The sequence below is a fragment of the Rhododendron vialii genome, chromosome 2a, assembly GCF_030253575.1.
Source record: "Rhododendron vialii isolate Sample 1 chromosome 2a, ASM3025357v1".
Taxonomy (NCBI): domain Eukaryota; kingdom Viridiplantae; phylum Streptophyta; class Magnoliopsida; order Ericales; family Ericaceae; genus Rhododendron; species Rhododendron vialii.
Window position 1 is genome coordinate 39,759,857 of NC_080558.1, and position 102,527 is coordinate 39,862,383.

Below are 102,527 nucleotides of genomic sequence, written 5' to 3' on the forward strand. Positions count from 1 at the left end.
TTCCTTTCTTTTTTATATCATTAGTCATATTCCATAGGTCATAAGTCAAAGGGAAAGGTGTAGAGAAAATAGACCATTCTATAACAGCAGTTCAACCCAGCCGCACTTCTTACTCCTGTTCTGTTTTTTTCTGTCTTTTTTTTTTACCGTACAGTTACGGTTTTGCCGTTTTGGGGTCAATATTTTAACTAATCTTCGGACCAATCTTACCGTTCACTAGAGGGTCCGAACCCTAAGTCTGGTGAAGTGGTGCAAATTGTGCTTGCTAATTAATTTGGAGAGAGTTCTTAGTTAGTGATAACGTACTCCTAGTATATGAAGGCGGCAAATCATTTTATGCGCCATGTGCAGGGTAACAATATCCACAGTCCACTGACACGGTAAAAACAAGGTTCTTGTTCGCGGGAAATGCTTTCAAAGTGTTCGATGAAATGCCTCGCTGAAATACTAGCAGATGAAACAGTGAAGTATGGATACGCAAGGAAAGTCTGAATAGAAGCCCCCCACTCCGTGAAGTTACAAGCAACGTACCCCGTCATTGGTTCGTAAAGTGCCTCAAAGCTATCAAATTCATCAGCATCCTTAGGTACAACATATTCAATTACAATCGATGTTTCAGCCTTGGTTTCTGGGGAAGTAATGGCATTAAGGAATTTGCAAAGTCTCGTTCATTGCACAAGATATGTTAGAAGACGAAACATGGCTGTGCAAAAAAGCGTGGTGCTTTATCATTGCTCCGAAGAATCCCGTGAAGAGAATTTACCTTCTGAATGGTATGAGCAGACATTTCCAAAGCTAATAGAATTAACCCACTTGCTGAAAAACGTGGATTCAGTTGATGGAAGGCTCATAAACATCAACGACCATTTGATAGTTATCGATGACTCTCTCCAACAAAGCATGCATACTTTCAAGTCACTAGCCAGGGCGTTTCTTGGCTCTCCAACAGTGCAACAAGCGTTAACAACCCAAACCGCTATACCTCCTCTTTGTTTCACTAAACCATGTGAAAGAGGCCCCATGACTATAAGTTCCCTCACCAAAGTGTGCAACTTCTTGAATATATCAGCTCAGCAGAGGAAGTTAATCCGTTTGGCGATATGCCCACAGGTGACCCAGCACCAGATATGGACCGGCGCCCTCGAAGAAATACTCGTAGGGTTGAAATCGGAAATCGAACTTTTGGGTCATTATACTCCAAACAAAGGGATAAATATGGGACAGCAAATTGTTCATAGCTGTCTAAAGTTCTTAGATGCTGCTGTTACCTATGACCCCAACTCTACTTCTTGGATGCGCCTTTCGCCTTCAAAAGTCAGTGGTTCACCAGTTTCCCATAAATGGGAAAATATTCTTGAGATGTTCAATGACCTAATGAATTGCTTGAGGAAAGAAAAGGAAAAGCTTTTTCATTTCCCAAAGCTCGAGGTGATGAAAGAAGGGCTTCTGCAGATTAAGGATGTGGTAGTAGATAAGAATATCGGATACAGGGAGACTCGACATCAAGAGAGTTTGGTTCAGAAGAAGCTAACAAAGATATTGGGTCACTCATCGCGATGCTTGTTCACGCTTCTAATGTTCTATCTCTACGGAAGCGTTGTAGATGTTGAAGTGGATATATGTGGGGGGATATATGAGAATGGTGGGAAGGATAGGTTTTGCTTGTGCATGGGGAAATTTTTGACGTCGTGTGAAGAGAAAACGGTTCAAAGTGGGGTGAAACAATTGGATAGGGCTCTAGGGCTATTCAAGTATGTGTGGGAAACTGCAGGTATGAAAGGAGATTTGGAGCTTCAAGGCCATTTGTGGTGTGTTGGAGCAGAGGAGACATCAGTTACGTACAGAGGAAATAGGTTCTTCATTCATGGGATCAGATTTTGAGTTAAAGAGGTTATCGGTGGTGAGTTCACCAGTTGTCGCATGAAAGTCCAAATCAAGGCATGTTTGTTGAACTATTTTTACTTGGTGTTTTTAGACTTCACACAGAACGCAGCAGTTGTTGTGTCTTTCCTCTCATTTCTGCAAATGTTGCATCTATGTACATTGGACTTGGGTACAGATTTTGGAATTTCAAGGATGTGAGGATTCTATTTTCTAGCTCAAATGGTTGGTGTTTATTGCATGTTATAGAAGTTCTGTGCATAGCTTGTTAGAAACTTGAGTTAGAAAATGTGATTGCTAAGTTATTTTCCAAATAAACATGTCCGAATCAGGTATACTTTGGAGCATCTCCAATGGGATGGAAAATGATTATGGATGGATAGTCATTTTAGCATCAAAAAGTTGTCTAAGAGTTAGCTGGTTGTTAAATAGGACTCACCCATCTCCAATGGTGGGTTCTAAAATAGAACCAAAGAGTCCTAAATACTACCTAACTTTCCCTCCACCTTATTCTGCCAAACTTAATTCAACTATTACTTCCGTTCAAAAATAATTGTTGTGTCTGTCAAACGAGGATTTTTTTTAAAAAATTAAAAATATCTTTTATTTTACTTTCCTTCACCTAATTTTTCGTTCACCTAACTTTCCTCCAACCACCATTCTCAACTCAACTACCATTCTCACAATCAATCTATAAATAAACATATCTTTCTCTGGATACAAAACCACACAACTATTACAGTTTCTCTTTCAAACTATCATCATGAGCAATTTAACCCAAAGAATATTGCGGGAAGAATTTGACAGATCTTCCTCCGATGACAAGGAGACTACTCAACTGATTATGGCCAGGCATTACCGGAAAATGCAAAGAAGATGTAACTAACAAGAAGATCATGTTGGTTCTACAAGTGGTCAAGCTTGGATCCCCCATGATAGAGTTGCTGTCGACAAACGAATTCATGCTGATTAGTGATTACCTTCTAAATGATCCATGTACGGTAGTGTTAGATACAATGAAATTCCTATATTCACAAGCTTAAGGAAATGGCTTTAACATTTCAGTAAACTTGCTAAAAAGAATCAGCTACTTTATGCTCCTACTATGGTTCAAATGGTTTTTCCTATTCAGATTAGCGCAGTTCCAACGGAAGCCAGATTGAAGTGCACAAACTGAACAAGAACTGTTGGGACCTCTGAAACTGAACTGACTGAATCACAAAATTCGGCTTGAATTCTCGACATCATCGTCACTAGAAAAATTATCTAAGCATGCATTCTATCAACATGATTCTAATTTTTTTAATTAACCAAAGAATACCCCAGATGAAATAATAGAGGTTCCAACAAAGGCGTGCAGTATGTACGCAGGTATATGTTTTTGCAAATACTTATGTCTAAGAAAAATTATTAAGGACGTTTTTTAACGTGCGTCTTCAGGAGACATATTAAGATGCATAGACTGTATTGTACATTCGTCATGAAAGTGCGTGCATAAAAAATGTACAATAAATTTCAGCTAGTCTTAAAATTTGCCTTAATGCACATGTTAACAAACAGTATATATAGTCCAATTCAGTTTAAAACCCAAACGATTACCTGAACGAAAACAAGAAGATTTACAGGTATGATACAACAATAAACCTCCAATGACTTAAATTGAAGCAGGAAGATTAAATTGCAGAAAATTCTTCACAGATAAGCATTGACAACTATGCGCTTCAACAAATCCGGAGACAAATTCATATGATTTCGCTTCAAATCACCTTGCAAAATTGGGATGAACAGAATACAATCCATGATCGTTGGAAAAGAGAACAAATTGTCACAATCAGAAAATGAGATCCACTCTGGTCGATAAGTATATAGCATTCTGACTCATTTCAGCTTCGATTTAGAAGAGCTCTGCAGAGGTTTGGCGATGGGGCGAGCTGGGGCACCTCTCGCGACCTTCTGGACATCGTACTTGACAGAAGCGAAGGCACAAACAAGAGCAATTAACATTGTTGGGTATACGAAAACAGTTTTTGCAGGATCTGTATTCACAGGCTTTCCAAGGAACCCTTCCTTGACAAGGCCCCAAATAATGAGAAGTGTTCCAAACATGCTCATTCTCCCAGGTTTCAGAACACCAATTATAGCCCCTGCCACAGAGAAGTAGCTTCCTGCTAGCACCTGGTCGAAAAATAATGAGGATTAGAATGAATATAAGAGGCAATGGGTATGAAATCAAAACGTTTGACCATGGGTTTAAGACGGTAGTCAATTAAGAGACCAACAAGAGAAGGAACATCTTCCTTGCAGAGTTGTTGCGGATAAAAAATAAAGACCACGAAGAGAAGTTCAAGACCTACCTCCAACCGCTGCAGATCAGTTACAGCCGAAGCTTCCTTCACATTGGTCAAGTTGTAAATGTTCAGCAGATTATCCCAGCTTGGAAAAGTCATGTTCGTGATGAGACCATTTGTGACAGCTCCAGGATAGAGAAGTGCTTTCACAGCAGCAACAGGGAAGATCTCACTTGCAATCAACTGGGATGATGTGACATGAATGGGACTTGAGCACATACCAGCTCTACATGGAACCCTGGTAAATTAACATCATCAACAACAGGCTGAACAAGTAGCGCAGAATTCTAATTGTATTCAGTAATTAGATTTTCAGCTGTCAATTTGCAGAATTAAAGAACAAATACTTCTCATCTTTAATAGCGAAGTGAATAACAATGTTGCATCTTTGATAAGCACACAATTATGTGTGATTTGTTAGCTTAGGTCCTTCATGTAGTCGTACGATTGTAATTAATAATACCGTGTATAAAGGATATGGTACGTAAGGTATATTTGTGAGTGTTTCAGGTAATTCAAGTTAAATAAGACGTATCTTGGAGCGTTGGTAGCTCCTGGGAGTACCCGAGGCTCTGTGGAGGGAATGCCAAATGACGAAGTCATGGAGTGAGGAAGTAGGCCCGAAGGTCAATACAAGAGTAAAAACAGAAATCTGGGTTTAGCACCAGTTCTACTGGTAGAAGCTATATCTCTACCGGTAGAACATCAAAACAGGAGCTACTGATGGTGTGCAGAAAAGCTACGTGCACAGCAGTTGCTACACAGCAGCTGTGCACAGACCCCATTTTCTCCCGCGGCCTAAATTCTGAAGTGATTTTGGGTGTTTTGTTAACGCCTCTAACGATATCGAACGAAGCTCATTTTTTACAGAGACCTTAAACGACGTATTTTGAACAAAATGAGCGGCTCCGATCATCTTTGCGCGATCCGAGGCGGGAGAAAACGGGGTCTGTGCACAGCTGCTGTGTAGCAGCTACTGTGCACGTAGCACTGCTCGATGGTGTGTTCTGCCGGTAGAGATACTGACATATAGGTTCTACCGGTAGAACCCTGTCCGAACAGCCAATTTTGACTTAGTCTCCTAGGTGTTGTGTGGTCTGTTTTAGGCCTATAAAACCCTCTTTCCTGAGATATCTGGGTATGCTTCAGCACTCCACTCTCTCTCTCTCTACCTCTGTTAGCTCTCTCATTTGGTTCCTAGCTTAGTTTGGAAGCTAGTACTTCATAGTTTTGGCTAGTTCTTTATGAGATCTTGTTAAAGGTACTTCTAGTTTGTCATTTCCATCTTCAATAAAGTTGTAGGGATTGCACTTGTGAACAGGATTCCCTCTTTAGAATTCTCATTTGAATAAAGTTTGAAGTTTTAGTTTAATCTTTGTTTAAAGTTATCCAAAGACCCTCATACAAAGTTGGCCAACTCTGCCATATATATCTCCTCGGTACACTCTAAGACCGATCTTCTTCAATCACCTAAACAATTAGCTATGTTTCAAGTCGTTCTTAACCTTAGCGATTTCTTCGTTAATGGAGGGGTAGTCAGTTTAGGCTCGGTCCTGGGGCGAATATCATCCTATGGCCTAGGTAACTCGATAATTCTCACCCTTGAAATCAATCGTCTGTATGTGTTTGGTTGAAGACCTCTTTCACTTGAATCGAGACTCAAAAGTGTCAAAGTTTTTTATTATGCATCGACGGTCAACTCTAGCATGCATAGTACTTAGGTCAATATCCTTTTGAAGGCTTGACCAACTTCTTAGAGGAATAAGGAATTCGATCGCACCAAAGCATAATTTTCCGATCAAGCACACAAATTACTTGTGGGACTTGATTGTGTAAATTCGTGCGACTATTGGATAGATTACGCTAAGTGGTACTAACCCTTGATCCGTGCCTTCCATTTAAATACTTGCAACTCGTCGATTTAGCTTAAGATGGAGAAATTGTAGTTGATAATCACCAAAAATCAAACACCCAAATGCTTTGCTACCTTTAGCTAAAAACCCTTATAGCCGATAAAGCCTGCACTCCAGAAATCCCGCTCCCCTGTGGACCAATCTTGGTCTTACCGAGTTATTTTGCTAACAACAACCAAAGCCCTACGCTTCGGACTATTCACTCAGAATTACAAGGTAAAGTCGCAAGCAAGTCTGTATTAGTGAACAGATCAGAGACAAGGACAGATTTGTGATTAAAAATGTTGCATCCAATTGCGCGAGGGGGAAAAAACCTTTAACACTGTAGGAGGGGTGGAAATCTAGGATTTAAAGTATTCGAAAAAGTGTTGGAGAGGGACGAGATTAAGAGATGATTAACGAAGGATTAAGGAAGAATCTGGACTGGTAAAAAGGAACAAGGCTAAAGAAAGGATCCTTGGCAGGAATTTGTTACCCCAATTAGTGCGGATTCAAGTGTGACTCTCTCTAGAACGTTTTTCTCTCTAGAATCACCTCCAAATTCATCTAACCGTCCCCTCAAAGTGTGGGGGAATGTCCTATTTATAGGCCCACGGCCACTATTTTAGTGTCGGTTGGGCCGCTAAAAATTAGACATGTGTCACACGGATCATGCGCGTCTTATCCCTTCCGTACTATTAGGCCGCACTCGCCCACGGGTGCTATTCCGCGAGCGCTGTTCTATGGCAAATCCCTTGTTCCCTTAGCCACTGTGCCACTAGATCTCCAGTAATCCCGTATCTGAACGACGTGATCAGGATTTACTTTAGTCTCATTATCGCCGCCATCGGGCTTAATCGAGGCTTGATTCTGTCATCGCCATCGTCGCGTAAGCAGCGTGGTCACAGCCCTGTACAGTCATGCCATCGCTGCGACCAAGCCTCTAAATGGCTTCCCTTCAGGCCCTGCCAAGCCGACCTAGGCGGAACACATTGCCCGGGTCAAATTTGTGAGGCCGATGTCCTTCTGCATCGTGCTTAAGTCTTTAGAGAACCTCAATCGGTTCTTTTAATAAGTCTATATCTCTTGGTCGACGTGGGGAACGCCCAATTCGCAAGTGTACTTGGGAACTAGCTCGAACAAAACCGAGCCGCTAAGGCCTCGCTCAGCCATATGCGGTTCAAGAGAGAAAACACCTCGCAGCCAAATGGGGCGAGCCAAACGGCTAAAGGCCCAGCAACCAACCCCACCCAGCAGGCAAGCCGCGCGGTCCAGCAGGCAGCCCAAGCGGGCAAGGCAGGGCCTAGCGGGGAGGAGCCCCAATGGACAGGCCCAGCAGTTTCAGGCATGCGGGCCCTATGGCTCGATCTTTCGGATTGGGCGGTTAATTTTGTTCAAAGGCCACGAGTCGTGCCACGTGTAATCTTAATTTTTGAGCCACGTGTACACGTATTTTTGCCACCTGCATTTTGCCCCCTTGTTCAGATGAAATCTTTGTAGCTTTACCCGGGTAATACTTGCATGTTCTTTTGAATACGAGGACCCTCTTTGTAAATAAGGGAGTTTTTCCCCTTCTTTTTTCCAATTTTGAGTTTGAAGGTTTTTTGCTCCAATCTTTGAAAAATAGGAGGACAAAGGGTTCATTTTTTCCCTTCATTTCCTTTATCCTCTCTCTCTATATATTTTTTCTCTCTCTTTCATCTCAAAAGGGGTGAAAGAACAATACTCAATGTTCACCACCACCATCAACCCCCTTCGACCCCACGGCCTGTGACCATCGCCAACCCTCGTCGATCCCGGTCAGGATCTCCCGCCGCGTCTCTCTCTCCCTTTTTTTTTCATTTCGACTCGTATCTCTTCATCTTCAGACAATCTTCGGCTCATATCCCTCATCCTTTTGGAGCAACTTCGCCCTTCTTGTAATGGCGACCAAGATCTGACATACAACTCTAGTTGATCTGGGAGAGCATAAACCGGTCGAGTGGCAGAGGGCTCCTTACTTCGACGGGTTGGACAATCCTTTGGAACCATTGCTCTTGTTCCCAGAGCGTAGCGACCACGATGTGGATTTCATATCTCCGTCCTCGCATCAAAAGAGATGATTTTCCCTACTCTTGTCACTTATAAAAGTGTAGAGAAACCTTGTTTGGATTGGGCTTTGTGGGTTGATAATGTCTTGAGGAAGAACAATTTTTTAGACGCAATTTCTCTTTTGGCGTCTCTTGAAATAAAAAGGAGCAATGCCCATTTAAGTGCCTTTCTTGCTCGGTGGAGCCGCCAAACCCATACTTCTTTTCTTCAAATTGGAGAGTGGGGGTCAACTTTAGAGGTGCTTCGGTTAGGAAGTCGTGGGACCGTTTATGTCGACCCCACCTCTTCAACCGAGGAGGATGATGTTGCGGTGAGTCAACTTAGACTTTGCTTCACGGATGCGGCCAAGGAAAGTACTTGGTTTGATAACAATGGTTGAAAAATGCCCACTCAGGCGTCGTCGAACAAATGCACTTGGGGAAATTGGATTCGTCATTTTTTCAAGGATATTCTGGCCAATAAGGGTAATCTAACCGACAAAAAGGAGGAGCCGATCATTGGGCCCAAATATCGTAAGAATATCTATTTGGCGGGATTGATTGCTTATTTCTTGTCCTTCTTTGTGCTCCCGGGTTATCCGAAGGAGGCTCAGGCTCCAAGGTCTTCGTTGTTTATGCTTGCGGTCTGGCTTGCTCGGGGAGACACCATCGCACTTAGAACTCTATTTCTTGGGAATTTATACTATCGCTTGGATTGCATGCACTCGAATATGGATCGCTCTTCGAGAAGGTACGATATTTAGTCATAGACTTATCAAAAGAATGAGCAAATAACCAAATACCGTACCTCCCTGAAGAACGATTCACGTCCGAGTGCATGCAATCCAAGCGATAGTATAAATTCCCAAGAAATAGAGGTCCGAGTGCGATGGCGTCTCCCCGAGCAAGCCGGACCGCAACCATAAATAACGAAGACCTTGGGAGCACAAAGAAGGACAAGAAATTAGCAATGAATCCCTCCAAATAGAGGTTTTTACAATACTTGGGCCCAACAATCGGCTCCTCCTTTTTGTCGGTCGGATTACCCTTATTGGCCAGAATGTCCATGAAAAAATGACGAATCCAATTTTCCCAAATGCATTTGTCCAATGACGCCCGAGCGTGCACTTTTCAACCATTGTTATCAAACCAAGTACTTTATTTAGCCGCATCCATGAAGCAAAGTCTAAGTTGATACACCGCAACATCATCCTCCTCAGTTGAAGAGGTGGGGTCGAAATAAATGGTCCCACGACTTTCCAACCGAAGCAAAAGAGCAAGATCCTCTAAAATTGGCCCGCACACGCTAGTTTGAAGAAAAGAAGTACGGGTTTCGCAGCTCCACCGAGCAAGAAAAGCATTTAAATGGGCATTGCTCCTTTTTATTTTAAGAGACGCCGAAAAAGAAATTGCGTCTAAAAGATTGTTATTCTCAAGACATCTTCAAAAATTGGATCTTTGACAACATCATCAACCCACAAAGCCCAATCCAAACAAGGTTTCTCTACGATTTATAAGTGACAAAAGAGTAGGGAAAATCATCTCTTTCGATGCGAAGACGAAGACCAAAGACGGAGATATGAAATCCACATAGCGGTCGCTATGCTCCGGGAACAAGAGCAACGGTTCCAAAACCGAAGGACCCGCAAGGTCATATCAATTAGTAGCTAGCCATAAAGGATTGTCCAACCTGTCGAAGTAAGGAGCCCTCTACCATTCGACCAGTTTAAACTCTCTCGGATCAACTAGAGGTGTATGTCGGATCTTGGTCACCATTACAAGAAGGGCGAAGTTGCTCCAAAAGGATGAGGGATATGAGCCAAAGATAGTCCGAAGAGAAAGAGATACAAGTCAAAATGAATAAAAATAAATAAATAAAAGGGGGAGAGAGAGTCACTGCATGAGATGGTGGCGGGAGATCCCGGCTGGGATCGGCGATGGTCATGGGCCGCGGGGCCGAAGAGGGTCGATGGTGGTGGTGAACATTGAGTATTGTTCTTTCACGCCTCTTAAGATGAAAGGGAAGAAAAAATATAGAGAGAGAAAGAGGAGAAGGGAAATGAAGGGAAAAAAGTAACCTCCCCTCTTATCTTTCAAAGATTGGAGCCAAAAACCTTCAAACTCAAAATTTGAAAAAATGAGGGGGGAAAACTACCTTATTTACAAAGAGGGTCATTGTATTCAAAAGAACATGCAAGTATTGCCCGAGTAAAGCTACAAAGACTTCCCCGAACAAGGGGGTAAAATGTAGGTGGCAAAAAATACCTGTACATGTGGCGCAAAAATTATGATAATACGTGGCACGACATGTGGCCTTTGAACAAAATTAACTGTCCGACCCGAAAATTAGTCGGTCCTGAAACATCAAGCCATTGGGCCCGCAAGCCCGAAACCGATGGGCCTGCCCACTGGAGCTCCTCCCGCTGGACCCTGCCTTGCCCGCTGGACCGCGCGACTCGCCCATTAGGTGGGGTTGGCCGCCGAGCCTTACCCAGCATTGTCGCCAATGTAGGAGGGGCGGAAATCCAGAATTTAAATATTCGAATAAGTGTTGGAGAGGGATGAGATTAATAGATGATTAACGAAGGATTAAGGGAGAATCTGGACTGGTAAAAAGGAACAAGGCTAATAGTACGAAAGGATCTTTGGCATGAATTTGTTACTCCAATTAACGTGGATTCAAGTGTGACCGTCTCTCTAGAGCGTTTCTCTCTCTAGAATCACCTCCAAATTCGTCTAACCATCCCCTCAAAGTGTGGGGGAATGGCCTATTTATAGGCCTTCGACCTCTATTTCAATCTCGAGTGGGCCGCTAAAAATTAGACACGTGCCGCGTGGATCGTGCGCATCTTATCCCTTCTTTACTATTAGGCCGCGCTCGCCCGCAACACCCGTGGGTGCTATTCCCTGAGCGTTGTTCTGAGGCAAATCCCTTGTTCCTTTAGCCACCATGCCACTAGATCTCCAGTAATCTTGTATCTGAGCGGCGTGGTCGGGATCTACTTTAGTCTCGTTATCGCCACCATCGGGCTTAATCGAGGCTCGATTCTGTCATCACCATCGTCGCGTAAGTAGCGTGGTCACAGCCCTTTACCGGTCATGTCATCGCTGCCAAGCCGACCTGCACGAAACACATTCCCTGGGTCAAATTTGTGAGTCTGATGTCCTTCAGCATCGTGCCTAAGTCTTTAGAGAACCTCAATCGGTTCTTTTAATAAATCTATATCTTTTGGTCGGCGTTGGGAACACCCGGTTCGCAAGTGTGCTTGGGAACTTGCTCGGGTAAAACCGAGCGGCCAAGGCCTCGCTCGGCCGTAACTATAAGTTGTTCAAGAGACAAAACGGGTTGCGGCCAAAAGAGCTGAGCCGAATGGCTAAAGCCCCAGCGGGTAGGCCCCATGCAGCCTGCCCAGCGGCCAACCCCACCCAGCAAGCGAGCAGCGCAGTTTAGCGGGCAGGCCCAGTGATTTCGGGCATGCGGGCCCAATTTCTCGATCTTTTGGGTCCAACTAATTTTCGGGTCGGGCGGGTAATTTTGTTCAATGCGTCATGCCACGTGTTATCTTAATTTTTGCACCACATGTACACGTGTTCTTTGCCACCTACACACCCTAAAGTCTCAAGACAAAGAAGAATTGTATAGTAGCATACTAGCACGTCAGATGGTGATTCCCATATGTTGAGGAGGATGGTAACACTACTACAGTACTACTAGAAAGAAGCCAATATTAGTGCAAAATTGGAAAAGACGACGGTATCATTGTAATCACTTCAAATACTACTGGAAATATCCGACAGTGTAAGTTTGGAATGCTAAGATGCAATTATGATACGGGAATAAGGTGCAATACTTGCGATAACATTTTAACTATTGTATGCAAGACAACACAACCCAATATACAATATCATTTAAGTTTCAAATGTTATATCCAAGTAAAACATCAAGCAACTTATATTACCTTTTTTTCTATTTTTTGCCACGCGCCCATGCGTATTTTTGAACAATCATTTGGGTTCCATGAATGTATTCAATTTGCTGATTCAGCAGCAAAATTTGACAGCTAGATGCATTTTAATCAAATTGAGGTAAGTTTTATAAGGAATCAAGCATCAAAACATACGAAAGCCAACATCCTACAGCATCAAGGAAGAACATAGTTATATAGCCTAAAAGATAAGGATATACAGATGGTCAGATATCAAAAGTAAACCCAGACTCAAGAGAGCCTGAAGTGGCAACCTATTAATTAACTTATGCTTCTTAGGCAGAACTTAAACTCACAGTGCTTTGAAACTGGAGCACTTAAGTCACTGAATAATGGAATCGGTAGAATGTGTAACGTGAGAAATTTACATAAGGAGAGGTCTTTAAACTGAGATATCAAATCACATGCCCAGCAACAATCCTGAATATGCACTTCCATGTATCAAGCAGTTTGAACATGAGGTTCTACACCACATAAAGAAAAAAACATTTAAAGGGTCCACCAACTAAGCATTAGATTATAAAAACAGCCTGCACTACCAGAAGATGATAATGAATAGAGCATAATTTGGACACGGGCTAGTGTGCTTAGATTTTTCATTCTTTTCAAAGAAATTTTACTCCACTTCTTCCCGTTACAGTCACATAAACAAAGGATCTTTTTGTTCTGTCACAGCATAATATTTATATCATATGGAAGAAATACCAAATTTCCAAATTTCGCAATCTAAACTTCAGACACAAACACAAATTTCATGGATAAGCTCTGCATCAACACGAATATCAATCCATCAACGTACAGAATTTCAAAACAGCTGAACCCTGAAAGCAACAAGGGAACCTTCTATGGACAACTGAACCAGTATCCCAAATTCAACTGACAAACCAGAACCAGTCAGATAAACAAGCACACGAAAAATCTTGAAGAATCCGATTTCATTGGTCATATTACAATTGGGTTGGATTGCAAATCCGAGAGGACCTCATTTTAGGTGTTTGAATTCAACAATTAGTGGAGGGATCTTTATCCACTGATGAAACAATCTCACAAAACTTGTGCGCCATATATTAATCCTAAGGGTGAAATATTCCATCATAATTAGCCCAACCAATCAGTCACGACCTAAAAGAAGACATGTATTATTCACCGGGAATCAAGCTGAGGCAAAGTAATATCCCTAAATTCATCCAAAACTAAGAATACCCAGATGCCAAAAGAGGATGAAAAACAAGTATGCGAAGCCCCAATTCGTAGGAGGAGGGGAAAAAAAAAAAGAGTTGGGTAATGAGTAGCATCGTTGGAGTAAGTGTAACAGATTATGCAAATTGGCAAAACTAAAGAGCTGTGATGTTTGAGTTTACTTTCTTACAATATATTTATTTCGCAAGTTGAATTAGAATTCTGGGTGCCAAAGGTAAATTCATCCAAACTAAGAATACCCAGATGCCAGAAGAGGATGAAAAACAAGTATGCGAAGCCCCAATTCGTAGGACCAAAAAAAAAAGAGTTGGGTAATGAGTAGCATCGTTGAAGTGTAACAGATTATGCAAATTGGAAAAACTAAAGAGCTGTGTGATGTTTGAGTTTACTTTCTTATTATATATTTATTTCGCAAGTTGAATTAGAATTCTGGGTGCTAAAGGAAGTGGGATTAACAGTGTTTTTTGTGTACCTGAAAAGAGGGATCTGAAGGATGATGAGGAAGAAATAAATGCGAGCTGCGTAGGTGGTGAGGTTCTTCCACCATCCCTTTGAAGAAGATGAATTTGCCATTACAAGAAGAAGAAGAAGAAGAAAGCCTAGAGAGGGAGGGGGGGGGGGCAAGTGGGCAACTGTGTGCGACCTCGAAAGGGATGTTTGGAGAGGGTGTCCCCAATCGTTGAACGAATACAGAACAGAAGTCAGGGTTGTTCTCCACGGTGAATAATAAATACGTCGACGTTTTGTATTGTCCCGAGATGGTGTGCAGTTTGGGTTGGGCCAACAGCCAAAACTTCTAGGGCTTGGACCAGTAGGTGGAAAACAAGCGGGGAAAATGACGGTCAATGATCTGTTTTGATAATTAATATCCATCAAGCACATACTGAGAATATTTGTTAATATTAAAAATGTCCTTAACGAATATTAATTATAAAAACACGTCATGAGCGGTCATTTTCCCAAACAAGTGGGTGGGTGGCTGGAACAAAAAGGTTTTTAAGCCCACATTAAAATTCAGTTGGGCTTGGAAAAAGGTCTTAAACACTCCTTGTTCGTCCAGGGTCTCAAAATTTCTACGCACGATCTTCAATCTATCTCTTTTCACTTATTACTTTCAAGAGAGAATAAATTCTTTACACCGTCAGTGTAAGCATGTGTTTCCTCTAAATCAATTATATTGCATCACATCGCCATGTTCTATTGATTGGGACCACTGTTTTGCAACGTGGCACGATGTTATTGATTTGGAGGAAACAAATGTTTACATTAGAGGTGTAAAAAATTTATTCTTCTTTCAAAAACCTCCCTCAAAATCCAAAACCCCTAGCCTAGGCACTACTTGTTCACGGTATTCTAAGCCTATCATGTTGTTATTGATTTTTTTGGCCAAGCAGTATACATGGGGTTAAGGGGAGTTAGAAAGTTAGTTCACATGAGATTCAAAGACTGTTCATAGCCTTTAACCAATAACGCCTAAAAAGAGCGTTAGTGCCTTGACGGGGCGTTAGTGGTTAAAGGCTAAATTATGTTCGTATTATTATAAGTTATTTATCTGGACACCCTTCAAAGTATATTTCTTTTTGTCGGACCTTTAACGAATTTCGCCTATGGCCAAACTCCCTCATTTTAAGTTTACTTATCTCCTAAATCCCTTCCGTCAGCCTAATGATTTATTGATTTTTTGTAGAGCTCATTTCGGTTCCCACAAAGATTCAAACCAGTGTTATTTCTTAAGATGTTTTTTATGGTTTTCTTAAATAAATAAATAAAAACTCAATCCGACACTATCAGTAAGAGCTTTTTAGAATTCGTAGGGCGCCGACAAATAGTTTTTCAGAATTTTTAGGACACCCTACGAATTGTAAACAGAACCTTGTCGATATTGGATTGAACTACTTTTTGCAATAAGCCATAAAAAATACTTAAGAATAATAAGAGGTTTGAATAGTCTTTGTAGGATCCGAAATGAGTCCCAATAAATCAATAATAAATCTAAAATCAAAGCTCCGTTTAGAACCTAAGGAAAGTAAAAGAAAAGAAAGAAAAATTGAAGGAAAAATTTACTATTCACTAAATTTGATATTCTTATTTAGTTTCTTCTCTGTTTCTCTTCCAACCAAACAATGGTAGAGAAATTTTTTTAATTTTCTTTTTTTTTTTCTTGAGTTCCAAACAGAACCTGGAACCCATGGAAAGGAAAGGAAAATAAAAGAGAAAAAAAATATGAGAAAAAATTTACTATTCATTACACTTAAAATTCTTATTTTCTTCGCTCTTTTCTTTAAACCAACGACAGAAGAGAAATTGTCTTAATTTTTATTTCTTTTCCTTTCCTTTCCATGGTTCCAAACAGAGCCTTAAGTTTTCTCTACGTCGAACCGGGATCCCTTTTGGACAGCAGGCTGCCGCCTGCCGCAGTCCCTATCGTTCCCAGCTCCCCCTCCATTTCTGTCTCACTACTTACAGAACTACAGACACTCGTGGATATGGCGGTTTAGAAAGAGAGAGAGAGAGAGAGAGAGTATAAGGCATGGCTGCCGCGTCGTCTTCTCACTCTTCAATCACTCTCCGATACTTACAAGTTCCCCAAACCCAACGCCCCTTGTTCCCCCACCTCAGAGCCAATCTAATCCTGCAACGCCACCCCTCCCCCCATCCCGTGGTCGCCTTCGCTCGCCCGGCTCGCCGCCGTAACACCCCCAGCTCATCCATAAAATCGTCGAAGAAAAAGAAGGTACAAGTACGACCATTGTTTTCACGAGAATTCGGTGCGAAACTGCTATCTAACTCTTTTAGGGCCGCGTCCATGCGGAGTTTTGCTACGGGTTTAATATGGTTGCCCCTTAGTGGTCGGTGATATTGGTCCTAAGGTTAGCTGAGATGCGTTTAAGCTGACCTTAGGGACACAGGATACTTTGAGATATCAAGAAAATTGCGCCTTAATTTGGTTTATAAGACAACTAACCTTTGTTTGGTGTTGGAGAAAATTGAGAGAGATATAGTTGGGGAACTTTTTAGGGCTGTTATTGTGTGTTCTCTTCTGATTTTCCTACTGTTTATGAGAAAAACAAAAAGAGATTACTCCGCGATTATCCTATTTTTGGCATGCTATTGTTTGTTGAGAAAGTTGAGAGGAAGACATAATTGGGTTATATGTATGTTGGCTTCGGGTTTTCCTACGGTTTCTAAGCAACTAATTTGGTTGTTAGGCTTTGAGCTATGAAGTGTAGTGAAGAAAGGACCTTTTAGTTCCCAAGTGCGTGTACTCATCTGCCATTGCGTTAGGTGGAACCAATTTGTGTGCAATTTGGTATTTGATCATGTTCTGTGCTTGTTCATGGGAATTATTATTACGTTGTCATTCAGTTGTTGTAACTATCGTTTAACTTAGGTGGCTTTATCATATTCTGTTTTTTGACCGTGGAGGTGAAAATGAATCTCATGCCAAGACAATGGCAAAAGTGTATACAACCAATCTAAACATACAGGATAGAAACAAAAAACCTTAAGTTTGGAAAACCCATTTCTTTGGTTTAGACACAGGCCTAGTGCTCTATTAACACATTCTACAATAGAAACATAAGTTCCATAGCAGACGGAAAACGAGTTCAGTTATAGAGCCAGTGAAAGATAAGAGGCAGCGAATCACCTAAAGATTGGTTCAATGATGATCAAAGTGAAAGAAAGCACTAATGGAAGTCGTTACATACGACTAGAAACACAAGTTCCAACTAAGAAACCTACTTTATTCTATCAAGAAATTTCCCAAAAATAACAATCGAAGTCTCCTCAACCCTGCTGTGGGCTATACAAACACAAGGAACACCCAAGAATCCTATATTGCCGCAAGCAATCCCATCTTCAATGCAAGAAACACACCAAGAATCACAGGAATTTTGCACACTAACAAACTTAAAAATTAGAACGAGCCATGATGCCATGGATTTCGAATAGCAGGAGATTTGTTACAGATATACTGCCTCAATAAAGCCTTCAAGGACCAAGAAATCACTTAAATAGGATAAATATATTAGGTATAAGGTACATTTGAATAGAACATTAAATCCTCTTTTTTTCAAAAATGGAAGCTTAAAACAAATTGACTTTTATTAGGAGTGGGAATAGAAGAATTGTTTGATGCATCACCAATGTAATAGCTGTATCTAGTGTTAAATTCGTGATGTTCGTTGCAAATGCTAAGCCAAACTAGTAGGTGGATTTCTATGGACAATGTTTGGTGGAAACAGAGAATTGGGATTCAGGATCAACAATTAGTGGAGCCCAACTACGATCCTCTTAAATAGAAGTCACAAGCACCAAGATCAGATAAGGCAGATCATTATTTTAGCTTTATAATCAAAGGTCAATTTGTGCAATAACTTTTTAAGGACCATTTGCATCTATTCCATATGGCAAATAATGGTTATATTATATGCTTCAGGATTCTTGTTTGACTAGTTGGGACAGGGCAGCACTTCAGCTTCAGTTCTGTTTCTATTGGAGTTTAACTGGAATAAAAGTCATTCCTGAACTTTTTCGTTTAACTTTTGAAAGAAGTCAGTTTGGTTTTTTGGCAGCATGTGGTATGAGTATAAATACCTGGGGCTGGAATGCAAGCCGTTTCTGTAGGAGGAACGGGGTTGAAGAATGCCACATACCCTAAATTGTGGTTGGCCTTTATTGATTAATAGGTTTGCATTAGTACTTCAACACCATGGATTTTGTTTTTTGATCGTTCATACAAACATATTTCTAGGAGCAGTATGATTTGTGACCAATTTTCTCACACGTTTTTGGACCCCACAGAACGCTTATCTATTATAAGGGATATTATTAACAATGGGATCAAGAGCACACACGTTTTAAATTGGTTGGGTGGTTTGAATCCAGCTTGAGGTGATAGCTGAGGGCCAAGTGTGAAAGCTCCACTATCTACCCTGTTTAAGTTTATGACGTTTCGATTGTTTAGGAATGTGTTGAGGATAAGTAGGAAAAGATTTTGGATTCCCTTTGGATAGCTAAATCCCTATTGTCTTGGCATTTTTGGTAACAGAGGTATGACTTTATTGGAAATAGTTAAGTATTATGTCGGGTTATCTTGGTATGGTGTTGGATATTTGAAGTAAAAGGACAATCTCCAAACACTGATGTGCATTTACTTCCTCTTTCTATGATGATTTGCCTGAGGTAAATGGATCACAGTTAAAGAATATAGGGAGGAAAAGATTTCCAGCTATTTCATACTAGTGTCAAATAATTTTGATTGCACCATTTGTTATGTGCAGAAAAGGTTGCCTCGCAATGATGTTGCTGAGGAGGAAGATTCAGGTGAAGACGCACTCGAGGCACTCTTTAGCCAGCTAGAAGAAGATCTTGAAAATGATGATCAATCTCTTGATGATGATGATGATGATGATGTTGAGATGGGAGAGGAAGACCTTGCAAACCTTGAACGTGAGTTAGCAGAGGCATTGGAGGAGGACAAGCAATTAGGTTCATTTGATTCACACGAGGATGATGGAGTCATTAGCGAATCTGAAGATGATGACGACGACGATGATATTGAAGAAGATCTGGGGAAGCTTAAAAATTGGCAACTTCGAAGATTGGCATATGCTTTGAAAAATGGCCGCCGTAAAACTGGTGTAAGCCTCCTCAAGTTGCAATATTTCAACCTTGTAGTAGTATTATTTTAGCCAGTTCATTAATTGTTTCCCCCACTTCAGAACCCATTTGACCAATTTGTACGCCTAGTCTATTCAGTTTTGGCCATGATCTTTTTCAGGTTCTTATAGTCACATAGCTGTTTTATGTTTCAATAAGACGGCTTATTTGACATTGCTGTCTTCTTCTTCTTCTTTTTGCATTAGCGTTAATTCCAATTTTGCACTTGTGCCTTCTATGGAAGAGGGATGTATCAAACCTCAAACAAGTTTTACTGATATTAACTACTTGTATTCTTGTACATATGGATAGGCATTACCGTTTATTTACAGTTTATCTTCTTTTTGTCTTTCATTGCATTTGTGAAACAGTGAAACGTTTGCAAATATTTCTGTTTGATTTTGACTTAATGATTCACCGTAAGAAATTTTCCCTTGCACGCAGGCCTCCAAAATCAGTTGTTTAGTGGTATTTTCTCACTGTTGTTTTTTTTTTTTTTTTTAATGTCTTGCAGATCAAAAATCTTGCTGCTGATGTATGTCTAGATCGAGCTGTTGTTCTCAAATTACTTCGCGATCCTCCTCCAAAACTTTTACTAATGAGTGCCACATTACCTGATAAACCCATCTCACCAATCTTGGAGCCCAAAAGTGAACCCCTGGAAAAAGTTTCTTCTGATGCAGCAGCAGAGGTCAAACAACCTAAATCCAAGGTGGAAGTTCCAGTTCATGTTATGCAAAGCAGTTGGTCTGGTCGTAAAAGATTAAAGAAAGTGCAAGTTCGTACCCTAGAAAGAGTTTATGCTCGAACAAAGCGCCCCACTGTGAGTGATACTTCTTAAGCATTGGTATTGCAGTTTGTGCGTTGGTAGATAACATCATGTGTTATATGATCGTTGTAGAACGGATCATTTCGGGATCCAGAACTATGTGATATGCCACCTAGGAAGAATAACCTCTGACCTAACCTACCTATCAACCAAACTACAAAAACACCTAGCTCCGTACTCATCAAGTGTTGCCCCAATTTCTTGGCTTTCTAAGAGCCATATCAATATATCATCAAGTCCAAGGCAATTATCTCCTCCTCCCTACTGCGCTTTTGTTTTAGTTGATTTAAATTTTTTTTCATGGTTTTCATTGACTGTTTGAAATGACCACGCGAAGATGTCTTTGAATTGGGTATATTATGTTTATGAACTTCTCCATGTTTTCCTCTCCTTGCTAGCAACGTCCAAATTCTTTATTTTCTTATCGTTTTTGAAGTAAACCTGGATTTTGAGTTTCTTGCTGATTTCTAATCATTAAAAATTGTTCGTTGTCAATGGAAAACTTTCCATCTTTACTGGAAGTAAGGTTCCTCACATTTTCGTGCAATTCTATTGATGCAGAATACCATGGTTGATAGCATTGTGAGCGTGACAAAGCTGCCTCGCAAAAAAGTGTTAGAATGGTTTGAAGACAAACGTAGTGTAGATGGGGTTCCTGGCAATCGCCTCCCATACCAACGGTCTGCTTCTCTCCTTTTATCCTTTCTTGTTTGTTCTCTCTTTTCTGTGTGTGCCCTGCGTATAATTTAGATAATCAGTCCAATGAAGATTAAGGTGAAGTACTAACACCAAATGAGGTGGATTTTTCTTGTTTTTTGAGTTCTTTTTCTCAAAAAATGACAGTTTCGCACATGTACTACACGGATATGATCCCTTGGTAGGTATTTAGATGATGAATTGGCTTCGGCTTTGCCTTTGATTCTGTGAGACATGTTGGATTTACAGGATTGTAGAAGAAGACGACGAAGAAGAGGAAGAAGAAGAAGAAGAGGAGGAGGAGGAAGAGGAAGAAGAAGAAGAAGAGGAGGAGGAGTTAGGATCCTCTGTAACTCCGACTAGGCAGAGTCTAGTGTACTAAGTACAAACTTACTGTGTTTGTGACAGATGCTATTGATCAATCAATTGAGGATTATGTGCTTTTGATGTTTTTCTGAACATGAAGCATGATAGTTGCTGAGGCGATGTTATTGAAATTTATGTGCACAGCCACTCTATTATTATTCACTCAACAAATATATATATATATATATATATATATATATATATATATATATATATATATATATATATATATATATATATATATATGTTGATGGCCTATTTGGATCTCACTATAGTTTAGAAAATACGTATACTTTCTGTGTTATTGTGAAACTAAAATGATGGAATTATAATCGGCGAAATCATAAATAGATGAAACCTGAAAAAATGATCAAGGTTAGCATTAAATATTTGTTAAGTATATTAAAATTAGAGCTCAGAATTTAATTAAGTATTAAAAAAAAGTCATGACTATTAAAATCACAAAATGTGGTGTGTTTTTGTTGTCTTAAAAAGAATTTTTTTAAAGTGACTATGAGAGTATTATTCCACCTTTTTTTTTTAATCAGAAGTGTTATTCCACTTCGCATAGGGTAAATGGAGTAACAATCGAGAGGCATCATGTACACCTTGCACCATGTGAGATTTCATACACCCAAGTAGCAACCGCTTTCCCCTAGATTAGTAGACTTGTCAAAAAAAAATTAAGCCGGGGTCACAGCCACCCCCATCCCATGCACAACCCCGCCCTTGGACCAAAGTAGCACTACAATTGATGTGCCTAACGAACTAACTCAAGTATTGTAGAGTCAAGACTCAAATGACTATGGAAATCAATTAAAGAAACTACTCTCTAATCCACTAAAAAAGACAAATGATAGAAACACACGCATATTTGTGACTATTCCGAATAGTAACGAACGGTGACCCAATTGTTGTACATTCAAACAAGTGTTAACAATAGACACAACCCTAGGCAATAACTAATCTATATCAAAACAATAAACTCTAGGCAATATCTCTGGGCATTAACGTCCATAAAAGTAATCTTTATTGACTTTCTTCAACCGATTATTATATGGAGATCGATAGAGTCAATTTTGATTCACTCCAAAATACTAGTTTTTGAGCAAACCCAGTATATGTTTTAAACCAATTTTCCAACACTATGTTAATTTTACATTTTGAGTAGGGAAAACGAAGTTAGATGGGTGCACTACGATCGGGGGGTTTATTTTTGTCAACAGGTACATAATAGAGCTCATTATAAATATTTTGGACAAAGTCGATCTAACTTGTCATCTAACTAATGCAAAACGAGAAAAACACAAAGCAGACGATGTTTTTCATCTCAACCCAAGCATCACACTTGAAGCACATTTTGCCGAAAGTTCATATCTAGAACTAGCAGTCTCAAAATAGACAAGATAACAAACCAAAACAATCAGATGGACTCCGACCAATGATCAGCGCACCAATGAACTCCCAAAACTACAGATCTGACAAATCACTACGATCGAGGTGCCCCGCTAAAGACATCATGTAGAGTTAGAGCACTGTTGACACGAATATCATCGTGAAGAAATATCGGTGGAAAGAATCTAAAGACAAAATATTCATCCAAAAACGAAACTAACTACTCTTACAAAAATGAAGACATATATCTCACAAATTAGACGACAAGTAATTGATCTGAAAAGATGAGAGAAAAACAAAACAAAACAAAACAAATAACTAAACTATAGAAAGAAGTGGTTTAGAACTAGTACTATGGCCATTGTCTTTATATTGAATAGGGGCGGGAGGAGAAAGCCAAGGTCTTTTTATTGTGAGTTAAACAAGAGTAATTACAAGTTTTAAGTCATTCTCAAAAAGAAAAATTGGTGGCGGTAGTTGCTCCCACATGACCTCTCAGCAGCTGTTGCAGGATTTTAACTTAGCGGCGACAAAAATGTACACAAAAAATTTTCATACAAAACAATATATAAGGTAACTATATTTATTTTGCTTGAAGACTTATCGAGCCTAATTTATTTGATTTTGGGGCACTCAATTATTTTTAAGAAACCTAAATAAAAAACATGGATAGTGGATTCTTTTATTTGGCAAAACGTGGCACGCACACCCAATTAACTAGTTCCCAATCAATTTTTTCAAATTGCTTTCAGCCTTAGCCCATTTTCCCGAACACACTAGACCTCTTCTTGTGTCTAGCCACATTCACAAGCCCACTAAGGTGCATTGTCATTTAAGGTAGAAAAATATTTTGTAACTAGCCAATGTGGAACAAGGTCACCACAAGGTTTTAACAAATACACCAAAAATTCCAGCAGATTACATACCAATTCTAACTAGTGATATCCTCACATTCTGCATGTGTGAGAGGGCTAAAGTTCCACTCGCTCTAGTTTCTAAAGAAAGACCCTGATATCGCTCTAGATCACTAAATTCACCATTTCAAAATGTTTGCAAACCATAATTCGTAAAGTTTTAGTTTTGAAACATAATTCTCACTTGGTATTAGCATTTTAAGGGCATGCTCCTTTCTATGCTTGAGAGGATTTGTTGAACTTTATATTTGTTTGACTTTCTCGTATTGTGATTGTTGCTGTAGAAATTGTTAAGTATTAGTAATTCTTTAAGGGAACACCTTTTTTTATTAGACTTTGAACACTACAAATTCTTGGACCGGCCCTAGCCGTATATACATTTTCTTTGATTCTTCTCATTTTTATTTACTATAATTCCTACATCTTTGGACTGTTGGGGCGTTACGCTTGCTCAGAAGTCAGAAGTACTGAAATATATTGTGACAAGCAAGGGACAATTAGGACTACACAATATACTTTATCATGGCGGCGGTCAGTCCAGCTTTATAATTAAAAGAATCAGCCTTGAGTTGATTAATTTATTATCAGAGTCATACTCCCATCATCCTATCTTTATTCTTCTGTTCAGTTTGAGTTTTCAATGAATTTTTGAAAATAAGCATGAGTAAAAAGATATAAATAGAGAAAATTTATTAGAGATCGTGCGCATGAATTTTAAGACCCAAAATAAACAAGTCCGCTACAAGAACTCTTCACTCCCGCAATTTCCGCTCTCGATTAAAACTTCAAAATATTTTCGAAAGATGTTTTTGCGCTCGCGCTCGTGTTTCTGATCCCCACCTGCATTATGTGTCTGGCTCCCACCCCTAATAGCAGAAACAGTTGTGGACTCGGTCTAAAGACATGAGTTACGTTTACGGAAGCATAAATTAAACTATATAATTTTTTTATATATAGTTTAAAAAAATTATATATGTTTAAAAGTATATATGTTTGTTAAATATGTCTGAAGTCATAAATTGTGCAATATTATGCCTATAAAAAAATTATTCAGGACATGGTCATTAATCATGACTAGGTCCAAAGTCATAAGCAAATGTGGTCCAGTCGCTCTTGTAATTATCTCATCCAGGTGCTAATCTCTCCCCCTCCCTCACTATTTAAGTCCAAATCCAACAAGCAATTTTCTAACTTCACAATAACACAAGTTATACTTTTCATAGCAAATCTTTCGAGGAAGCAGAAACATATTGCATTTGTAACGCTAACAAAAAAGAGTGTGAAACTTAGATCATCGACGCTCTCCATGGCCTCTCTGCAGAGGTCTTCGAACACATTTAGGAGGGAAGGGTCGTCGGGTCTGGTGTGGGATGACAACCTTTTGATAGAGCAAATGCCGGAAAAGGGAGACTATGGAGAGCTAAGGCATTGCCAAAGCACCACTCAAGGCATTCGCATTGTCGGACCGAATGAAGTCAGGGTTATGGACATCGGCGGCGGATCCAATGGAGCCTCTTCTTCGTATCTTCCTCGTTCTTCGTCCGCGTCGGTAGCTAATATACGATCGAAGAAAGTGTTCGGATTCGGATTCCGCGGCGTGACCGGAAAACCTCCGAGTGCTGTGTATGGGAACAAGAACCACGCAATCCAGATTCACAAGTGAGATGATATGGCAAACCTTGACCAGTTTGCCCTATTCTAGCTACGATTGCATGAGAATGGCCCTATCCTTCATTCTGTTGCTTGTTTTCGCAAGTTTACAAGACTATTCGATACGAATTTGTTAAGCATATGATTGTAGGTCCTCTCTTTTTTCCCTCTCCTTTATTTTTGGGGGAATTGTTTATGTCTCAATTGCTTCTTCTATCTTATATATATGGTGAAATAACTTGTACGTTAATTAATTGACTTCTGAGATCCTCTATCCTCGTACATGAGGAACTCCATCTACTAAGGACAAAATAAAAAATAAAAAATAAAAAAACAAAGAGTGGGATAGAGAGATCTTGGGATCAGAATTTTGTTTATTGAGGTTTCGAGCAGGTATTATTGTTGTAATGTAAATTAAGAAAATTTGTAAGATTTATAACTACGTACAACAAATGACTTTGGTTAGTTAAAAGTGCTTCTACTACTAGTTGCACGCAACCGTCTATACTTGGGGTGTTCGTCACTTGGTTATCGGTTGGATTTTGTGAAAATGCTAGCTCTTCGCTAATGAATTCAGTACTGCATGCTTAGCAAAAAATCACTGCTGCAACTTTTTATCTAGGCTTTGTATTTGCATCTCCGACATGGTGTATGCTTTGTCTTTCCGGCGCGTTTCTCTATGTTATTGCCATGTTGGCAGTGCTCACAGTGGGCGGGTTGTACATAACATTTTCGATCATTATTACTGTAATAAATTTCTTACTATTTAAGGGAAGAAAAAAAAAAAGTGCCTCAGTACGTACTAGTATGAATGCTAATAGATCAATTTAGCTAATGGCACTTAAAAAAGGTGTTGCATGAATCTCAAGGTTGACCCATGGTTGTCCAAGCCTGGGATTTAGGGGTCTCCTCTGATATCTCGGGTTCGAAACTTTTCAGGTGCTATCAATTCTTTTGAAGCTAATCCACACAGAACTTTACTTTGACTCTTAATGTGACCCTACAAGTGGGCGGTAAATCCTCAGAATTAGTCGAGGTACATGTGAGCTGGTCCGAACACCTCTGTATCATTCCAATTTTATCGGATGTTGTTATAAAGAAACAAGGTGCCGCGTGTTTCGATGCCATACTGAATTTTTAAGAACTGCATGCCGTATTAGATAGTTTGTTTGTCTTTTGAAGGGAGCGACAAGTGCCTCGTAAAAAGTTTATTAAGGTGGTTTCTGGCACTTAAGTTAACCATGCATGGTACGTAGCTACTTATTTGGGGAAGGATCCAGTCGATTTGGCTTCGGACCAGTTTGGTTCATTTAGTACATTCAAGCCATTCAAAAGTATTTTGAATAGTTCAGATTTAAAAAAACACCTCTTTAAATCTGAGCCGTCCAAAACATTATTGGACGGCTCGGATGCACATACACTAAATAGACCAAACTAGACTAACTAGTCCGAAGCAAATTGAGAGGATCTGGTCCCACTTATTTGAGCAGTTAGAGGAAAATCCAGTGGTTCTAAAATGCCTCTGACCATTGGCGAAAAATGGCGAAAATGCAAAGAAGGGTGCCCAAATGGTATTCTCCAGCCATAAATGGCTCTACGCATTTATCTAGCTATTTTCACCCAAAAAATGACTGCAAAAATGGCCTAGCTATTTCTGCCACATCACCAAATCCAACCGCCAAAACAGTGGCGGAGCCAAGATTTTCGATAAGTGGGGTAAAAAATTTAAACTATGTCTAATTCATAAACAAAACCCTTGATTTGTTTTGAGGAACGAACAAACTAGCGCTACGTTTGAAAATTTTGTGGGTAGAGATTCTATTTTGACTCTTTTTTTCCTCAAGTACAAAACCCTTATATGGATTGGGACAAAAATAAATTTTAAAGTGGGGTCAAATTAGTAAAAATTATACCTATTTCTATGAAAATTTAGCAGTCAGTAAGGTCGATTGCCCACCCTTATCTCTATCTCCCTCCGCCACTGCACCAAAAGTAGCCCAGCCATTTCTGTACCATTAACAAGTGACGTTATTAGTCCATCTATTGATGGAACAGAGAACACATATATCAAAAATAAAATTATCTGTTAATGGGATAAATGTAATACAGAGGGCATAATTCCTAGAAATAACGTTACCTGTTAACTTATTCGAATTAAATATACAAGTTAAAGTACTGAAGTAAAAAGATGACAGTGCCTAAAAAACAAATTACTGGAAATTAGTTGAAAATGGAATACAATGGAAATTATTGAAAAGAAGTGCAAACAAGGGTATTCCACCGTTGCACCAACATTGCCATTTATTTATTTTTGGCAAAAAGTCACTATTCATGGGAAAAACCTGGCAATGGCTGAAGCTGTTTTGGTCAAGAGTAATGCTAGAACCACATCAATTCAAACAATTGCTAGAGTAATGCTAGAACCACATCAATTCAAACAATCGCTCACGAGTGTGTGGGCTGTACACACACTTACAAACACTTGTAAGTGTGTGTAAATGAGCGTGGTTCTACATTTTTTTTTTTGGGCCAAACCACTGGACTTGCTCTTAGAAGTGACCGATCGCTTCCAATTCATCATTATCTTTTTTTAAGATGTTTTTTGAAAATTAGAAAACGATTGCTCAAAGATAAATGTCTAATATGATTTGGATCTATCTATCTATATAGTTTCCGACAAATCAAATTGAAATTTTGATAACACCCTAAAAATATTTATGTGGCGTAATACCCTATCTATATTAATTCTGATAGTACCTAAAAATATGTTGCAAGGTATACTCTACCAATATCGAATACCTTCAAGTTTTGCAAATTTAACAAAAGAAGTTGAGTATCTCAATCCGAAACCCCAATTTTGGTGAAAAAGACTATCTCTCTCTCTCTAACCCAGAGCATCTCTCTAAGAAGAAACCCTAGCCGCCTTTCTTCCTTCCCCTCCCTCCCCTTAGGATTTTCACAACCCTTATGTGGCGACGGGATCGATGAGTGTTTTCCTTCGTCCTTAGTTGTGGCTTCTATCGCTTTCAATATACCTCCTCTTTAGTGAGGCTTTTCTCTCTCAATCTCAGATCTGAGAGTTTCGTAGTGATTTTTCTTCTTTTCTCTTCTCTCGGCTTCCCTTTCATCATTGAGGTGCCGATTCAGGTTTTGACTGTGGTGGAGGTTATGGTTCTCTAACAAAGAAAGGTGGCGGTGGTTGCAGTCCAATGATGAATCAGATCAATTGGCTTGGCAGCGTCGCTGCTTTGGGTGTTAGATTTTTCTATCAATGTGAGTTTTTATTGTGTGTACGTAGGAGTAGGACTACGATTGTGTTGGTCCATTCTTTGGCTATGAGAGGTAGGAGTGGTATAGGTATCTATACTGGGAAGGCTATACCCTCCTTTGTGGCTTTCTGGTCCTTCGATTAAGGACGAATACTACCTTTTGAGGATTATCTTTTGCATTTGCGTTTTTTATCAAAGCTTTTATCATCATTTTGACAAAAACAGAAAAACAAAAGAAGTCTTAATTTTTTTTTTTTTTATCCGCAACAAAAGAAGTCGTTGATAAGACAAAATTTATAGATCTTTCTCTCTCTAAAAACTCTCTCTCTCCCTTATCTCAAAATAAAAAGTGCTTCACAGCGGCTAGGGTTTCATTTTCCTTCCTTTTCTAGGTACCATATCTAATTATCTCTTCAATGACTATACTGTAAATGAGGATAAAAAAAAATAATAATAACTATACTGTAAATGACATGAGCATGTTGGTTAATTAAACTTAAATCAGTCAAAACAATTTTGTTATTTTATGTGCAGCCAATTATCCAATTGTAAAATTTATTTTGACCGTTGACTCTTCAATAAAGTTTTTTTTTTCCTCATTGTTAAACAAAAGTACTATATAATATATGAAATACCTTTCATTTTTCTGACTTTTTTATACTGGTCGGCGCACCAATATTTTGACAAGATGAAATTCGAAAGACTAAGTTATTAGACCGTTTTAACAGCAAAAATTAAAAAAAAAAAAATTGTTTAGACCGTTCAATTGGATATATAGAAGAAGAAAATAATTATTTGACTCCCATACAATACAATACAATGACCGAGCTGATCGATCCTTACATACAAGGAAATTGAGAACACTTTAGGATTACTTTTTTTTCTCGTTTTAGATGGTACTACAAAGATGAGCGGTGTTACCCCACCACTCTGCTTCACCGGTCTTTCCACCGTAACACTCAATCTCACCGTCTGTCTTGACAAGCAATGGTCCGGATTTTAAAAGAATTCTTTCTGGAAAGAGTAACGCTACCCCCACTGCTCTGTTTCACCGCTCCCCTACCGCAATCCATCTCTTCCTTGAAAGAGTTATTTTAAAATCCGAACCATCTAAAATACTTAATTTTGAACTGTGAGATTGAGAGCGGCGAAACAGAAGGGTGGGGTATACTTTCTGTAGAAAGATACCAAGAAGGAAAGGAACTCATACTCATTGGTACTCCAAGGCTCCGTTTGTTTCGATGTAAAATGTTTTACAATGTAAAATGCATGTTTTTTCAGAAAACGAACTTCAAACTTTTATTTTTTGGTATTTGGTTGACACTTGGAAAATATTTTCAAAAATCGACAAAATAGTGTAGAGAGAGATAGGTGGCTTCAACGGTGAAGAGATCTAACAATATTGGAATTAAATGTGGATCAGGACTAACGATCGAGAAAACTGAGCAGTAAGAATTGTAGAAAAATAATTTACGGAAGATTTAAGGGTAAGTCATTTTCATCCAATTAATAAAAAATATATTTTTTATTTTTTACACAACCAAACATCAAAAAATAGGTAAAACATTTTACCAAAAAACATTTTACGCCTAAAAGAAAAATGACTATCTGAATTGCAGCCACAAGCTAATGATACTAACGTGTGATTGCCAATGGAAAAAATTATCTTGCACAAAGTTCGATCCGCTAGCATAAAACAAACTAATGAACCACTTGTTAGGTTTTTTTTTTTTGTCTCCTCTCTTCCTTTTAGATGGCACTAAGAGCCCGTTTGGATGCGGAAAAAAAATTGAGGGTATTAGTTATGAAAGGGGATAAGATAGTAGGGGGTATTATTTAAAAAGGATAGCCCACAATGATGTGATTTTTATGGAAGATGATTAAATAGTAATTAGTTTGGATGAGGTATTAGAGAAAGAGAACTAAATAGTACTGTACTTGGTTTGGATATGGGATAAATTTGGGGTATAAGGAAGGGTGTATGATGTAAAAAGCTGCCAATTAACTATTTTGCCCTTATGCAGTGTTAAGTTAGATTATTCATTAGATTAAATATATAATTACGAAATTCAACTTTAATTAATTTTTTATTCACAAATAATTAATTATAAATTAGTTAACTAATATAATAACTATATAAAATAATTAAAATATTAAGGTTCCGTTTTTTAAAGTGGTTTACTAAGTTAATGTTATATTTTATTAAAATATTTAATTAAACGGAATTTGTATGTTTTTTAAAAACCGAATTTTATTAAAATATTTAAGTGTGGATTGATAAGGTTGTATGGCACACATGAGCACACAAAAAATTTTCTTAGTTCTTTGTATTTTTCATGTTCTTGCCGTAAAAGTGTGTGTGTGTGTGAGAAAGAGAGAGAGAGAACGGCAAAAGACAAAGAAGAAGAAGAAGAAGAAGAAACCCAATTCACGATCAAAGCTCCTGATCGTCGCCGGCTCCTCGCTGTCGTCACAGTATGCCCACCCCCCCTATCTCTCTCTCTCTCTCTCTTTTCTATTTTTCCCGATCTGGGTGTACATGTGTGTGATGGGTGGTTAGGGGTGGAGGAAGGGGGATAAGGAGGGGTAAAATCGTCACATTTGGAGGGGGATTGAGGGGGATAAATTATGGGTACCTCAAACCCTAGCCAGGGACGGAGCCAGGAATTTCACCACGTAGGGATGACCATGCATGCGAGAAAAAAATAATTACACATGCATAATCACGTAAATACATTAAAACTCAAAATAACATAAATACATAAATCAGTTTAACTAATGGGATCGATCTTGGGCCCCGTTTGATAACGGGTTTGGGGGTTGGGATTGGAGTAGTAATCCCATGAGACTATTAATACTCTGTTTGGTAACAAAAAAAGGTCCGGACTATTAGGCCGTTGGGATGTCCAGTCCGGCCTTTAGGGGGTATTAGCAATACCCCGTGGGACTTGGTATTCGTAGTCTCATCCCAACCCATTCTCATTACCAATTTCTTCTATCAATCCAATCTCATCATCTAATCTCATCTCAAACAAACGTGATATTAATATTCTCATCACAAACAAACATACTCATTATCAATCCCTTCTCATTACCAATCACAATCCTAATCCTATCTCCTTACGAATCTCATCCATCTATCACTGTTATCAAACGGGGCCTTGATGTATGTGTCTTGTTTTTTTTATTGTTCATCTTTTTTTTTCATTCATCGCAACTGGACAAATTCGGTATATGGGCTTTCATGTTACTAACCAATCAAAAAATAAAGAATTAAGAGAGGTCTAGAACAATAATTGGGGAAAGACATATCTACAACTTATATTTCACCAAAATTACTTATGATTTCCAAAATATCTTCTCATCTGTCTCTATTTTCTCGAAATTGTCTTTGAAGTCTTAACAATTGGGGATGTTTGTACCAAAAGAGAGAGAAGGGGAATTTGGTGTGCCATTGAGATTTTAGGACAAAAAGAAATAAAACTGTAAAACACTAACCCATCTAACGAAAGGTGAAAGTTTATTACTTGAATATTCATAATATTAACACTATGGTTTTATTTTTTGTTATATTTTAGCCCTTAGCCTTTAGTAATTAATGTTGGTATCCTTGTAGTTCAAAGATTACAATTATTATTTTTTTAAAATTCTACACATGGGCGAGCCTATATACTTTCATAGGAATTTTTTTTTACATATAATAGTAGTGTTTCTTTTTCTTCTTGCAGGGGATGTCCTGGCCCCTCCCTGGCTTCATCCCTGACCCCCAGCCGAAATTAAAACCCCCCATAGCCCTCTTCTCCGGTCTTACAAACGAAGGGGGATTAAGGAATACCCCTTCTATTACCGGCATCCAAACGAGCCCTAAAGATGTAGATAGGACAGGAAACGAATCGACAATACATGAAAAGAAAACAAATGATACATGAAAAGAAAACAAATGAAACGAATACCTAAATTGCCTTCATTTTGATTAATTTGATAATTCAGGTGTTCATGTCAATTTATGCATACCTCAATAAATTCTGCGAGTCGAATCCCACCATCAAGTTTTAATGACCTCATCACCTGTCAAGAGTGGAAGTGGAGGTTGAGTACGAACTTTAATTTTGGCCTAAAATGATGCTAACGAAATTTTCGAACTTGAGAAAATAAATATAATCCGATTTCGTCCGCGGTTTGTATTCGTTGCCGAACCTCCATTGTTAGGTTGTCTTACGGATCTCGTTTTAAGATGAAAAAAGATAGTAATGATGTAATGAGTGAGACAGAGAGAGAATAATGAGATTTTTTGTAACAAAACATAAGAGTTTTGTACGAAACTAATTCCTTTTAACATAATAGAATGGCCTATTTTCTTATCTTTTGCTATCTTATTTGTCAAAAATGTTGTTTTATTTAAATTTTTTCAATATCAGTCTATATTTTTATACTTTTTTGATTAACTCCAGAAATTACGATGAAAAGTTAAACAAAAAGTAAAAAATATTGAAATAAGTTTCAAATTTATATAAGTTTACAAGAATGCAAATATATATTTTTTCTGAACAAATCCATAAAGGGCTCCTGCTTTTAAATTTTATTTGTAAAATCTTAAAATGATTGGGTAGGCCCTAATGTCTTGTTAATTATTAGTGGCCAAATATCACCAGATAATAAATAGCATGGACCAAGATATAGCAATCCAACATCCCCCATATCCGAGGATTGTTAGCATAGCATTTTCGCACCCCTCAACCTTTTTTTGTTATATTTACGCAACATTAATTTAATTAGCGCAACTAAGTGATTTCTCAGATTACTCTTATCCACGCATATCTACTACCACTCAAATCCAGATCAAGTTATGAGAGGGTATCGTTCTTGTACGTGGGAATATAACCCTCCGTTGTGGCTTCTGTCTTCCCTCCAAGGTGATTGATGACCCTGTTTGATGTCTTTGCGTTCTAGTAAAATCTTGATCCTATTACTTTGACCAAAAAATAATACTACCACTCACATTTCGTATAAGCTAATCACACCTTCTTATTAACTAATCTCTCGTGTACCATATCCATATGATATTCCCTTCTTTCTTATCCGCTCAAAATCTTTTATCTCTGCCAAACGAGTCGCAAAAGTGTGGGATAGAGCGGAGAGTGAGAAGACGTGATGGTAAGAACTAAAAAGACTCCAGTCTCCAGTTCGTGGAACATAATTAAGCCCATCCAATGCCCATGTCAGCCCAAAGGAAAAAATTTCTTCCTTGTTAGTAATTATTCAATACTCTCGGAGTATATGAACAGTCTACTCTCTTCTCTCACATAACATGTGGGTCTCACATGTGTCTCTTGTATGAGCCCCACATTTTATGTAAGAGGAGGGAATATACTATTCATATACTTCGGGAGTATTAAATAATTATCGCCTAATGAGAGAGAGAGAGAGAGAGAGAGGAGATTTTTTGTAACAAAAGATAAGAGTTTTGTACGAATCTGATGCCATCCCCTTATAGAAAGAAAATAGGCCTTTCTATCTATTCTGTTAACGGAATTATTACGGGTTGAAATTGTCGTGTTGATTGGGGGACCAGTACCAAACAGATAAGTTTAGAGTTTTAATTTTCCCTTTTTCTTTTTTGATGAAGAGGGTTCTGAAAAACTGCACTTATCTCTCCAGCCACTTTCACAGTCTTTTTTACGCGTCTGTGTGAGGTGAGGTGGCTTCAGAGACAAATCGCTATCGAGCGGAATAGATCCTGCGACATTATAATGATAACCCCGCCAAAGCATGTCGATTAACCACGGTGACAAGCCCTTGGGGTTAAGTTTAGATTCTATCGAATAACGAAAACATTTAAGTTTAGCAAAATACTACTCCAATATATTAGTAACGCTTCATGGGCTAATCCTTCCTTAAGCATCAGGATATTAATAGACCTTCAATTCGATATCAATTATGGACCTGGCTTTTCAACACTTGGACCGGAGAGAGCCTCCTCATGCAGTTTAATGTCAATCGTCGATCTCGACAATTAATGTTTTAAATTTATTAAGATTCTCTCTGAGAAGAGCCTTTTATTAATAAATCTCAACCGTTGAAAATATTATTAAATGGTTGAAATTACTGGAAATGTTTTCTGTAGTTCAAACTCAAGCCCTGTTTCCGCTAACCTTAAAGTTATATAGACTACGGCTTTTCTATTTTGTCCTTATTCAATTTTTTTTTGTTTTGCGTTTGTTAATTTTATACCAAACTTTTATGTATTATTGGTTCGTCTCGATGAGAGAAATTGAAAAGGTAAAAAATAATGACTCTGACTTCTTTGATTTTTCTTGAATGCATCCAAAAATAATTGTTTAAAAGTCATAATTTTTACTTTTTCGATTCCTCTCGTTGAGAGTAACCGATAATACATATAAAAAATTGTCACAAAATTAAATAACACGATTTTTTTTTGAATAAAAACATTATTTTTAGGTTGGCAAAAATGCCCCCTCAGACTACAGAGAAGGCAGATTCGTCAACCTACCTAGACAATTTGGCAACAAGACACGTGATTCACAATTAATTTCTGCCAAGGAAAAAGCCCACCAATTTATTTGGAGTACTATAAAAGAGTACCAAATACGTTAGTAATTACGAGGAAAGCGGGGCCTGCTGTGTAGAATGATGCACAACAGGTGTTGTACACTATCTCGGTCATCCATCTGTATTTTGGACGGTTCAGATGCATAACAGGCCCCCCGGGTTCACGTGAGAGGACCCGAGTGGCTAACTACTACCGGAAATGGTAGTAGATTGTATGAAAAAAAAGAAATTATTTTTTTATTCCAAAATACGTTGCCGTCCTTAAAACAAATTCCCGTTCAACAAAAAAAAATCCTCAAAAAAAAAAAAAAAGAATTGTTGGGCACTTCGTAATAGCTCATCCCTGTTTCCAAGTTCCAACCCAGGGGGAGGAAAACAGCAGCACCTAGCTATTTGAGACCAAGTAGACTAGTCGCCTATGGCTCTCAGCACCCACCCGGCCATTTGATTAAGAACTGGGCTACACCTGCTCCACATCTGGAGTACTACTCTAAAAACTTATCTATCCAATGACAGCTTGCATATAGAAGGTTCAAGAAGTTCACGCATGCAATCGGCAGTTCAAAACGCATTGAAATGTACGTAGCCAAACCAAATCCCAGCGTCAACATCCCCCGGGGCCCCGTGGGTAGGCAAGGCAATAAAGAGTAATAACCAACCTAACTTCCAAGGAATACGTACCAAAACCAAACCCCAAGCTGTTAAAGGTGACAGATTAGTACTGCACAAAAACTGTCAAAACATATGGGCTGCAAAACAATCCACATTGAGAATAGTGACACATATATGCTCCTGTTTGCCAATACACGGGGATGGCGTTGTTTGCGTGTCGCCCACCGGGTTTTCTGTTGGGTCTTCGATCTCCGGTGTTTGCTTAACGGCGTTTGTGGTGTCACGCGGCTCTTGGCTTTGGCGCAGCTGGTCTCTGGCGCGTTGCTGTGGCTGTTTGGGTGTTGGGTTGGTGGTCGGGGATACGAGCTGCGGTGGCTGGTCGGAGCTAGGGTTTTTATTTTGGGCTTCTATTGTTGGGCTTGTCTCATTTATTTAGGCTTTTAGGCCCCTTGGGTGTTTGTGCTCAGCTTTTCATTATCTGGTGTGGGCTTTGTGCCAATTGTTTTCCCTTGTTCGGCTTCTTGCCAAACTTAGGTTTGGGTTTCGGATGAACATAGGATTACCCTTAGCGTTATACTCCAACTCTTATTAGTCTTGGGTTAGAGATATGATATCATCACTTCTTGTTCCTATTAATCTTTGTATCTTTTTCAGAGATTAATAAAAAAAAATCGCCTTTCAAAAAAAAAATTAGAGAGAACCACAGAGTGCTCGCCATCCATATTTACAAGTAAATGGTGACATGGTGACTCAACACCACAAAACATTTAAACATTGAGAAAAGGAGAAAGATATTGAGGAAAGAGCTAGCCCATTGCGGATTGCATTTTAGTATGTACTTGTTCTATTTGGTGTGCTTGATTTGTACTCCTAACTAGTCCTACTAATAACCAAAAAGGCTTCAGTGGTGTTGAGTTAATTTGAGGTACCTTTGCTAACATCAAAGCTAAGGCTGTAAAATGAACCGAGTCATTTACAAAACTATTACAGACTTGGGGCTCGGTAAGAGTTCATTCAAGTTCAATTGTCTATTAAACAGTCCAAGCCTCACTTTTAGTTGATTATATAGTAAACGGTCCTCTCAACAATCGTTCGTCTCCATATAATTGAAGCCTCCTCTCCATGAAACTTTTACTTGCAGCCTAGACCGTAAATCAAGCATAAATGTATAAATATTTCAAAATTATGTCAACCGGTATCAAAATAATGTGATTTTTGACATGGTTGATATTTTTGACTAGTTCTACCATATGAATGATTTGAATCATCACAGTAGACCCGAGAAGAAACCAAAAAGAGGCAAACTAGACCGTCTAGTCCATATTCTTGGACGGTACAAGATCCCTTTCCTTTGGGTTAAACCATCCCTCCTTTTCTTTCCCTTTTTGAAAACTCTATTTTCCCCTACACAAAATTCCACAAATTGAGCCTCCACTTATACACACACATATAAATATATAAAGATGCATATGTACCATATATGTTAAGGGTAAAATTTGTGTATCATACAATTAAATAATGGCCCTAATAGGGACCATGATTTAATTTATTTTCATTTTAATGTTCGATAAATGACAATACTTTTTTATTAAAAAAAGAACTATGATTATAGGATGGAGGGAGTATACGAAATGAGAATTAAGAGTGAGGGAGGAAATAATATAGAAGGGGAAAAAGCTGAAAAAGGAACAGAGAAGAAAAAGAAGATGGAAGGACAAATAGTGATGATGAGTGAGGACAGGAGGAGTGGTGGGCTGTAAAATGGATGACAGGGCAAAAGGGTAAAGAAGATCTCCAACCTACCCTTAAAATCATTCTCCAAATCTTCAAAATAAAAAAATAAAAATGTGTACTCTCCAACTATTCTTTCACTTTCTTTCTTCAAAATGAAGCATCAATTATGATCCTACATTGTTGAAGAAAAATTATGAAAACTGTTGTTAAAGTCTTTACATGCTTACACGATAGAAAATGAACAACGTACGTACTTTAAACATTGTGCTTCAATAGTTCCAAAATTATTACCATTGCAAAAAAGGTAACAATAAAGTAACACACCCATGGTTGGAACGAATGTCCAGATTTTAGGAATACTCTTTAAAATCTGGGGTTTAATTTTCCACAGATGAGTACCCTAATGTAAGTGGAGGATCGTAACTAATGTGGTCGTGCTAGCTCCCCAGAGATTTGGGTTGCGCAGTCGAATCCATTTAATGGCCGGACTGTAAGGTTGTTCTTCTGTTGCAAAAATATACTATCTTTAAAGTAAGACCAATGGTGAATATATTTGGTTAATGTTAAAAAAGTAGTGTTCAAAATTTTGAAGGAAAAATGAGAGATGATTCGGTTTGAGTGCATGTGTTATTTGAAAAAGGAGAATTGTGACAGAAACTTGAGTGAATAGTAAAACTCTTCAAATTCACTTCTTATATTTTGATTCTTCAAAATGAAGAATTTTGAATAATGGATTGGAGATACTCAAAGGTAAGTGAACGGAGGCAATCGTAAAATTTGGTGGAGTTCGTTGTTTCCTCTCGTGGATTTTCTCTTCTCCGGCTTGATGCTACTTAGAGTACTTTTAATCTTTGTAATTTGTTTTCAAAGATTAATAAAAAAAATTCCGTTTCATTTTTTTTTTTTTTTGAGAAACTTGGTGGAAGTGGTATTGGTAAGAAAGGTGCGTGCACTTAGAAGCTCCCATCCCATGAACATTTGCTCTTCTCTTGTACCTTCCTCTTTCCGGATAAATTACACAAAACTCCCCTAAGGTTTTCAAGAATGGCAAGAATCCCCACTCATCCTAAAACATACTTAGGCTCCGTTCCAGGAACCTTCTTAAAAAATAAGCAGCTTATTTCACATTTTCAAACTTAAAAATAAAGTAAATGAAAAATATTTTTTGCATCGTATAAAAGATCTCGATGAGATGTTTCAAACAAAATCCATATTGCATATTTTTAGATTTCAATAAGCCCATAATTTTTTAGCTTGAAATTGCCTTCTTAAAAAGAGGAAAGAAATTATTGAATCCGTAAAACCCACTCCCATCCTTCAACTGTGTAATATTCCAATTCTAGGTTGTCCATGGCAGTTTTCAGGAAAGAAAAACAAAACAAAACAAAAACAAAAGATTCACATAGCAGAGCCACCAAGCACCACACAAACCGCAGCGATCTAAATCTCCAACTTCTTCCCACCTAAAATAACAAGAGGGCTCTCTCTCTCTCTCTCTCTCTCTCTCTCTCTCTCTCTCTCTCAAAATAGATTAACTGTCACACGACTTGTGATTTTTTTTTGTGCAATTTTTTATTACAAAAAAAAAATTTGTTGGTGTGTAACTTGATTCACCAATGGAAGATTGGGTATATCATATGTTTGTGTTGGCATATAGGTGCAAATCATCAATTAGTTTTATGATTTTCTCTCTCTCAATTTACTATAATACATATGATTTTTAGAGGAAAAAAATTGTATATCATCAAGTTCATTTCCTCATCGTCTATTGATATGAAAAAATAAGGGACGGGGAGATGGGAAGTGAGTATAAAGGAATGACTAAACTGTGCTAGTGAACTGAGACGAGCCCCTAAAAGATGGTGAAATGACTAGAGAATAGAGTGTGGATATTCTTGTAGTATTAATTTTTTTTTGTTTTTATAAAGAGAATATTGCTGTCTCAAAAAAAAATAAACGCAAACTCGAGAGCCTCTGAGGCCCCGTTCCCGAAAGAAAAATAAGTACTTATTTTTAAGAAGGCAATTTTAAACTCAAAAATTATGTGTTTACGCAAATAATTTTTCTATTAATATGGATCTTATTTGATAGATCTCATTAAGATCTTTAATACGATGCAAAAAAAAATTTATTTATTTATTTATTTATATTATTTTTGAGTTTGAAAATGTGAAATAAGTACTTAATTTTTTAAGAAAGTGTTCTGGAACAGAACCTAACATTGTTTATTGATGCCATCAGTATGTTTCATTAACGGTCAAAGTAACGGAAAGGAAATTCTGATGCCGACAACTAAAGCAGAATGGACATTTCTGTCATTCATCAAACTTGAGGAGGGCAAGTATCTGTAATTTTTAGAAACTTTTTTTTTTTTTCACACTTTATACATGACTTAACAGGGTATTAGTATATTAGTCAACAGAAAATTCAAAGGCTATCCATAGCCCTGAACTCCAAATCCGCCCTTCGTGGGACTCGAACTCCGGCTTGCTCTGGAGGAAATGAGACAATCAATTGCTTTAGCTTGGTTTCTCTAATTTTTAGAAACCTTAGGGAAGGTTAATACAACTTAAGACTGTAAATGAACTGAGCCGTTTGTAAATTGTTTGGGGCTCGATTTGGTAAAGGCTTGTTCGAGTTCTATTCGTCTATTGAATGAACCGAACTGAGCCTTAATTTTAAGCTGATTTCATAAATGAGCCGAACATGAATGTAGCAGTATTAGGCTTGATTAGGCTCACGAACTTGGAGTATATGTATGTCATGGGAGTTTTATATAGTTATGTAGTGAAAATTTTAAAATTTGTACAAATGCTCCTAAGGGCTCAATTGGATGCGATATGAATTTTTGGTGTATTAGTTATGGAAGGAAATAAGATAGTAGGAGGTATTAGTTAAGAAGAGATGATCCACATTGAAGTGACATTTATACAGGGGGATTAAAAAGGAGATGATTTGGTGGGGGGGGTGGGTGGGTAAGATTGGGTGTATAATGTAAAAGATTATCAAATGACTATTTTGTCCTTGTGCAATCTCAAACTTTATTATACATAATATTAATTATATAATTGAAAAACTTAATATTTTTAATTACTTTTCGACAATTTTAAGCTATAATAATTTCCTTTACCAATAAATTAAATAAATTAACAATTTTGTAAAATATAAATCTTGATATTTTTTTTTTAAAGTTGGGAAACTTGTAATACACATTTATATTTATGATTTAATTGTAGTTGTGTTTTAAATTGATTAGGCATTTTAATTTACACATGGTCACACATGCACCAAATCATTTTTCTTTTTTTCCTTCTTCTTATCACGGAGGGAGAGAAGAGAGAACCGTAGAAGTAGTAGAAGAAGAAGAAGAAGAAGTGGCCACGCCCACTGATCTGTACAGTCTCTCCGATCAATAAATCTTCAAAATTGCTCCCAGACTTTCTTCCCAGTCTCTTCGTCTCTCTTTCCGATCGTCTCTGAACCCACTCTTAAGAACATGTACATCTCTCTACATATACATACATATTTTGTGTGTGTGTGTTTTTGTTTCGGTGGTGGTGGTGATCTGCTTCTTCTTCTTCTTCTTCTTCTCTGTTAGGAGGGAGAGAGAGAGAGAGAGAGCCGTTGGGGGAGGGGGATGATGAGGAGTGTTTTGGTCAAAAAATAGGTGTATTAGGCTAGATAAACTATGGTAAGCTCAAGGGGTATCAATAATTTAACACCTCTGCCACCCTGCATACGTAAAGAAGGGGGATGATCTAATACAAGTGAAAATAGAGAAACCAAATCCAGCTCAATCAGTCCCATCAACCCTCATTCGGGTGCATTATGGAATACACTCAACGAAAACACCATCCAATCGAGCCCTAAACATTTACGATTACTAAAAACTTACTTATGTATATGTTTTTATCATTTTATGTGTATATGAACGTAAAAATTTTATTTGCAGCTTTAGACCTATATAAGAGTTTAAATATATGATATTATTGGGTCGTTAAGGTTTGTGAACAAGGTCGAGTTCGACTCAAATCTAGGCAAGCTTAGTTCAAGTTCGGCTCGTCATAATTTTTATTGAGTTCGGCTCGAACTCGAGTTCCTTAAAAAAACTTAATGAACGAATAAAAACACTTTAAAATTCGGCTCGTTTACTGCCATTAATTTACAGTATGCCTTTAGATATCATCTTTGGGAAAATGCTACGGTACACACTCCATACTATATGTACCCTTATAACCAAACCATTGAGAGTCGTAACTAAATCATTGAGGGGCGTAACCAAACTCTTGAGAGACATAACGAAACACTTCCTTCAATTGTTATGACTTTTAATGGTTTGGTTACGCCTTTCAATAGATTAATTACGCCTACGAGTTTCATTAATTTAGTTATAATGGTGCATATGATACTGAAATATGTACCGTAGCATTGCCCATCATCTTTATCTTCCATCTGGAAATTGGCACTTTTCTTTAAAGGTTACCGCTGGGGTCTCTATTCATTGCACCTCACATTGAAATTAGTACACCCTAACCGTACGATCACGTATCAATCTCATGGTTTAAAACAGTCCACGCTTCTTCCCCGGAACCCTTTGATTAACGCCACACCTCATGGCTCCAATACCTCCACGCTCACCCTTTTATAACCACCAGATGAATTTTGATCCAACGGCTAGTAAAAGCTCATCACTTTTTCTGCCCTCTTCCTCAATCAGTCGTCTCTCACTGTAACAACATTAATATCCCGCTCTAGAAATTCTTCTCTTTCTCTCTCTCCTCTAAAACAGAAGAACTTTCCTACCTCTCTCTCCTCTCTGTTTTCTTTGTTGGTTCAGTGCAGGGAAAATGCAAGAACAGGCAACCAGCTCCATGGCAGCTAGCTCCATACCTTCTAGCAGTGAAAGATCTTCTAGCTCTGCCCTTCAGCTTGAAGCCAAAGAAGGTCTCCATCTTCTCTCTCTCTCTCTCTCTCTCTCTCTCTCTCTCTCTCCCAATTTGCTTCCTAGAAACTGAGTTTTCACTTTGCACCTAGCCACACAAAAAAGAAAAAGAAAAGAGAGAGTTCACTTTGGCTACAGTATCTGAAAATTTGTTCTTTTCTTCCCCTACTGGTCGGGTCACTTTTTGTGATTTTGGTTTGAGGAAATTTTGAATTTTTTCCATCTGGGTTTCGACGAATGTTGGGTTTTTTCATCTGGGTTGGTGGGATTTCTCTGGAAAGTTCATTTCTGACCAAGATCTCCAATAAATACCATTATCCTTTCTTACTTTATTTGCGGAGTGTCACACATGCATTATATGTCAAATTTTATTTTTCAGATTGAAAAAGAAATCAATTTCCTTGCATAATTTTTCCAAAATCAAAGATCTCAATCCACTTTGTTTATTGATGCCATAACATATGATAAATCAAGGAGGAATTATTTTTTAAAATTCAAAAAATTACTTGATTTTTCCTAGTGGACTATCATTTGGGACAAAGAGTATTTCCATTTTGGGTTTTTGAGAAGGTGGAATTCTCTCATCTGGGTTTATGGAATTTCTCGAGAAAATTAATTCCTAGAGAAGATCTCAGATAAATTATTGGAATAAATTAATTTTTCAAGGCATGGAGAGCGACGATGAGATCAGGAGAGTACCCGAGATCGGCGGGGAAGCCGCCGGCACGGCATCCGGGCGGGAAGCCAGTTCGGCAGCCGGTCCGAACCGGGTTCAGGGCTCTTCAGAGGGTTTGAGGAAGAGGGGTAGAAGCCCGGCCGATAAAGAGCACAAGCGCCTGAAGAGGTAGAGCTGAACCGGAACTTTTAAATCTTTATTCTTTTGCCCCAGCTCGATTGACCATGTCATCATGTGGTGGTCCCAATTATTATTAGTTGGTGTGTTCTGACGTGGCTTTTTCTGGGTGGGGCACTCGACCCATCTGAACGAGAAATTCTTGGGTGCAAATAGGCTACAACGTCGTGCCAGACCCGAACATGTCGTGTCAGACCCGAACATCCTGATTCTGAACCGTCCACTAATGCAAATTGAAACACTGCCTCTCTTTTTTTTTTAAATCCGTTCGGTACTTTAAATCCTGACCGTCGGTTGTATTTTTGGACTGTCCGGATGTGCGCGACGGGTTACCATGTGGTACCCGATTTGCAACCAAGAATTTCTCCATCGGAATACAATGATATAAAAAACTACTAGCGTTGTACACATTGAAAGATTAAGAAAAGCTGAATAAGTACAAATGAAATAATCCTACAATTAATTTAGGCCAAATGAGGCAAAAGTGGTCCTTTGATATGGGTAGTATTTGCAATTGTGTAATTTTGGTAATTTTGTTTTGTTTTGTTTGTTTGGTGATTTGGCAAAATGGAAAAGATTGCTGAGGAATAGAGTTTCAGCACAACAAGCAAGGGAAAGGAAGAAGGCATACCTAACAGAGTTGGAGGCAAGAGTGAAAGACTTGGAAAAGAAGAACTGTGAGATGGAGGAGAGGCTGTCCACATTGCAGAATGAAAACCAGATGCTAAGACAAGTATGCCAAACTCTCTCACCTCCATGTACATCCATTGATATTAATACGACCCGCGTATATATTTGCTCTACGAAAATCTTTTACCATATGTTACCATATGGTAATGAGCACAGAAATTGATTTGGGTCTCTAGACGTATCATCTCTGAGGCTTTTCAGCTTTGATTTGGGGGCATGGTTTTGTAGCAAAACGTCCATGTTGCTCCTCGGTTCTTGGAGGCTTGTGGGGCACTGTTTTAGTGGTATTTTGAGAGCAGCCACTTTGTGCGTATAATGCCAAAGGTTAGGTTTGTCTTCAATCATCCCCGCCCATACCCCTAACGATTGGGGACTAAATGGGTTCTGCTGTTGTTTTATCATGTACTATTATGTTAGCTCCCAAAGTTAGCTGCACATGTACGCGGGATCTTCTAATAGTGGCTTACCGTGTGGAATAAAACATTGTGGTTGTTTCGGGAATAAACTCCTTTGGTCGCGGAAGGAGAGGAGGTTTCTGTTTGAAGGCAAGTGGTTCGGTAAGCAGTTGCTTGCTGTGCGGAGACAGTACCAACGTTCATTCGTAGACTTTGAGCCCCATAACAATTACAACGATCGGACCTGCGTTACTGAGAGACGCTTTGGTTTGTTTTAATAGACTGGGAGATTGGTTTCTGTTCGTAAAACCACAGAGCTGATGTAGTTGTTCCGGCGCAAAATTGTCTGATCAAGGAGGGCCCCAAATTTCTAACCATAGCTCTGTAGGAGTTTATATCTACACAAGAGTAGGTTGGCAAATTATTTACAAACTTCTTAATCATGTTTCTAGGGAAATTATGACTTCCAGGAATAATTATAAGAAAGAGGCCTCATCTAGTTTTTACTTTTTATTTTTTTCTTAGGCCAAAAATAGGATTTGTTCGTCTCTTGATCTGTTTTACCAGGGTTTATTGCATGCGCTACATGAGAATTGTGATGGTCAACTTAACTGGTGAAAGCAGATAGGCATTCCTAACAATATGATCATCATGGCATGCCGTTATCGACCCGCAATCATTGGGAGCAGCCTTCTCGAAATGTAATTTGGGCATTTAAATGTGTACACCATTAAGAATGGAACATGTGTGACCATTGGAAGCTTTTGTAGATAGTCATCCTCCACGCAACAGATTATGTATGCAATTTTACCCCTTCTTCATTTCATTTACGCATATGATGCATTTCCATGACAGAATTTATTACTTAAGAACCTGGGGTCCTTCATTAGTTTCACTTCTCCTTGGGCATCGCTTCTAACTCTCTGTTTCGGTTTTAGATTTGCTGATGAGAAAGTTAGGATAACTGAACGACTGCTAACTCAGAAATGTATTCCTACTAAGTCGATGTGTTGCGGTGAAGGTAAAAAATCAGGAGACGTAAGAAAATCTCATTGTTTTTCTCTCCCTGGAGGCTTTGGTCTGCTAATTAGTAATTCCTAGATACATTTATATTCTCTAGTCCCACTTATGTCGAGTAACTACTGGGTCGTAGCCTGAGAATGGTATAACACGAGTAATCGTGAAATCTTTTGGTTTTTCCCATTTTCCTCGCCGTTATTTAGTCTCTTCCTACTGCTCTTTCAAAGATTATCTAACTCTCCCTATTCCTTTTTTGGAACATCGGAGAATAAAACTGAGGTTGACAAACGAGCTGAACGGGTTATTAGTCGGTTAACATTCACCAAAGCCTATAGATCAAAATGGTTCAGCACATTTGTATCATTTCAATTTTTACATCAGCTACTAGGAATCAAGATATTCACTCTGTTTGATGATCCTATGTGCAGATACTGAAGAACACAACAGCGGGCATGCAAGAAGGCAGGAAGTAGGGTCCAAATGTAGATTACCATGTAATAATGCAATGAAGGAAATGATTATAGAGTGCAGAATCTGGTATTTTGTTTACCAAATTACTTCCTGTCGAATGGCGTCGTCTGAAGATTATGGTCTGGTTATTAGACTTGCAATCTAGAAGCAATGGCATCCTTCTTGCTGAAGGATTCAAATTGGATATTTCGCGTTTTTTTCTTGGAAAATGCTGGCTAGAGCACCTCTAGCCGTTACTCTCTTCCAAATTCATCGCGTGAAATCAAAATTTGAGTGAATCGCTCAATTCTTTTCGGGGGAATGGGCGATCCTTTGGAGGTTTAAGCAAATAGTATATCAATTTGAAGTCTTTGCTATTTGAATGCTCTGAGTAGTACAACTTTTTTTTTTTATCCGAACACGATTGATATAATTTCAAAGAAGCCATATGGCATCTACAGATATCTATCCGAAAACAATTACAAAGGAAACACCAAAATCATCCAACTAAGAACGAAACAAGGAAGATAAATATCTAAAACCGGGAATGATTTTACACTGCCAATGAAGGTTGGGACACGTAGAGTATGAAATTTAGACTTTCAATCCCCTAAGGATTGGCGAAAACTTGAGTCACAGCTTGCAACACAACTACGACGAATATCGAAACAGCAGAGAATGATCAATTGCCTTGGGTTACTACCCAGAAAGCACGCCGGCTGTCTTCGGGCAAGAATACGAGATGCCATCTACTGAGGGCGCGAACGAGTTCTCACACCGAAGCTGTGGAGGGAATCTCCGAGGCAAACCTACGCTGTCACGATAGGCTCCGATCGAGAGGAAAGTCGAGAGTCGGAAATCCGTGTAGAGGGAATCTCCAAGGCAAGCCTACGTTGTCACGATAGGCTCCGATCGAGAGGAAAGTCGAGAGCCAGAAATCCGTGTTGCCTAGTGGATCGATCCTACAATCGCGGCAGCTGACGACTGACCTTACCCTGCTGCTAGAGCGGGAACCACCACACACCCAGGCACCAAGGCCAAGCCCTTGCCCTTTATATTACTCAAAAAGCCAAGCTCCGAAGGAGTTATTTGCCCACCGCCACAACCCTCTAGATCGAGGGGAAACCAGGACTGAAAACTCAATTCGGACAAGCCGAAGCCGGAGAAAACAGAAAGCAGAAAAAAAAACCCTTCATTCCTCCTACTTTATTACTCCCAAACCCTAACCACACCACTCCCTGGAGTGCAGCAGCAGCACCACCGACGCAACCACCAGATTAGGGGACTCGGACTCGGAGGGAGCCGAGCTAGAAAGAAGAGCACCAGCCAAACGGCCATGGCTTCTACGCCAGTCGCAAATCCCGAAAGCCCCAAACTGAGGGCGAAGAAAAGGGGGACTGGAGAGACACACAGAGAGAGCTGAGAGAGGGCTGAAAGATGGAGGGGGAGGAGAAAGGTGGAAGCTTCCCCCGGACCCTATAGCAGAGGCGGCGGCTGAAGATGTGGGGGGGGGGGGGGGGGGGGGGAGCGAGGAGATACTTTTGTTCGAAAAGTTGAGTAGTACAACTGATATGGTTCGTTGAAGTTTATCAATTGCAAAAACTTCATTTTGAAGATTAAGGCAAAATAAAAAATAAAAAATTACTCAATTTCGATGACTACTAAAATCTTCTATTGGAAGTGTATAAATGGATTTGTGAAGGCAGCAGGTAGGGCCATAAACAAGTCGAGTTTGAGTTCGTGTGATGGCCGAGTATGAGTTAGTTGTAGTTCAGATAGTCCACAGAAAAGACTAGTTATGAATGAGTCGAGCAGCTCGATTCGTTTGCAGCTCTAATTATACATAGTCATACATGTCTATGCTAATCTCACCTGCCTAAAACTAAATTTTGTTCAAGTTGACATGAAACACTTTTAAGTAAAAACAAAGTACTAAAATTTTGCTCATATACATTTATTTATTTATTTATGGTAAGTCTCGTATACATAATATTATAAATGCACATAAGGCTAATAAAATGCACAAAAGGTTGTGCACAGAAGGCTTAACAACCAATCGAATAACAATATGAAAAAAATACTTGCAATGACATTTCAATCAATCAAGATATGATACCAGCCAAATAATAAGCAACAATCAGGGATGCACACAGGATTTTAAGGTTGGGTGGATGAACTTTACAATTTATTTTCATAACATATGAGAGGCGACATTAATTTTGCCAATACGGAAAAATTATAAAAATACTACCAAAAAATTTGTCACTTATATATGGTCAGCTATAATCATTATGGCATACAATCTAATACATTCCCATCCATATTTTGGAGTACAATTTTTCAACAACTATTGGATGGATGGTTCAAAAGGATGGTGCGAGGGCAAACTTATATAATTTGGAAAAGTAGTATTAGTCTTTTTTCAACAACTAAGACTAATTTTCTATTTTTTTTAATGGCGAAAAAGAAATTTTATTAACCTTTGAAATTGTTACAAAAATTAATAGGACAAGAAGTACCATAAAAAGAGGTGACCTCATAGCACAACCATAATCCTCAAAACACATTTCAACAAGCAGCACATTTGACATTTCTACTCACCCATTTCAACAAGCCACATTAAGGGCATTCTTGGGCGAAATTCCCTTGTCAACGTAGGCGTAACAATCACCCCCTCTGCAACCACCACAGCCGCTCACGTACCTCCCACCTCCACCGCCACCAACTTGATGGCAGTCCCTAGCCATATGTCCTGTTACGCCACACTTGAAGCAATCATTTCCCCTACCGCCCCCATAGCCGCCAAGTCCGCAACTCCATCCAGCATGGTCATGACCACCCCATTACCCAACCCTCTCTCCACGGTTAAAGCTATAGCCCATGTCACGGCCACCTTTAGCGCTACTGCTATCATGAACTGGCGCTCAATTTGCCCCCGTTACATCATCAGCTTTGGTACAGGCCTCATCCTCCTCTCCGTACAAAACAAAGGCGCTGTCAATTGTCATTGAGGTGCCATATGCCTCGGTCAAGCACATAAGATGTGGAGGAAACAACAAAGGCATCCAATCTGGGTTTGCCCTGGGCGCCCACTTTGATTGAAACTCGAACTTTGGTACAGTGAAGGAGACCGTAAAGAGTATGGGCGTAAGTTGAATGATCCGCCCAGAGTAAGCAGAGGTGGTTGCCATCCATAGGAAACAAGGAGAAATAGGTCGAAATGTCTTCTGGGCTTAGCATGCCGACCTTGTCCAAGCCTTCTATAGGACATTTGAACCACGTTTTGAGATCCAAATCGTAGGCTAGCTAGGAGCTGGTGAACCATGTCCTTGTACCAACACAAAGTGGTATTTCGAACAACAAAAGCTTGATCTTGGACTACTTGACCTTTGAAGTTGATATTGTGATCAAATTGTTTCCATTCTCCATCCACGATATTATATACATAGGCAACATTCAAAGTGGGGGAAGTCACCAAAATTCTTTTGGGTGAATGAAGGGCTGCATAAACTGAGCCGAAGAAGCCGCCGCGCTGCAAACCCAAGGATGGAGGCGATGGACATAGGGAGTAACCCTGGGGGAAAGCATCTCAAAGGTACGCCAGCCGCCCTCAGGATCAGTTGAATCAAGTCGACGCATATTGAATGATTGTTCCCTAAAATTTTTCAGAAATGATATTGGTACCGACCTCCCGGTACCGAAATCGTACCGCCGGCCGCCGGTGGGCCGTCTCCGGCCACCGGACGGCCGATCCGAGCCGTCCAAAAATTTTAAAAAAAAAAAACGAGGGGGCCTACGCGGGAATCAACGGCATCCGAGGTGTGTAAGGTGCTTGATCCGAGCACCCTTTTTTCGTGTATATATGTATATTCGCCGTTGATTCTCGGGTAGGCCCCCTCGTTTTTTTTTTTTAAAATTTTTGGACGGCTCGGATCGGCCGTCCGGTGGCCGGAGACGGCCCACCGGCGGCCGGCGGTACGATTTCGGTACCGGGGAGGTCGGTACATGTAGCACTACTTTTTTTTTACCATTGGGGACCTCCAGACCTCCGATGCAAAATAGAGAAGATCCAACCGCAGCGAAGGCGACGGCCATATCAATGGTATTCCTGTTGAACGGTTTGAGGCCTACTGCTTCACCACCACCACCTTTACGATGATGATATTTATGACTTGGAGGATAAGCGAAATCATTCTCACCATTATCAATTGGAATCGAGTCGAGATGGGTCGTGTTTGTATCATCATCTCCGGTGCGAAAACAGATACATCTCCCCAGATGTGGACTTGGCACAGGGGTTTGAAGCCACAGTGGTGCCCCTTTTCTGCAATTGTTACGCTTCCTTCTCCCCCAATGATTCAAATTGTCGCCCGGCATCCAGGGTTTCCAATTACCTAGAGAAAACAAGTCGCACAACAAGGACCGAGGATTGGTGTCTCTCTCTGTTTATTGTCTCCCGTTAACTTTTTGAGTGCTGGGTGGGTACCACGTCATCCGGCCGACGTGGTACCCGAGCAACGCATCCGGACCGTTGAAACACTCTCTCTCCTCTCATCCCAACGCTCTCTTTCCTTTTTCTTTCTCCAAATTTGAGCCGTCCAAAACCGAATGGACGCATGAATCTTGTCTGGGAAAAGTATCAAAATTCTACTAAAAATTTCGAACATTGAAAAGGCGGTCGTCCACACTCAGCCCCTTGCTCCATGCTTGGCAATAATAATCACTAATAACTTTTTAAAATCTCTTTTAATCACTAATAACTTTTTAAAATCTACTCTTTTTTTTTATTCGTTAAAATCTAATCTATATACTTTATCCCAGGGGACTTGGGGAGAAAGATTTGTGCTTATGGGAATTGAACCATATTCATGTGCATGAGAGTAATTTTTTTGGGTACACATATGCATGTGAGTATAAATGAGGCACCAACTGCACTTCACTCCTCTTGCACTTTTTAAAATCTCTTAAGTAACCAATTTAGATTTCTAGAGTCTACGCGTAAAATAATAATGACGATTTTTTTTTGAAATTTGTGTCATTTTTCAATACTTATATCTCTCAATTTATAATGTTTTTCATAAGTTTAAATTTTTTATATAATAGAACTAATCAAGAACTATCAAATAAAATTCATAATGTATATTTTTTGAGATTTATATTGAAAAATATAATGAATTAAAATTGATACGAATATCAAAAATTGACATCCTATTTTGGGACGGAAAGAGTAAATAACCGATAGATATAGCATAAGGTTGTGACTGGATTGTGGTATACCTAGACTATTTGAAAAAAGAAGGAAAGACCCTGTCAGTACCAGTAGTCATTACAGCTCATTTAAGACACACTCCTATTCTTTTACTATACTTTTCATTATCCTTATATATGCAAATAAAAATCTGCTATAAGTGGTAAAATTATCTTTAAAAAAATAGATAAATTAAGTTTGGTCTTCAATTTGAATAGCTTTAAGGCCCCGTTCCAGAACATTTTTTTAAAAAATAAATACTTATTTCACATTTTCAAACTCAAAAATAACGTAAATGAAAAATAATTTTTTATTTTTTTTTGCACCGTATTAAAGATCTCAATGAGATCTATTAAATAAGATCCATAGTGATAGAAAAATTATTTGCGTAAGCACATGATTTTTGAACTTGAAATTGCCTTCTTAAAAAATAAGTACTTATTTATCGTTCCGGAACGGGGCCTTAATCTTATTTTAGACATTTGGCTTAAATTTTTTATGACCACACTTAATTCAAGTAGATGCTTGTTTCGATTACCAAATAAATAAGAAAATAATTGCATCTAATGTACTTTACAATTTGGCAAATATTTATGTAAAACAAATAAGCACGTTTTTTGTCCAATTTTTTCTCTTTCAGTTCGGCCCCTCGTCGGTAGAGATTCTAATACCATTTTAAAACTTTGTTTGCTTAATTAAGGTAATGGTGGTGAGGGGTTGTTCATGTATTCAAGCAATGTCACAACATATTCTCTCATTTTTATTTTTTTTTGTTGGTGAAAATGGAGCAATATATAATATATATTCTCCCCACATGCAAAGGAGCCCTTTGTAATTATTCTAAACTTGTTTTGATCTCTGTATAATTCCCGAAAACCCTTGCGCCTTCGTGAAGGTTAGTGTGATTTTTTACTCATTTAAATATCCAGAGGTGCTATTGACACAGACTCTGTGCACAGATCAAGCACAGATTGCGATGCGATGTGGGGCTCCCTACGGATCCTACAAAACGATTCGAGTCATTGATCAAATTTAGATCATCTCTTAAAACTTGAATGAAAAGTTATATAATTAGATCGAACATTCATAAATATCTGATTAAACTGATTTTTTTTTTAAACCTTAAAAAAAGTTGTAAATTAAATCAAAAGTTCAGATTATTTTTGGGAAACCATGGTGGGGCCTGCGCGGTAAATCTGTGTGGACAGACTTTTTAGTTAATCTGTCTAGAAAACGAAAGGCAACGAATAAACTAGTAGTTGCATAAAAATTACTACGTAGTTAAGTCCACCGACAGCTACGTCAGTTGTGTGAGAAGTTCAACCGGCAACAACCGGTAATTCGCGGTACAGCCTGTTAACAGCTCTTTTATGATTGCATGTGCCCAACCGACACGAGGGTTCAATGACGTGGCAAGTAGGTATTGGGCAGAATTTTCACAATATTTTTTGTCTTTTTTTTGGTCAAGCGGAAAATGCAATAATACTTTTTCCCTTCCGTTTTAAGCCAACGTAGAATTACAACAAACACAGTACTACCTTTTGTCTAAGTTTTTCGGTGTCGGGGGCACGGCCACGTGGTGTCAAGCACCATCCACATTTAGACAGTTCAAATTTGTTTGGGTAATTTTTTAGATTAAAATTATCAAAACACTCCCTCAAGCTTAAACAAATCTGAACTGTTCAAAATACATTTGGATGGCTGAGATGCGTGCTCGGCATCACGTGGCCTGTGACCATCCGGCACTGAAAAATTTCTCCGCATACATGGTTCGTTATGTGAAATTTCAGACTTCGTCCCCGTCGACACGCGCTCCACTGAAAAGGAAGTTCAACTTGAAACCACAAAGAATTACTTAGTAGAAGAGAATTACAGCGATATAAATCCAAAAAAGCATAATTTACAGTGTGTATGAAATTCACATACTTTTCTATATAAGTATTTGTGTATTTGTTTGCGGAATTACTTAGTAGAAGAGAATTACAGCGATATAAATCCAAAAAAGCATAATTTACAGTGTGTATGAAATTCACATACTTTTCTATATAAGTATTTGTGTATTTGTTTGCGGTTATAGTTTCGTTGTTTAAGCCAATTGTTAACCACAATATCATCATAAACTCTCACAACCTTGGTGCATTTTCACATGTTTCGAATCAGAGAGGTGTAGATGTGAAATCTTGCATGTTGTCCTCCTTAGAGCATCTCCAACTCATGCTCTATTCCTCCATTTGAGAGTATAGAACTCCTCCAACCCATCCTCTCAAGCCTCATCCTCTCAAGCCTCCTCTATTTGAGAGGATGAGATTTTGATCCTTCATATTTAGAGGATCGAAGAAAATATAGAAGATCCCCTTTATAATACTATTCACCTTTTAAAATGACATTTGTATCCTTATTAACTTCTACAGCCGGTAGATGAACTACCACCATCATTGATGGGTGAATTTAATTCAATACCACACTTTCATCTATAAAACAGATTTTTTCTCATCAAACAATCCGAGTTCTTCCTCTCCAAGAGCTGAAGTCTAGTAAGAATTATCCTCTCAAGTTTTCTTCCAAGTATGGAACTTGATGGGAAATCTTCCCAACGTGGCAGAGCTTTCCTAGTGGAAGAGGACAAAATTCTATGTTGTGCATGGCTTGAAATTTCTCAAGTTCCTGTGAAGGGTGCAAACCAAAAAAGGAGAAATTATGGGAAAAATAGAGGATTTATGGTTGGAGTAAATAGGAATAGTGATTTCTTCTAAAATTACTTTATGAATAAAATAGAGTATTTTGATACTCTCAAATAGAGTATTGGATTGGAGATGCTCTTAGAAAGATTAAGATTAATGATTTAGCAGTCGTGGACACCTTCACATAATGCTTCAATGTTAGTATTTGTATTTGACACGTTGGTGTTAAAGAAATACTAAAGCATCACGTGACGATTCCCACACCATAATTTTTTGCTTCGGGGCTATTTTCGCATACCATTAATTAATTTATTGTCCTAACCCATCGAATAGATTATTATCTATCAGATTGTGACATAAAATCAAAAACAATTTGTTGCTATTTTAAGAAATGGTTTTGTATAGACACTTTCTAGAAAATGAAATTTTGGAAATCCAATTATTCATTGTTGTCACCTCTAATTTCATGAAAATGATTTTTAATACGGTTTCGCTAATGAGAGCCATATTGCGCCCCTTATTCTCGTAATTAGAATAGTAGTTTAATAGTTTATGTCCATTCATGCCCCACATGACAGCTTTGATTAAAGCCGTAATTACCCCCATTGATGTACTCCTCTAACAACTCCTATTTTGAAAGCAACCTGTAGCTATTTCTTTGACGTTGTCTCTTTATGATAATATTAATCATATTTTAAATATATAAATAATCTATAAAAAAAAGTATTCTAATTTTCAATTTATTTGAAGTGGGTCAAAGATATTATTTTTCTGATTATTTTATCTTAAAAAGTCATATTTAATTTTTGTCTCTAGTGCTCTTATAGTCAAGTATCCGCTCTATAAGATCTCAAATAAAGAGCAGATACTTAATTATAAGAGTTCTAGAGACAAATATTAACAATGACCCTTTATGAAAAAATGATCAAAGAATTAAGATTTCCACACCGGGTCAAACAGATTGAAAATTATATTGAAAGAATTCAGGGATGCTTTTGATAGTGAAATATTTATAGAATTTTAGTTGTAGTTGAAAAGTTGTTAGGTGTTTCCTATAGTGAATAAGTTGTTGAGAAATATCAAGTTGTTTCCGGTAGTGCAAAAGTTTTTGCTGGGTATGAGTGAAAAAGTTGTTGAATTGGTAAAAAAAAATTTGTTAGTGGAAACCAATTAATAAAATGCATTCAGTTTTTAGTATTTTTTGTTAGTAGAAATGGGGCCGAAATATAGATAGGTATCAAATATAAAATATGTACTATCATTATCAGTTATTGCCAGTTATTGCCAACAACTGATGAGAAAATCTTGTTTACAGAGCAGTTGTAAACAGATGTTTACGGAGCTCAATCTCGACCTTTTAAAAGTATTTTGAACGGTCCAAATTTTAAAAAACTATTCGCGCGAATAATTATTTTAAAATCTGGACTATTGATTGCCGAAACAGACGACTGAAATTGCATGACTCCGTAAATAGGCTATTTGCAGCTGCTCCGAAAATAAGTTTCTCTCACAACAACTGATATACATATAAGTAGTACTCCCTCCGTCCCATTTTCATTGTCCATTTTTGGATTACGTGTCATTTTTTAATTACTTATATCTTTCAATCTATAATTTTTTCCATAATTTTGAAAACTTTGTATTATAAAACTAATCGAGATCTATCAAACAAGATTCATATTGCATATTTTTCAAAATCCATACTAAAAGATATAGGTAAAATACATAAAAGATACAAACAGAATAATGGATAATGAAAATGGGATGGAAGGAGTATAATTTACTCCACTTTTGAATTGATGGGATTTCTCGTGGTGAGTAGCTTTGATGGGATTCTTTCTGCAGTTGCAGGCGGCAAAGGGCCCACTTAGGAAGCGCAATATTGCGCCCGTTAGCATTTGATAACTAGAGCAAAACCTCTTTTCCATAAAACAAAAATCCCAAGATAACTTTTGAATGTCATGAACCGAACAAGGTTTCTTGTATTTTGAGAAAATGAATATAGAAAAATAGAATTTTTACACATCCACCCGATGGGGCTAATCTCTTTTTGAACGAGAAGTTAAAATGTGAATATTTAATTTCGTCTTTTTGGAAAAATTAAAACAATTTGTCCAATAAAAAGCCGTTTGGAGTTTAAGTTAGGCAGAAAAATTCAAAAAATCCAAAAAATTAGGCCCCGTTCCGCTAAGGGAAATAAGTAAATATTTATTTTTTGAATAAAATATGATATATTATAAGAGAATGGCCTGTCTCGTAAAATGAAATATTTAAAAAATAAAAATTTTAACAAAACGAGGGCCTAAGTTCAAAAAGCAAATAAGGCCATCGTCTGGAAATTGGAATTTCTGATTTGTTATTAGGGAGAGATAGCGACCCATTACCAAAGAAGGAGAAATAAATTTATGTCCTTGACATGGAGAATAATCATGGCAGTAGTTAAACAGTTGTCCACAACAAGGGAGGTGCTTATGCTAAAAGCACCCAACTAACAGATGGGATCCTTCAAATATCCTTGATATCTTTTTATGTCAATATTTAATTTAAGGGGTGTTTTCGCTAACTAATAAGTTATTGACAACTTCTTGTTATTCAAGAATGTTTAATCACTTGAAACTAAATGAAATTTTCGTTCTTTTACGCATTAAAATTTCAATAACTATACATGTTTTTCATCAAAGCCATTTTAGCAGGAAATGTACTTTATATAGATTGTGTTTATTGACGTATCTATTTCAAAAATTATAGTAACCAAAATCATTTTTATTGCAGAAGACCAAAAAGTTTTAAAAAGATAGTTTCACACTGTATTTTTGTTCGTCTTATTTGAAAATTTTCCAAATTTCAATCAGTATTGAGCTTTTCTTATTGTCAATTTGAGACAAATAATTAATCTTAAAACTTCTAAAAAAAACTAAAAAAAATTCATCAAACTCCAATAATATCCACTGTCTGAAAAGAAAATTAATTTAGTTCATAGTTATGTATCTACATAAGATCATATGAATTTTTTTTTATGCCACCAAAAAAAACTTGAGTTTTCAGTACGTTACTACATTCCAACATTAAACCTCTTCTTGTCAAAAAAAAAAGAAAAAAGACCTACTAACTACAGATTAACCAAGTTAATTATCGAAGTCATCCCATTTTTTCTCGAGAAACTAGACCTCCTGGTTGATTATTGTTTCTTGTTATCAATAAAATCGTTACCATTTTGGCAAATAAAAATTATTAAAGTCGAATTGAACCATTTGTCCAAAAAAATTTAAAAAGTCAAATTGAACCAACCCAATTATTCTTGCAGTAGTTGGCTTTTTTCCCGGCAACCGGTGTAGCCAGTGAAACATCTTACGTTACTAGAAAGGAAATATTAAACTAAAATAATTCCAAGAAAATGATAAAAAGACAAAGCAAATACTCCTCTATACATTACCAATTGGAAGGTGTAGAGAGAAAGATACACACACAGATAGAGTAATCAGTGATGGCGAATTGATTGGGGCCGATGAATCAGAAAATTCCCACAATCACTTCCCACTCAAATTCCTCATAATTTGAGCTTAAACCCATTTCCCATTATCTTCTGATTTTCGAGATCTTGGTTACAAATTACCACAAGAAGAAAAAAAGATATATCTTGTCAGTGTTTGCTCTCTTTCTTGATAAGAAATGAAGCCAAGTGCTGGAATGGTGGCTGGATCCTACAACAGGAACGAGTTGGTTCAGATTCGGCACGATTCTGATAGTCTGGTTTGTATATTATCCATACCCATTTGGATTTTCTGTCTCAAATTAGTTTACAGCCCCTTTGGAGGGAAAGGGTTATGGTTTCTTGTGAAATCACTCATTTGGATTGTGCATTTTGGTGAGAAATGGAGACAAGAGTACAATTCAGAAATTTTTTGATTGACCCTTTCCTTTTCTCATCCAATCTTATGAAAAATAGTGAGATTTGGTGAGAAAGTGCTCATCTCATCGTTTCTCACTATCTAAATGGACTGTAATAGTATTTATGATCCTTTGAAATCTGGTGTTTGGCTGTCGTGTTTAGATCTGAGTGTTGCTTTGTGATGTAGTAATTTTTGGTTTCTCAATTATAACTCTTGTTTTTCTTATTTAATTCAACGTTGAGCTTAGATCTAAGTATTGGGTTGTATCGAAGTGAAGATTGAGCTGATATTTTGTTATTTTCGGGGAATTAAGAAAGTGGGTACTGCTTAAATTTGGAGTTTGACTTGATTTTTTTCTGTGCAATGTATCTCATTTAGCATTTCTGTGGTTAGATTTGGGTTTGTTTTAGTAATATTTGCTACATTGAGTTATAATTCATCAAGTTTTCTCATTTCTCCTCTCTAACTTTTTGCTAATTCAACCAACTAGGTCTAGCTCAATTGGCCACTCTTGCACACTCCTAATCGGGAGGTCAAGGGGTCGAATATTGCTGAAGGGAAGAATAGATTATTTCTCCCTTTTCCTTCGTTTCTTTGTTTTTCCCCCTATGATGGGCTTAGTTCTTGTGTTGGTTGAATTGTTGGGCTTGGTTATCTCGTGGACTCTCACACAGCCGATGTAATGTCCCTTGGTGGTTTGTGTAATTCATGCTTTGTAATTCATACATAATGTAAATGATCTCTCCTATAGATTGACAAAAAAAATGAAAAACTTTTTGCTAATTCATTGGATTCAGAATTGGCCAATTAGAGCTGCGATTTTTCTTTCTTGAATATGAGTTCATTTCCCATGGGTTTTGATTGTTTACAAGCTAAAGGTGAGATTTTGATTGTTGAATTTGGAGAAACTCGCAGCCCTTTTTTATTACTCCTTTGCTAAATTCTTACATTATGGCTTGGTTCTATGATCTTTGGCCATGATTGAACTGAACTGAGTTTTTTTGGGCTGTTTTGATCTCTCTCTCTCTCTCTCTCTCTCTCTCTCTCTCTCTCTCTCTCTCTCTCTCTCTCTCTCTCTGTGCCTTTAATCGGGAATTGAATATGCGCTCTAAATGTATTTAGTGGGTTAGTTTTCTGGCTGAGAGTTCAGTTGGAATATCCCCTGATCTACTGCTATTTTGTTTGTTTGCCTCAGGCCATTTATATGTCAAAGGTTATATTTGGCTTGCATGTAAAACCATTCCTTCACTATGGATATGCAACATTCTCATATTTCTGAGTCCATTTCTATGGTTTTCATCATGCGCAACTTGTTTGCAGCTGTAGTTAGTTATCAACGAATCCTCAACTCCAATTGGATTCTCATTCATCTTCATGAGCTTTTAACTTGAAAATTGAGAATGAACTTTTTCCCAGTGAGTTTGGTTTACTTGAATGGATGGTCATTCCCTTGGATACTCATTCCCCACGGTTCATTTGCTAAAGAGTGACAATGAGTACATTAAAAAGACGGAATTCTCACTCCCCATCTTTGGTTAGGGACCATTTCACTGGGTAGCCTAGAATGATCATCCTATCCCCTCCCAAAATAGTTCCAAGGAACCGTGTGATCTTGTGTTTATGCATTGATTGTTGTTAGTCTTCACTTCAGTCTCCTCCGTACTGATTCCCCACGTTGTTTGTGTGTAACGCAGCCCAAGCCCTTGACACATATGGATGGCCAAATATGCCAGATATGTGGAGATACTGTTGGCATTACAGCCAACGGTGATGTTTTTGTTGCTTGCAATGAGTGTGCCTTCCCCGTTTGCCGGCCTTGTTATGAGTACGAGCGAAGAGATGGAAATCAATGTTGTCCTCAATGCAAGAGCAGATATAAGAGACTTAAAGGTGAGCTTCATTCTCCATTAGCCATTTTAGGCGCTTTTTGTTTGTCTGGATATACAGCTCCACAAGATAAGTAAGGTTATCGGACTAATGGTGAGAGGATGAATGATGCCACAGCACCCATGGTATTTTGTATCCTATGTTTGTAGGAATTCATATCTGATAGATATTTAATATTGATTGCAAAAGTTCCTACCGAACACTGGGTATGGAGTCCCCTTGTATTTATAGTCCAATCTGGTGCCTTAATCTGAACGAATGAACGACGTCTTAGATCCCATCTTATAATATGGTTTTCAAAAAAATGGTTGGCCTACAGCTTATGATGTTTGCTCATTATCAGGGAGTCCTCGAGTTGAGGGAGATGAAGAAGAGGATGGTGTTGATGACCTGGAAAATGAGTTCGATTATAACCAAGGAAATATCAAGGCAAGGCGCCAGTGGCAGGGGGAAGAGGCCGATCTCTCTTCATCTTCTAGACATGAATCTCAAGCAATTCCCCGTCTTACTCATGGACAGCCGGTAATTGATGAAACCATTCCTAATGCAAACTATACATATTCAGTCCATGTATAGTGTGATTTCTAGACCTACCACTTGGCTCCGAGATATACGGAGAAACTTATTGTAGGACATGACCATTTGCATTTTGGTTAATTCCTTATCAATTCCAAATTGGCCTTAGTTTCTCTTAGCTAGTCCTGTCACCTGTGATTTCTGCCTCTGTTGCTTATTACTGTCTTGTTTGCTAAGTAGTGATTATAATGGCTTGAAAAAGTTGGTTCTAACTCCTCTTCCATGGAGACAATTTAGCATTGACGACACTTTGTTATGCCTAGTGGATTGGATCTGTCGAAATCGTATTCAGAAATTATGCTATTTAGAGGCCTGATGGCACGAAATACAAGAAATAAATGACTTGTAAGCTGTGTGAGCTTATGAGCGTGTAATTATCCTTGTGTCTGGTTTAGTCACGGTATAATGCTGTATAAGACCCCCCTCCTGCCTTTAATTGAACTTGTTTACTTTCCTTATTTCTCTTACCATGCGTTGATCTGCATCTTCTTCTTCTTTTTATAGTTTTCTATAACTGCTATCTTGTTTATAACTGTTGAACTGGTTTACTTTCCTTATTTCTCTTACCATGCATTGATCTGCAACACATGATGGATTTTGTTTTCAAAGGACTTTGACTATTTCATTTTCCATATTTCTCAGTTATCTGGTGAATTTCCAAGTGCTACGCCTGACAACCAATCTGTAAGGTCGACATCGGGTCCTTTGGGCCCTGGCGATAGACACATTCACTCACTTCCTTATATTGATCCAAGGCAACCAGGTACCCCAACTTTGAACTAATTTAAATTTCCATAATGAACTTTACTTTGTCTTTCTGTTTCAAACAGACAGTCACCTGACTGTGTCTTGTACGACTACAGTTCCTGTGAGAATTGTGGACCCTTCAAAGGATCTTAATACGTATGGCCTCGGAAATGTTGATTGGAAGGAAAGGGTAGAAGGTTGGAAACTAAAGCAGGAGAAAAATGGTATGCAAATGACCAGCAAATACACCGATGCAAAGGGAGATATTGAAGGCACTGGGTCAAATGGAGAAGAACTGCAACTGTGAGCATCTTATGTCTAAATTTCCTGTACCTAGTTATCTATTGTTATGTTCGTGAATCCAGTCGAATCAACAATCGTAAGATTCAACATGATCTGAAATATCACAGTGGCCTGTTTGTCTTTATGAAAAAGACAGTAAATTGATTGTGACATTTATGATATAGTAATTTCTGTGCCACGTTTTACATCCTTAAAACAGGAAGATAGTTGCCTTCATCACAAGCAATGTGGTTCAAAATCCCACTCATCTCTATTTTGTGCTTCTCCTACATGGCTCCATGATTTATTCATAGCATTTCACCATTTTCATTCTTGTTTTATAAGGAAAATGATAATCATCTACTCTATCAAGGGATATGTTTTCATCAAATGGCCTATAAAGAAAATGGAATTTTGAGCTTAGTCAAGTTATCGTTTGTCAATATCCTAAACAGATGGTTGATGGATTCCTTTTTGTCACAGGGCTGATGCTCGACAACCTATGAGCCGTATTGTGCCTATTCCTTCTAATCATCTCACTCCTTATCGTGTTGTTATCATACTCCGGCTAATTATCTTGGGCTTCTTCATGCAATATCGTGTTACTCATCCAGTGCCGGATGCATATCCATTGTGGCTGATCTCAGTTATATGCGAAATTTGGTTTGCTTTATCCTGGCTTCTGGATCAGTTTCCAAAATGGTCACCTATTAATCGTGAGACCTACCTGGATCGGCTCGCATTGAGGTCAGTCAGATTTTTGTTGTCTTTGAGTATCTCACATCACAACTGTTGAATTTTTTTTTTTTTCTAACTCCATTGAAGAAGCTTGATTTACTCAATAAGTTTACATGTCCTTATGTTTTTCCACTAGTTTGATAGTATATATCATCCATAAGAAACGCATATTTACATCAATACTCAAAATTGTAATCTTTAACTAGTGGGATCCGCAAAAGTTGTTATTTCAACCCAAGAAAGGGATGTGAAACGTCCTTTTTCTTTGTCGAAGACGAGTTATTTGACCAATTTTTAAATAGTAGTATCGAGATATGCGTCAGCATCAGTTGTATGGCCGTGTAACCCACAGCATTGCTATGCGTTAATTTGTTACCATCCTAAAAAAATTGTTGTAATTTTTCTCTCCAGACATGACAGGGATGGGGAGCCTTCGCAATTAGCACCTATTGATGTATTTGTTAGTACGGTGGATCCACTGAAAGAGCCTCCCATCGTTACAGCTAACACTGTCTTATCCATCCTTTCCGTGGATTACCCAGTTGACAAAGTCTCTTGTTATGTTTCTGATGATGGATCGGCAATGTTAACCTTTGAATCTCTTTCTGAGACGGCAGAGTTTGCAAGGAAGTGGGTGCCATTCTGCAAGAAACACCATATTGAGCCTAGGGCCCCTGAATTTTATTTTGCTCAAAAGATAGACTACTTGAAGGACAAGATAAAGCCTTCTTTTGTGAAAGAGCGTAGGGCAATGAAGGTAAGTTGAAGAAAGTGTCCTTTTCCTCACACAAAGGAATATTGGATTTGCTTGTTGAATATTTCGCGCAAGTTGTTTTTGTCCATTGTTTACATCAAAACACAAGCCTTCTATGTCATCTGATGACAGTTTTCATACTTAGGGCATAAATATCCTTGGAAAATGATTGTTTTGTTAGGTTAATTCATTTCAATATGGTCAAACTGATTTCTGTTTGAATATATCCATAAGTGTCTTTGGTCTGTCTTCTCCTGTCCTGTGATTTTTTGGTTCTCTGATCTCTATTTCGCCTCAGCCTTCTATGTGTAAAACTTAATGGAATTTGTTTTCAGATACTGCAGTTTAAAGTAAATGAGCTCCTCATGTTACCATAGGTCCTTCTGGGTTTTCATTCCGTTGTATGACCCTCAAATATTGTCCCATCATTTATTGGTAGGAACATAATGATTTTTACGGCAATTTAAAAGAAGTTGTTAGTAACTTTATAATACTTACGCGTACTGTCAAGATAAAATAATCCAAATGAGGCAGCTAACTCTTTGTTGCATTCCTGATTATATATTTGTAAATAAAATGGGAAACATTTTCTCCACAGAGGGAATATGAAGAATTCAAGGTGAGAATCAATGCACTTGTTGCCAAAGCACAAAAGATGCCTGAAGAAGGTTGGACAATGCAAGATGGAACCTCTTGGCCTGGAAATAATCCTAGGGATCATCCGGGAATGATCCAGGTACTACTGTTGTTTTTTGGTGTGTTGAGATCATATCTCTAACTAGTTATCCTGTTGTCTAATTTTCCTCTATTTCTTTAATGGGTGGACAGGTGTTCTTAGGGCATAGTGGGGGCCTTGATACAGATGGCAATGAACTGCCACGGCTAGTTTATGTTTCTCGAGAGAAGCGTCCCGGTTTTCAGCACCACAAGAAAGCCGGAGCAATGAATGCTTTGGTTTGTGACCCTCACGGCTCTTTTTCCTTGCTCTTTAGCATTTTGAGTATTGGTGACTGTAATTGCTGCAAGTGGTGCAGAAATGAAATAAATGTCACAGGCAATGAAAAAGTTGTGGAAATGAATTATGCGGTAATGATAAAAAAAGAAGAAAAGAATTATGGGGTTGTGAACAGTGACAATGCCTACAAATCCACAGATATAGGATGTTTGGATCAGGCCTATTGGTAGCAATGATTGTGGTCTTTGAACGAACTTTCTTTCTTCTCATTCTTCACTATACTTTTTTCTCTTAAGGTGCAATTTAGCGCCTTTCAGTACTATGGTTATGTTTACTTAGTGATCTGAATCTGATGGACAATTTTGAGTTTTTTTAGTAGGATTTTTCCCTTTCATTTTTGGGTTTGTGAAGCCTACTTAATATTGGACTCCAGGCCCATGACTTCGCGGTGAATTGGTGGGGCTTGCAGGGTGGCTGGCCCCCTTGCCCAAGTTTCTCTTGTTGTACTAGGGGTATTTCTGCAGGTCTATTGATTGTAAGACCCTAGCCTCATATACTGTTGCTGACCCTAGCTGCATATTTTTAACTCTTGTTCGTCATTCAAGAACATGGTGAAAACTAGTCTGAGAAGTTTTAGGCATACTTGTTGAACCACATGATTTTGTCATACTTTCTTTGTTGTTTGCTTGATAGTTGATTCTTCTTCATGCTACCATCTGCTTGTGTTTGGTATGTTTCCCAACAAGCCTGTTGTTTTTACTGATGAAGTTATGTTGTATACTTGTTTGCTTATTTTCGTGTGTGTGTTCTCCAGATTCGAGTTTCAGCTGTCTTGACCAATGGAGCATATCTCTTGAACGTCGATTGTGATCACTACTTCAACAACAGCAAAGCTCTTAAAGAAGCCATGTGTTTTATGATGGATCCTGCTCTTGGAAGGAAAACTTGCTATGTACAATTTCCGCAGCGGTTTGATGGCATTGACTTGCACGATAGATATGCTAATCGCAATATTGTATTCTTTGATGTGAGTTCCACGTAATTTGTCATCCGCCATCACCATGCAAACTATTCTGTCTCTGTTGGTGTAACGATTGTTTCCAAATTCTATTTGTTTTTGCTCCTATTTTGCAGATCAATATGAAAGGACTGGATGGAATCCAGGGTCCGGTCTACGTGGGAACTGGTTGTTGTTTCAATAGACAAGCTCTCTACGGGTATGATCCTGTTTTGACTGAGGAAGATTTGGAACCAAACATTATTGTCAAGAGTTGTTGTGGTTCAAGAAAGAAGGGAAGGGGTGGAAACAAGAAATATATCGACAAAAAGAGAGCCGCAAAGAGGACAGAATCCACCATTCCCATCTTCAATATGGAGGACATTGAAGATGGCGTTGAAGGTGGGTAGTTCGTAACCCTCTCCTTGTTATGGAATATCCTTCACACCCTCTCCTTGTTATGGAATATCCTTCACACCCTCTCCTTGTTATGGAATATGCTTCACACGCTTTAGAAGGAAAATAATCCTCAATATCATGGATCAAGTTTGATAATTAGCAACTTTTAACAAAACTGAACAAGCACTAACTAATGGCTGAAAGTAAGGAGGGGGTAGGGAATGGGAGATTTTGGTGCAAGTTTTGTGATTGATTGTTGGAAACGACTTGTAATTTTATCCAACAGAATTCAAAAAAATCTTTTAGGCACCAAAGTTGTAGACATATAAACAATTTTGATTTTGTGCATCCAGATTTTAGGTTTTATTGGTAAAGCATACACATGAACTCAATTACTTTCTCAAAACTGGAATGTTATTTATATTTTCATTTATGACACGCGATATACTGATGAAAGTGTTCACTGCACTCATGCTGCTTTGATTGACACTTGCTGGCATTCCATTTATGTTACAGGATACGATGAAGAAAAGTCACTTCTTATGTCTCAGAAGGGCTTAGAAAAGCGATTTGGTCAATCTGCAGTTTTTATTGCTGCGACCTTCATGGAGCAGGGCGGCATTCCACCAACAACCAATCCTGCAACGCTTTTAAAGGAAGCAATCCATGTTATTAGCTGCGGATATGAAGACAAATCTGAATGGGGCAAAGAGGTAGTAGAGATAGTAAATAGCTATGTTATTACATGGACCTATAGTAAATCATTCAAGCACATATTAGCTCATACAAATTCAACCTATGAAACTTGTTGGTCAAAATTAGGCCTTTGTTCAAAATTAAGAGCCTTTTGATTTCTACTTTGTTTAGTGGAGTCGAGAGTGCAATCCTTCTTTGAGTCAATTCTTTGACATGTTAGATCGATATTTTTGGCGAATAAAGGGGTGAATAGGGCTTTTTATTTTTCGTTTTTATTCATAGCTTTCTTTTGTACATGGGTGGCATCCCCTTATGCTCTTTCAATAAAATTTTATTACTTATCAAATTAAAAAAAAAAAATTATTGTTGGCATGGATATGTGTCCAACACTTGCATGGGCATCCTATAAGTTCTAACTCATTGGAGAAAAAAGCCCATATTAGCTTGGAAAGAAATTTCTTACCTTTCTCATGGATGAGAAATAGGAAATCCATATTTTTCCTTGTTCCCATCTGATTTTAATTACACCTAAATATTCAACATATATATACATTATTTTTCTCTATGTCATGTAAGTAGCGCATAGGATGTGTCCCTGCACCCTTACTAACTTATATAAACACATATCCAAATATCCTTAGACTTAAGTTCAGGCCTGTCTGGCACTTCACACAGCGCACTTTATACCTCTTCCATATTTTCCTGTTTCTGTATGAATTGGGTTTTGAATTTTGAAGCACAAACTAACCACTCTCTCTCTCTCATCAGATTGGATGGATCTATGGCTCCGTGACGGAAGATATCTTGACAGGGTTTAAGATGCATGCACGTGGATGGATTTCGATCTATTGTATGCCTCCTCGTCCAGCATTTAAGGGGTCTGCTCCCATTAATCTTTCCGATCGATTAAACCAGGTGCTTCGGTGGGCTCTGGGATCAGTTGAGATTCTTCTGAGCAGGCATTGCCCCATATGGTATGGCTACAGTGGCAGACTTAAGCTTTTGGAAAGGCTGGCATATATTAACACCATAGTTTATCCTCTCACCTCCATCCCTCTTCTTGCTTACTGTACACTTCCTGCTATTTGCCTTCTTACCAACAAGTTCATTATTCCCGAGGTAACAAATTTTCTATTTGCACCAATCAATTATCAACTTATCATTTCATCCCTGCTTCGCTTTCTTTGTATATTGCTTCGTTCGCTCCGATATAAGAGATAACGCCCCAAGCGTAGGGCCTAATACGTCAGTTGAAGCATGATAATTCGGAAATCCGGGATCGTACCCAAAGGAATAATTAATACGGCTTTGCTGGATTTGTAGATGCAAGTAAGGGCTTTCGGCTTTTAGACAGCCAACTTGGTTTTACGTGTGTAATGGAAAGTAAAAGGGGCTAAATTGAAAAGCGAATAAACTAAGATAAAGGGCAGGTTAGGTCGAGGAATTACTAACACTCACGACTCAAGTTAAAACTGCATTTCTTACCCAAATACGCAATTCAGGATACACAATTAAGGTTCCCGAATCGGAAAAATAGAATGGTTCGATCACCAAGTTAGCTCTAGAATTTATTTAGCAAATGCCTCGTGCGTCAGAGCTCCAAGTATCATGTGTGGTAGGTAGGCGATGCTCCTACCTACACATGATCAAGGAGATTAACACTTTAGCGATTTGACAAATAAACCCGAACCCCACATCAATGATTGAAACCAAAGGTTTAAACTTTATGGTGAAAAACGCAATTCTACTTGAGCCATGAGGTGCTAATCACCCCATGACCTAACCTTGGAAAACTACTCACCCATATCTATTGAGATAGGAGCAAGCAAAAATCTACTTAACATAATGAAATAACAAGACTAGAAGAAAATTGGAGATTATGATAGATCGGGAGTTAAGCAACAACTTTAATTAAAGCGACAATATCAAAAACTTAACAAATAAAGGCAGAAATTAAAATATTCAAAGCTGAAAATGAAGAACATTTAAGAACAATGCAAAAAGATTCAAAATCTATTCTAGATCTAAAAGTTACTCAATCTATTCTACTTCTTTGTACAAAATGATGTCACAATCTTTCATACTCCGGGGATCCACGCGCAGAATATTTCGCGAGATGCTCTGAAGATTCGCCCCTAAGGCCCTCGGCATCGATGGAGAAGGGCATAGGCTGTTATGCTAAAGGCCTTGGCATCGATGGACTATAAAACTTTACATCGATGCCGAGTGGCTTAGTACTGGACTTCTACGAACCTAGGCATCGATGGATCATTTCCCTTTACATCGATGCCGAACTGAATAGCTCCAGCACTAGCACTTGGTCTGTTCCTCTGCCTTGGCCTTTGCCTTGCCTTGCCTTGGCAATTCTAGCCGTCGGGTCATCCTTGCCTAGGCTTGTGACATGCCTTAGCCTTTAAAGCTCCTTATTTGGTGGCTTTTCTGCAAAACGAAACCAGCACACTCCACAGGCACATCATTAACAATAACTAATTAACAATGAAATTGAACTAAAACTAGACACTAGCGCACCCTACATTACGTTCTCGGGTGCTTATCATATATGACATTTCCTAAAGGTGTATGGTTTACAACACAACTAACAAAACATCTACTTATTATACGGATTCACAATAAAATTCAACCAATGTACAAACATGGTGACAATTTGATTGCTGCTTTAACAGTTTCAAAACAAAGCCCTTGAACCATCTCTCAATTCCCATTGTGACTGCCCACTATGAATATTAGCCACACAATTTTGTACTTGGTATTTGTGTATTTTCCTTGATGTTTTGCTTTGTGGTCTTCTTTTTCCATGGCTGGGTGATTTGTCGTGCGCTCTCTCTCTCTCTCTCTCTCTCTCTCTCTCTCTCTCTCTCTCACCCACCCACCCACCCACCCACACACACACACCTGCATGTGCGCATGCACACATGAGCTCCTGCACGCACTTAGCCTTGCAGTGGATTCGCTGGGGTGGAGCTTGGATTTTGATTGGACTGGGACCAAAGTAGGCATTCCTATCTTGTCTAATGTTGCTATTATTGTGCATTAAGACTTTCCACTCTACTTCCTTAAGAATACTCTCTTTTATTTTTGTCAAAAACTGCTTATGCAATCAGTCGTACATGCGACCAAAAGAAAATAGGAAATATAAGGAGAGGCCTATTGCAGCTTTGCGGCCTTGCCTTAAGGAATACAAGAGTGTACATGAAGAAAGTGAGTGTGAAATCATTATCATATTCTTTTTGGATCTGGTTTTTTCCTTGCATGAATTTCATGTAGTCCAATGTGATGGGCATACCTATTATTTTGAAATTTTGATGGGTGCATGTGAAAGCGTCATATAAATGATTAATTGGGTTAGGAATATCAAATAAATGGTTTGGACTCCCAAATAAATGGTTAGCCCATTTTAAAATGATCCTGCCTTAAGATTTCAATAGGTTGTAGGGAGGCTGCCAATAAAATGGCTTTTGCTGGACATTTGTAGAATATATATTGTATACACAGGGTTCCCAAAATAGCTCCGCCCATGTGGATTACCCCCATTACCCGTCTTCCCATTTTATACCCTTCTTTTCATTCTTTATGTTGAGCACTAGAGTTTACATTAGTGTTTTCGCCGCAAATACAGAACCACTTTTCGATCCCGTATTTGTTATTTACATTGCTCACAGAGTAGTAACCATTTTTCTTTCTGGCAGATAAGCAACTATGCCGGTATCTGGTTCATTCTCCTTTTCATTTCCATCTTCGCAACGGGAATACTGGAGCTCAGGTGGAGTGGTGTGGGCATTGAAGAGTGGTGGAGAAACGAGCAGTTCTGGGTCATTGGCGGCACATCTGCTCACTTATTCGCTGTCTTCCAAGGCCTGTTGAAAGTACTTGCTGGCATCGACACCAACTTCACAGTCACCTCAAAAGCATCAGACGAAGATGGAGATTTTGCAGAGCTTTACGTCTTCAAATGGACCTCTCTTCTCATTCCTCCGACCACCGTCCTCATTTTCAACTTGGTGGGTATAGTGGCCGGTGTTTCTTATGCCATCAACGCCGGGTACCAATCGTGGGGCCCTCTCTTTGGTAAGTTGTTCTTTGCCATCTGGGTCATTGTCCACTTGTATCCCTTCCTCAAGGGTTTGTTGGGTCGCCAAAATCGTACTCCAACGATTGTTATCGTCTGGTCCATTCTTCTTGCTTCCGTATTCTCCTTGCTCTGGGTCCGTATCGATCCCTTTATCAACAACTCCGCAAACACTGCTTCAAATGGGCAATGTGGCATCAATTGCTAGAGATAAGGGGTACCTAGTTTTCGTCTCTTTTTCTCGCGATTGCTCTTTGTAGATAAGCAAGGAACCATGGTACCGGATACTGGACGCCTAAGATATACTGCGCTTTTTGCTTTCTTTCTGGTGTATTGTTTCTTGTCTGTAATTGTTTCTGCAAATTTATTCTGTGTTAACGTAAATGTTGCAAACGATAATTTATTGATTCATTATCAAGATTGTATACGTTTTCAGGCTGCACGGTCGTGTTCTCATACCCGTAACTTATTTTCCTTGTAGATTGTCATTTTTCTATCTGTTTTGGCGAAAGTATTACTGAAAACTTTTCCTGTTCCATTAGCATAGCCGAATTTGAATAGGATGACATGTCGGGTTGGGTTCGTGTTCGGGGTCAAACCTGACCTGCCCGACCCGTGCACACCCCTACGGCCTTAATGAACCAAGGGAGTGACAGGGTTCCTTTCTTAATCTCTTTTCAAGAAAGGGACTAGTCTTGTCTTCGAGCCAGAACCCTAATTCCCTCATCTCATCTTCTGAATTGGAACACTCGGCTACAGTGTCTCATCTATCTTCATAGTAACTGCATTTACCGTATGAGGGACAAAGCATCGGATCACACCGTATCCAGTAGACTATATATCCAGTGTGCGGTGAAAATCTCTATTGGCCGTGTTAAATGTTCATTCTCACGAAGTGTGTGATATATGATTAGTACTTCACCAGTAGTCTAATCAAACAAATGGACAGTGTATATATAGAACATAGGGCAATATGAATAAAGCGACGAAAACGTAATTTCTCAAATTGTCACCAAAACAATTTTGCAACCGGGTTGTTCCAATGAATCTATAAATCACATGATTCAAGGGATGAGTTTTCCTTCTCAACCAGATTACCGCAACTCTCAGATGCACAATTTATATTGTTCCAAGCCAGGAAAACAAAACCAATTTTGAGTTGATATAGAAGGAATACTCGTTGCATGAGGCTCCTGCTACCTCAGTGTCCCATGAAGGCTCCCCGGATATTGTACCAAAGATTCAGCAGGAAATAAAAGAAGGAATTAATAATGCCAAAACCCTTTTTGTTCCTACCAAAACTCATGGTGTATTTTTCATTGCATGACTTAATTGCCCTCCATTACTCCACTTGCTTTACGAAAATGCCCCTTGAAATCCCTTTTCAACTCCTCTCTCTATTTCATCACGTTTGCACCCGCTCACTGCTAGCCTGAAATGGTACCTGTTTTAAACTTATCCCATTAAATCCTTTCTAAAGGATTTTTGTGGTGGAATTGTAAAGCCAAAAACCTCCATGTTTCTGATAAGGAAAAAATCCGAAAATGCGAGGGGTACCCAAAAAATAGAGTATTAGGAATGTATGACGGCATGTGGAAAAAAATGTATAAATTGCTGATCAAAATTTCAAATTTTGTCATTCAGAATCCTAAATTCTGAATAAATCTTGAAAGATTGGAACAACCTCTTACACATTCGATTGACCTAATTTTTTGAAAGGGCACTCAAAAAATTGTATTTAAATTAATGAATAATTTGGATTATTTGTGTGAGACCCTAAAGTGAACCGGCATGCCGATACCCAATTTTACCCAAATCCTAGAGTCTAATGAAAGACCCAAAACAAAAGAAAAAAGTTATTGTATGATACAAAGATCAATCACAGATCAAATTACGTTTCTAGCCAAAAATTACCACAAGTTCCAAATTTCTTCCCGATTTGAGCCCCTGTTTTTTCTCCTCTACATACGAACAGAGAGAGAGAGAGAGAGAGAGAGAGAGAGAGAGAGAGAGATTAATCTCCAATACAGATATCCAAAAACCTCCAGTTGTCCTCTCTATTACGTCTTCGACCTTTCTCCTCCGGATTTCAAGAGGCATTTTCGTAAAGTAAGTGGTGAAGTGGAGGGCAATTAAGTCATGCAATAAAAGGTATATCTTGAGTTTTGGCAGGAACAAAAAGGGTTTTGGCATTATCAGCTCAAAAAAAAAAAAAAAAACCACAAGAAAAATCGACTCACTCTAGCTAAACCTGAACCATGGCTTTCAAGTTCAATATACTTAAATTTGCTAAGTATCAAAACTCAGTAAAGTTCATTCTTTTAAAATGTAGTTCCAGTACAGAACTGAGAATTTCCAGTACCCAACTGCTGCTGCGCTCCATTTCACATTGTAGACCAAGCCTCTAAAAAACGTATAAGCACTGGAAATGTAAATCCTGGTGAAAGCATCTCCACCAAACTGCATGATCAATAAGTTTATCGAGAGAATCACGCACAGTTCCGTTCGTCCGAGATGTGAACGCCTGTGATCTGCTCGGTATAGTGATGGATTTCATGGCCAACGTCTAACTGGCAGGCTGTTTAGGGGCAACAGGGCAAATTTCAACTCAGGGCTAACCAGAACTACTAGTAACGGGATTTGCCTGCAATACCAGTAAGGAGAATAGAACTATTTTAGAGCAGAGTCCCATTCAAAACATTCCTTCCGAGGCTTATGACTCTTTCTTTTTTCCGTCTCACTCGGGTTTGGGAGTTTCAAAAGATCATCCGTCAAGGTCTTCTTTGTGAGCTGAACTGAGCCTGAGCCTATAGCCTATCTATTGAGGTAAGTCAAAAGCCCAAAATATGGTGCGGAAAAACCCAAATCGATATGAACGGAAGATGCCTCTGGAACTTGTTTTTCTCGGTCAGTCGAGGGAACAACGTTACGCCCCAAAATAGAACACATTAGAGGGAGGGCAAGCTTTATCATCACTCGATGAGCACGCAAATGGGTCTTTCTCAGCAGCGATCCCCCATTCCTTGGGAGAGACGGAACAAGATTGCCCGTTCCGGAAGACCGGTCTGTTCGGGACTCTATCATACCTGTTAACTCCTAGGACTCGTAAGCAGTTGGGCGCTTCTCCAGAAGGAGGCACACATCGTAACAATTCACCGCGATCCCAGTGTAGGTTCAGGCAGAGGTGTTGCACTTGAAGCTTCACTTTGATTATATTCGGCGAGCTTGATTCTGTGAAAGGAATAGACAATTGATATTCCCCCAAGGGAGGAGTTTGCGTCTGAGTGTTTGTTTCTGCTACAGGTGCTTTCCTATCTCTATGGGATTTAATACCGAGCAACCAGAGTTTTCCCTAAGATTAAACATAACCTCCTTACCGCACATCAGGCTGGACAAAATGGGGTTGAATAATTTTTCCACTGACAGAAGACCCAGGGAGATGATCATGAAGGAGGATCACCGAACTACACCTACCCGCTAAGGGCACTTCTCCATCAAGCAAAACTTGACCAAACAAGGCTATTTCCTACTCAATGATCAGTGGTTATGAACATAAATTAATCTATCACCAGAAATCGTTGCATGAACATATCCCATCCCTGAAATGGTGAAATCGACATGAAACTAAGGTACCGGATACTGGAGAGTCTAAGATATACTGTGCTTTTTTTTTTTCCATCCCGGCATAGATTGTCATTTTTCTTTCTTCTTCGGTGATACTAGTACAGAACCCTAATACCCTCATATCATCTATTGAATTTGAACATTAAACTAGAGTGATCTCATCTTTCGTCTTGGTAACTGCCTTTACCATAGGGGCAAAAAAAAGCTCATCAACGATGAGTCTGTATCATGTTAGCCCATCATGAATCTGAAGGCCCCTAATTGTGATGCACAAGTGCCCTTGTATGAACCTTCCTATTCTATATGTTCTTACACTATCTGTTCGCCTGACCAAATATGGGCATCAGATTAGACCTACATATTCAGAGGACCACACATTCGGTGTTTCATGTTTGTTGAAATTTTTTATCGGCCGGACTAAATGTTCATTGGACATGTGATGTCACATAGTGTGAGATGTTATTAATCATCCTTAGTCCCACCAGATTACATAACTTGCGGAACTATATCTATTAATTATATCTATTAATTATTAGTCTCGTTAAACAAATGGATAAAACATAGCGCAATATGAACAAAGGACTGCAAACATAGTTTCTCAATCTGTCACGGAACAATTTTGAAACTGGATTGGTCCAGAACTTCCAAACTGGAATTCCAATTAATCTATGAATCAAGTGATGCAAGGAATATACTCAACCAGATTATCATACTCTCAGATAAGCAATCAAATCATTTTTCCAAACCAAGAGATCAAAACCAATTTTGACAAGATTTTTAAAAGACGTCAATTCAAATAACTTCATAAACCAGGCTCCTTCAACTGAATACCAAAGAAAAGACTTAAAGGAATAATGTCCACTCATGCAGCCCAATTCACCATAAATTGGAGAAAATATTCAGTCAAAATCAGTGGCGGAGCCAGAATTTTAGATCGAGGGGGCCGACTTAAGAAAGTAATTTTCATTTAGAAATATGCTCAGCATATCGTGTAGCTTTTGTACTACATTACTATATTGTATACGACATTGTTTTGTTTTTTGGTCAACAATTGGAACACTCGTGTGATTATTTTCATCTATGAAAAAAATGAGAAAATTTTACATGACAATGTAGAATAAGTTTTGATAAGATCACATCAAAATTCTAAAATATCAAGGTGGCCGGGGTCCCCTCGGGCCCCTACACACCTCCGCCACTGGTCAAAATAAATGCAACAAAAATCAACTCACTGTAGATAAAGCTGCACCATGGCTTTCAAGTTCAACATACTTATACAAAGTATCAAAACTCAAAACCGTTTATCCTTTTAAAAGTTAATCATTTTCACAGAGTTAATTTATTCTATTGATTACCAGAACCCGCTCATAAAACAAAAGTAAAATGAAATCGATCGCAGGACATGTAATCCCAATGACTTCTTAAGAGCTAGACAAGCAGTCTAAACTACTCTCTGTATAGGGACATAAAAAACCAGTCGCTTAATAAGCTACAATTCAAACATTTATTCTTTATAAATCATAAACAAATATGGTAAACTGTAGAGGGCTTACACAGAAGCGAGCTCTCATCATGTCTTAGAACAACTCAAGAAAGCTACTGAACACTTAGCCCGGCCTTTCTGATCTCATCTGTTTTCCGATTATAGAACTCTACACATGAAAAAAGGCATTCACATAAGCCATAAGTAATGATTACAGCCTGGTAAACTAGAAGTATCGGGTACTCTGGCATTCCCACGGTACGCAGTTTAGTACGATGGGTTCCTCTTCAACACCTGAGTATTTCCAGTACCCAACTGCTGCGGCACTCCAGTTCGCATTATAGACCAAGCCTCTAAAAAATGTATAAGAAGCACTGGAAATGTAAATCCTGGTGAAAGCATCTCCACCAAACTGCATCTTCCATAAGTGTATAGGTTTTCCCAATGATCAAACATCACTTCCTAGCCACAACATCAGGTTTGGACAAATTTTGGTTCAATAATTTTCAAATTGACAGAAGATCCAGAAAAATGATCATGCAGGAGGATTCATTGAACAACACCTACCCGTTAAGGTCACTTCTCACTACACCATCAAGCAAAACTTGACCAAAACAATGCTATTTCCTACTCAATGATTAGCAGTTATGAACATAAATTAACCTATCACCAGAAATCTCTGCATGAGCATGTCCCATCCCTGAAATGGTGAAATCGATTTCTGTCCCTCATCACTATTTCTCGGTTATAGACCTTGGAGATGAACTTGGCGGCTGAATGACAATCCCCACACACCCGCAAATTCTTCACAATCCGAATGGGAGTTCCAGGTGGGGTCTTCAATAGGGCAAATGCAATAGCCAGCTTTTCACTATGCCTATTTAGAGCATCTTCCTTATCTTCTTCATCAATATCCAGTAACACCTCTGATGTAGTGGGAAGATATCCAGCCCTTTTCATCTCCCTCCCCATCTCATCCACCATCTCGTAAATCTCTTTGTACAAATTATGCGCCTTATCTCCCGCCACAAATTCGTAGATTTCGTTATCAAGCTCAATCATAGTGCTCCCTGGGATCTTTCTCATTCCTTTCTTCTCCATCACCTCCCTAATTTTGGTTTTCTTTTCCCAATGGGACTTCTTTGCATAAATATTGGAAAGCAGTATGTAATTCGACTCGCGCATAGGCTCATTCCTGATAAGCTGTTTTGTGATACTTTCACCAAGATTGAGTTCTCCATGGGAACGGCAAGCAGCAATCAGGGTTCGCCAAATAATTTGATTTGGCTCAATGGGCATCTTCTGAACAAAGTCTAGCGCCTCCTTAACGAGTCCAGCCCTGCTTAAAAGATCCACCATGCAGCCATAGTGTTCTATCTTTGGCACAATTCCAAATCCCTCCAACATTGAATTGAAATACCGCCAACCTTCCTCTACTAATCCCGAATGACTACAAGCTGAGAGTAACCCAATAAAAACTACGTCATCTGGGACCAACCCATCTTCTTTCATCTCTTCAAACAAAGAAACTGCCTCCAAACCATGACCGTGCATTGCCAAACCAACAATCACAGAAGTCCACGAAACAATAGTCTTTTCACTCATCTTCCTGAACAAGTTCAATGCTTTATCAACATCACCGCACTTCGCATACATCCCTATGACTGCATTACAAAGCTCCACACTTTTCGGAACCTTTTCCCTCTCAATATAAGACTCCACCCATCTCCCAAGTTCCAGTGCACCTAAATCGGTACATGCAGACAAAACCGTAACCATAGTAACCTCATCCGGCCTAACCCGAGCAACCTGCATCTCCCTAAACAAACCCACCGCCTCGCTCGACATGCCTAACCGAGCATACCCACCAATCATCGCACTCCACGACACTGAATCCCACTCGGGCATTTCATCGAACACCTTACGTGCAAACCCAATCCCACCTCCACAACACCCATACGCATGAACCAAAGTGTTCCCAACATGAATATCGTTATCGAAACCGACTTTAATCACCGACCCATGAACCTGTTCGCCTAAACTCAACCTCCCAACACAAGCACAGGCCTTGAGCACAAATGGGTAAGTAAACTTATTGGGCAAAACCCCATTCTTTAGCATAAGTTTGTAATAGTAAACAGCAGTGGAGTGACTACTAGTTTGAGAGTAGGCTCTGATGACAGTGTTGAAAAGGAAAGCGTCGTAGTGAGTGATGTTGTTGTTAGAGGAGAAGAGAAGGGAGGAGGCATAGTGGATGGCGTTGAGGGTTGAGGAGGTGGAAGTGAATTTGGTGAGGACTAGAGGGTTGTGTTGGAGGCCTAGTTTGAGGAGGAGGGAGTGGATTTGGGTGAGGTGAGAGAGAGAGGTGCAGGTTTGGAGGAGAGATAAGCAATGCTGCTCTGCTGCCCGTTTGGGGGCGATGTTCACTGGACGGAGGAGGTTGGCTTTGGAGGGGAAGTGCATTTAGAATCGGAGCGGGATGGAAACGAAAGAGATTTTGATTTGAAGTTATGTGAAATAAATAGTAGCATAACTAAAAATAAGGGAAGAACTTGGGTCGGTCCGGCTGGTTGATGGGTGTGCGCTCTGACTGAGTTTTTGTCCGGTATGACGGCCCCGGAAAAATTTAAAATTGGAGGGGACTGGACCTTTGGCACACTGGATGTAAACTCTCAATCATGTACTACTTACAAAATTGTTTAGGGTTCGACTTTTAAAATCATGACACAATGTGTTGTTTTTCTTAAAAAGTCAAATTTGTCTTATTTTATTTTTATTAAAAAAAAATTTTACATTTGTGAATTTTAAATTAAATTTTTATAAATTATTAATTTGTCCGTCAAAAGCAATCAAAAAAGTCATTGTAGTATTTTAGTCTTTGCCTTTTGTTTTGTCATTGCCTTCGTTGTCTCAACCACAGCTTAAGTTTTCGATTTTTAAATGGGAACTGGAACGTACTTGTGTGCAAGAGAGAGAGAAAGAGGGGGGGGGGGGGGTTACATCGCTACAGTGTCTCGCCTGGTGTGGCGAGTTACGATAGCGGAGGAGAAACTGCCTAGGAGAGAAGCGAGTCTGCTGGGTTAGGGTTTTGAAGGGTTTTCCTCGGCAAAACACCCAAATCGCTGAGGAGCGGAGGCTGCATGCTAGAGATGCTCTTGTATAGGGAAAGTAACAATCAATTTGCTTTTGGTAAATGCTTTGACCCGCTGACGTACTAAAGAATGTACAACGGTGGCCACCTAGACTAGCTATGACCTTCTGACCTTAGAGTGTACAACGGTGGTCGCCTAGGCTAGCTCTAATTGGTTATGAACGTAATCTTATTTTTGTACGGTAGAGAATCCGTGGTTATATTAATAGCTCTAAAATTAGAGTTGGAATATCAGTGTGAACCACATTAATGAATAATGATTCTCTGGGCTAAGCTTATCCTAATTACCTTTCTTGCCAAGTAATAATTAATCTTTCTTCTGTACGTATTAATTGACTGCAGTAACGGTAAAGTGCTTAGGGTGTGTTCCATTAATCAAAATATTTATTTTTTAAATAAGTACTTATTTTTTGAATTAAATATGATGTATTGTCAGAGAATGACCTTTCTATCTAAGAACTTAAAAAATAAGAATCTTAGCGGAAGAAGGCTTTGCTCTTTCACCTTGCAATTCGACAAGCAGGGCCACCGCCCCTGAATTTTAGTATATTTTAGATTCACGTAGTTTTTAGTATTTACAATATTTCCCAAAATACTACACATTTACTGTGGCCATTGCAAAAAATAAATAATTGCACTACCAATATTTCTTCCCAGTATGAAAACATTCATCTTTTGAGTACCGTCTGTAATAAAAAGTTATGTGTATTTAGAAGAGACGCCATCAACGATGAAGTGCTTTTTTCTTTTTTTTTACAATCTATTTATTTATTAAACTAGACGAAAGAATATAAGTATAACTCAATGACATGACGCCAAAGTGTGACAACTTTGCTAGCAATTGCAATGATGCTTTCTAATTGATTGACGATATATTGCAATAAAATGAAGGCTCCATGATAAGAAGGAGAGTGATGACTATCTTTAAAAGCTAAACAAGATTTTAGGGTCCATGGATAGCTGAAATCCCCTACTTAAGCACGTTGGAATCCACATGAAACAAACTTGCTTTAAGGTTGTGCTTTCTTAATATTGTATACCTGCTTAGTTCATGTTAGAAAGATGATAGTACCAAACACACTACTCCTATGAAAAGTCTTGGGGTGAGCAAGGGTGATATGGTCATTCAAGATTATCAAGTAATTGCATCAAGGGTCCTCTATTTTCATCTTGTGAAATGTAATCATTTCAAGCTTCACAAGACTTATAACCAAGGGCATTATCGTCATCCGAAGTTAAATTTGAATGTCTCATAAACTAATTTGAATATTTTGCTATGTACGGAGATGACTTGTTTGGCAAATAATCTATTAATTACACTGTTCCGTTGGAGCCTTTATGAGCTTCTCCTAATCAGAAAGATGCATGCTACTGTATATCAGTCGTGATTGTTCAATCTGGAAAGCAATCAACTATATACAATTACCATGGCATCAATCACACTCGAAGAACTTCGTCTTTTCCACACTATCGACAGAGAAATATTCAGTCGACTAGTTATCAGCCTCATGCGCCACCCGGGAGAATCTCTCTTGGTGATGGCCCTATATATGTGGTTGGAAAACAAGAGGTTTCCTAAAATCGTATCAAAAATGGTGAGCCAAGGAGACCTTGTGGTGAACGCCTTGGCCAAGGAAGCATCAGCATGTTTACAAATTCTCAAGTCCAAAACACCACCCATTCCTCTAGATGGGGGAATGCCTCTAACAACAGCACTCATGGAAAGAGACATTTCTTTTCAAATGATTTACCAAATTAAGTTCACCGCGGTGGCCGAAATCAAACTCTTTCTAAACGATGTATGCGCGTTCATCTTCACAGACATTTTACAAGAGGTTTTGGCTTTTCCGTCGCCCCAAGTGGTCTTCCATCAACCAATAGTCATTCCCGGATTCCCTCACCCACTTTTCGGCCCCATAAAAATCACGCCACTCCCTCTCAACCATGTTCTGCCTCCGGGAGCGCTTTCAGGTTGGTCAGACGTCATTCAAGTCCCAGTCAGTGACAGAACGTTGTTTCTTACGTTCTCCAGGGGCTACCCGGTTACGGAAGCTGAAGTCAGGGAGTTGTTTAAGAGCGAGTTTGGAGAATGTGTAGATTATGTCGAGATGGGTAGTGAGTTCGCATCTTCAATTGACAAACCGTTGTATGCTCGAATGGCGGTGCATTCGGTTACGACAATTGATGAAATGTTGAATGGAAAGAGCGTAGCCAAGTTTCGGATCAACGGGAAGCATGTTTGGGCAAGAAAGTATGATCGTCGAGACACTTAAAATTGGTTATTGAATTTCAGGATTGGAAAATGTACTTTCATTAATTAGTTGCTAGGGTTGTGGTGCGTTTGCATGGGTTTAATTTAATTTGTTTGTACTCGGCTATTGTTTGGAGAAAATAAAACATAATAATATAATCAACTTAATTATCTCATATCTTTTAGTTGTTTTGTGCTAAAATAATTTGAGAATTTTAAGTAGATGCTTGGCGTATTTCAAAAAGTTTTTCATTATGAAGGATCTGGGGATGCTGCAAAGCAGCTCTATGTATAGCGCTGCACAGCAACGCATCTCCGGGCTGTCCAGAAGTGTTTTCAGCAGTTCGGATTGAAAACAAACTCTTCTAGGGAAAAATTAACTCTCTCCCCTAACTCTTTCTGGAAGAGTTTATTTTCAATCCGGACCATTGATTGCCGAGATGGACGGTCCGGATGCTCCTTACAGGGCGCTCTATAGGGAGCTGTTTTGCAGCAACCCCGGATTCGAGAAGAAGACCATTAAATGAACATCAATACTATATATACCAACTGGGTATGAAACAATCAATTAAAATCATTATCAAAATGGTTGTGTACGCAGTTGTATTTAGGTACAGTGAAATTGTCGGGTTCATCTACTATAGAGAATATTTTTTATTTTTTTTGGTAAGTCCTATAGAGCGAAAGTTGATAACCTTGTTGGTGGGTTGGATTGGAGTTGGGATTATAGATTCTCCTATTTGGTTTAAAAAAAAAAAAAAAATTTCAACTCGTTTAGTCCTTGTTTTCAATTTTGGATAATATTTGACAGCTGATATATACTCCTCCGTCGCTATTTGTTCGTCCTTTAATTTTTAAAGTTTGTACGTACCACTTTTCAATTGATTATACTTCTATCTTGTAATTTATAATATTTTATGTGGTTTCGAAAATTTTGTGTGAACTCAAGCTTAATCCAACGAGAGGAATCTAAAAACTTAAAAATTATGATATAAAAAAAAAAAAAAGTTCAATAAAGACGTAAAAATACCAAATTGCTGGCATTTTTAGCCTACAGTGTAGTCTTATATAAATTTTGTTCAACTTTGATTCATATTTTTATACTTTTCTGATAATGATTAATCACGAAAATTACAACAAAAAGCTAATCAAAACTTGCGAAAAGTAAGATTATTGGTACAATTCACATAGAACATACCAATACAATCTCTATACACTGTTTCAAATAGGTAGGATGTGTGAAGTTCTGAAGTAAATTCGGCCCGTAATTATTAGCTTATATATACAGAGATGCTCTTGGGTCATAATTCGTATAGGGCTTGTTTGATTGGCTGGAATATAAAAAATTAATTGTTCATGCCCCGGGACACCACGTTGTGTCCCATGCCTCTCCCTCACCACGCATTCATATGGGGCCCGAGTTAAGTGGATGGTTCCATATGAATGTGTGGTAAAAAAGAGGTCCATGGTAGCACGTCGCGATACCCAAGGGCACTAAATAATCTCTCCAGCACCAAAATTATTTAATACTCCCTCCGTCCCAATTTAATACTAAATTCTTTTTAGGAATTTATGTCATTTTTCAATTGATTATATCTTATAATTTATAGTGTTTTATGTGATTTCGAAAACATTGTATTATAGAACTAATCGAGATCTATCAAACAAAATCCATATTCAATATAAAATTCATAGCGGATTTAAAAATATAACTAATTTTTTAGCCGGTTAGAATAGAATGAGGGACAATTTTATATATCCAAAGTGACAACTTTAAGTTATGGTGTTCCACTAATTAAATAAGTTCTTATTTTTCAAATAAGCACTTATTTTTTGAATTAAAGATAATGCATTGTGAGAGAATGACCTGTCTCAGAAAACGGGCTATAAGTACTTAAAAAATAAGAACTTTAGTTGAACGGAACTTTTGGTTTAAAATTTAGTTTGTTTTAGCAAGAATAAATTTAATGTGGGATGACTATGAAATTAGATTGTAATTTATAGCTGAAGATTCTAATCTAAATCATTTGGCTTCGAGTAGTTGCTTTTGGCGCAAAAGCTAAAAATTGAGTTTTTAATCACTTGGAATCCAAAAAAATCATTCAAAATTCCACTTTTAACTCTTTTTTTTTTTGTCAACATTGGATACATCAGTGAAAGTTAGCGGGGTATTAGTAAGTTAATCCATAGATGGTTTCAGAAGCTATCTATAGCTCTGAACTCCAAACACCCATAACGAGACTTGAAGCCTAACCTCCCACACATGGGAAGGACAGGAGTTACCAACTGGGGCACAGGATTGAGCCCATTGGTAAAATAAAAAACGAGTTTGGAGAGGCAATTTTTAACTTCTACATATCACTAGAATTCAACATCAAATTTAAGCTTTTAATACACTCCAAGTGCGCGACTTTCAAAAATCAAGTATCTTATTATAATATCTATAATCAGTTGTACGCAAGTACACGCATTATAAAGAGCAGAAAAATAGAAGCGATTGTGAGTTCGATGGCCGAGAATTAAGCGCAAGAGACTGCAGGCGTAGCCTGCAGAAATCTTCCATGAGCATTCTTGCAGATAGAGTAGACCTCCGACCCACCATTTGACGAGGTTATGTCAACATCCTCAATCATGATGTTGCGGCAAGGTGCATGGGAGCTGCAATCCAGCGTTATCGCCTCTTCTCCGGCCGACGTCCCGCGCCAATTCGAGAAATACACGTCGCTCACTTGTACTGCTTTTGCCTGCACCAATATTGAAAATCGAACCCTGATCTCAATTTTTGTAAAAAGTAAATCCACGAGATAACCATAGGAGCTAGGCACGTCCATTATGGACGCGTTATTTAAACAATTTGGGGACAAACTCCCATGCAATTTCCTTTTAATTTGCCTTGACATAAGATCCAACCATTAGCATAAAAATGACAAAGCAAAATAAAACTTTGGTTACCTCGTCCGGACAATTATGTTTGCCATTGCAATAATCTTGGTCAATGATGATAGGGTTTTTCACATTGTTGAGAGTAATGTTCTCATAATAGATGTGCCTAGCATAACCAGAACCTCCCTACAAAACAGAGTATAATGAAATCATAAGTATTTATTTTTGTTCTGACTAAATATTATTTAACGAAAAAGTCTACGCCCACCGCCCACCGCTCACATTTTACTGTTCCTCCCACCGTTCTCAATCTCACTGTCTTAAAGTATTTTGAATAGTCAGGATTTCAAAAAACTCTTCTAGGGAAGAGTTAATCTTGCTGTCTAAAAGTTTCCTGGAAGAGTTTTTTTAAAATCCGAACCATTGATTGTCAAGATGGATGGTAAAATATTGAACAGTGAATATTGAGTGGTAAAACAGAGCGGTGGAGTATAGTATATGGTAGTAACTAACTGGAGTTCAAATATTACCGGCCATGTCTTAACCCTTCCTCCATTCTTGGTTCCAGTGAAGCTACAACCTTGTACACGTACCCATTCTACTTGAGAATAAGATCCATGCGCTCCTAGGCTCCCAACACTGCCAAGACACACACAAAATGTTCATTTTTTTGCCAAAAATTATTTCTACTTTTTATTGGAGACCTTTGACATGTACGTCATATATCACCGGTTAACCATAAATCATATAGGTAGTGTACACACTAAAAGTGACTCGGCGTAATTCTATTATTTGTGATATCAGGGGTCAGTTGTCAGTGATGATGTGACATCACACTTAAACGTTTGAACTCTCTTTCTCACGGTAATATACCTTGATTGGAAATTCAGCTCTAATACAAGAAAACTCTCCCAAATTTCAAGTTTGAGCAGTATCTAGCATGAGCAGATTTTCCTCAAAGAGTAACATGCACATTGGGTCAAATTTTGGTCTTATTATACAGGCCATTGAATTTGAGAAAAATACATCAAAATGGCTTTTTTTAAATATAATTGACCAAAAGGAATTGTACTTAATTGACAGAATGTGTTATGAAAAGTTTAATTAATCAAAGAAGGTTGGGTTTTTACCTTATACCATGGCCTGGTCCGCACGAAACCCCTGTAATATTGATATTAGAGGAGCCTGTATTGATAGCCACACAGTCATCTCCTGGTTTTTTTTTATTGGTATCCGGGTACAAAAGTTAGATAATTGGACAATTAATAGAGCTAATTAATGAGAAGATGAAGAAATATAACTAATTACTAATAAGAAGACGAAGAAAAAAAGAAGTGTATTTCCTCTAGCTTTATTTTCCAACTTTTGGTTAGAATCTATTGGATAGTAGTACGAGACGATAATGGATTGGACCCGAATTTACCAGTTCCAATGCGAGAGTCACGAATGGAAACATGGGTGGACATTGAAATGTCAATTCCATCGGTGTTAGGGCTGTTTTCTGGTGCTGATATGCTGATACGAGATATGGTCACACCTTTGCAATCTGAAATGCTGATATGGTTTCTTGCGCTATTTTTATGGCTCAGTCCGGTCAATCGAAGGTTATTACATTGGTGAAATCTTAGAGCCTGCGAAAATAATTGAGCACAGAAGTAGCAAGTTACATGCATCATTCTAATTTCTAGCTAGGGACGGATCGAAAAATTTGCATTAGTGGGTGGGGGCATATTTTAGTAAGCTTAACCCGTACATTTATAATATCTTGAAATACTGTAATACATTTCGTGCAGGTAAAATAATATATTAGTGACTATATATGTAACTTCATCTTATAATTAACATAAATGAGTGCATGTGTTTGCACAATTAAAAAGATGGTGTCAAAATTTAGCACTCTGAGAAATGAGCAGACTATCCACATAAAGATTTCAAGTAATTTTATTGAAATACTATCATAAATCAATTTGGTATGATCGAAATATTTGAGAATATTAATATAATTTTACAAAATTGAGTAGGGGACATGGAGGCACAGGACTCACATAGATCCGTCCCTGCTTACAACTAATTCAATACCTAGGTTATATAAATTTAAGCATAAATATATTAAAGGGGGAAATGCATAAACTTAGTAAAAAAACTGTGTGCAGGCTATGCATCCCTTATATTTATGTTTTTAATTTTATGCACAGCTTCCTATTTTACTTTCGAATTTTTTCCCCTCCAAAAAGAATTGATCATCTGAAATCCATGATTTTTGATAACTCTTATTGCTTTAATTCCAAGAAAAATGCTAACCCCTGCCCATTTGCGGAGAATAACGTGTAGAAAGTGTCTTGATATCCATATATATATATATATATATATATATATATATATATATTTATATCCGTGAAATGTGTATCGATATCCAAACTTGTTTTTTGTTACGTGCTTATTATCCTCCGGCTAATGGGCGGAGATTTAGCAAGACCATAATTCCAAAACCAATATAAAAAGTAATTAAGCAAAATCTTACCGTTGGTCGATAACAACCTCGCTTTCCCTGTGGAAAACACCATCAATTTCTTATTAGATTACTCATGCATTTTGAAAAAAAAAAATTTAAATCGAAATAGCAAACTTATTAACTACATGAATTTGTGAATAAAATTTACGACGCTCAATCTCGATCGTCCAAAAATGTTTTGGACGGTCGAATTTGCACGGAGCCATGAATCATGAAAATAACGCACAGAGTAAGTGTCCAAGTCGTGGTTGGCTATATAACTTGCTCCCTTCCACCAGCATGATCCCTGACCGTTGATCTGTCCGTTCCCGTAGACACTGAGACCGTTCACGCCGGAGAAGTAAAGCCATGCATTGCTTTGGCAATTTGACCATCCTTTTCTATTCCCTGGTGCCATTAGAGTCCCTGAGATCTGCTTACAAAAACAATTAATTCAGAAAAATGGGAGTAATGAATTATTGTTGGATTGCAGAGTGACATTCACATAATCCTAGCCGTCCAAATGTGTTTCTAACGGTTCCGATTTTCACAAAATTCTTCCAGTTAATAGTTACGGTATCTCCCATTAATGTGAATACAGAAAGACTCCTGCAAGGGGTCTTTTTCCCTTATTAAATTCACCTATTTACATTTTTTTTATCTGGATATTAATTAACAGATTAAAATCATTTAATGGGAAATATGGGAGGATTTGAGATCTTTCTTTTTTTTTTTTTTTGAATTTTAAATTATGGATTATAGATTTTTTTTATTCTAATGAGAATTTATAAAATTGTTTGGATGATGTGTGCAAAATATGTTTTCCAGAATAAAAGGTTTTTGAGTAAAAGAGTAATGAAAATTTTAAAAAGCACCTCCAATGATGATTTTTGAATTATGCATTATCCTGTTTATTTATCGAATTGCATTTTGACATGATGCATTTTATAAGTGACTCTCAAACACCCAAAATGCAAAACAGGGGCTCCCAAACACCCTCGGTTTTATGTAATGAACAACACACACACACCCTCACTCACACACTCTCTCTCTCTCTCTCTCTCTCTCTCTCTCTCTCTCTCTCTCTCTCTCTCTCTCATCCCTTCGAGGACAATCACACAGACAGTACCTGTACTTGGATATGTGAAGATTTGCAAGGACCCTCGAAGGCTAAAGGCTTCAAGAAGAATGTCTTGCCATCGGGTATTTTCAGGATAGGGCTTCCCCCACTAGCTCCGCAAGTTGCTTTCCATGCTTTAATGAAGGCCTAAAATTTTGTACACAATTGTGCAATTTTAAATAGAAAAAGTTAAACTCACCTAACTATGGAAGAAATATTTTTATGAAAGAGGGAAAAGGGAAGAAGAAGAAGAAGAGGAGCCATTATTTTGTTTTTCACTTTTTAATTATGTGAGTAACAAAAATTGCTAAGTGACAATAGCTTCCTCTGTCTCATTTATTATATCATGAAGTACTTGTCACAAAACTAGTCAGAATAAGCTTATGGGCAATTAACATTTCTCTAGAAGCGGTCCGACCAACATAATTGGAATCTTGGTCATTCATGCACTTACTATGGTCGGTTTTCGAGCACCTTTATCATGCATATGTTGGTTGAGGAAAGAATTGCACAAATAGATACACACATATATATACACGTGTAGGATTAATGAATTTACTTGGGAGTCATCCTTACGACCATCTCCAACAGCACCATAATGCATCACATCATATATTGTTACACAACTGTGATTATAACTTGCTAAGTTATACTCTATACCAAATGAAGCAATACAGATAATCAAAAGTAGGCCGACTAGTGCCTGCACACAAGAAAGAAAAGGAAAAAAAAACATTTAGACGAATTGGAAAAATGTATAGATAGAGAGAGAGAGAGAGAGAGAGAGAGAGAAGATCAGCATCTCACCATTCTATGCATTCCAAGCGACTAGGAAAGAAAATGTAAATGATTTGATATGAATTAGTTGATTTGGAACCTTGGTTAAATCATCTATTTATATAGTACTTAGGATATATGGGCGGGGAAATTGTAACCAATTCATTTAATTCTTGAGACATCAACTGTAAGGTAATTGGTTGAATTCAAATTTTATTGAAGTATCTTTTATATTTCTAGAGTGGATTTCCAATGAGTTGGCCAGGGAAAAGAATTTAATGCATGCCAGATACTACTCTGTGGCAAAATCGGTGAGGAGATATGTTTGTTGTAATTACTACCTGGATTTCAAATTCTCTAGGTATCCTAGGACTAGCCCAAGTAGATTGCCTACTGACATAGTAGTACTAAGGAAATCTATACGTATCCTAGGACTAGCCCAAGTAGATTGCCTGCTGACATACTAAGGAAATCTATAACCACAAATCAAATACACACAATCACTCAGATGACATGCATGTGGAGTCCACACATATTGAGTGTCTAATTGTGGGCCTCGTATATTTATCTTGTTAGCATGTGTATTTTTTTGTGGTTGTAGCAAAGTTCTACTTTTATGGCTCGTTCGTTAGTGGGATATGTTTTGGAGTGGAGAATGTAGATATAATAAGAGGGGGATAAAGAGGTGGATATGGTTGGAGGGGTATTGTTTAAGACGGAGGGTTTAAGAGTTACTTGGTTTGTTTAGTTTTTTAAGGAGGCGGAAATGGGTGAGTAGATAATTTAAGAGGGTGTCAAATGCCTATTTTACCCTTTCGGTCCACTACAGAAAGTCAATATGTAATTCTCAAACAAAATCCTTTCTCAAGAGTCAAGACCAATTCTCAGACAAAATCAAAATGACAGAAAATCAAACAAAATCCATGCATGAAATCACAGAAATCCAAATCACAATCCATCCTGAAATTCCATCCGCACAATCCATTTACAAATCACAGAAGTTTGACTGGCCATCCTCGCAATCCATTGGGTTTGTAGTCCAATGACATTTCCTCACCTCTTCCACATGGAAGGTGAGGGTTCAATTCTCGCCAGGAAAGCGAGTGTTTGGTATGGTGATTGATGCCTTTTGGGCTTGCGTTACCCTTATGCCGCTTAGCGGTGACCCATCCCCATTCCCTTAGAAGTAGGTATATTTATCGAGTGCAAAAAAAAGGGGCAGAAACTAAGAAAAGTGGTGGGAGAGAGAGAGATGGGCAAGATCAAAGGGGCTGATTTGGTAAACTGGGCACCTGGATAAGATTTGGACACCCCCGTATAATCCTCCTCCAAGGGGATATGTACATGCATGCCATAATTTATCCGGGTTCAACAGTGAAAATAAACACGGGATATGGCACCCCAGATATGTATATCCGGGTTCCTTCCTATATCCTTCTATATCCATCTGCCAAACAAGCTACTAAGGTGTTGTTCTCATTAGCTTTTTGTGTTAGATTTTTAGGCTTTTTTCTTATTTTGGTCTAATTCTAAATTTTCTCACGTTTGAAAGTTTTACATTAAATTCTTGTGATTTATTGATGCATCTCAACGAGACGAATCGAAAAGGCAAGAAATTTTTACTTTTATCCAAATATTTTTGGAAATATCCAAGAAAAAACCTAAAAAGTAGATCAATAATCTACAAAAATTTGGCGCAAAACTAACAAACGCGGAAAAAAAAAGTCGAATAAGAACTAGATAAGAAAAAAACCCCAAAAAACTAAGAGGAACAGGAGCTTATACACTAGAATCTTTGCCTAATTAAATAAGGATACTCTTGCATGACGATTTGTCATGTGACGCAAAATGAGAAATGCGATCCCCATTGACCATTTGATCTTTTTATTTTATAGATTTTGAGGTGTTTATAAAAAATGGTAAGAAAGGTGTGATAGTCCCACATCGCCCAACTAGAGAGAGTTGAGTTGGTATATAACGAAACGTCCAGGGCTACTGTATAATTTGAGGTTAACCTTTTGAGCCACGTGGTTAGGCTAAGAGTTAAGCAAGTCAGCTGGAGTGGGTCGTGACAAGTGGATGATGACCTATGGGGCATAAGGGATGTTGAGTAACTAGTGTGCCTTCACTAGCGAAAGATTATTTGGGTAAATTCTCGGTAATAAAGAATGCTACTGACTTTCCCTATCCTTAAATCATGAACATCTCACGATGCTACTGTTTGTGTTGTTAATTGCATTAGGAGAAACTTATATTGTGTATTTGTTCTTTTAATCGTAGTTGCTATGTTGAAAGAGAGAACTAGAAGTATGTTTTGGTGAGTAATGGACCAGATATGTGGGAACCAAGGGCATTGAAGGGTGGAAAAAAAAAAAAGTGTTTGTTCAATCTGTCATCACAAGACGTGCACATGTTTATTCTTAGCATCAAAAAGAAGAAAATAGTTGGAGGTGAAATTCTATGCACTTTTAACTTTTAGCCTACAAAGGTTCTATTGTAAGATGAAATGTACATGGGTTACTAAGGAACTGGGAATGATTCCAGGATGGTTTGGTTTGATGTGCTGATGGGTTTATGTGATGTTATAAATGTTGGCCTAAGTGAAATGGTATATAGTCTTAGTGGTGTGGCCTTTGCGGCATGGTATATAACCTTAGTGGCGTGGCCTTTGTAGGGTGGTATATAGCCTTAGTGATGTTATGTCTTTGTGGCGTGGTGTATAGCCTTGGTGGCATTATCAGTATTGCCTTAGTGGCGTTACATCTATTATATGGGTTATAGGCAAGGGCCGAAGTGCCTAAATGCGAAGAGATTCGACCTGGCCCGAAAAGTCGATGTCCGTCAGATTTGCGGGGGAGTGAGGCCCGTGGTGCCTATATTTGTTAAATGCAAATAGTCCGGCCCAAGGTGCCCAACGTTGGATCAGTTTGGTGAATTGATGATGCGGTATTTATTTGTGTTAGATTCATAGCTCACTGAGAATGTTTATTGAGTGTCGGGGCTGGTATTCTACTTTAATTTTTGTCGAAAGTTATTATCGAGAATATGTGATAAGAGGAGTTGGTTTTATTGTTGTGATTTGGGTAGAATGAATGAAATTTCGGGAATGAAATTTTGGGAACGAAATTCTTTGAAGAGGGAGATAATTATGAGACCCGACCCTCATTTTTGTAAAAAAGAGAAAGAAAGAAAAAAAATAAAGGTTGTAGCTTTTAATGAGGACCGCATATTAGTAGAGAATAAGTTAAAATATTTATGGACTACAATTTTGAGAGAAATGACAAAGAATGGAGATATACTCCTGCATGGAGATGGGCACGTGAGTGCTAAAGAAGAATTTGAGGGTTTTCAGTTTGTATGGGGTTAATGACATTTGGCATCAATAATTCATGGGGTTGTATGTATTTAGGTAATACACATGGGGGGACCTAATACACATGGGGGGAACTCGGCTAAGGGGGAGCAGGGTTGGACAGAGGGGAAGGAACACTAAAGAAAGGGGATAAAATGGGAGGAGATGAAGTGTACGCACAAGAGGCAATTATGGAAAGTTATGTAAAAATATATTGAAGGAAGTGGGATTGGTTTTTCTTTAGGTTTTTCTGCTTGTTTGTAAGTTAGTGAGAGTGTCATTAAACAACTGATTTTGTTATGTTTTGATCATGGTGCTTGAGGAGGTGGGTTGTTACAGTTGGTATCGGAGCTTGCATCAACCGGAAGTATAGGGCGGGTCCCGGGAGGAGACGTGCTTGGGTGGGCCCGACAAGTGAGGAGCTTAAGGTGCTTGTCGTGCTTAAGCGGGGACTTGTCTTACATTGCTTGGTGGGTAAAAGTGATGGACCTTAGGGCGCAATAAGGACTTTGCGGTCCAAGTGGGGGAGATTGTGATAGTCCCACATCGCCCAACTAGAGAGAGTTGAGTTGGTATATAACGAAACGTCCAGGGCTACTGTATGACTTGAGGTTAACCTTTTGAGCCACATGGTTAAGCTAAGAATTAAGCATGTCAGTTGTGTTCACTCGTTTTCTGAATGAAATGCACTTAATTATCACATAAGAAATGGATGGTCAAACTCTCTCAGTCATCCTTCTTCTCTACATTCATATATGAATCAACCAAGCATTAATCAATTCCAATCAAGTGGAGTTTTTTCATGGACGTGCGATAAAGACGATGAATCCTAAATGAATGACACGGATCGTCAAATAAAATCGTAGTAAATTTCACATTTTGCATCCCATGAGGAACCATGATCTTCACATGAAGGATAATCCACTTCAATAAGCATTTTGTGAAGTTTGTCTTTAGGAATAATTGGCCTCCCTGCCTTGCCAGTTGCCTCTCCAAAATTTTGAAGAAAAACCCATAAATGCCCAAACTTGGCTTGAATTTGAACTTGTTTTACACAATACTTCTAAGTGTATGCGACCCAAACAAACACATCAAAAGAGGTGAGTGCCGCCATAGGACACTTAAACAATTCATCAACTGCAAGAAATTCAATTTCTTTGGGGGTGGTGGTTTAGGTGCTTTGGAAATTCGTAGGAAATTCAATTTCAAATGCACATAATTGTGCAAACAATACAATCTTTTGAACATTCATCCGTTTATTGAATAGCCCAAATGCCATTATATAGTAATAGTTATATGGTTTTCTAAAGGCTGTGAATGAATTCCCTCATTTGCTTCTGGAGCAACCTACTTGCCTCAGACTCAGGATCATACACATGATAAATATGTGGTTCCCCCTCTGCTTCAACCAACTCCACTCCTTTCACCCCTTTCCCCTGCAAGAACTCTGCATACATAACCCCCCTCTCCTTCAAGAAATCCACCCCTGCCACGAAAACCACCACTGGCGGAAATCGCCCCCACTCCTCCGTCTCTAGTGGCGCCGTCTCAAAATTGCACCCGTAAAAGTCCCGATTCGACCCCTCGGGCAGACTCAGCCCCCAAAACATGTCGTTCATTGCCACGTCCCCGGCCGCCCCCTCTGCCATCTCTCTATTGGTCCTCCTTTCGCTTCCGAAGAAGGGGTGTATAAGCAACAACCCTTTGACTTCCAAATGGCAATCCGAGAAAGTCTGGCACAGATTTTCTCGGATTGCGGTGATAGCTACCTGGTGGGTGATGTTTCCACCAGCGCTTTCACCCGAGAGAAAAGTCCGCGATAGGTTGGCTCGCTCAAGCCAGGAGTCGAGGTTTTTCTCTTTGACTAGCCACTCAATCGCGGTGTAACAATCTTCGTAAGCGATAGGAAGCCTGTTTTCAGGGGCAAGACGGTAATCTACAGACAACACAATTGATTGAGAGGTGACAGAGAGACTTCCTAGGAAAACGTGGTAGCCAAGCCATGTGGTGGAGCCAATGCAGAAACCACCCCCATGGAAATAGACAATGACTGGAAGAAGCTGATTAGATGGTGATGATGATGAAGTCGCGGATCTTTCGTCGGGGAGGAAGATTCGGGCAGTGATGGATTTTGATGGGTCGATGATCACATCCTTGAATTTGTATCCATTGGATGATTCAGAAGAGGCATTGGCTATGACCGGGGCGAAACGCTTCACGGATCCGTCGGAAAAGACTTGGAGAAAGCCAGGGGCCTCTGCAACTATGGACATTCTTTTCTTGCCTTTGGAATGGGAAGTGAAATGGTTTGGAGGTTAGCCTTCTTTTCTACTGCTTTCAGGACATGAAATGGCAGTGAATGTCGCCGGTTAAATAAGTTTGTAGGGGGTGTGTGAAAAGAGGGTTTGGTGGGGAAAATGTGAAAGAATTGGAATGGATGGTGGTTTAATCATGCAAAGGGAGTTGGGATTTGAAACCATAATTTACAGTTTCAGAATTGGAACGAAATATCACTCTCTGCATTCAGAACCAAATGTCATGATTTAGTTTTTTTCTTTCTTTCTTTTTTTTGTCGAAATGGAGAAGATTAAATTATATAACTCCATCAAGAGAATACATCATACTAGACGGTTATATTTCCCAAGAAGAGAAAACAATCAATTGGGAGGTCTAGCTTTCCAAGTCCTCTTGCCAGAGCCTCGCAATCCATCTTTTTGCGTGCCAAAGAATCAGCCACTCAATTAGCCGATCATGATTTACTTGAATATGTGGCCCCTCGTGTGCTTCCATTTTGACATTTGAAAAGGACAATTTGGAAAATATGACTAAAATGAAGTCAAAAATTTTGTATATTTTGCTCATATGATATTAGCTAGAGCGCCCGATTAAAAAAAGAGGGGCAATTTCGGGAGAGGCAGTCATCATAATTTTGAAAGTATTATTGAACTCAGATGGTACAAGATGTTAACACTCTTATATGTGACCTTAACTCACGCGCACGTGAAGAGGTAAATAATGAATTCAAATGGATTACAATAGAACGAAGTGCATATACTTTTGTTCCAAATAAAAGGGATTAGGTCCTATTTTACTATCTAAAATAAGTACTTATTTTTCAAGTTAGTAATTATTTTTTGAATTAAAAATGATGTATTGTGGGAGAATGATCTGCCTTGTAAAGCAGGAGTACTTAAAAAATAAGAACCTCAATGGAACGAAGCCTAAGTGAGTTTTGCCCAAAATGTTAAAGCTTAGCTGTGTGTATATATATATCGCGTTAAATTAGAGGTGGCAATTTGACCAAATTTTATGGACCCGCCAAAACTCATTCATTTATAATCAGTCCAAACAAACCCATATCCAAAAATGGTTTCTAATTGCATCAAATTAATAAATCCGTTGATGTATGAGTTTAGATGCGTTGATAATGGGTCAAACTTAGTGGTAGTTTGGCCTAATAAGCCACATTGCTTTTTTTTTTTTTTGTCATTATTCAAATTTTTTTTTTTTTTGCATTTCTTAGTTTTTTATCTGTTTTTTTAGGATTAATGCTTTGTTATGACGTAAAGAATCTAAAAAGTAAAAAATTAAGATCGAAATCCATTTTTTTAATAAAAACAAAAATAAAGCCAATGAATCATTTTTTTTTTAAAAATTGAGTTCCAATCGTAATTTTTTACTTTTTCAGATTTATCTCGTCATGACGAAACAATAATTCACAAAAATATTCACACAAAAAATCAACAAATGCGGAAAAAAATTAAATAAAAACATTAAACTCCTACGTGGGTGTTTGGTAACCTTTTTATTTTCAGTTTTTGATTTTGATTTTTACTTTTTTGAAATGTAATATAAAAAACTTGTTTTGTAACATATTTTTACTTTTTTGTTTTTTAAAAAACTTTTTTAGAATTTCTGAAAATTATAAAAATTAGGAAATGGAGTTTTACACTGTTTTGAAAACAGAAGTACGGGTTTTTTTTTTTCATCCCGAAAGGCGAACACGAACTCAGTCCAGAGAAAACGCTCCTCTCTCGCGCGATGGTCTCTGGCGATGGCGTCTGGTACGGCCTCTCTCTCTCTCCCCCCCCCCCCCCCCCCCCCCCCCCGGCCCCCCCTCTTTGGGTTTGTGTGTATAATCCATTTATATTCGCTCCTTTTATGAAACTCGAATTCTCCACTTGTATGTCTAATCTATGTTCTCCTTGTAGATTATTGAAGAACACAAGTTTATTCAGCCCTTTTGAGAAGAAGGTATGTATTTTGTGCCTACAATTAGGTTTCGGTTATTGATTTCCTTGAAATTGTGGATCTATGTATAAGAGTGTAATTGTAGAACGAAGATCTCCTCCTTCCCTCACCCAATCAATGTAGTTTGACTGAACTATGTTCAGTTATCATTTATGTTTCCGGTGGTTTTGCGCACTCTGATAGCTAATTCTTTCATCTTTAGACACATGGGCTGGTTTTGAATGCTGACAACAGCTAGCTTTTGAACATTAGTTAGTCAATTCTTTTGTTTATCCCCTTTCATATTTGTTTTTCATGTGTGCTCCCGGTGATGTGTGATTCATTATGGTTCACTGCACTAGAGCACCTTTCCTGAAGCAATAATTTGTCTGGTTTTGTATTTGTTTTTCATGTGTGCTCTTGCTGTAAGTTTCACTGATGTTGGAAATAGTTCGTTTCCTAAGATTTGAATAATGTGACGCCATTAGGGCAAGCTATAGGGGTAATCAATTTCAGTTTGATCAAATTGTAGTTTGGATTTTCCGAAATTCTTGTTTGCAAACGCTCGGGACATGCCACTGGTGGTCTAACTTTAAACCATTGCCTTGAAACTATGCTTGTGTAGTAGAAAGCGTGTGGCAAGTCACTAGTGGTCTGACTTTGAGTCATTGCCTTGAAACTAAGCTTGTATAGTAGAAAAATATTCAGTTATATTAACTAACCTTGTTTGGCTAGCAGAATCATGTAGTCTATTTCTGAACAGGGGGGAAATTTCTGTGGAACCTTGCCAAGTTCTTTCTTGCAGTTTTATAATTTTTTTTTTGGTGAATAGCTTTGTATAGTTGGGACAAGAGAGATTGTAATCCTCCTCTTGACCAATTTTTAGATTGGTTTGAGCTTTTTCATTAAGGGAGGCATTCCCTTAATGCCTTTTCTAATATAATTATTTACTTATCAAAAAAAAAAACATGAAAACTATTATGTTAGTCTAATCTTTTTGTTTTCTGGGTCCATCTTTGATATCTTTTCCCGATATTTGAATAAATGCTCAAAGGAGGAGAGTAGCTTGCTGTTGGCGTTTGGTGAATAGGTGACAATTGAGAAGAAACCTGGAGAAAAAGAGAAAGGCAATGTGTTGTAAACTGTAGGTTTATAAAGAAACTACAATGTTTGGGGTTCTTTCTGTCCCTTCAGTTGTTTTGCCTCGTGTATCCAAAACTTCAAGGTTTGTTGATCTCTTTCAATGTACCTTTATCATTAAGTCTGTTTGTTGAAAACCCTGATTCCCTTGTGTGGAATTGCAGATTGATTGCTAAGATGTCTGTGACCGGAATGAGAAACGCAGGATTATCAATAGAATCCATATCTGTAAAGCCTCCTTCTCACCCTACATACGATTTGAAAGGTGTCATCAAGCTTGCCCTTGCTGAAGATGCTGGGGATCAAGGTTGAATTCCTCTCTTGTGTTATTCCCATTCTCACGCAAATTTGTTTAGACTTCTTAAACCTTTTGTGGATTTAATCATGTTTTGCGTCAGGTTGGTTAGAACCCACTACCTAAGGAGCTGTAGTGGCTTTGTTGTTTTTGTTATGTTTTTATAATGCTTCATTGGGGCATATGTATTATCAATGTTCACTAACCAACATTTCAGTGTATTGTTCATCTTGTGGCTTCAAATGCAGGGGATGTGACTTGTATGGCCACGATTCCAGCTGATATGGAAGTGGAAGCCCATTTCTTGGCAAAGGAGGATGGTGTCGTAGCTGGTATTGTACTGGCAGAGTCAGTATTTAGCGAGGTTGATCCTACCCTGAAGGTATTGAGGGCTGAATAAAAGGTTCCCATACTTCAAGAATGTCTGGTTTGAATTCTTGGTAATTCTTGCTGTATGCATTGGTATCAGGTGGAGTGGTCAAGAAAAGATGGAGATTTTGTTCATAAAGGATTGCAATTCGGGAAAGTGCATGGTAAACAACGAAAATAACTACCAATTCAGAATTGGAGAACTTTCAAGATCATTTTGTATCTTGAGCTGTCTTTTTGTCTTCATTCTTCACAAAAACAGGACGGGCACACAGCATTGTCGTGGCGGAGAGGGTTGTGCTTAATTTTATGCAGAGGATGAGTGGAATAGCAACTTTAACCAAGGTTGTGCAACTGTAAAACTTTGTTCCTTCTTTCAAACTCCCTAGATGTAAAATCAAAAAACACCATGTCCCTCGACGAATAGCAAGGGTCAAGTACCGTTTTACTCCAAGTCACGTGATTATCTGCTCCAATTTGGACCATTATGTGTTGAAATAGATAATCAAACTGATGTGATTAGCTTTTGGGCTTTAAAGTAAATTAAAAGAATATTACTCTTCAAAAACAAGTTCCTCAATCTTTTAGTTGTTGTGTGAACACGACACATTGTTACTGTTACATGTTTTGTACTTTTGGTCATAGTAGATTTTCAAAACTCATCGGAAGGACTATAATAAGGAAGAACTCTCCGTTGTTGACATACTAGGAACCAAGTCTGAATTCTAAGATTATTGGTTCCTAACGGATTAAATGAAGTGCTATCCTTAAATGCAGTGCTATCCTAAAACATTATGATATAGCATGAAATTTCTGCAGCAGACTAAATTGACCAGAATCGGTTAACCACAAACAAACCATAATCATTTGCGGCTTTTGACATCAAATACTTCTGTAGAATTCGATTTTAGTTGTTGATGTAAATTGTCCGCTGAAGTCTTAGGTCTACCTATCCTAAACAAATGGCATTGTACATTCATTGTGCAAAGTACCGATTTACGTAATCATGTTCATTGCAGGAAATGGCTGATGCTGCACGCCCTGCATACATTTTAGAGACTAGGAAAACAGCTCCCGGTTTACGTCTGGTGGATAAGTGGGCGGTGTGAACTTATTTTGTTGATGCTTCTTGGATTTGCACCATATCTGTTCCCGTTTAATTTAACTATTCTGTGATCTGCATTTATCTCTTATCAGGTACTGATAGGTGGAGGAAGGAATCACAGAATGGGTTTATTTGATATGGTGATGATAAAAGATAACCACATATCAATAGCTGGAGGTGTACAAAATTCTCTCAAATCTGTGGACATTTATTTAGAGGAAAACAATCTTCATATGGGGGTTGAGGTAGTTTTCTCACTTTTAAAGTTTTCTGCGGATGGGTTCCGCACTAATAAAGAGTACATCTAGAGGCAACATTATGTATGGTTGCGGAAATTTTGTATTTATTGCCAGATTGAAACCCGGACACTTGATGAAGTTAATGAGGTGTTACAGTATGCATCTCAAACAAAAACTTACTTGACTAGGATAATGCTGGATAATATGGTTGTCCCACAACCAGATGGGGATGTTGATGTGTCAATGCTTAAAGAGGCTGTAGATCTGATCAATGGCAGATTTGAGACCGAGGTACATCCAATCATTGGTTCGCCTTTTGTGTATCATTTGTTATACTTATTTCTTTAGTCATTGCAAGAATGTCATTCTTTACCTGATGCCTGCACCTAGTAAGGCCTTTTTGGTGAATCAATGTGCATAAATTAATGATGATGCATAGTTGCCGAATTCACATCTTGTAACTGCCGAAGTTCCCATGTTGTGCTACTTTCAGCTATGGGGCTCCTTTATCTACTTGATTTTCTGATCTATGAGTAGTTTCGCAGAGTGTAGATGACACCAGGACTTTGGGTCGTGGTTTCTCTAATTCCAGCTTTCTCCGCATATTTTCCCTATGCAGATTACTTGCCTCCTGCTGTATGTAGGATATTGTTGTCATCAAATAGATTATAGCTCGTCTTGATGTGACATGATCATGCAAATTCCATGCTTTACTTTGCTTTTTGGTTTTGGTATATGCATTTTTTTTTTGTTCTTAAACATATTCTTGCTATTCCGCACCATCATCATCAGAATTCTATAAGGCTTCTAGTAGAAGTCTTGTGTGCCTTAATAGTAATACTAATCTCTTTATGGTTTCTAGGTGTCATGTCATCTGTTGAAAATGACTGGTTGCTTGATTTCACTATCATTTTTATACAAGAGAGTGAATCCTAGGTCTGTAGCCTTGATGTTTGTCGGTTTCATGTTGACAGGCATCTGGAAATGTTACCCTCGAAACCGTACACAAGATTGGACAAACTGGCGTGACATACATTTCTAGGTAATTATGTACTCTTCATCGAGTTCAATGAAGTTTCCATTTGGGGTTTATACAAACAAATACTGGGGTAATGGTTCACATGGTTGATGGAGCTCCCAAATGCCATCTTCTGAGATGCATAACAGTGACGAAAGTTATGGTGGCGGAACCATAAATGTTTTTCTTGGTATTGTGTTATTCACAAGAGGTGGTCACATATGCAGTTCAGATTAACTACTCTCGACTAAATTATGTTAATTTTGGTTGTGACAATGCGTCAATGCGAAACAAAATTGCAGCACGTTGCTGTGAGAATGGAGAGAGACGTATTTCTTGAGTAAGTGGTATCTTTCTCTAGATATTGACATTAAGATCATGCATTGGCTCATTAAGATGTATGTTGCATCAGTGGTTTGTGGACAGGGATGGAGCGACGTACTGCCACTCCATCTGGCAATAGCAATACAGCTCACACCCGCCAGGCCGGACCTATAATTTTTGGGGCCCTAGGTGAAACTATAAGATGGGGACCAGTAAAAATTATAAATTTATAACCCATGCCTCAGCCCTTAAAGGACAATGGACGCAAATCCTACCATATAACGAATCAGAACTTTTAGACTAGGACACTTTGCGGTTTGACAAAAGTTTTGTTAGCATTGTCTCATGCATTTTCACAAATTATTTTCGTTGATAGTGGTACTTAGTTTCAAGTGACTTGCTTTTCTGACTAGTTTGAAAGATAGGCCCGATTCATTGGAGAATATTAGTCGGTGCACAAGGAAGGGTAGATTAATTGGGTAAATCTATAACCATCACCCTGATCACCTTATATTTTGAATCATTAAACTTCTGCAAATCTGGAGCTTGTATGTGAATACTTGGATAATAGTGCTGCTGGACTCATCTACGAGACCATGACGCCAGTTGCGAGACTGTAATGACTAAAATGCAATGACAATTTTCACAAGCTTCATCTTATTGCTCCCAATTGAGTATGGGTAGAATCAGTGATCTGGGTATATCTAGTTTCGGTTAGGTAAGATTGGCAGTTTAGGATGCAAAATATTGTGTTTTACCTTACAGCAGGAAGGCCAAAAAACAAAACAGTGGTACATCAGGAATCCTTTCAGTGTTTGGTTAAATGTTGGGATTTTGAACTTAAGTTATTTAAAACTTTTTATTTCCAACGCGACTATCCATTTAGCTTTCATGGAAATATAGCTGCGTAAGTGCGTATCATTTTAAGAAATTGATAAGTCATTCATGTGTTGGTGTTTCACAGTGGTGCACTGACGCATTCAGTGAAGGCACTCGACATTTCCCTGAAAATTGATACAGAGCTTGCACTTGAGGTTGGAAGGCGTACAAAACGAGCATGAGCAGCTTTCTTTTGTGCCCCCTTCCTTTGCAAATAGGGTGGAGGAACGGAACAAAAGAGTGGAGCGGTTGAAAGGTAGGAAGTACCAGAGATTCCTAATGGAGGTAAACCTTTTGAGATGCTATACAACCTGGTGAACTGAAGGATCTTAGTATTCACAGGAAAAGATTAGTATTTCCAAATAGAATTGCCTTCAATAATGCAATTTGGAGATAAACACACGATGGTTTTGATGTATTTTGTTACAAATGATGCGACTTCTTGGCATTTACCGGAGACAGATATGTATGGGCCTATATTCTCGCAATGTATGAGTGTATATTTTTATTATGTGTTTAAGTTTAAAAATTTAGTGCTGTTGTTGGAGACAGATGTAGAGGCTTTTATTCTTGCAACCTAGGTTATGGAAAGATGATGTTGAACATAGATGACCGGTTTTCAGGAGGAGATGATGTTGATATAGGTTTGGAGGAGTGATTCGGGAACAGAGAGGTTTTTGGATTATAGGTTTTTATGGGCGGCTTTCAGATTGCTGCAGTTTGGAAGTGGAACTCCAGGGTATTATAATGGTCTAATGCAATGGTAGACTCAGAGATTGCAGTTCACATGTTCAAGGCAGGCTCCCACACAACTTCCCCATGAAGACTCTGATGGTGACGGTTACCAAGTGCTCTGCTGCGCATACTCTTCGAGACAGAAATCGAGTTGCTGACGCCCTTGGCAAGATGGGTTATGAACAAGACGTAAAGCTCATCACCCTTGTGACCGCACCAGATGAAGTTTTGGACATGCTTGCCGCCGATATGGCAGGAGTGGCTTTCATGCGCAAGAATGATAATCTCGCCCGAACTGGTGGTTGACCAAACCAACCAAACTGATTGAGGCTGTTTTTAACTGATTTTTAAACCGAGCTTATGATTTTGATTTTTAGTTTGCAAAAACCGGGGGGTTCAGTTTTGGTTTCGGTTTTATATGATAGCCCACCGAAATCGAACTATAACTGAACCACAATAAAATTATGTAAATACCCCAATTTTATAAATATAGATATAGCTAGTATCTTTGTGTTTGTGTTTGAAAGATGGATTCACCTTATGTTTGTGTTAATTGCACTAATTATTTACATTGTTCTTAATTTTAATTCCTGCCCCTTTCTTCCTGGTTGATTAAAGATGGGTGATTAAAATGTTGACCAGTTTCGATGAAAAATCTAACTTAACCAAAACGATAACTGCGATTTTGGTTACGGTTTAAATAAAAAGAAAGCTGCCTATTTTAGTTTTGGTTTAAGTTACAAGTTCCGGTTTTGGTTTTGATTTCACCAATACCCGAACCAAACTGAATCGTTGCCATCCCTAATCAGAATCATGCGGGGCTCCCGTAGTTTCTGCCTTCTGTTGTTCCTTTCTGATGTACCCAAAAAGAGAAGATAGCAGAGATCAAAGCCATCTCTCTCTCTCTCTCTCTCTCTCTCCTCATCGAGTTGGTCTCGGCCACCAGAAATATCCTCCTCGAGGCCATCGTCAGTGCCGCCGGCTGAGTTGATCCTCGTGGCCAAGGTTGATACTATCGAACAATACAAATTTGAAATTGAGGGTTCGAACAGTTGAGAAGAGATCTATATCCAGATCTATGTGGGTGAAGATTTTGTCATACACACATCCAAGATTTTGTGACTCAAGTTTTTCGTCTCTTTTTCTCTGGCACACTCGCATATAACGTCGCATTCATTTTTCTCCATGCTCTATATTGTGTAGATCTTGTCACACACACATCCAAGAATTGTTGCTGCTGCAATTTTTGACGAAAATGCGTGCGGTTGGTACACATACACGCGTTCAAAATTATATCTTGTTGAATTTAGAATTGTTTATTTGCTTTTTTTATATGTCACGTGTCACTCACACGTCTATGGATAGATATATGATCTTTATATTCCATTTTCCTGGAAGATTAGCTGAAGGAAGTGAAGAGCAAATTATCGGTATTGTTGACGAGCCAAACTGATGCGGCAATTTAAGAGCATCACCAGCAGCTCGGCAGTTTGGATAGTCTCTTCTAAGAGCATCACCACTCACCAGCAGCCATAATTCTGGGAACTGGTTCAATAGACTACAATTTGTATTATCTGTACAGTAAATGCTGTTTTTATATTAATCCCATACAGTTACTTCGTCTTCGTCGTCTTCTTGTTCTTGTTCTTCTCTCTCCCTCTCTCTCTCTCTCTCTGTCTGTGCTATACCTTGCTCTGCT

General features: G+C 38.4%; 11 protein-coding genes across 16 annotated transcripts; 7 read left to right on the forward strand and 4 right to left on the reverse strand.

Moving 5' to 3' along the window:
- Window positions 1–234: 234 nt before the first annotated feature.
- Window positions 235–2,061, forward strand: LOC131318170 (uncharacterized). Its single transcript, XM_058347980.1, has one exon. It carries the CDS (start codon window positions 640–642, stop codon window positions 1,879–1,881), a length of 1,242 nt encoding a protein of 413 aa, XP_058203963.1. The 5' UTR covers window positions 235–639; the 3' UTR covers window positions 1,882–2,061.
- Window positions 2,062–3,559: 1,498 nt separating this feature from the next.
- On the reverse strand, window positions 3,560–14,088 carry LOC131318173 (uncharacterized). Its single transcript, XM_058347985.1, has 3 exons — window positions 13,849–14,088; window positions 4,236–4,467; window positions 3,560–4,056 (listed from the first exon to the last, which is right to left on the reverse strand). Exons 1-3 carry the CDS (start codon window positions 13,947–13,949, stop codon window positions 3,760–3,762), a joined length of 630 nt encoding a protein of 209 aa, XP_058203968.1. The 5' UTR covers window positions 13,950–14,088; the 3' UTR covers window positions 3,560–3,759.
- Window positions 14,089–15,682: 1,594 nt separating this feature from the next.
- LOC131318171 (protein OVEREXPRESSOR OF CATIONIC PEROXIDASE 3-like) lies at window positions 15,683–40,506 on the forward strand. Of its 3 annotated transcripts, none has more exons than XM_058347981.1 (5): window positions 15,683–16,110; window positions 18,662–19,021; window positions 19,555–19,863; window positions 20,431–20,549; window positions 20,815–21,018. In XM_058347981.1, the coding sequence occupies exons 1-5, from the start codon at window positions 15,907–15,909 to the stop codon at window positions 20,945–20,947; spliced, it is 1,125 nt and encodes a 374-aa protein (XP_058203964.1). In that variant the 5' UTR covers window positions 15,683–15,906; the 3' UTR covers window positions 20,948–21,018. The 3 variants fall into 3 exon arrangements, with proteins under 3 accessions (XP_058203964.1, XP_058203966.1, XP_058203965.1); XM_058347983.1 differs by lacking the exon at window positions 20,815–21,018 and adding an exon at window positions 40,416–40,506 and having other exon boundaries at window positions 15,689–16,110; XM_058347982.1 differs by having other exon boundaries at window positions 15,689–16,110; window positions 20,431–20,559; window positions 20,834–21,018.
- On the forward strand, window positions 24,462–25,162 carry LOC131318175 (uncharacterized). Its single transcript, XM_058347987.1, has one exon. It carries the CDS (start codon window positions 24,547–24,549, stop codon window positions 24,901–24,903), a length of 357 nt encoding a protein of 118 aa, XP_058203970.1. The 5' UTR covers window positions 24,462–24,546; the 3' UTR covers window positions 24,904–25,162.
- Window positions 40,507–41,696: 1,190 nt separating the features above from the next.
- Window positions 41,697–45,808, forward strand: LOC131318174 (transcription factor HY5). 2 transcript variants are annotated; one of them, XR_009197534.1, is made up of 5 exons: window positions 41,812–42,019; window positions 42,684–42,861; window positions 43,447–43,603; window positions 44,580–44,752; window positions 45,404–45,808. XR_009197534.1 is itself a non-coding variant. In XM_058347986.1 (4 exons), the coding sequence occupies exons 1-4, from the start codon at window positions 41,923–41,925 to the stop codon at window positions 45,446–45,448; spliced, it is 477 nt and encodes a 158-aa protein (XP_058203969.1). In that variant the 5' UTR covers window positions 41,697–41,922; the 3' UTR covers window positions 45,449–45,808. The 2 variants fall into 2 exon arrangements, 1 of the variants encoding a protein (XP_058203969.1); XM_058347986.1 differs by lacking the exon at window positions 44,580–44,752 and having other exon boundaries at window positions 41,697–42,019.
- A 10,937-nt stretch (window positions 45,809–56,745) lies between these two features.
- Window positions 56,746–69,804, forward strand: LOC131318184 (cellulose synthase A catalytic subunit 1 [UDP-forming]). The gene is made up of 14 exons (XM_058348014.1): window positions 56,746–57,104; window positions 58,939–59,134; window positions 59,475–59,653; window positions 60,350–60,470; window positions 60,571–60,757; window positions 61,220–61,483; window positions 61,886–62,231; window positions 62,827–62,964; window positions 63,057–63,182; window positions 63,998–64,210; window positions 64,318–64,582; window positions 65,096–65,292; window positions 66,044–66,394; window positions 68,983–69,804. The coding sequence occupies exons 1-14, from the start codon at window positions 57,024–57,026 to the stop codon at window positions 69,568–69,570; spliced, it is 3,252 nt and encodes a 1,083-aa protein (XP_058203997.1). The 5' UTR covers window positions 56,746–57,023; the 3' UTR covers window positions 69,571–69,804.
- Window positions 69,805–71,525: 1,721 nt separating this feature from the next.
- On the reverse strand, window positions 71,526–77,001 carry LOC131316482 (pentatricopeptide repeat-containing protein At4g21065-like). Of its 3 annotated transcripts, none has more exons than XR_009197133.1 (2): window positions 74,540–77,001; window positions 71,526–72,714 (listed from the first exon to the last, which is right to left on the reverse strand). XR_009197133.1 is itself a non-coding variant. In XM_058345868.1 (2 exons), the coding sequence occupies exon 1, from the start codon at window positions 76,930–76,932 to the stop codon at window positions 75,136–75,138; it is 1,797 nt and encodes a 598-aa protein (XP_058201851.1). In that variant the 5' UTR covers window positions 76,933–77,001; the 3' UTR covers window positions 71,526–72,924; window positions 75,133–75,135. The 3 variants fall into 3 exon arrangements, 1 of the variants encoding a protein (XP_058201851.1); XM_058345868.1 differs by having other exon boundaries at window positions 71,526–72,924; window positions 75,133–77,001; XR_009197134.1 differs by lacking the exon at window positions 71,526–72,714 and having other exon boundaries at window positions 74,472–74,931; window positions 75,037–77,001.
- A 2,046-nt stretch (window positions 77,002–79,047) lies between these two features.
- LOC131317523 (uncharacterized) lies at window positions 79,048–79,893 on the forward strand. The gene has a single exon (XM_058347072.1). The coding sequence runs from the start codon at window positions 79,048–79,050 to the stop codon at window positions 79,891–79,893; it is 846 nt and encodes a 281-aa protein (XP_058203055.1).
- A 2,389-nt stretch (window positions 79,894–82,282) lies between these two features.
- Window positions 82,283–87,184, reverse strand: LOC131317524 (probable polygalacturonase At3g15720). The gene is made up of 10 exons (XM_058347073.1): window positions 87,173–87,184; window positions 86,925–87,068; window positions 86,375–86,512; window positions 85,532–85,678; window positions 85,276–85,296; window positions 84,178–84,385; window positions 83,885–83,966; window positions 83,285–83,393; window positions 82,824–82,940; window positions 82,283–82,615 (listed from the first exon to the last, which is right to left on the reverse strand). Exons 1-10 carry the CDS (start codon window positions 87,182–87,184, stop codon window positions 82,391–82,393), a joined length of 1,203 nt encoding a protein of 400 aa, XP_058203056.1. The 3' UTR covers window positions 82,283–82,390.
- A 4,606-nt stretch (window positions 87,185–91,790) lies between these two features.
- Window positions 91,791–92,962, reverse strand: LOC131316287 (probable carboxylesterase 17). Its single transcript, XM_058345607.1, has one exon. It carries the CDS (start codon window positions 92,765–92,767, stop codon window positions 91,799–91,801), a length of 969 nt encoding a protein of 322 aa, XP_058201590.1. The 5' UTR covers window positions 92,768–92,962; the 3' UTR covers window positions 91,791–91,798.
- A 1,485-nt stretch (window positions 92,963–94,447) lies between these two features.
- On the forward strand, window positions 94,448–100,604 carry LOC131316457 (quinolinate phosphoribosyltransferase [decarboxylating] 1a). The gene is made up of 12 exons (XM_058345830.1): window positions 94,448–94,558; window positions 94,706–94,748; window positions 95,779–95,949; window positions 96,029–96,171; window positions 96,408–96,541; window positions 96,629–96,692; window positions 96,791–96,873; window positions 97,548–97,631; window positions 97,726–97,878; window positions 97,987–98,163; window positions 98,847–98,914; window positions 100,179–100,604. The coding sequence occupies exons 3-12, from the start codon at window positions 95,891–95,893 to the stop codon at window positions 100,273–100,275; spliced, it is 1,062 nt and encodes a 353-aa protein (XP_058201813.1). The 5' UTR covers window positions 94,448–94,558; window positions 94,706–94,748; window positions 95,779–95,890; the 3' UTR covers window positions 100,276–100,604.
- The last annotated feature ends 1,923 nt before the right edge of the window (window positions 100,605–102,527 follow it).

Excerpts from the sequence above, each read along its gene's own strand:
- LOC131318170 (XM_058347980.1), top strand. The coding sequence starts at position 640 with ATGGCATTAAGGAATTTGCAAAGTCTCGTTCATTGCACAAGATATGTT.
- LOC131318173 (XM_058347985.1), bottom strand. The coding sequence starts at position 13,949 with ATGGCAAATTCATCTTCTTCAAAGGGATGGTGGAAGAACCTCACCACC. Across the intron at positions 4,468-13,848 it reads CTTCAGATCCCTCTTTTCAG|GGTTCCATGTAGAGCTGGTA; the intron begins GTACACAAAAAA and ends TTAATTTACCAG. Across the intron at positions 4,057-4,235 it reads CTGATCTGCAGCGGTTGGAG|GTGCTAGCAGGAAGCTACTT; the intron begins GTAGGTCTTGAA and ends TTTTTCGACCAG.
- LOC131318171 (XM_058347981.1), top strand. The coding sequence starts at position 15,907 with ATGGCTGCCGCGTCGTCTTCTCACTCTTCAATCACTCTCCGATACTTA. Across the intron at positions 19,022-19,554 it reads ATGGCCGCCGTAAAACTGGT|ATCAAAAATCTTGCTGCTGA; the intron begins GTAAGCCTCCTC and ends AATGTCTTGCAG. Across the intron at positions 19,864-20,430 it reads CTCGAACAAAGCGCCCCACT|AATACCATGGTTGATAGCAT; the intron begins GTGAGTGATACT and ends CTATTGATGCAG.
- LOC131318175 (XM_058347987.1), top strand. The coding sequence starts at position 24,547 with ATGGCCTCTCTGCAGAGGTCTTCGAACACATTTAGGAGGGAAGGGTCG.
- LOC131318174 (XM_058347986.1), top strand. The coding sequence starts at position 41,923 with ATGCAAGAACAGGCAACCAGCTCCATGGCAGCTAGCTCCATACCTTCT. Across the intron at positions 42,020-42,683 it reads TCAGCTTGAAGCCAAAGAAG|GCATGGAGAGCGACGATGAG; the intron begins GTCTCCATCTTC and ends TAATTTTTCAAG. Across the intron at positions 43,604-45,403 it reads AAAACCAGATGCTAAGACAA|ATACTGAAGAACACAACAGC; the intron begins GTATGCCAAACT and ends TCCTATGTGCAG.
- LOC131318184 (XM_058348014.1), top strand. The coding sequence starts at position 57,024 with ATGAAGCCAAGTGCTGGAATGGTGGCTGGATCCTACAACAGGAACGAG. Across the intron at positions 59,135-59,474 it reads CAGATATAAGAGACTTAAAG|GGAGTCCTCGAGTTGAGGGA; the intron begins GTGAGCTTCATT and ends GCTCATTATCAG. Across the intron at positions 64,211-64,317 it reads GCAATATTGTATTCTTTGAT|ATCAATATGAAAGGACTGGA; the intron begins GTGAGTTCCACG and ends CCTATTTTGCAG.
- LOC131316482 (XM_058345868.1), bottom strand. The coding sequence starts at position 76,932 with ATGCACTTCCCCTCCAAAGCCAACCTCCTCCGTCCAGTGAACATCGCC.
- LOC131317523 (XM_058347072.1), top strand. The coding sequence starts at position 79,048 with ATGGCATCAATCACACTCGAAGAACTTCGTCTTTTCCACACTATCGAC.
- LOC131317524 (XM_058347073.1), bottom strand. Across the intron at positions 82,941-83,284 it reads GAAGGGTTAAGACATGGCCG|GGAGGTTCTGGTTATGCTAG; the intron begins GTAATATTTGAA and ends TCTGTTTTGTAG. Across the intron at positions 82,616-82,823 it reads AACATAATTGTCCGGACGAG|GCAAAAGCAGTACAAGTGAG; the intron begins GTAACCAAAGTT and ends ATATTGGTGCAG.
- LOC131316287 (XM_058345607.1), bottom strand. The coding sequence starts at position 92,767 with ATGTCCATAGTTGCAGAGGCCCCTGGCTTTCTCCAAGTCTTTTCCGAC.
- LOC131316457 (XM_058345830.1), top strand. The coding sequence starts at position 95,891 with ATGTTTGGGGTTCTTTCTGTCCCTTCAGTTGTTTTGCCTCGTGTATCC. Across the intron at positions 96,874-97,547 it reads GAATAGCAACTTTAACCAAG|GAAATGGCTGATGCTGCACG; the intron begins GTTGTGCAACTG and ends TGTTCATTGCAG. Across the intron at positions 97,879-97,986 it reads ATCTTCATATGGGGGTTGAG|ATTGAAACCCGGACACTTGA; the intron begins GTAGTTTTCTCA and ends ATTTATTGCCAG.